This window comes from Archocentrus centrarchus, chromosome 10 (genome assembly GCF_007364275.1).
Source record: "Archocentrus centrarchus isolate MPI-CPG fArcCen1 chromosome 10, fArcCen1, whole genome shotgun sequence".
In the NCBI taxonomy this organism is placed as follows: Eukaryota; Metazoa; Chordata; class Actinopteri; order Cichliformes; family Cichlidae; genus Archocentrus; species Archocentrus centrarchus.
In genome coordinates, this window is record NC_044355.1 from 19,273,831 (window position 1) to 19,394,621 (window position 120,791).

Consider the following 120,791-nt stretch of genomic DNA (forward strand, 5'->3'; position numbering starts at 1 on the left):
GCGGGTTGTGGGGATTTTATTTGAGAACCGGGGTTTTATTAATGTGCGTGTGTGGTGAGTAATTTCTCACCCACACTGTTTTATTGTTTTGCTGATTTGTTTTTAAGGTTGATTAAAATTGTAATTTGTTTTATTTCTTTTATTTAGAAGCTGACGGCTGCCGTGATCATATCTGGGTGCCCCCTGGTGGCGGGATCTATTTTTGTGTGCCGTGACTGACTGTCTAAGACTTCGTGTGGCACTTAGGTTTTGTGTGTGCGTGTGCTGGTGATGGGTATTAAGTATTCACGTGTGCGGTGGTGATATTCAGCCCTTCCTCAAGCACCTCATTCGACACGGGTAAGCCGCAGCTCCCAGTTCATTTTTTTTATATTGTTTTATGCAATCGTTGTTTTATTGCTTCTTATGAACAAAATAAATTTTGTTTTATATCTTACAACGTCTCTGTCGTAAGTGAAACGAACCTGAGTGTCCTTCTTGTGCTGGTGAATTGGCGTCTGTTGAAGGAATATTTCCCTGGGTGGAATTCCCAGGGTGGCGTTGTCGGTTTCTTTTTGTTTTATAAGCAGATTCGCTGTTAGTGTCCTTTGAATATTTTGAAATACAGATCGATCCACCTTACCATCGCCACACGAGCACAACACAAACACAGCAGAGAGTGGTGGAGGTGGAAAAACATGTCAGCCATGATCGCGACGGAGGATCTGAGGGGGTTGTTTTCTAACTCCTGATCCCCCACTCCATTCCAGTAGGTGGTGGTAATGCAGCTCTAAGCTGGTTTGGTCAACCGCAAACCCACAAGAAGAAAAAGACGACTGAGCCCTGTAATGCACCTAATGTGAGCGAAACGTTATTTAATGTATCGGATTACATTTTTTTAAAATTTCTTTCCGATATCCGATCCAGTAATTTAGGCCAGTATCGGACCGATATCGATAATGAATATCGGATCGGCGCATCCCTAGTGACATTTGGGACATGTAACTTTGACTCAGAGGTGCCTTTTTTGTTTATACCTTTGGGAAGAAAAAATATCAAGGTATATTTCGTATATCACCATTCAACTAAAAAATGAGATATTATTTTGGTCCATATTCCCCAGCCCTAGTAGTTCTAAACATATTTAGGGTGTTTGTTTAATTTTTGACAGTGGGTTTATCAAAAGAAGCCATCTCATGCCATGATATGAACTGTAAGAATCCTCAACATAGCGCTGAGTTATGCACTATGTATGAGAATGTTGTGACGTCCCATCTTACCTCAAGTAAGCCTCTGTATAAAACCAGCTCACATGGTATCAAGCCAGGCTGGAATGACTATGTAGAAGAGCTTCATGGAGAGGCCAGAAGGGCTCTTAAAGCATGGGTTGATTTGGGTAAACATAGATTTATAAAGAGAAATTAAAACACTATGAAGTCTGACTCTCTTGCAAGAAAGTTAAAAAATAATGTCAAGGACTTTTGGAAAGAAATTAAGAAAATAAATAATTGTAAAATATCACTTCCAACTACTACAATTGCTAGTGTCAGTGATGTAAAAGAAATGACTAAGTTATGCCAGGAGCACTACACTGAGCTGTTTAATTGTGTCAAAAGTAGTGCTTATGTGGTGGGTGACATACATAGTAATGAGAATGTGATATTCTCCCCACAAGAAATATATAATGCAATCATGACGTTGAAAGACAGTAAGGAATGTGGTACGGATAACATTTGTACTGAGCATCTGAAAACTGCAAGTAGAAAACTCTGTCCACTACTTTCTACATTATTCACTGGCCTTTTAGTCTCCAAAGATGTTATTCCTCTCACCTACAACCTCGATTGCAAATACATGCAAATAATCAATTATGCAAATTAGATGATGTCATATAGTGACTTCTAGCGACTTTTAGGATAGCCAATAGCTACTTTCCTTACTGAAGAGTTGGCAACAGTGATGACAGGTCTCTGTTAATTGTAATGAACTGGTTGTCAGCAGAGCAACTGGCAACCAGCTAACAGCTGAGTGGAATGCTGCCTCAGGTAACACACTTTTGCTTTCTAAGGTGCCAAGACTTGTAACTGGAAGATTTACGAGTGACAGGCAATAAAGCTTGCCAGCAAAAATATGTGGGAATAAACTGCAAGTTAGATAACTTGAATGACTCACTATAGTGTATAGCATGAGACAGATAATATATGAAAAACTTGAGCTTCTGCACCTCCTCCCTGAGCTACTATTGCCATCTGCACACTGTTGCCAACTCCTCAGTAAGGAAGGTAGCTATTGGCTGTTCAAAAAGTCTCTAGAAGTTACTATATGATGTCATCACCTAATTTGCATAATTGGTCATTTGCATGTAGTTGCAATCGAGGCTGTAGGAGAGAGGAATAACACCTTTGGAGAGACAACAAGAGAAGAAAAAACACCCTAAATATGTTTAGAACTACAAATGAACTTTATGAAATAACTTTAATGCTTTGCCTAGACCCATATTACATAAATCAATTTTGTCCTATATTGTTTAATGTTAGAATATCAAATTTAACAAAAATAACTATGTGGGGTGCAATTGCTAGCTACATTCAACCCTTTATCCGGGCCACTGTTGCCAACTTGTTTAAGAAAACTCGCTGTTGACAGTCTTAAAAGTTGGCCAAAGTGAGGTCCGGGGATGGGGTGTCTGTGTCGCAACAAGGGGCGGAGTGAGCAGGCTTGGTGTTTAAGTGAGGTCTGGGGGTTGGAGGGTGGGGTCAAAGCAAGGTCTGGGTTATGCGAAAGCATACGAAGGGATGCAGTACAAAGACATTAGGTACACAAAACACAGCAACAGACGAGGATTTCAGGTTTCCAGTCTATCTCCAAAACTCTCCAAAAGTCACCGACATCACCAGAAAAAGCTGCTAAATTTGTCGCTAGTCACTTTTTGGAAAAAAGTCACTATAGGGGTCTGAAGAGCCACTAAATCTAGTGACAAAGTCGCTAAGTTGGCAACCCTGCATCTGCAGAAATGCACCACTCCCTGTCAAAAACAACCAATCAGAGCCAGGAGGAGGGTCTTAGGGGCGGAGCTTCTGGAGGGGCTGGGAGGGCGGCACGCCCCCGGCCCGGGGCTAGAGGGGGCCCTGATGGGAGAGAGGAGAGGAGAATAAGATTTCAGGTAGCCAAGGCCTCTGTCACGTCCGAGGTGAGGTGGAGAAGGAGGGCCCTGTCTTGATTATATCGCAATATGCATGGCTCAATGTGCACAGTATACAACCCACTATACATCACCCATCATTCATGTTTTACACGGGGGTTTTAAAGGTTGCCACAGTCAGGACTGAGTCATGGTTGCTCAAAACTTTACAAGACCGACTGACTTTAGTGATGTAGTAGGTGTAAAATATTGAATAAGATGTTGGACTGCATGACTGGCTTTATTTTCACTCTAAAGGCCGTTTCACACCGGACGCGCTGCGTTTTTGCGAATAAATCGCCCTCATAAAACGCACTGTAGAAGAAAGGAAGTCGACATCAAACGATGATGTAATGAGGTTGTGATGTTTCTAAACAAGAGAAGGAAGAAACAGATTCTGGGTTCATCCAACTCATAAGAAAGCAGCAGCAGGGAGAGTTTCATGGTTTGATCCAGGAGTTGAAGCTGCATCGCGGCCGCTTTGGCACATACTTCAGGATGTCAGTGGGCAGTTGTTATTGGCAGAGTTGGGATCATATGTGAGGAGGCAGAGAATAATTTCAGAAAGCCGACTGGATTAGAACAGCGTGTAGCTGTGTAGCTGTGTGTCTGAGGTAAAATAGTATGAGTTTACTGTTCCCAGCTGTATATTCAGTACATTGGTGCGCGTTTTGAGCTATGAACTCGCATGTTGCTAAATGCAGCGCTCTGATTGGTCAGATCTGTTTGTGCGTCTGGTGTGTAAAGGACCGGACGCATAAATTCCGTGCGAATGTTTCGTGCGTTAAAAACATTTTTCGGACTCGCCTGTTCTTAATGCAGCCGTTCACACCAACCTCGTCATTTCACAGGACGAATTTGCAGCATTTATTTTTCGGTTCAAGTTCGATTTTTCTGAACAAACAGGTCTGACCAATCAGAGCGCTGCATTTAGCAGCATGTGAGGTCATAGCTCAAAACGCGAACCAATGTACTGAATATACAGTGATGTGGGAACAATAAAATCATAATATTTTACCTCAGACACACAGCTACACGCTGCTCCGGGTCAGTAGGCTTTCTAATATTATCCTCTGCCTCCTCACATGTGATCCCAACTCTGCCAACAAGAGCTCAAACTGTCCCACTGACATCCTGAAATATGCACGAAAGCATCCGTGATGCAGCTTCAACTCCTGGATCAAGCCATGAAACTCTCCCTGCTGCTGCTTTCTTATGAGCTGGATGAACACATAAACTCTCTTTCTTCCTTCTCTTGTTTAGAAACATCAGGGCCTCATTACATCATCGCTTGATGTCGACTTCCTTTCTTTCCCAGTGCGTTTTATGAGGGCGAGTTATTCGCAAAAACAGCGCGTCCGGTGTGTATGTAGGTTACACGACAAGTTCACATCCGAAAGATTTGGAATTTCATGTCGTTTTTACGCAACGCATCCGGTGTGAAACGGCCTTAAAGGCCTTAAGTGGAGCATTTTTACGGACTAAGCTAAGATGAGTGGCATTTCATAACATACACACTCCCACTGTTCTGGGCATGTGTATGTTGTAAAATGATGTTTATTATTTGGGTATAAAGGGCCCGGTCATTTGCCCCGCCCCCGGCCCGGCTCTGATTTGTTCCGCTAGTGGTCTTAGCACTGTCAATCACTTCTCGTGTACACACTGCTCAATGTACTAATGGTGGAGAAACAACTTACCATTCCAGGAAAACTGTTTATCTGCCGTCATCGGTGGCTATGCTAACTAGCCTGAGCATTCATGGCAGGCTCTACTGTCGGGGAGATGCTGTAGCGTAGCAGAGAGAGAGAGTGTGAACAGCTTGTACACAAGCTTGATTGACAGTGCTAAGACCATCCTCCTGGCTCTGATTGGTTGTTTCTGACCAAGCTGTATATTTCTGCAGTTAGTATTGGGAGCAGGCAGAGGAGCTCAATTTTTTGGGGATTTGAATCAGTACATTTTGCATCCAGTAAAAGCAAGGATGTTAACAAATAAATTGGACAATATTATGGCAATTTAGTGATATTTTCACAGTTGTGGTCTTGACTGGTCTTGAAATAAAATCCAGTCTTCAGTGTCCGAGGCTGAGACAAGACAGAGTACAAATGCAGTTGAGTCCAATACAAGACCGAGACCATCAAAAAGTGGTCTTGGGTACTACAACACTAGTTGATTGTTTAGTAGTTTAACAAGCAAACAATAAACAACAACAAAACATTCCTCAAACAACTTTGAATGACATTCTTGAAGCCTGGAGAGAACTTTAAAAAAATTATAGTAGGTGAAAGTTTGACTTCTCCTTTTTTTAAGCATAATTAAAAATTTTAAACTGACATAACAATGTAGCACTGAACAAGCAACATTCCAGCAAACAATAAATGAAACAAAAAGGTTCAATATCAGATATAACCTGCACATCTATAGTATGAGGAAGTTTGTGTGCAAAATGTTTTTTCTTTATTTCAGTTCTTTTTAAATATATGTATTTATTATATTAAATAGAAATGGATGAACAAAGAAATGTTCGCTGGGAATAAACAATGCCCCCTCCCCATCACCCACCACTACTACACACACACATAATGTTATCCATTAAAAATCAACTTACCTTGGTGTTTTTTCAGTTCTGTTTGGTTTGTGCGGATGCAGCTGCCTTCTTATGAATCCTACCGACACTGTTTTTTTTTATATAGAGCTCTCCCCCTGTCAAACTCCTCCCAGCTACTCTCAACAGTGAGAGGTATGAGGAAGTTTGGATCTCTGCATACACCTGAGTTTCAAATGAGTGATGTAAGAAGGAGAAGTGAAAGTGCAATGGCTGCACCTCATGATTTCCCAGAAACTGTATGACTTAGAAGAAAGAGATGGGTTTTAGCTTACTGATGTAGCCAGGTGGTTAATACCTATAACTTAATTTCAAAATGTAGTTTTCCATCTGGGTTAAATAATTTTTTTCTCTTGCGATGTGGAGGTGTCAGTAAACTAGGGCTGCAACTAAAGATTATTTTGATAGTCAACTAATCTGTCAAATATTTTATCAATTAGTTGACTAGTCAATGATTATTTATCTCACCTGTTCAAACCTGCGGGCCTCTTTGGCATTTGGGGTGGGGGTGGGGGGGTGTCTAATTGCCTCTGGCTCTGTGGGGCTCTTGCCCTTTGGCCTTGGGAGCTCCATCAAGGGTGCAGCTATCATTGGGATGTGTGGCCACGGGTCTTCTGAACTCCATGTGTATGGAGCTAAATTGGGGCCATAAAGTTTGTTCGAAAAAAAAAATTTTGGAAACGAAAAATTATTTTGAACCCAAAAAGAAATTTAAACAGGAAAAAAAAAGTTTTGCAACTGAAAAAAAAAATAGTTTGAAAACAAATAAAAGTTTCAGATTCAAGGTTTTTTTCTTTGCACTTTCAGATGTTTTTTTCGCAGTTTCAAATTTTTTTTTCGAGTTCAAACTTTTGGCCCTGTTTTGGCGTGGGGGTGGAGCCTCAGATGAGGGGGGTGTGGAATCATGACTGACAGCTCAACACAGTGGCTGAACAACATAGTCCCAGCTGTTGCATTCAGGGACCGTGGAAACTAGAAATGTCTCTAATGAATCATCGATATTCTATATGTATGTGATTGGTTTTGAAAGATAACATGCTTCTCTGATACAAGCAGCTTATATGAATACATGACTCGAATTTCAGAGGAAAAAATATGATCTTGACAGATTTGCACAGCATTTTAAGTCCGTGTTGGAGATTTCCTGTGCTCTCAAAGTAAAGCAGAAACCTCGTCTTCATCTGCGGGCGCTAGCAGTGATCAGGTAATAAAAAGAGATGCCGTGAAAACAGACACATTCACTGTTGATACCTGAGCAGTTTACAGCAACAGCATGACATGGACCGTGTCACTGCGATATGTTGGCTAGTCCGCCACATTGGAAGTGGCAAGTCAATCTTAAATCAATGAAACCACATGCAAAGGGAGTGGATTTTCTGAATAAAAACGACTGACGTTTAAATTTAGCTTCATATTTTAGATGGTCCGACGCCCAGTGAAATATTTACCGTTCTTCAGGGAGGGTCCCTAGGGCCATGGGAGTGAGAGGGCCGCTGTAGGAGTCGGTGGAAGGAGACACGAGCAGGTATGTAGAGTCTCCACTTTATTGGCGGTAAACTTCACAACAACCAAGGACTCAAAAGATGACTGAAAGAATAATGGAAAAGTCAAGCCTTTTTGGCTCAGGCTCCTCACTTCCGCCCTACTCCAGACCCTTTCTGGTCTCCTCCTTCACAATAAGAGCTCAGGGCATTCTGGTGTGAAATGTGCATATATGTGGCCACCACACAGGCCCCCCCTGAACACACAGAATGGCAAACAATACAATAATAAAAACAGCAACCGTCTTCAACTGAACATAGCAAAAACATATACCACATCAAGAGTATCTCCTAGGGGGTTTAACCCCTTAACTGGCAGCAAAAAAATCACCTGACAAAAACTACATAACGCCTTCTGGTTATTATTGGCTCTGAAAAACCCATTTCATAGCCTATTAATCGGCTGCGTCTGGTCCGCGTGCCGAATGAAGTGCATTTATATGGCAGGCTAGACCCGCCCATTTTGACTGACACCTCATTCGGCCAATAATGTTAAGAAATGGGTTTCCCAGAGCCAATAATACTCAGAGGGCGTCACGTAGCTTTGTCAGGTGATTTGGTGCAGCCAGTTACATGATTGGCCGAATGACGTGTCAATAAAAAATGGGAGGGTCTAGCCTGCCATATAAAAGGGACTACAAACGGCCCGTCACCGGGCCCTTGCCAGTTAAGGGGTTAACAGAGCGGCCGCTACGGCTATGCTTGACGACCACAGGTGTTGAAAACAAGGGAGGGGCATGGCCCCAACTACGGCGAGACTGCCCCCTTGCAGGGGAAAAAACAGCAGCCGGGGGCAGGTCCTCCGAGTGAGGCATAAAAACGGGAGGACGACCACGGCGCGGAGGTTGGGCCAACTCAATAGGACCATCCAGAAACACATGAGCAGGCTTAAGGCAATCCACTGAAACACGCTCCTGACTACCTCCCAGCTCAACTGAAAAATCCTTAGGTCCCGCCTCTAGCACACGGAATGGACCGTCATAAGGAGGCTGAAGTGGAGAACGGTGCGCGTCATGGCGGATAAAATCGTACTTGGCAGACATCAGGTCCTTTGCCACATATGACTGTGGAAGGCAGTGATGCGCTGCTACTGGGGCTAAAAACTTAGCATTCCCCAGGAAAACCGACCCGCTCCTTTTGTCGACCCCCAAACCACCATACCATGAAGGCAGCCTTCATGGTATCGTGGAACCTCTCGCAAAGGCCATTGGCCTGTGGGTGGTACGCGGTAGTGCGATGGAGTTTGAGCCAAGGTTCTCCGCCACACCAGTCCACAGCTCAGACGTGAACTGAGGACCCCTGTCAGATGTCAAGTCAAGCGGTATGCCAAACCGAGATACCCAGGAAGAGAAAAACGCGCGAGCGACATCTGCTGGGGTGGTTGACGACAAAGGAACTGGGAAATGGACCTACCAGGTTTACATGGACATGTTCGAACCTCCTCTGGGGTATGGGAAAGTGCTCCAGAGGGGCTTTGGTGTGTCGTTGCACCTTGGTGCGCTGACACGCAACACATGAGGAAGCCCACGCCCTGACCTCTTTCCGGAGGCCGGGCCACATAAACTTGGCCCCCACCAACTTAACTGAGGCTTTAACTCCCGGGTGCGAAAGGGAATGAACTGCATCAAAAACCCACCGACGAGGGGGTGCATGGGGTGAGCAGCCCGACGGATGAAATGGTTATAAAAGTTCACCATCCCCAAAAACTCCTGCAGGGCCTTCACTGAGGGAGAGCGTGGAAAAGCAGAAACCGCCTCCACCTTAGCGGGCAGGGGAAATGCCCCTTGGGGCGAAACGAGGTGTCCCAAAAACTCAATGGCCGGCAGACCGAACTGGCATTTAGCCAGATTCACAATCAAACCGTGCTCACTGAGATGCTCAAACAACTGGCGGAGGTGCACTGCATGCTCCACGGCGGAAGGACTGGCGACCAGTATGTCGTCCAGATAGACGAACAAAAATGGCATACCACGCAAAACGGAGTCCATGAGGCGCTGAAACGTCTGTGCCGCGCCCTTCACACCGAAGGGCATCCGCAAAAACTCGAAAAGGCCAAAAGGAGTGATAACCGCGGTCTTGGGCACATCACGCGGATGGACAGGAACCTGATGGTATCCCCTCACCAAATCCACCTTTGAAAAACTAGTTGCCCCAGCAACTTCTATTTTCAGCAGCTAAAATTTCCCGTATTTTTAAATACAAAACTTGACAGGTATGGAGACACCAGATGTTGGGGGGAATTTCAATCCCAGCCCGCCCCTGCTCATCATCTTTATGATATAGCGAAAGGTAAGGTTAAAAATAACAGTATTTACGTGTTAGTGGTAATGTTATTCACCATTGTCATTTTACCATTCTGTATCTGTGTATAAAAGAAACAGTCTCCGATTGGAAAGTAAGATAACTAACAGCAACTTTAGCAACAGGTAGCTAAAATATATGCTGCTACCTGTCAGTGCTGTAACGTTAAAAGGTTTACTTTCTATATTGATGTCCAATCACTGACATCTTCCAGCACTGTTGTTTAGAATAGTGTTTTAAATATTGACTTAAAAGCTATATGCCAAACCATTTCCATGTTCTGATGTGATTCATAATTTTCTTTTTGCTTTCTTCTTGTGTCCATCATTCTCAGCAGCAGCCCACCTAACAAGCATGGCACAGTCATGCTGTTCCAATAATGAACAAAAAACTCTGTGTTTGGGCGCCTGGGTGGCTTAGTGCTGAAGCCGGCGACCACATACATATGCCGCGTTGCGGTGCGGGTGGTGCGTCCCAGCCTGTCGCCAATTTGCCCGCGTGTCTTCCCCTGTATCTTTCCCCCATTTCCTGTCTCTCTCCACTGCTAACAAAAGCCGCTGTGGCCAAAAACGCAAAAAATCCCCCCAAAAAAACTGTGTTTGAGTTTCCACGATTTTCCAGTGGACGCAGAAATGCGTGTCTGTTGAGGGAGAGCGAGCAGAGGGGCCAAATTTTAAAATCCTTTGTGGAGGAGGACAGTGTGCGATAGTGTCTAAAAGGAGACTAACCAGTTCAGGGCCTCCCTGCCCCTTCAACTCAGACTTCATGAGGAACAATCATTACTGCAAGCAGCTGTGTTATAAATGAAATCTCTATATATCTATCCTGTGCTTTTTTAAATAGCTATTAATGAATGAATTGATGTTGTGAAGAATTCTGTAAAATGTTTTTTAAATAGCTTGTCTTGAGTGATATGCATATTAGGGATGGCACGATACCACTTTTTTATGACCAATACCGATATTTTACATTTAGATATCGCCGATACCAATACAAATCTGATCTTTTTTGTATTATTATATTTAAAAATTGTTTTTAAATGCCTGGATCAATTTTACGTAAGTCAACAATCTCTCACACAACAAAACTGAAATCTTTTAGTTGTCCCACATACAAGACTAAGGACCACGGGGGCAGAGCTTTTCAGGCAGTGGCACCAAAGCTCTGGAACTGTTTACCACTCAATCTCCATTTAGCTGACTCTGTGGCAGCTTTTAAAAAACAGCTGAAAACTTTTCTGTTTAATGACATTAAAGACTACCAAGGCAGATGGAATACGAAAATGTATAAACTTTTATTTTGCTATACATGGATGTACATAAGAGATATCAGCAAAACCTTCATGAGAAAAATGTAAATGTAAAAAGGTAAATAAAAAAAAAAAATAAGGAAAATTTTAATGCAACAGTCACCTTCTCAGTTGTCCTGCTTAAACAGACAGTGGATGTGTGAACAACACATCTTCCAGCTCATAGGGGGTCATTTTGACTGTTGGGTTTTCTCTGTATTATTGTAGGGTCTTTACCCACAATACAAAGCGCCTTGAGGCGACTGTTTGTTGTGATTTGCTGCTATATAAATAAAATTGAATTCACTTGAAATGAAATGAATTTAATTTCCGTGTGGCAGCTTCCTCGCCTGTAATTGGACAATACAGATCACGTGCAGGATCACGCTGAAGGTCTGTAGGACCAATCAGTGCCTTCCTTCTCTTCCGTTCAAACTGAATGGCGGTTTTTGTCTACGCTGCTTTCCCGGTACGACAATGGAGGACGTCATCTATATTTCAACACCCCAGAAGCTCCCGGTGAAAGCGGGCCTCTCTACCGGCCAGCCTCAACCAGCCCCGCTGCAGACGAGAAGACGCTGCTGGCTGCAGTGAGTGGGTTATCGACTCAGTTACTCAAGTTTGTACGAGTGCAACTGAAAGACAACATGGCGTCTATTGTGTAGAGACTCCATGCTCTAAACAAAGCCTCACCTACAGAAGGACTCGAGGAAAAGACGGCAGCACGATCCGAAAACTGCGGTAAGACTTGGTCGTTTCTAAAACAAAAATACTAAGAGTGGAGGAATGGTCACAGTAAGCTGACAGACGTATTGTGATTTGGTTTCTTATTTTTATTTCATCTTACAGGAAGCAGTTCGCGGCCTGCACAACTCTGAATCCAATAAAAGCCGGTATGCTCCTCTGCAGAGGTAAGAATCAGAAACAAAGCAGCAGTATTCAATGTGTGGAGGAGAGAAGAACTTAAAATGTTTTTACTCTTATTTATTTTCACGTTTTTTTCCACAGACTGTTCGCCTCGCAACGCGAGTGGGTTTCTAATGCGTGGACAGTGATATAATTGTGTGTAAGTATCTTTTTTTGCCTGAATATTGTTTATGTATGCACTGTGTGTACACTGTGTTTATTTACAATGTACAAAAATGTTTTTCAGCTTCTTGAAAAACCTACAGACGGTTCGCCGCAGCTTCCGCTACAGTCAGCCTCACGGTCCGGAAAAGGCGGCAGCCATTAAAAATCCTGCCCGGTGTCGTGCAAGAAGGAAGCCGGTAAGAGGTATTGGATTGTTTTGTTGGTCTGCTGTATTTGTGTAGTTAGCTTGGAAATGCAGTTTTATTTTTGGAAAATATTACTTATTGTTTTTTTTTACTTTATATAAAATCTGGCTTCTTCTGAACAACCCAAAATGTGTATAAAAAGCAGTGGCGGCCGAGCATTTCACACCTAGGCCTTCAGTAGTGATCCGCCTGAATCACTCCACCCTCAATAACTATTTTATGGCAATAAAAACATCTTTTTATGCAGAAATGCAGTAGAAAGAGCTGTTGCATCGCAGATTGAGAGCTCATGTAGCCAGAATAAAAGCATTTACCGAAGAAACAAACCCAAGGTGCACAAGTCTCCTTTTACTGCCGCTACAGCTGCGACACATATAAAAATGCATTGATAACAACCTCATAAAATTATTATTAAGAGAAACATTTTAGTCATCGTGACCCCGAAATGAAAGTTCCTGCTTGCCCCCCCCCCCCCCCCCCCCCCCCCCAAAAGCCAATCTAACAGTCTCTTTAAGATTTCCCTATTATTCTTCACCTTTACGTCGTGGAGCTCCGCTTCCCTGCGCACTTGCTCGCTCAGCTGATCCGCTCTGGTGTCCCCGAATGTTTTGCTTGTAAGTGTCCGGCAGTGCTTCGGTGTCTCGTTGCTGCCTTGGTTAGGCAAGTCAAATTTACAAACCCAGTGTGGCTCCAAACACCATGTCGATCAGTGGCAAACAACAAGCACTCCCAGCAATACAATTTGCAGTGTTCCTCGGGGCCTGTGAGCCAGTGCTACCGCTCGTAATTAGTGGACTGAAAGTGGTGGACACATCCTTTTCCCGGTTGTGACAGGCTTGCTAGCTTCGGAGTTGCCCGACCTTTCTTAATGATGTCCAGCTTTTCTTGAAAAGTCCGTCTTGGCTTTGACAATAAATCTGCAACCAAATCCATTTCTTCTCCTTCAGCCATTGTAGGTTGACAAAACAGCTATAAAATCAACACAACCATATTTTTGCTTGTGCAGCTGGCTACAGATGCAGTTTGCTAGCTCTGGCTAGTACACTGACTATCCAATCAAAGTGTATGAATATACTGACGTTACCGTACGCCTGCTAGAGGGCCTTGGTGTTGCCAACTCATAATCTGATTGGTTGATCAAACTGTTTGATCGACACTTATTTTTGTACTACGGGGCCGCAGAACTGATTATGAAGGCCTCCAGGCAGATTTCTTTGACCCTGGCAACAAATGATGGCTGAAATGTGATTGGTTAAATGCTTTAATATGAAAATACACGTCTGGAAACAGCGCGACCACAGGAAAAGCTGTGAAAGGAACCGTACAAACCATTTCGAATAATTTAACAAGTATTGATGGACAGGATATAATTAACATCAGTCTGTGATTCAGATATTTTTTAGGCCAACAGAGAAGGCCTTGCAGGCCCTGACGGCCCACCACTGCAGTGAAGGTGAAAATAATTAACATTGAATGTTTATAGTTTCAGCAGCTGTAACATTTTGGGACCTAAAAGATAAAAAGTGTATAATCAGTTTAAAGGTGCCTCAAGGGTTAATGACCAAAATCACTGAAGTACTTTTATCAGTGTTAAATTTTTTCAAAGTACTTGTTCATTTGTCTTTTATTCACAGGATGCAGGAGTTGGTACTTTGTCAGATAACCATTGTTTCTGATGACAAAGATGGGCTGATTAAATTTTTTTTTTGCATTCAGGGTCTTATCTGCTATGTGTACATTCAAAGTCAAGAGACTCAAACTTTCAGTGTAGTTTCCTGATTTTTCACAATATTTCATATAGTTTCATAATGACTTAATGTGTGCTCTGTGTCAACAGCTGCTGGAGGCGAGGACGAGTGACCTGGCAGTGAAGGAGGTTGCCTTCTGGGACGGTGTCACCACTGACCTCATGTTGGATGAGGAGGATGGCGTCTCAGAGGGCGTGTCGGGCTGGATTAAGACCCCCAAGCTTCCCCAGCCAGGAGCTCAGTGACCTCTGGGCCAAACTGCAAGACAGACTAGAAGCTCACCCTAAATACAACGCTGTGAACCATAAGTGTTTGTATGCTGGACCGTGCTCTGAGAGAAAGCCACCACCACATGGCCCAGAAGTAGCAAAGCATTATATGTCATAATGTTTTTGTTTTCTTTATATATATATAGATTATATGATATGTGTGTGTGTGTGTGTGTGTGTGTGTATGTGCATATTGCTTTATAAATAAAACAAAAAAAAATATTCAAACTTGTGCCTCACAATTTGTTTCTCTTAATTGAATTCCTTTTAGTTGAGGTTATTAGCATGGCATTAATACAACATAACATACAAGGTATATCACAGAAATAATAATTAAAAATAATTTTTATTACTGGGTTATTTATTAGGGAGGGGCTTACCCAGGCCTGTCTTTATAAAGGCCAATGGGGGGACAGATCTACCAACCAATCACATGTGAATACTGAATTGTGATGTCATTTTTATCATCCAATGACTGAGAAGCCACGTGGGTCTCTTGCTGCTGCTTCGGCTTGCAGCGCTGCTATTCATATGTAAAGTGGAGTCGTTAACACCTCGCGCCTGCCGGCTCCCCCCGTACCTCTACCCCCCGCTGATTCTAGTGGTACGTAAACGACCATATCCGTCTCAGGCGAACGAATATGCGCATCCCCGTATGCTGACGAAAGCTGCCGTTTACTAGCGGCGCCCGCGTCAGTATACGGGGACGGATATGCCTCTTTTCGTGCAGTGCCCTTGGCCACCTACCTGTTGACACAGTGAGTGCGGCAAAGTAAAAGCATATCATCCACGTTGGTAATTGTTTTGTGTAAATTGCTACCATCTGCTTAATTGATATAAGTAGCAGGTTGCATGTTTCCACAAACCATTTGACCACGTAAAAAACATTTTAAACATGATTCAATTTGTTCCATGTAAATGTTGTTATATTTAAATTTCAATAGATGTATTTTTAATAAACTGAGAAATAATTAGATTTAATTAGCTGTGAGTACATTAAACATTTGTAGTAAGTTACTGTAACACCTTAATACTCAAATACCTGTAAGCAAAAGTCTACTCACTTTAACAGGTAGCACATCCACCACACATACAAGTGACTTGCAAAAATAATGGCTTCCTATGTCGTGTTAGATCTTAACCAATTGAAAAAGGGTATTTACAATTAGTTTCGGATCGGTCACAGTATGAATAAAATGATTGGAGGAGCAGAATATTTAACCTGTCTAGTAAACTGACATTCTGATTAGACTTGTATGTCTGACTTTAAGCCATGTTTGTCTTTTTTTTTTCTTTTGAAAGAAAAAATCACTACAAAGACCTTACACTTCTCTGGAACCTAAATCTGCAAAATGTTAATTAATGTTTTATCATTTACACTGTTTTTCTACATGGACACTTTATAAAGTGTTCCTTAAAAGGACCTTGTTAATATAATTTTATTACATAATAAAGATGTAAGTCATGGACATCTGCATTAACACCAACAGTTTTTCGTTCATTGCTGTTTATTTATATAAAGAAAATTTACAACACGTCATGTCAAGGCACGTTACAAGTAAAGGTCAATTAAACCTAATAATACATACATTTCAATTGATAGTAATCAAACAAGCCAGTAAATTTCAAATTATTATTCATATTCATTTCATAATTCATTCATAATTCAATTTTATTTATATAGCGCCAAATCACAACAAACTGTCGCCTCAAGGCGCTTTGTATTATGGGTAAAGACCCTACAATAATACAGAGAAAACCCAACAGTCAAAACGACCCCTATGAGCAAGCACTTGGCGACAGTGGAAAGGAAAAACTCCCTTTTAACAGGAAGAAACCTCCAGCAGAACCAGGCTCCGGGAGGGGCAGTCATCTGCCGCGACCGGTTGGGCTGAGGGGAGAGAAAGACATGCTGTGGAAGAGAGCCAGAGATTAATATCAATTAATGATTAAATGCAGAGTGGAGTATAAACAAAGTAAATAAGGTGAATGAGAAGAAACAGTGCATTATGTGAACCCCCCAGCAGACTAGGCCTATAGCAGCATAACTAAGGGATGGTTCAGGGTCACCTGATCCAGCCCTAACTATAAGCTTTATCATAAAGGAAAGTTTTAAGCCTAATCTTAAAAATAGAGAGGGTGTCTGTCTCCCGAATCCAAGCTGGAAGCTGGTTCCACAGAAGAGGCGCCTGAAAACTGAAGGCTCTGCCTCCCATTCTACTCTTAAGTATCCTAGGAACAACAAGTAAGCCAGCAGTCTGAGAGCGAAGTGCTCTATTGGGGTGATATGGTACTATGAGGTCTTTGAGATAAGATGGGGCCTGATTATTCAAGACCTTGTATGTGAGGAGAAGAATTTTAAATTCTATTCTAGATTTAACAGGGAGCCAATGAAGAGAAGCCAATATGGGAGAAATATGCTCTCTCTTTCTAGTCCCTGTCAGTACTCTAGCTGCAGCATTTTGGATCAGCTGAAGGCTTTTCAGGGAGCTTTTAGGACAGCCTGATAATAATGAATTACAATAGCCCACCCTAGAAGTAATAAATGCATGAATTAGCTTTTCAGCATCACTCTGAGAAAGGATGTTTCTAATTTTAGAAATATTGCGCAAATGCAAAAAAGCGGTCCTACATATTTGTTTAATATGTGCATTGAAGGACATATCCTGGTCAAAAATGACTCCAAGATTTCTCACAGTGTTACTGGAGGCCAAAGTAATGCCATCCAGAGTAAGTATCTGCTTTGACACCATGTTTCTAAGATTTGTGGGGCCGAGTACAAAAATTTCAGTTCTATCTGAATTTAGAAGCAGGAAATTAGAGGTCATCCAGGCCTTAATATCTTTAAGACATTCCTGCAGTTTAACTAATTGATGTGTGTCATCTGGCTTCATTGATAGGTAAAGCTGAGTATCATCTGCATAACAATGAAAATTGAGGCAGTGCTTTCTAATAATACTGCCTAAGGGAAGCATGTATAATGTAAATAAAATTGGTCCTAGTGTGTGAAGAAGACTCCCCATTTACATGAACAAATTGGAGTCTATGAGATAAATATGATTCAAACCACTGCAGTGCAGTACCTTTAATATGGTCAACAGTATCAAAAGCTGCACTGAGGTCCAACAGGACAAAAACAGAGATGAGTCCACTGTCAGAGGCTGTAAGAAGATCATTGGTAACCTTCACTAATGCTGTTTCTGTACTCCTTATATATATATATATATATATATATATATATATATATATATATATATATATATATATATATATATATAAGGAGGAGGACCAATCGGCAGCTGACACATCGAAGCCGGCACTATATGGTTTGGCCAGTAAAGAGAGGGACCTGCAGGAATGCCCAAATCCTTAAATAGAAAGGACATTCAAACAGGAACAGTTTACAGACATACAGTGGCTTGCAAAAGTATTCATACCCCTTGCACTTTTCCATATTTTGTCACATTACAACCACAAACATAAATATATTTCACTGGAATTTAATGTGAAAGACCAACACAAAGTGGTAAACAATTGTGAAGTGGAAAGAAAATTATACATGATTCAAAACATTTTTTACAAATAAAAAACTGAAAAGTGCGGTGTGCAAAAGTATTCAGCCCCCTTTTCTCTGAGTGCAACCAATTGCATTCAGAAGTTGCCTGATGACTGCTAATGACTAAAAAGAGTCCACCTGTGTGTAATCTAATCTCAGTACATCAGGAAACTTCTGAATGCAATTGGTTGCACTCAGAGAAAAAGGGGCTGAATACTTTTGCACACCACACTTTTCAGTTTTTTATTTGTAAAAAAATATTTTGAATCATGTATAATTTTTGTTCCACTTCACAATTGTATACCACTTTGTGTTGGTCTTTCACATTAAATTCCAGTGAAGTGTATATATATGTATGTGGTTGTAATGTGACAAAATATGGAAAAGTTCAAGGGGTATGAATACTTTTGCAAGACACTGAAAATCTTCTGGGTTCCTGTAGTATTGGATTCTGTCACTTTTCTATGCCTCAGAGATGCTCTCTGACATATTGTTTGCTTACTGACAAACATCTATTTTCCCAAAGGGAGGATACAATTATGCACTTGGTATTTTCTATGGCAAAAAAGTTTAATCTTTTACAATGTATCAAATAAATTTATAATAATTTGTAATTAGGCACTTAATATTTATAAGAATTTATACTAGAGCGCAATAGAATTGGTAAGCTATATTGCATATTTTTGCAGTAACTTTAATAGAAAAAAAGAAACTACAAAATAGCTGGAAAGTGACCTCAACTCCATTTAAAGTTTCCTCTTGGCCTTTATCTCATTGACATATTTTTTGTATCCTGATTTTTTTTTTCTCCACTTTTTCTTCAAATGTTTTAAAAAGAAACGAGCCCTTTGCTTTATGTCCAGTTCTCCAGCTGTTTAATATCTTTTCAAATGTATATAAGCTGCTTGTCTTAAGTGGTGTATTGATGTGTGAGGATGTATTTATATTAGAAAAGTTAGATGAGACCAATAATAAAAGCTCTCTAACTGAAAAAAATAAAACAAAAAAAACAAGGGGCAGCGCACAGACTGAGGTTCCACCCCTCACTCACTCATCCCCTAAAGGTTTACTTAAACTTGCACTTCTGTCATACTGGTTCTGGAAAAACAGATGGACTCAGTCACAGACACTACCAACAGTAAAAGTCTAAATAGTTTATTTTTCAACAAAATTTTTGCTATGGCAACCAAAGCAGACAGGTAGGTGGGTTATCCATGTGAGTGTCAGAGTTAATGGCAAATGTTTTCAGTTCCAAGAACTTCCAGCTTTATCCAAACAACCAGTTATACACCAAGGATGGTGAAAGTCCAGAATAGTAGATGAAAATAGTTGGTAAGTACAAGAGAGAATTCAAAAACATGAAGCTGAGTTGAGCCTCCCATGTTCCCATGGTTGAAGATGATCTTTCAACAAGGGTCTGGAAGAACTGGTCCTTAAATACATATATTATTGATAAGAAGATACTGGCTTGTCAGCAGCAGGTCAGAGGTGGTAACTGGAGGCCACACATTCACAGCCTCTTATATTTGTCATCAATAAATCTTTTGTGAACCTTTCAAAGAGCTAACTGTACAAAACAAATTTGTTAAATTAAGATGTGACACTCCCCATTCTTCAAGCTTTACCTGACAGCAAATTGTTGCTGAATTTATGGTGACTACATGTCAGTCCAGTTTATGAAATATGAGGGTAGCAGATTGTGACTAGATAGACTGTATGTGATGAATTACAATAACAAAGAATTCTAATATATTTTGAAGAATAAAACTTCTCAAAGTTAATTTGAACAAAGAAATGCTCAAAATCAGTATGTTCAAATTGTTCACACAAATGTGAAGAAAATTGCAGATGCTATAGTTCTGTGAGTCATCATTTGAGTTGTATCCACTCTACAGCTTATCTGCAGCAAACAAACCTGGCTGGACAGAGTTTAGAAGTGCTGACTTCTTCATGTCAGGATAAAAATGGACAAAAAGCACAGTTTCAGTAAATTTACAGTGTTTATTTCATGACCCACGACCCATTTTGCACATTAACAATTTCCATTTTATATTTTTTCATTGTATCATTACATGATTATAATAAATCAACACTGGATATTAAAATAGTTAAGATAAAACTGAGAATAAGTCAAACTAAACTAATGTGAATAACAGTCAAACAAATCTAATGATCTTAAAATGAATGGATTACTATGTAAAACAAGACCCAATATCAATGGGGACATCCTCCCACAATTCATGAAAATATTAAATAAATACAAATCAGGATGCAAGTATAGTTCTATTTCATAATAGAAAATCCTTCAGCAGACATCTCATTACCTTCTGCAAAACAATTTTTAAAAAGCAGATAACCTGTGAGATTGCAATTTTGTGCATTGTTTGGTGTTGTTTATTGTATTGGATGGTTGCTGGTTAAGGAATATCATCTGATCCCACAGCAGGTTGTGACCAAGTTGGTGACCAGCATGAGGAGGACTTGCCAGGCTACAGTATGTATGATTCTTCTACATGCTACTGAGGCCCCGTTGGTTAAATGAAGACTTGTTTAATTGCCAATATTGGATTGGATGATTGAACCCTGAGGAAACAGACTTCAATCATCCAATCCAACAAACAAGCGTCAATAGCAGAATAAGGTGTCTGGCATTTGATTAATGAGTTATGATGTCAGAAGGGTCTTGTTTCTTTGACTCACTCACACATTACATCCAGACTTTTAATGGCATCATCCTTTAAGATTGTTTTCCACTCACAAGGAATCTCTCCTCTCCCCTTGAATTTCAACTCATGGTGCTTTTCCAGATGATTTTGAAATTGACACACAAACCATTTCCAGTATGCCATTTTAGACTCAACAGGCATGATTCTCCAGCTAGCATATTCTGCACCAGCAGTTTTGTACTTTTTAAAGGGCACAGATTGCCCATGGCTAGGCATAAATATGCCATCACTTGCAACATCTGTTGTGCAGAAACTGATGCAGAATTCCTCTGTGTCTCTATAGTAACATCCCTTGATCCCAGAGGGTCGATGAAAAGGGGTGCTGTGGTCATCAGGACTGTGATCCTCAATGGTGTTGGTACAAACAGCTGCACAGAATGGACACTTTACCCAGCAGCACCTACACAACTGATCAATGAGGATTTCATCAGGCTTCAGCCTGGATTCCTTCAGTTTATCCAATGAGAGGCTGCTCATCTGATCAATGATGGATGCAAAACTTTTCTCTATCTCTTTATTCAGAAACTCAACATCATTAATGTCACTGAAGTTTTGAGAAGAAATGGTATCAAATGTTAGTTCATCTTTTATCAAAGTAGAAAATTCCTCCAGCCACATATTTGTTTTTCCTCCTCTAACTTTCTGTGTTGCAGCAGATAAAGCTTGACTCACAAGTGTCTTGATGTCATCAATATTTTTCTTGAGTATTTTCACAGTTTCATCTTTGTGATCTATAAAGATGTATTTCTCTACTTCTGCTTTTATAAAAGCTTCTGTTTGTTTTCTTGGATTTCTGATGTAGGTGATGAAATCATCAAATTTTTCTTTCTCAGCGAGTGACTTCAGCACATGTTTTTCCAGATTTAGCCTGTTCCTGAATGCTGGGAAATTAGACCTCATCATTCCAGCCAGACCAATGGCCGTCTTGCTACAGACAGTCTCAACAGTAGACGCTTTCAGTTTTTCACATATCAGTTCCCCGAGCACAACAGCAGATGAGTTTTCTTTGCAAAAGCTTCTAAAAACTGTGTAATACTGAGTTTTCTTGCTTTCTAAATAAGTGAGCGCATCATTGTTCATTTTGAATTTCTTCTGAGAGTCTAGCAGCCAACTCTCTGCTCTGCAAAACACATACAGTAAAAGATCAACTGTAAACTCCTTCTTCAAAGCACATTTTTTCTCCTTCTTAAATTTCTCCACTTCTTCTTTTACATGTTTAGCTACTTCCTGCAAATAAGCTATTTTGTAGCCTCTTGTAGCCACAGGTTTGTTTCTGATTGCATTAAGTGACTCATTTTCAGCTTTGCTAATGAGCGATTCAATCTGGGTTTTTTTTTCACTAACATTATTTGATGGCAAAATTGCCAGAATTTTTTGCAGTTTTACATAATTTGAATAATCACCAAACCATGGTATGTTCTTGTATTTGCCATTTTGTTTACATTCATTTATGAGAGTCACTTCAAAACCAAGTTCTTCAAGGACAGTAAATTGATCTTTTTCCAGGTTAATGTCTTCAACAGGTTTAGTATCTGCTGTTAATTCAGTAACCCAGCCTCTCCAAACAGAGCTGAAGTGTTTTTTAAGCTCCTCTTCATCTTTGGCCTTATCCTTCAGCTGCTGAGCGAGCTCTTTGCTCTTTTGCAGCAGCTTGTCCTCAAACTCTGTCTTCTTATCATCCAGCTTCTTACGAGCCTTCTTCTGCTCAATAACTTCATCCAGTTTTCTTTTCACTGTGCTCACCTGTTCATTACGAAACTCTTTGACTTTAGTTTCAAATCGGCCTCTCCACTGAACCAACATTTCGTTCTCTTTGTCATCCTCAAAGTATGTTGTCATTGCTTTTCTGATTGTTTCATGTGTTTTGTTCGATTCTTTTTTAAGATAAATCACCTCCACCTTGTCAAGATTTCCATTTTCAATTCTGTTATGAAGTTGGTTTTCAATGGCCAACATGTTGCTTCTCAGGGTCCAGGTCCAGTTTCCATACTGAGCCTCTAGTTTTCTGTACACTGCAATTTCAAGTGTGTTTTTAAAACTGAAAACAAAGTTTTCATTCAGGAGAGCATTCCACAGGTCCTGAACTTTGGTTTTGAACTGTGACAGAGTGATCCCAGGAGACTTTGAAGCTTTAGAGAGGATGGTGTTCTTCAGATCTTGGATGCTCTCACTGTAACCTGGATTTGGAGGAGCCATGGGTGGACTGCCCTCCCACAGCTGGGCACAGTATTTCACATCTTTTTGTACATCAAATTCAATGACATCACTGAAGCACTCTGCATTACAAACCTCCTCTTCAGCTGCTAGTTTGGCCATCTGGTCCAGTTTTTCTTGCAGGCGTCTCTTTCCATCCATGTTTTTCTCTGCTGCTGCAACATCTGTAACATTCTGGTGAACAAACACACAACTGGGAGAAAGTTTAACTTCCTTCATCCTCATAAAAGCCTGAACAACAATCTGCAGAATGTCTTGCATCTCAGATGGATTCTCTCCAAAGATGTTGATCAATGTCAAGTTTCCCAAACCAACAACAAATGTTGCCAGTTCATTGTCATGTTGACGAGTGGCGTTACCTTCCAGCTCAAGAGCACGCAGTCCTTCAGTGTCCACCACGAGTACATAGTCAATCTTAAAGTCTTTCTTCATCTCCTCTGATACTTTGAGCAGCTGCATGAAGGCACCTTTGGTGCACCTGCCAGCACTCACTGCAAACTGCAGTCCAAACATGGTGTTCAGCATTGTTGATTTTCCACTGCTTTGTAGGCCCAAAACTGACAACACAAAAACTGTCTGGTCCCCCAGTTTTTTGATGGCTTCCTCTAAAAGACTAGAGATCCATGTTAAAGGCACGTGGCCTACATCACCATCCATCAGCTCCACTGGGTGTCCTGATATCATCAGCTGTGCAGCCAGCTCAGGGTATTTAGACCAGTCACTGTGTCTGCTCTCTCCTTCTATTGCTCTGTAGGCTTCATAGATCTGTCCCATTTCTCTGAAGATGTGCTCCAAACCAAAAGTGGCAGACTGCAGTTGTTTGGATATTTCTCCAAGCTCAGTTTGTTTCCTTAATAACAGACCTGATTTATCATGTTTATTCTTCAAAGCCAAGACCTCAGACCACTTTTTATCATAGTTACACAGAACCGAGGAAAGAGTGTCTGTGGAGAGGGTATCCATGAAAATCTGAATCCATGTCAGGAAATACACTTTTTCTGTCAGTGGCAATGATGAGAGGCTTTCAATAAACAACTCCATCAGTTTACTGCAGGAAGCAGCACATTGTTCCTGACGTATGTTCATCAGTTCCTGTTGTTTTTTACTTTTCTGCTTTTCAATGTCTCCTCTGAGATGAAACAGTTCTTTGTGTATTTTGCTCCACTGATCCCACAGATGACCTTGACATGGGAGAAATTCATGTTTGATCTTTGAGACATCCATGTTATCCTTTGTAAGCAGATCCATTATTTTCACAGCAGCAGATTTCCCTTTTTGACAGGCTGGGTCAGTTTCATCTACTCTGATTCCAGAGAGCTCAGCCATGGTTTCAAGCTGGAAGGATGATTTCAAGTGGGAACCATCTAGAGAAGATAAAACTTCTCTAATGATCTTTTTCAGTTCTTCAGATACATCTGACTGGCTTCTGTCTTTGAGACCCATGATGTATTTTCCAGTTGTTGTCTTAACAACATCACAGCTGTCATCAACACAGAGACAAATGAGAGGCTTCTGAGACTCAAAATGAGCTGATATAAGCGAACAGCTTTCTTTGTCTTGTTTTTGCAGAGATGCAATAAGAAAAATATTGATGGAAGATTTTTCAATCAGTATTTCACGCTGTGTTTCAACCAACAGAGCATCACCATGAAGATTACAAAAGGCAATGCAGTCATTGAAGGCATCATTGGGTTTTCCAGCAGGGCAGTACCAGGCAATCTCTGCAACACCATCCATCAGATGGCGAGATTTGGTGCTTCCTGGGCAGTTTCTGTGGAAGAACGTGCTGTGACGGTCGTTGATCAAAGTGTTCATCAGCTGAGATTTAGACACTGACAGTGAACCCAGGCGGAAAAAGGACACCAAGGGTGTCTCAGCCTTGCAGACTGGAACACTTTTCACTCTAACAATGCTTGAGTCTTCTTTGATTTGAATTACCTTCCAGGTCTTTGTTATTGGTCTGAAAGTCCACAGAGGACACTCGATCTCCATTGTGACTGGGTCAGGAACAAGCAAAGGTAAGGCATACTGACAGTGGGACAGCTTTGTAATCATCCTCTGTTTAAGAAAGCTATCTGAGCAGTGAAATACTGCCATCTGAATGTCCATTGGATGCACATGAGTCTGTTGTGTCTGATGTGTGTCTGCCCTGCTTCTCAATAAAGCCCCCAAATCACTGAAATCTTTCACAGTGATGTCAGTTATCCTAACAGGCATTGGATGGGTCCCCTCAGGACTGTCTGGTGTTACAGGAATATATCTGGCCCTGTAATCTAACATCATCAGCCTTTGGAGAAAAGTGTGAGCTAGATCTTTCTCAGATGTGACATGGTGCTGTTTCACAGGTGGATGTATTTGAAGAAAACCTGCTGGTGGAAACTTCTGATCAAGTCTGTCTTCAAGGTGAAGTCTGCCAAGCAGTGTCTCTGTTTCTCTGTGACATGGCTTTTTCTTTTTGATTTCTTCAGAAACCTTTGTTGTCTGTAGTAAATAAGCAAACAAGCAAGTACTGTATTTAAATAAATTCTACTGTTATCCAGTGTGGTAAAATAAATTGTCCTTAATAGCTTTTAAAATAAATGGTGACTTTCTTACCATCTCCATGTTTCCACTGATGTTCTCCTTATTTACAGTCATGTCCTCATCTGAGGTTCCTGCAGGTTAAATTACAACCAAACAGCCAAATCAATGTGTGATGGATCCAATACATTTCTCTTGTTCTTGCTGCAAATCTTTCAAACTTCTTTGCTTTGACTCCATAGTGTAATGGCTAATACATTCACTAAACACAATTGAGATCCCAGGAGGAGGCACAAAAAAAAAGTTGCACCAGGAAGGGCCTCTGCTGTAAAAATCTGTCACATCAAATATTTGAAACTATCTACCACCAGCAACCGCTTGTGAAAAAGGGAGCAGTTGAAATATGCTTCCTCTTACTATTCCCATTTTGACTTGTTCATGTTACTGTATAACCCAAGGTTTCATGAACAATTGACCCCCTTAATGCTTTAGATCAGGGGTCTCAAATTCCCAGCCCACAGGTTTCTGTTTTATTTATTATGAGTCTGAATTACTTTTTTTTTTTTTTAAATGGGCGGATTCTCTCCGTTAGATCAGTTTGTGACTCACTCTTGACACGTGTCACAACACTTGTCTTGTTGACATGATACGTTGCTGGTAAAATTAAACCCACAACCTTCACTGGTTCCTGTGCCTGTTGAAAGGCCTTTACACACCAGACCATAAATTTTGTGTGAATGTTTCGTGAGTTAAAAATATTTTTTGGACTTACCTGTTCTTAATGCAGCCATTCACACTGACCGTGTCATTTCACAGGACAAATATGGCCATTTATTTTTTCGAATCAAGTTCTGACTTTGGTCAGCAAACTAACATCTGACCAATCAAAGCGCTGCATTTAGCAACATGTGAGATTATAGTGCAAAACGTGCACCCATACACTGAATAAACAGTGATATAGGAACAGTAAAATAATACATAGTTACCTCAGACAGACAGCTACCCGCTGCTCTGGGTCAGATGGCTGTCTGAAATTTCTCTGACTCAGATGTGATCCCAACTCTGCCAACAAGAGCTCAAACTGCTCACTGACATCCTCAAATATCATTGGCTTCAGCTCCAGGATCAAACCATGAAACTGTCCCTGCTGCAGCTTTCTTATGAGTTGGATTCACCCAGAATCTCTGTTTCTTCCTTTTCTTGTTTAGAAACATCAGGACCTCATTACATCATCGCTTGATGTTACCTCATTTTTTTCACAGTGCTTTTTATGAGAATGATTTATTTGGAAAAACACGTCCAGTGTGTAACAGACTTAAAAAATTAGGTTGGTTGACCTACGTAATGCTCGTATAAAGCTCTTTTAGTGCTCAACTTGAGTAGACCAGATCTGCAACTCCAAATGTAGTAGGAATACCTCTGGCATATGCTTAGCTTGGCTCATAGCTGGTAACTAGCTTACTCGTCTGGGTCAGCTCAGCAAAGAGGAGAGATGGGGTGGGCTTTCACTAACCCACAACACTAAAACTGTGGCTGTTTCTCAATATACGTACTTGTGCGGACTTGTGTACTTCAAGAGAGACAAGCTGGAACTGTCAGGAGTGGACCACCACATCTCCGAGTGGATACTGGACTACCTCACTGACCGCCCACAGTACGTGAGGACACAGGGCTGTGTCTCTGACAGGCTGGTCTGCAGTACGGGGGCCCCACAGGGAACTGTGCTGGCACCGTTCCTCTTCACCCTCTACACTGCAGACTTCTCCATCAACTCCCCACGCTGCCATCTGCAGAAGTTCTCTGACGACTCTGCCATAGTTGGCCTCATCACAGGTGAGGATGACTCAGAGTACAGACAGTGGACTCAGGACTTTGTGGACTGGTGCCAGCGGAACCACCTCCTCATCAACGCCGCTAAAACCAAGGAGCTGGTGGTGGATTTCCGCAGGCGCAGACCCACCACACGGACACCGGTGAACATCCAGGGAGTGGACATTGAGATAGTGGACTCTTATAAGTACCTGGGTGTTCACCTAAACAATAAACTGGACTGGACTCATAACACTGATGCGCTCTACAGGAAGGGTCAGAGCAGACTCTACCTGCTGAGAAGGCTGAGGTCTTTTGGAGTGCAGGGGACACTCCTGAAGACCTTCTATGACTCTGTGGTGGCATCAGCCATCTTCTATGCAGCAGTATGTTGGAGCAGCAGCTTGTCTACAGCTGAGAGGAAGAGGATAGACAAGCTCATCAGGAAAGCCAGCTCTGTCCTAGGATGTCCTCTCGACTCAGTGCAGGTGGTGGGAGACAGAAGGACTCTGACCAAAATAACATCACTGATGGACAAGGTCTCCCATCCCATGCATGAAACTGTTGCTGAGCTGGAGAGCTCCTTCAGTGACAGACTGCTGCATCCTAAATGCACAAAGGAGCGTTACCGCAGATCCTTCCTCCCAGCAGCTGTAAGACTTTATAACCATCACTGCTCCCAACAAAAACCACAATAGCCTACACAATGTAGGATAATATATAATATACTGTAAATAGTCCGGCCTGTTAAGGTTCAACACACAGGCACATCATGTACATTGTATATAGTGTTATTATTAGTAGTAGTATTAAGGTTAATATTGTTTGTTGATTTTATATATATTCTTTTCTTAATAGTGTGAATTATTATATCTTATTTATATTTATAATAACTGCGGCAGCTGTTACACCCAAATTTCCCCTCTGTGGGACAATAAAGGCTGTTTCTTCTTCTTCTTCTTCTTCTACTTGTGAAACATCATCATTCTCAGCCCAAGTACTGTTCCAAATCAAAGTTTGCATAAAATACCTGAATGTGTTTTTGCTCCACCCCTTCTATCAGTCTGCATTGGTGGTGACTTGTGTGGACTTGGTGCAGCCAAGTATCCCAGAATGCATTTCAAACAAAACTCAAACAAAAAGACTGGCTAAAACTGTGAGTAAACTTTAAAATATTACTGCTCCTGTGACACAAAGCAAACTTTTACGGTGTTTTCAGTAATGTAGATGTATAAACATCAAATATCTCCTCAGTTTATCAAGATATTACTTTATTGCAAAGGTGCTCCGACGTTTTCTGCGAGGTCCATTCCGCTGCTGTCCACTCGCCGGGCCGGACGAGGCTCGCAATACGCGGGGAGAACGCCCGACTGCCGGCACATCGTTTTCAAAACTCCTGCTCGCTTTTGCCGCTGAGTTTAAGGTAAACACAGATATAATTCACTCTGATGATCTCTAATGGCTCATGTTTGGTTTATTTCAGTGTTTCATTTGTTCCTGGGCAGATCGATAAAACTGATATTAAAAATATTTTACTCAGGAAGGAACATGAGAGCCTTTTCACCAAGAACGGGAACATCGCAGCGGCATGCTGATGATGTTCACAGAGATCGTGAAGACTGATGACAGGCCTGCTCGAGAAATGATCAAATTACATGTTTTAAAATGTTAATATTTATTTGAATGTAATCTAAACATCTGTCTCTTGTAAGTGGTGGAATAAAAATAACATAATTTTAACATCTGACCTGTTTTTGTTCAGTAAGCAGCAGAGCTGTGTATACATGTATAATGTTTTTATTCAGAGATGATGTTTTTAAAATCAAGCAATCAGTAAATTTAAGCCAGAAGGTGATAGAAACACTGGAGCTGAGCTGTGATGTCATCAAGTCCGCTGGTGTCCCAATTGAAAAATAATCCCCAGTACTTGGGAAGTTCGCACTTGTCAAGTCCGCAAGTTCAAACTTCTCAAGTACGCAAGTTTGAACTTGCGTACTTAAGTTTTGAGAAACGGCTAGAGTCTCGAAATACATTAACCATCAGGCTACACTCTTAAAGGGGAAAGGCTCTGCCTGTAACACCTGTGTTCTTCTGCATGCCTGCCTCCCTGTGATGTATCAAGTCTGCGTTTCTGATTTCCTGTTTATTCAATTCAATTCAATTCAATTTTATTTTTAACAGCGCCAAATCACAACAGTCACCTAAAGGCACTTTATATTGTAAGGTAAAGACCCTACAATAAATCACTTCCTGTTTTTTGGGGGTTTTTTTGCTTTTTGCCAGTCCATCGTTTGTGTATTGTGTTCAGTTTTTCTTCCCCCGTCTTGGTAGTGTGTTTCAGTTTACCTGTTCTCCCCGGCTGTAGTGGCTCGTGTGTGTGTGGATTAATTCTTAATTTTTTATTTCTGTTTCTAGTCTCGCTCAGTAGTGATGGGCAAATTAAGCTTTTGTGAAGCATTGAACCATTTGAGCCAAATGCATAAAAAATGGGTTAATTACTTAAAGTTTCAGTTACAGCTCCCTCTCCTGCAGAACAGCAATGCTGCAGTCAAAGTAGGCAAATATGAAAAGGACTAAGGTATAAGAAAGCAAATTTTTCAATAAAACTATTTTCTACTTCCCTTATCCAATTGTAAATCAGGGGGTAACAATGACTCTGCTACTCACTTAGTTTCTGCCCTCAGTAAATGTTTTTTGGAATGAGTTTATGGTTCATTTGTAAGTTGTGGTCCAATGTAGAATAAAATAAATTAAGAAGGTATGCTTTAGGTACTGGCTACCTTATGATATAAAAGTCACTACAGTGTGAGCATGCAATGTCCTTGGTTTCAAACTCAGGGTTTTCCATGACATTCAGTTAAAAAACAGTGACTTTAAAATATTTATATGAATTAGTCTTTGTCTGCTTGAAAAATAAGCCCCGAGTTAGTATGATAAGCATCCTTTATAATAATTATGCTTGTGTAGATACTGCTCATTGATGTGAAGAGGAAACCTTTGTATGACCTTTTTGTACAGTGTGTGTTTGGCACGATACCACTTTTTTAGGTCCGATACCGATATTTTACATTTGGATATCTGCAGATACCGATACAAATTTGATCTTTTTTTTTAAAAAACAAACAAAAAAAACTATTGATTTCAAATGCCTGGATACATTTTACAGAAGTCAACAGTCTCTCACACAACAAAATCAAAATCTTTTAGTTGTCCCACGTACAAGACTAAGAACCAGGGAGGGGAAGAGCTTTTCAGGCAGTGGTCCCAAAGCTCTGGAACTGTTTACCACTCGAGCTCCATTTAGCTGACTCTGTGGCATCTTAAAAAAAAGTTGAAAACTTTTCTGTTTAACCAGGCTTTCTGTTAACTTTATTTTTATTATTTTTGTTTTATGGTAATGTTAATATGTTTTTAACATGGTGCTTTATCTGGGGTTTTTTGATATTGTGTTTTACGTAATTATTGCACAGCACTTTGTGACTTCTTGTCTGTTTAAAGCACTAAATAAATAAACTTTACTTACTTACAACAATTGCTCTATCACCTGAATCCTGTTGCTCCTTTGTGAGAAGGTGATGCATTGGCTTATGGTATGTTGCAAATTTCAGTAGGGCTGCAACTATTGATAATTTTAGCAATTGAGTATTCTATCAATTATTCCATCGATTACTTGAGCAACTGGATAAGAAATAATTTTTTCACATTAACAGTTCATCTGCATATTTAACTTCCGTACTGCAGTTTTTCCCTGTGTAAAACAAACAGGGTGGTTGGAGCAACTACAAAGTTCTCTTTTCTTCACTTACTGATCAGGTGGTTGATGAAGGACTTCCAGCTGTTTCCCAGTAAAGGTTTAATGGTGCTTACAGGCAGAAAAGCTTTCTTCCGCTCCATCTGAGCTCACCTGCTCCGCCTCTTTGCACTTGTGCAGAGAGACTGCACGTAAAATGGCTGACTGCTGCTGTTGTGTTATCAGTGTTTATGTTCAAAAACTGGGGGCTGCGTGAGCATAATCTTGTAATTCTTTATATTCACAAGCATTCTCCTAAATACGTTTCTACTGCAGGTCTACATTTAGTCACTAATCAGGGATTAAAGTATAAAAAATATTTTGACGGGGAAGGGGTCCTTCCGCAGGGTTTATACAGGAATCCTAGAGTTAAATTTACTACCTTTTACTACCTATTTTTACTACCTCTAAAATATTTTTACTACCAGGACGAAATCGAGCAGCAGCCTTTTTTGGGGTAGCGGTGGATTCACAGCACTAAGCCATGTACGATGATAGCCCATCTCTCACCAAAGACAAAACTGTATCCCACTTACTTGAAGGTGTTACTGTGACTTTGTCTTGACTAAGACCTGATACACATTAATATTCCAAACACATTTCAAAAAGAGGCGCAGTAGGGAGGCGCCCGTCTTGCAGCCAGTGGGTTGCCGGTTTGAGTCCCTGTCCCAGTGCTGCGTTGTGTCTTTGGGCAAGACACTTAAACCACATTGCCTAACAGTAGTGCCGGTCTCTGGCTGCATGACCGCAGATGCTCGTCTCTGGATGAGTGATCTGGAACAATCATTTGGTTGTGTGCCTTGTGCGCACAGTGACAATGAGTTGAATCTATCTAAATTTGTTTTTTTAAGAATATAAACAAAATGCAATGAAATTCAAGTCTCACAAGCCGATTATTTATTTTCCAATAAAATATTGGAATACTGGTTTGCTGCTGAGGTTTGACGGCAATACTTGTGCTCGTAGCTGACCTTGAGGTTGCAGTTGCAGTGCTTTGTGTAGCACCAAAAAACAAAATAGGAATCTGCTCCCTACGTGGAAATCCGCTGCTGGTGAATGGTGGATGCTCGGTGTGATTTGATCGCCATCACACCGTTTCAGGTCAAGTTTATATTTTTTCTGCACACTTTACAAAATGCCTCTCGATCATTCCCCATGACTGGCTTAACCGCTGGGGTCCGGGGTATATTTGGCCATTTTTGACTACTTTTGTTTTTAGCTTCATAGTTGACCTTAGAAACTGTTTACCTTGCCTTGTTTGGTATAATTTTTTTTTCAGCACGACCTCGTGTGTGACTGTATAGTTATTCTTTCATTTTGACATACTGTATTAAGACATTGGATTTACAATGACATAAAAACATAAAAGAGTAGAAAAAAGTTAATTTTTTTTACTGTAAAAATCAGAAACATGCTTAACGAATTATTTTTACAATTAAAATGCAAATATAAGTTGTAAATTTGCAAAACTTGTGTAAAAATATAGTAAATAATAAAGTTAAATACAACTATTTACATTAAAATTCAGGAAAGGCCTCAGGTGTTTTTGTGTACAACTATTTGCAGAGCAATCAGGACTCACATTAAGATGGTAGACAAATTATTTATGCCACCTCAAAAAACAGTTTCTCTCCTCCACAAGACTGAGGGGCCCATCACAGCCAAAACTTGCCAGTAATGTTGTCTCTTTTACCACTTTTTCACCTGCTCCGCAGCAGTCAAATGCACCCTAATGCATCGTGTTAACGTATATTTTTCTGATTGGTTGATTTTTCCACCAATAGGAAAGGGGTTGTCGGGAATTACTTTGTTTTGTTTTGTTTTTATTAGCAAGCACTTCCTGTTAGCGAAACTCACATTTTCCGTTTATTTCTGCACAAAATGCGCATCGAAGGTGAGGACAATATACAGGAAAAAGCATGACGTAAATTATTGGGGATAACTCTGGTATTACTTGGCCTATCAACGTAATTTAAAAACTGGTACATAGTTTGAAGTCTGCACTTTAGATTCATGGCAGCAGCGTCCCGATGCTACGTCATCTAAAATCGGCGATGTCATTTTGACGCGCCAGCGTGTCCGTGAACTCCGGAGGGTTAAGCCAGTCTTTGCCGGGTCATCGAGCAAAAGTTGTGAAAGCTACATTTTCCCATGACGAGGCGCAAAATGACTCCGCGCATGCGCACAGCAGATCGGACAGTGGAACCGCTCGTCAACAACGTCAGCTCAGGTCCTGCTGAGTAGTTATATTTCTATACAGATCTTATAGTTAAACAAACTTAAAACAAAAAGTCTGCATCAGTGGAAAAGTCAAAATATATTAAAGGGGTGATGAAAAATTTACTACCAAGTCAAATTCTGTTTACTACCTTTTACTAGTCTTAATTCGACCTCATTTAGTTTACTACCTTTTACTACCCCGCGGCAACCCTGTTCCGGTACCGGACGCGGCTCTCTAGCAGTATGCCCGGGAGCTGAAGCAGAGAAAAAAAATAACAGCTGAAATTCTCAGCACAGTGAGCACAACACACAAACACGCAGAGAGCGGTGGAGGCGTGGAAAAACATGTCAGCATCATCCACCTGTCAAAGGGAACCCGTCGCAGCGACGGAGAACTGAGGGGGTTATTTCCTGATCCCCCACTCCATTCCGGTAGGTGGCGGTAATGCAGCTCTAAGCTGGTTTGGTCAACCGCAAACCCACAAGAAGAAGAAGATGACGGAGAACTGTAATGCAGCTAATGTAGGTCGGATCGGATTGCATTTTTTATTTCTTTCCGATATCCGATCCAGTAGTTTAGGCCAGGATCGGACCGATACCGATACTGAATATCGGATTGGCACATCCCTACTTTTAATACTAGAAGAGTAAGATGTAACGCACCAAATTAGACAGACTAAGCAGGAAATAGACAAGATATTAGGGGAGGAAGTAGAAAAAAAATATACAGTACATGAGACAAAGATATTACGAGGCAGGACCTAAAGCAAGTAAACTCCTAGCATGGCGGATTAGAAAACAACAAGCTGAAAATACCATATATAAAATATTACACCCCACTAACAATAAACTGGAAACTGATTTGGAGAAAATTCAAAAGATATTTGAAACATACTACAAATCTTTATATAGTCAAACTACGCATGCTGATAAAAATGAGATAATGGATTTTTTTAATTTATTGGATCTGCCTTCAACTGGTAGGGAAGCAAATAATAGGCTAACCGCATTAATAACTGAGGAAGAAAAAGACAAAGCTATATCTAACCTTAACCTGTTAACTGATGGCACCAAAATCACCAAAAATGCCTGAAAAAGTATACCCAAATTAAATCAGCTGCTATTCTTCAACTCTTTGGAGTACATGCAAAAGCTTGGTCTCTTTGTGAAGATGACAAGCTATATTTTTTATTTTTGCAGTCAAAAATTGCTTTAACTGTAATTAGTATGTAGCTATTAAGTTTGGAACACAGAAAAATTAGACAATTTTTGTGTTGGCTAGATTTTTCATATTTATTTTTATGTAACTACACACTGAGTATTAAAGGTATGGACTGGAAAATAAAATGAAATTGTAGAATGAAGTCTTGTCTACTTGTATTTCAAATTTTATCAAAATAGCAGAAAAACACTATTTTTGTGTGTTGATGTCCAGGCATTGTCCAACTGGTGCCATTTGGAGACTTCAAGTGGCACTGATGGGACAACGCCTGATATACAAACTTCAAATGGCTGTAACTCCTCAATGCTTCAACATGCAGTCGTCAATGAGGGCTCTAATGAAAGATAATACCCTGAGGAATCCTCTGCTATACACAAATTTACTGATAGTATGAATTAATTATAATTAGAAACATATAAATCAGAGGTTCCCCTAATTTGTAAAATAGGAAAATTTTAGGCCTTCATTCACAAAAAACCCAGTCTATTTTCAGTGATTCCTTCACACACCCTAAATAAATAAATTGTATATTTATAAAAAGTTACAGTAAATGCAAACACTACATATACACATAAAATTTAAAAAACCCACAATCCTCCCAATAGTCGTTTTCTGATACACAACTTACAACCTCCTCCCACACAATTACGTCCACCCTCCACAAACACATAACAACTTACACAAAGCCCACCACAAAGCATAAAGCTTTTTGTTAAACTTCAGTCACTTACTGGTAATTCCACAACCTACTCTCTGCTATACTTTTCTTGCCGGCAGCCTGTTCTGCCATTTCTCACTCTCCAAAAACGTCGATGACGCAATCTCACCGACTATCAATATACAAAGCTCTGAGCCATTGTCCTCCTCATGCTGCCGTAATGAACGTAATAAAGACCCCCGCGAAAGCCCCATAGAGGCCTATTACACACCTTCCCCGCCCCCAAACCCTGCTCTTGTGAATTTCCATATTTACAGCTGCACACACAATCGCACACACACACACACACAATATAAGTGACGTAACACCAGCGTGTGGTGATATTTTCTGTGCAATGGTGCATGTCAAGCTCACCATTACATACATATTTACATCTAAAGGGCATATAATATGAAGACGAGCTGAGAATAAAAAGTTACACTAAGGATAATCGCCTGCTGTGAGTAACAGCTGTTCGGTTATGCGATTCTGCAGCTGTAAAACCAGTCGAATCAGCGACGAAGTCCTCTAATAAATAATAATCCACTCGTGAGTCATTTAGTCACTTTGTTGAATAAATATAGTCTGTTTGTGATGCATTCTGACAATCCGATGGCGAGAAAAAGTATTGTAAATACTGTTTACACAAAAAGGCGCACATCCTCTGACTTTCTGCTCAGGTTCACGCACGGAGGGCGCACTGATCACGCTTGAAGCTTGTGGATTCATGTGAAAATAAACCCCAAAGTTCCATATACCCACGTGTCAGGAATTTTATTGGCTATACATCTGTGGTTTTAGATTTTGGGTCAGAGTTGACCAATCAGAACGATTGGAGAACATTTGGGGCGTGTCCAGAGAAGCTACATGATGGTTATTATTGGCACCGGAAAACCCATCTCTTAACATGGTTGGCTGAATGAGGTGTCAATCCAATTGGGAGGGTCTAGCCTGCCATTTAAAACCATGGCGGACTGTAGCGTTATTGTGACGGTATGACACTGTAAAATCAGAAGCACGACAAATGTCCCATGGGCACACTGCCAGTTAACAGGTTCGGTCAAATAAGTCACCTGGCACCGATGGGTTCCCTCCTAAATGGTATAAGACCATTAAGGGAAGCCTTCTACACAAGGTCGTTTCAATGAGTTTACTATTGCTGGGGGGTGGGGCACATATCGGAAACCTGACAGATCCGTACATACTCTGAGCAAAGCATAATAAAATGATATACTGATCACGTGTCTATTGCGATATATATTGTTATTGATTTATTGCCCAGGCCTAATATGTATACATTATATATCTCATACACTGTCAACTCTGTTAACAGCATCACCCAACTCTTACAATAAAAGTTTTCGCTCATTTATTTTAAGACCTCACCTCGAGCCCTGTACCACCCTCTCCTTTTCCTGTCTCCTTTGTGCTGCCCCTGCATTGCATACAAAATGGTTTCAGAGTTGAGGTAGAGCTCCTGAGCCTAAAGGTGGCTCATTTTATACTAAACGAGAAAAAAAATCCACTTATTGGTCACTGTGGAGCAGAATTTAACCAACTCTAGAGGGGTGTTGTATCACACCTGGCAACCTAAACATAACCTAACCCATACTCTTACAGTGGTATACATAAGTTTGGACACCCCTGAAAATTTTCATGATTTTCTTTTATAAATCACTGGTTGTTCGGATCAGCAATTTCAGTTATATATATTATATAGGAGATGAACACAGTGATATTTGAGAAGTGAAATGAAGTTTATAGGATTTACAGAAAGTGTGCAATAATTATTTAAACAAAATTAGACAGTTTTTAAACCTGACCTCACACACTGAAGTGCCATCTCATTCTTCTATCTCTTCCCTGAGCCAGTTCTTCTCATGATAAAATCTTTTCATTTTATATTTAAAAAGTAATAACAGGCTAATACTAATTTAAGACCTCATCTGAGCTTCTTCAGCCTCTCCAGCTTTCATTGCATCAACTGAGTCATTACTCTATTCTCCTGATAATATATTATTACACATATCTAATATACTCATACATGTTGATGATCAGGTGTTGCCCTTGTGTGACTTTTACTCACACTGATGTTACACTTTTAAAAAAACCAAAAAAAAACCCAAAGTAAGTCCTGCTGCTGTTTCAGCCTATTAGTTGTGCTGACATGAGATAACAAAACATTTTGGCTAGTTTAGCTAACTTCTAGACCAGGAATCCTCAAATTCAGCCCTCAAGGTTCGGTGTCCTGCAACTTTTAGATGTGTCTGTGCTTCAACTGTATGAACTGAAAAAAGTATTTCTTATCTAGTTACTTGGGTAATCGATGGAATAATCAATAGAATACTTGATTACTAAAATAATCGATAGTTGTAGCCCTAATGAAATCTGCAACATGCCATAAGCCAGTGCATCACCTTTTCACATAGGAGCAGCAGGCTTCAGGTGGCAGAGCGATTGTTGTAAGTAAGTAAAGTTTATTTATATAGCGCTTTACACAGACAAGTCACAAAGCACTGTACAATAATTAAAACACAATATCAAAAAAAACAAAACAAAACATATAAAACACCATGTTAAAAATATATTAACATTACCATATTTAAAGAAAAAAAAGTCAACAGAAAGTCTGGTTAAACAGAAAGGTTTTCTGTTTTTTAAAAGATGCCACAGAGTCAGCTAAACGGAGCTGGAGTGGTAAACAGTTCCAGAGCTTTGGCGACGCTGCCTGAAAAGCTCTGTCCCCTCTGGCCAAAATTTTTCTCATCAAATATACTGTACCCTCGGGCCGTTTGTAGTGCTTTCTGAATTTGAAGCCTCATAGCGGCACAGTAACGCTGCAGCACTGTTGCCAACTCCTCAGCAAGGAAAGTAGCTATTGGCCGTCCTAAAAGTCGCTAGAAGTCGCTATATGATGTCATCACCTAATTTGCATAATTGGTTAGTTACCAACAAGGTTGATAGAAATGAAAAGTTATACTAATATCATGTGTTTTATTTTTAGCTACAGTAAAGAGCAAAATTGACTATTTTTCCATTTGAGATGAGACCTTTAGGGCAGTGTTTTTCAACCTTTTTTGAGCCAAGGTACATTTTTTCATCGAAAAAAATTACGAGGCACACCACCAGCCAAAAATGGTAAAAAATGATACTCTGTAGCCTATATTAACGACATAGTCATTCTCATCAAAGTGTCTTGAATAGGAATCAAATAAACACAAAAAAGAACTTTAACATATATCTTCTTTCAAATAAAAAGTGTACTTAACATGTCCACTTCAAAAACACAGCTTGAACATAACAAATGCCACAACGATGTGGTCTTAAAGGTAGTAGAAAACTTCAAAGCGTTTTGCAAACTCTAATTCTGTCAAAAAGCATTCTATTACCAGGAATACAGAAATATAGTCCTTATTCTGATAGAAGCAATAATATTTGGGAAAGATTTCACTGTTCCACACTGAGAAATATGAAGAGTTGCATGTACAAAATGTCAATCTCATTGTGTTTTACTCTCTCAATGTGAAACCTGTGCCTGCTTGGATGAACACAGAGCTGATATCCTGGTAGGAATTGAAGACAGACACGAAGCTCTTCCTCAACAGCTCTCAGTCTCTCTCTGTTTTTAGTTATTACGGTAATTCAAAGTTCCTTTGATCAGCCGCCTCAGGCTCTGTGCTAACCAGCTGTTCAGCCAGTAGGGGCGGGTAATGGTGCTTCAGCAGCGATCGCCCGGCAGTATAGGGTTACAATATGTATGCTGTGTGAGCATTTCAGATGGCTTTCATTTTGCAAAACTACTGCTGCAAACTGTCGGTCTGGGCATTCAACCGGTGCTTTGCGCCTCCAGTTTCTTGCTGTGGGGTTTTAAAATTGGCACAGTTGATTCTGGTGAAGGAGTCGCTCTCAGCTAGTGACGACACTCCATGGCCAATCAGTGGCATGCTGTCCTCCGCGTCACATTTTTGTATCGCCTCAGATCGCTTAGAACCTCGGGTGAGTGAGTACGGAAAAAGGACCGGAAAAGTGTACCTGATTCTAATGGAGATGCCGTCAAATCGCGGCGAGCCGAGTCGACCCGCGGAGAGTCATTCCGTATGGAAAAGCGGCTTAAATCTCTTTTCTCTATGTACAATGCAATTCTCTACCTGCTGCTATCTAGTCTAGTGATATGGAAGAGTATTATATGATTATGCTTATGATGATGACAATCATGGCATATTAGGTGAAATTGAATAGTTTCCCACGGCACACCTGACGATCTCCCAGTGGTTGAAAAACACTGCTTTAGGGGCTGCACTGAAGCGGAATCTTGCAAACATCAAGGTGTTTCTGTTACTTCCTCTATCGACTACGCGCCTTCCTGTTTTTGCTATGTGCCCTATGTATAAATGGTGCTGAGACAAATGCTTGAGGAGCTTGTACAGATGTTATTTTATGAGGGGCCATTAGGGACATTATTACTGAAACGCACTCACACACAATCCAGTCTTTAAGTCTAATTTCCGGGTCCAAATGCTCCTAAATAAACAGCAACGGCATAACCAATGACTGTTCACTATTCAGTTTAATTCAATTCAATTTTATTTATATAGCGCCAAATCAAAACAAACAGTCGCCTCAAGGCGCTTTGTATTGTGGATAAAGACCCTACAATAATACAGAGAAAACCCAACAGTCAAAACGACCCCCTATGAGCAAGCACTTGGTGACAGTGGGAAGGAAAAACTCCCTTTTAACAGGAAGAAACCTCCAGCAGAACCAGGCTCAGGGAGGGGCAGTCATCTGCCATGACCGGTTGGGCTGAGGGGAGAGAAAAGACATGCTGTGGAAGAGAGCCAGAGATTTTGCATTTGCGCAATATTTCTAAAATTAGAAACATCCTTTCTCAGAGTGATGCTGAAAAGCTCATTTATGCATTTATTACTTCTAGGGTGGACTATTGTACTTCATTATTATCAGGCTGTCCTAAAAGCTCCCTGAAAAGCCTTCAGCTGATCCAAAATGCTGCAGCTAGAGTACTGACAGGGACTAGAAAGAGAGAGCATATTTCTCCCATATTGGCTTCTCTTCATTGGCTCCCTGTTAAATCTAGAATAGAATTTAAAATTCTTCTCCTCACATACAAGGTCTTGAATAATCAGGCCCCATCTTATCTTAAAGACCTCATAGTACCATATCACTCCAATAGAGCACTTCGCTCTCAGACTGCTGGCTTACTTGTGGTTCCTCGGATACTTCAGAGCAGAATGGGAGGCAGAGCCTTCAGCTTTCAGGCCCCTCTTCTGTGGAACCAGCTTCCAGCTTGGATTCGGGAGACAGGCACCCTCTCTATTTTTAAGATTAGGCTTAAAACTTTCCTTTATGATAAAGCTTATAGTTAGGGCTGGATCAGGTGACCCTGAACCATCCCTTAGTTATGCTGCTATAGGCCTAGGCTGCTGGGGGGGTTCACATAATGCACTGTTTCTTCTCATTCACCTTATTTACTTTGTTTATACTCCACTCTGCATTTAATCATTAATTGATATTAATCTCTGGCTCTCTTCCACAGCATGTCTTTTCTCTCCCCTCAGCCCAACCGGTCGCAGCAGATGACTGCCCCTACCTGAGCCTGGTTCTGCTGGAGGTTTCTTCCTGTTAAAAGGGAGTTTTTCCTTTCCACTGTCGCCAAGTGCTTGCTCATAGGGGGTCGTTTTGACTGTTGGGTTTTCTCTGTATTATTGTAGGGTCTTTACCCACAATACAAAGCGCCTTGAGGCAACTGTTTGTTGTGATTTGGCGCTATATAAATAAAATTGAATTGAATTGAATTGAATATGTAACAGTGTATACTTGTGAGTAGGGCCACTGCCCACATTTTGGGAACCACTGCTTTAGTGAGTTCCTGCATTTTATCATATGGTACGAAACCTCTGTCAGACTGCCCCAGGGCAGCTGTGGCTACATTAGTAGCTTACCACCACCAGGTATGATTGAGGTGTGAATGAATAGTGCATGAAATTGTAAAACGTCTTTGGGTGTCTAGAAAAGTGCTTTTTAAGACTAATGCATGATATTATTATTATTAACTGAAACTGTCAGTATGTAAGTTACTGTGAAAATGAAGTGTCATTAACACTTTACCTTTGTGTTTGCTCAGGGATGGCTCTGGAGACTTGATTTCAGATCCTCCTCCTAATGTTGTGCTGTCATCACTGTTCTCTGATTGATTAACATCAGTGCCTTCATCACTCTGTAAAACAAATACTTTCACTTGTCAGCTGAGAACCATTGATGCAGAATCAAAATGAGAAGGACTATGCTGTGAGAAAGCAAATTCTTCAATAAAACTGTTTTCCACTTCCCTTATCCAAATGTAAACCCAGAGGTAAAATGACTGCTGCTCACCTAGTTTATGCCCTCGGTATGAGTTTATGGTTCATTTTGTAAGTTGTGGTCCAATGTAGAGTAAAATAAATGAACAAGGTATGCTTTAGGTTGTGGCTACCTTGTGATATAAAACTTACTACAGTATGAGCGTGGAGCGTCCTTGGTTTCTGACTCAGGGTCTTCCCTTGCTCATGACATCCAGTTAAAAAACAATAAAAGGTCTGGGATCAGGTCACAGTCACTCTTTTACTTACAGTCTGTGGATTTGACTGTCTGAGCTGAGGTACTGAGATGCTGTGATGGTCAAATGGTACTCACTGTAGTGGTCCAAATACAGATGACACAGCTTTTTTCTTTATTCTCTGGACAATTTGCAACAACAGGGAATTCCATTGCATATTTGGAGCAACTAAGGGCAGCCCTTCAGGTTGTGATTAATTGCATGTTAAACACACTGGCCTAACCATCAAACTGACAGTCTGGACATTGGCCACGCTGAACTTCTCCTTCTACTCAGAAAGCCAGCTAACTGCTGGCTAAATTTGCTCAATGTGCGTGAAATGTTTTGTTTACTTTTGAAAATATTAAAGTCAGATAGCCATGCCCAAGCATACTTCAAAAATTCAGAGAATACAAACAAGAGTCTCAATTAGCATCAAGAGATCAAAGACAACAGCTGTTGATCTTCATCTCCGTAAATGAACTCTGAAGATTCATATTAAGCCTATCTTTTTGTACACTTCACTATACAACATTTGAGACTCATTTGGCTTCCTCTTGATTTAAGACATCAGTAAAACAGTTATTTTATCTTTAAATGTATTAAATTTGTCTTTATAGTCAAACAATATCTTGTTCTGTTTCAAGTTATCTACTAAGAAGCTCTGTGTCTCTTTTCTATATATATATTAAAAAAACTGCATTGTAATGTATTTCCAGTTGAATGTGATCACATAAATTGAATGAGTTTAGCATTAAGCCCTCCTAAGCTCCAAAAAAGTGGTTATAAATATGTTTTGGGCTTCTGCTGAAATAAGTTACCATTAAATATGTGCTTGTTGTCATCTTTTCACGTATTTAAACATGATTTATTTGGATTTCTCAAACCACACTGGTTATGTTTTTGTTGGGTCTATAAAAGTTCACTTTTCGTGATACAGTAGGATTGGCTAATTAATGCTTTTATGGTAAGAGTGCTATGGTAAAAGATTGGTTTGCTTTAGTGAGATTGCAGTTTAGGCTGTGATGGTCGTGGCATAAACAGGAAGAGGAAACATGAATTGAAGAGTAGTACCTAATGCCCAGTGTTTTTAGGAATGTACAGATAAAAAGCAGATCATGTTGTATGAACAGTTAATACAAAGCAAAGTGTCTTTCAGATACAGTACTAGTACTGTATCTGATAGAAAGCAAATGTTGCTATGCAATATAAACATTTAAAATAAATTAAACTTACAGTGATTTCACTTGCATCATTTTTGTCATCTTCTGCAAAGAAAATAATTATTTTTAATACAGGATTAAGGCAACCAGCTGCTTATTTTACTTCCATATTTTCAGTAGCAAAGGGAGTGATACGCAATTTTAATAACTAGAAATGGACCAAGCATCACAGTGTCTTCAAATAGGGCAGAACATACAATAATCTTGAAAATCTTGAAAGACAGATGTGAAATTTAAAAAATGAGTATGATCAGGGGTTAAAATGGGATTTGGCATGTGGGGGAACCCTAAGGTCAGTTGTAATGGCTCCACGTGGGGAGAAGACCCACACATGTACACATATTCTCACCGTGCTACATTAAAAAGCACTAAACCAGTCAAATGTGTTTTTGTGTCAAGCCTTGGTGAGTGAATACAGGTATTGCAATCTAACCAATGCACACAGTTGGCAAAAGGGGGGACCCTAAAATTGGTTGTAGTGACTCAGCATGGTGAAAAGAATCCCAACTCACAATAAATTGACTGGGACTCGGATGCAAGGAATTAACACTGAATACTGCTAAAGTACGGACAGTTCACAGGGAAAAACAAAACTCAAAGCTGGGCTAACCTACAAAACTGAGTAAAAGGAGAACACAGACAGAGGTGGCAAAAGAACAGACACATTGTACTTTAGTAGAAGTAGGGCTCCAACTATCGATTATTTAGTAATAATCAATTGAGTATTCTATCAATTATTCCATTGATTAATCGGATAAGAATTACTTTTGTCTTATCAACGGTTCATTTGCATATTTTAATTTGTGTAGATTTACAGTTGATTTTTCGCTGTGATGGAGCAGCTACAAAATTCTCTTTTCTTTATGTTAACACTTGTTGATCAGGTGGTTGATGAAGGATCTCTAGCTGTGTCCAAGTAAAGGTTTTGATGGTTGTTAACAGGAAAAGCGCTGCTGCTTTGGACACTAGAAAAAAACATTTCCTTTCGCTCCACCTGAGCTCACCGTCTCTATAACGGCTTCGCCTCTTTGCGCTCTCCACGTGTGTGCAGACAGACTCCATGTAAAACAGCTGCTGCTGTTGTGTTATCTGTGTTTTTTTGCTGAAAAACTGTGGGCTGCATGAGCCTAATGTTGCAATGGTTTGTATTCACATGCGCCCTCCTGAATATGTTTCTATTACAGGATTAAAGCATTAAAAATATTTTGACGGAGCCCCTCAGTACCAAATGGGTGACGGGCAGGGCTGGACTGGTAATCGGGCGTACTGGGCATTTGCCCGGTGGGCCAACAGTCCTCAGCGGCCGATGCTGTGGGATTTTTTTTTTCTTCCCTTTTTTTTTCTATGAGACCGGCCCACAATTTAGAGGGGGCAGCCCATTGGCCCATTTTCAATATAGACAGTGGATGGAACCAATCAGGATATAGGATGAAAGCAGCCCCAGCCTTTCTCTGCGTGGTTCCCTGTAACTCCTGCTAGTAGTTTCAGCGTTGTGTGTGTTTTAAAGGTGATGCAACATGGAGAAACTGAAGTGGCAGAAAGGGGGTGAAGAGAATTTACGTGCAAAGAATTTGAAGGGTGTCACTGTAGATGCTACAAAATGTATAAAGATCACAGACACGTTCGCTACTGTAGCCTCCACATCCTCTTTAACAGCAATGCTCCAGCAACAGCAGGTTGTATGAAATGTTATGAAATGGGTTTTCCAGAGCCAATAATAAACAGACAGCGTCATGTGACTTTTCTGCACATGCCCCAAATCTTCTCCAATCGTTCTGATTGGTCGACTCTGACCCAAAATCCAAAACCACAGCTGTATCCAAAGTATTCCTGACTTCGGGCCACTACCCATAATTCATAGCGAAAACCGGTATTTTACTTCCATTTGCGCTGTTGTTTACGGTTGCGGGCTTACACACTTGCCGTTCATTTAAACATTTTGACACTGCAGTTTCTTTTACCTGGCCTAAATGGTACCACATCGGAGGTGGATACATTGCAAGGATGTTTTAAAAAGCAGCGAGGTAACAATGCCTCACCCGTCACTTGTGTAAATGACATGAAATTATGGCCCAAAGTCAGCTACATCGACATTATCAGGTACTTTGTTTTTTCCGAAGGTGTTGATGGTGAGGAATCACGTAATTATAAGAGCACCAGATTACCTTCAAAGCAATAAAATCAATAAAGTAATGCTGAACAAACAAGGCAACGTTGTTTTCCTTAAAGCAGCTGCAGAGCCGAGCCAGCGCATCGGCCAAGCTAAGCGCTTAGCATGGGTCATGCTAAGGGAAAGTGGAGCGGTGGAGACAGTCAGCTGTTCCTGTATTGCTGATTAGGGAAATCATGTAGTGATGCTGCAGCTATTCTGTCGAAGGTATATCACTGATCTGGATATCAGAGTGTTCAGATCACTGAAACAGAAACACTGGACTGGCCGAAAGCTGTGATCGAGGAGACACGCAGCTGTCATCTTGCTAACTGCTACGTGTTACATGAAGGCAGGCATTGTTTAAGCCTTAGGCTGTATACTGTAGTGTCACACTATAAATAAAATAACGTAAAAAAAATAAGAGGCTGTACATTAAAGGAAAACTTAAAACATAAGGAAAAAATACGGTAATAGGATGTGCAACTGGGTAGTATAATCTGGGGGAAAAAGAACAAATTTACAGAATAAAATAATTTGGAAAAAATGTACAGACTGATGTAGTGACAACCGACAACAGCACAAGTTGAATCCGAACTCATGTTCCAACTAATAAAGCCGCCTGTTACAGCACAAAGTAACCGAATTTTGTCATTAACTCTGGCTCTAATTTTGGGTAACCGGAAGTATAAAACCGAACAGCGGAAGTAGCAGTCTGTCATGGCAGCCTACGTGTGCTCTTCCAGAAACCCGTGGATAGCCAGTAAAATTCCTGACACATGGGTATATGGCACTATGGAGTGGGTGTTCACATGAAACCATAAACTCCCTGCGTAGTCAGTGCGTCCTCCATGTGTGAAACTGAGCAGGAAGTAAGAGTGTGTGTGCCATCGTGCATAAACAGTGTTTACAATACTTTTTCTCACCAACGGACTGTCAGAATGCATCAGGCTATATTTATTCAACAAAGTGACTAAATGACTCACGAGAGTGGATTATTATTTACTAGAGGATTTCGTCACTGATTTGACCGGTTTTACGGAATCTCACTCACGTATAGCTGTACTCTGAAGGCAATTCATGGTACGTGTTACGTTTTATTCTCAGCTCGTCCTCGTATTATATGCCGTTTAGATGTAAATATGTATGTAATGGTGAGCTTTACATGCACCATTACACAGAAAATATCACCGTACGCTGGTGTTACGCCACTTATATTGTGTGTGTGCTTTACATATGGAAATTTACAAGACCAGCATTGGGGGCAGGGAAGGTTGTTACAGGTCTCGATAAGGCCAGGGGTCTTTATTACGTTTATTACAGCAGGATGAGGAGGACAATGGCTCAGAGCTTTTTTTGACCAGTAAGTGTCTAATGTTTTACAAAAAGCTTTATGTTTTGTGGTGGGCTTTGTGTAAGTTTTGTTTGTGGGAGTGGGGGTATTTGTTTGGGAGGGGGTTGTAAGTTGTGTATCAGAAAAGAACTATTGGGAGGATTGTGGTTTTTTATTTTTTAAATCAAGCATTAAAGGAAAAATCCCAAAAGCTAATAATGTAAAAATCAGTATGCCCTTTAGATAAATAAGGTAAATTAAGGTAAATTATTGAGACACAAACAGAGTTTATGTCTCAAAAGGAGGGATATAGACTAAGAGAAAATTAAAGATTTAACTAATAAAGATTTCTCAGTTTCATTCTAACAGGAGCCTGAACAACATCACTGGGGCTGCAGGAGACTGGACTGATCAGTTACCAGTAAAGAAACTCTGGTGCAGATCCAGGTGTTCAAGATCATACCAAGTTCTCCTGAAAAGACTGACAGCTCTAAAGACTCAAAAAAAGGCTCCTAGTTCCACACAACCTCAATAAGAAGGCCCAACTTCAAACAGGTAAACTGTAAGTTCCTTGGCCCATCACCTCTGTGTGAAGTCTGAGCCCAGGAGGAGGGTCAACAACAGGAGACCTCTTCGACGTGGGGAGTGGTAGGCCCTAAGCACGCTCAGTCACAGGTCTCAGTGAAGAACTAAAACACATTAGTGGTCAAAGGTCAACGAACTGCAGGAAAAATAACAACTGATTGCAATGTTTCAATTCCAGTCCGAACATTCTCAGTAGTCTGACTCTTAAATTGTTTTGATAATTTATCATTGAATAGAAGGGTATTCTTTTTTAAATGGTCATTTTATGTATGTACAATGTGACTAGGATAGTTAACAAATGAAGTTGGTTTGTACTAGGGCTGGGCGATAAGGACCAAAAATGATATCTTGATATTTTAGCTGAATCGTGATATACAATATATATCTCAATATTTTTTCTTCCCAAAAGGTATAAACAAAAAGGCACTTCTGAGTCAAAGCTATATGTCCCAAATGTCATATAGAATAGAATAGAATAGAACTTTATTGTCATTATACATATATATCCAGTGGTCCAAATTTGCTCAGTGCCCAACCTCGCTGTGCAGAACCGTACCCTTATCTCCAGATCTAATCCTTTCCACCTGTGAGCACGTTTGCAGCTGGACTGTGAGCATCCAGCCTGCGGCTCAGGTCCATCAGGTATTGAGTCTGAGTCTGTACGGCTCTGCATAGCCCATCCGTCTGGTTGTGCAGTTTCGCCAAATGCCGAACTGCTGCCCAGATTCTCTTAATTTCCCAGTAAAGCAGATATCCTCCAAGCCCAGACAGGAGAGATCCCGCCACCAAAAAGCCGAATATGTATACTTCTTCCATGTCCTTAAGTGACAGAGCTGAAAGACACACAGGTCTCCACACGCTCCATGAGTCGACTATGTATCCAATGGGGTCTGTTCCACTAGGACATGTGGGCTCCCCTTTCCCCGATCTGATAGTGGAGAAAATACGATCAATGGTGTTGAGGGCCCAGTTTGCCAGATCCATATTGATTCTTATTCAGTCAATGTGGAAGCAAGGCACTCACAGCAAGCAGCAGAGCAGGTTAGGAAGAGGAGGGCAGGAGAGAGACAGAAAGATGCGACCGTCTCTGTCGAGAGCAGGAGGGTAAATTTGTTTATTTGAGGCTAAAATCATGTGGATATTTTGCACATATATTAACATTCAGCTGTAGATGCATATGAGAAATTGCTAAAAAATAAACTATTAGCATATTTAAATAATAATGCTCTTCAAATAAATTAATGCTTTTTTCCTCCATAACAAAAGACTCACAGCTGTGCTATTAAGGGACGCTTCACAAATATCGACATTTTCCAGAGCGTACAAAGCGTACGATGTGGGGAGGTAGTAACACCCAGCGTACGCTTGTCAAATAGTTAGAAAATGTCGGTCGGTCTATGTAATTTGAGCGCTGCCATCTGACCGCCGTGGCATCCACACCACTGCACCATTTCGTGGTCTGCAACGATATGGCCTCCGGCCTGGCGGATCAGTTCAAAGGCCTCATTGAATTCTCTAAAATAGGCCATCATCGAATCACAAAATGACTCTACTGATGATATTAGACAGGAACAAGCTGTGAGTGCGGCGCAGCAGGTGTGGAAAGCAACCAAAGCCGCCGGAGATAAATTCAACAAGAAGTGGAAGCATTGTTCCAAAAATGGAAACCGTACGCGGTAAACTGCAGAAAATGATGATGGATTTTATTCTATATATTCCTGGCCTATTTTCATCTATGCTGGCTTGTATATTTGTGTGTAATCTGGTGATCGGCGGCCGGCACTGTTGCCACCTTTTGTGCAACAAAACTTGCTGTTGGCTGTCTCAAAAATCACTAGAAGTCGCTAAAGCACGACTCGAGGTCCGGGGGTGTGCATGCTGTCCCCCTTGGTGCCAAAGAGAGGTCCAGGTGATACCACAGCATATGAAGGGGCGCAGTACGAGTGCTGTATGTACACAAAACATGGTGACAGTGGAGTTTTCAGGTTTTCAGTGTTGTGTCAAAAAAGGATTTCCTTTTCTTTTTTTTAAAAAAAATGTTATTTCTTTGCTTATATCAGTAAATATACTAGTGCGCAAGATTTATGAAGGGCTTATATTTAAAATGAAGAAATGACTTGTTCTTACCCTTATTAATAGAGAATATATTGTAGCGTCTGTTAAGATGTTGAAGAAGATGGCAAGAGATTGCCAGCAAAAGATGCAGTTTATTAACAATTAAATGGTTGCTGTGTGCCGCAAACACGTCAAAAACAACAAAACAGGACTCCAGCTCTGACTCTCACTCTCCCTCACATGCACACACAAGTTTAAGTACCAACAAAACAGTGGGAAATCAGAACATCTGCACAGAACGGCATCTAACTTGAACAGAATCGCTACAATATGAAAGTCACTGCCAAAAACTGACTGCAGCTTCTACCATGTGACAGGAATGTTCTTTATGAGTCAAAATGAATTGATATCATTCTTAACAGGTGATGTTTGAGACATTCTTGACAGATTAAGTAATTTATAACAATGTAAATACCAGCAATAATTTTTGGGGCAAATACTGGAAATCACTGTTTGGCCCAAGACCAGCTGTTATGCCCCAGCAGTTGTTTGATGTTGTGATCAAGTTGTTTCGTTACCATGACAATGAGGTAGAGATGCATTCTGGGTAATAGGAAGTAGGCTTTCGTTATGCAGATGTTACTGTCAGTCGTGTGTTCATCCTGTCTACAGCTGTAGCTGAAGCCTCCTCTCCCTCTCTGCTATACATTACTTGTATGCAGACCGGTTATATGTTATATTTCGCTAGCATCTTTATATTACTAGTTCAATCGTGTTACCTTGTAAGCTATGCTAGTAGCTAAGCTAGTTATGCTATGCTGTTTATCTATATGTCATGTTTTTGACGCATATGCTGATCTGAATGTTTTGTTGTAATTGTTACAGTTTCACAAGATTCTCACTAAACTTAATGGAAAAGAGTTACCCGTGTCCTGGAGTTTTTTGAGTGTTTAAACTGATTGGAATCCAGCCCACGACACCAGCTATTCAGATGACAAATTGCTCCACTGCCACTGTGTACAGTGTGGCGGCGTGTACATTTTGTGTACATGCAGTGCAGTACAATTCACATTAAAATTCAAATCAGTTTGATATATAGGTATATCTGTTAATTACGGGGTGTACCCTGCATCTCGCCCTATGACAGCTGGGATAAGCTCCAGCCAGGGGTGAAAGTAAGCCGGTACGGTCCAGTACTGCGTACCACTAAAAGATTCTGCGCCGGTATGCAGTGCCGGCAAAAGTTGGAGCGACTGTCTGCTGTAAAGCTGTCATTCAGAATTGGTCACGGCTGTACTTTGGGTCAGAATAGCAATAAGCAGTCTAAAAACACGACGTAATCAGTTAATAAATTGCTTTTTTTTCTCATTTCAAATTGTTTCTGAACTGTTCGTGCTATGCTGGAGTCTCAAATAGCTTCTCTCCCCTCAGAGATTGAGGACAGCCACGTCCCGTAAGCAGAACGGATGCAGTGCATTTTATATGGCAGGCTAGACCCTCCTATTTTGATTGACATCTCGTTCAGCCAATCATGTAAAACACCCCCTGGTTATTATTGGCTCTGGAAAACCCATTTCTTAATATGATTGGCCGAATGAGGTGTCAATCAAAATAGGAGGGTCTAGCCTTTCATATAAAATGCACTACATCCCGACGGACAGAACACGGCCAGTTAACAGGCAACGACGTGGGGTTTCCAGAGCCAATAATAACCAGAGGACGTAGTTTTTTCAGGTGATTTTGGTTCGGCCAGTTAACAGGTTAAAATGTTCACCACTACGTTTAATGTCAGTCTGCTTGTTACAAACTCTCTCAATTAAAACAGAGATTAACTAATTGTGTTTCATGTTATTCTGCTAAATTTCAACAACACAGCACAGTTCAAAAACATTGCTTATGACCAGAGATTTCATTTATACTACACGAGAGCACATTCAGCTCCAAAACACAGTGGATGCCAAGGGGATTGGGGTTTGAGAAAGTTTGGTTATTATTTACTTTCCAGAAGTTTTGTATTGGTGGACAGAGCCAGAATGCATGGAGGTGGTCATCAATTGTGTTAAGTGTGCATTGTGTGCAAACATCTCAGTTCCTTAACAACAAAAATATATTCCACATTGTCAGCTGATTCTAATTTCTGCCTTATCCAGGCAGGCTACATACAGGGGTTGGACAATGAAACTGAAACACCTGTCATTTTAGTGTGGGAGGTTTCATGGCTAAATTGGACCAGCCTGGTGGCCGATCTTCATTAACTGCACATTGCACCAGTAAGAGCAGAGTGTGAAGGTTCAATTAGCAGGGTAAGAGCACAGTTTTGCTCAAAATATTGCAATGCACACAACATTATGGGTGACATAGCAGAGTTCAAAAGAGGAAAAATTGTTGGTGCACGTCTTTCTGGCGCATCTGTGACCAAGACAGCAAGTCTTTGTGATGTATCAAGAGCCACGGTATCCAGGGTAATGTCAGCATACCACCAAGTAGGGCTGCACGATATTGGAAATTAGTGCGATATGCGATATGGAGGTCTAGTATTGCGATAACGATATTGTCGCGATATTTTTTCTTTTTACCTAAAAATGCAATATACATGACCAATAAGAAAAAAAAAATCTATAAAATGTATACCAACAACAAATATGCATTTCAAATGTTGCATTTATTTAACATATAAACAAACATGTTCACATGTTTGTTTGTTTTTCATTTAAATGTTATAGTACATTAGGGCTATATGTCTTGAGAGTAATTTTTTATCTTTAACACTTACCAATTGCCAGATGCAGGCGATGGCCAAAGCACTGCACTCTGAACCAGTTGTTGACCTCAGCAGCCTTCACCACGTTCGCTCCGTTATCTGTTGTGATGGCCACTTGTTTGTGTTTGGCAAGTTCCAGTTGTTCAAAACATCCCGCAGGGCAGCAGCAATGTTTTCACCAGTGTGTGTCTCGGGGAAGTATGCTACTTATAGGCAGCGTGTAATGAGCTCAAATTTGCATGTCAAAAAGTGCACGGTAAAACTCATGTATGGCTCAGTGGTTCGACTGGACCACAAGTCAGTAGTGCTAGCATAAAAATCCACTTCACTGAGCTCTGCCTTCTCATAAGGAGCGGCAGAAGCAAAACTATCATTTATGTTAGTTTGTGAACTTGCCTTTCGTTTGCTTGACTTTACCGGAGTAGGCTGTGGGTTTTTAGATGTTAAATATACGTTGTAAAGTTCCTTGTGGTTGTATTGAAGGAGGTTTGTCGTGTTTCCTCTTGACATAGCCACGATTTTTCGGCATGACTTGCAAAGAACTTGTGTCTGTGACTTGTCCTGTGTGGAAAAACCGTAGTCGTCCCAAATGCTCTCTGTTTTCGTCTCGACTCGTCTCTTCAATTCCCGCCATGCTTGTTTTCCTTCTGTGTGTGTACGTGCTCCCTGCGCCGCTGAGAGCATGTGCTCGCTCTGGCCAATAGCAACGCGGCACCTTCACATTTAAGGTCGCGCGGGATTGGTCAAAGTGCGGACCAGGGTTATAATAGTTTTGGATTTTACATTATAGTTTAGTTTTAGTTAGTTTTTACTTTTTTTTCTCTAATTCAGTTAGTTTTAATTAGTTTTCAGAGTGGTTTTGCTCGTTTTTATTAGTTTTTATTTTTGGTTTCATGCTTAGTTTTAGTTAGTTTCAGTTAGTTTCAGTATTAGTTTTAGTATTTTCATACCTAATCAGGTGCAAGATTCAAGGCGCAAAAGTGACTATTGTGTAATGAAAACTTGACAAAAGATACAGTTTAAAGAAATATATTCAACAACCAGCTGTTCACAAGACATGCTAAATTTGTGTAACATTAAGGACACACATGAACATCAACAGGGAGAAACAAAGAAAAACATGAACTCCCAAACTCAATAAATTCTACAATAAACTCCACAATAAACTTCAGCATCAGTGCAGCAGATTAATAACGCCTACATGTGGTGTTAAACAAAAACAAACTCTTTGAAGGAGTCAAAGCTCAAATCCAGCTGCATCCTGATGTTCTCACCACCTGAAGCTGCTTCTGTTTAGGAGCTAGCTTGGTTAGATGCTCGCTAATTAAACCTGCAGGGTCTTTGCGGCCTCTGTACACAACCTACAGAAGTTGCCGACCTCATGTCCGCATTTATGCTTGTGTAGCTGGATTGTGTGTGTTATTACCTTGTGGTCGTGTGCAGGTGTTTGTACTCAAAGAACCTCCATACGGGACTCTGCCGCTTTCTCGGCAGACCGCAGCCATTACTTTGCGGACCAGCGCGGTGAGCGCACGCACATGCGCACTCACACAGTTGTCCTGTGGCGCTCCCAGCTTAAACTCGGAGAGCGGAAACAATGATTTCATATCAATCCACAAGGCTTAAAATGAAAGTCAGTTTATCGATAATTTCAGTTAGTTTTAGTTAGTTTTGTAAACTCACAATTCAGTTTTAATTAGTTATCGTTTTTTCCTTTTAATTATAGTTTTTATTTATTTCAGTTAACGACAATGTTTTTTCAATTTCAGTTTTCGTTATTTCGTTCGTTTTCGTTAACTATAATAACCCTGGTGCGGACATAAAGAAAGACGTGATTTATACATTAAATAATTAGAAATTATCGCGCATTTTTTAGATATGGCTATCGCACGTGCCAATATCGTGATGACGATATTTTTTCGATATATCGTGCAGCCCTACCACCAAGAAGGACGAACCACATCCAACAGGATTAACTGTGGACACAAGAGATAGCTGTCTGAAAGGGATGTTCGGGTGCTAACCCAGATTGTATCCAAAAAACATAAAACCACGGCAGAATTAAATGCGCACCTCGACTCTCCTGTTTCCACCAAAACTGCTAGATGGGCGCGTCACTGCCAAGGACTACCAAACCATTCTGGAGGACCATGTGCATCCAATGGTTCAAACATTGTATCCTGAAGGCGGTGCCATGTATCAGGATGACAATGCACCAATACACACAGCAAGACTGGTGAAAGATTGGTTTGATGAACATGAAAGTGAAGTTGAACATCTCCCATGGCCTGCACAGTCACCAGATCTAAATATTATTGAGCCACTTTGGGGTGTTTTGGAGGAGCGAGTCAGGAAACGTTTTCCTCCACCAGCATCACGTCGTGACCTGGCCACTATCCTGCAAGAAGAATGGCTTAAAATCCCTCTGACCACTGTGCAGGACTTGTATATGTCATTCCCAAGACGAATTGACGCTGTATTGGCCGCAAAAGGAGGTCCTACACCATACTAATAAATTATTGTGGTCTAAAATCAGGTGTTTCAGTTTCATTGTCCAACCCCTGTATATATATACATGTATGTGTTAGTGTTGTAGTACTCGAGATCGGTCTTGGTCTCGAGACCGCTTTTTGATGGTCTTGTCATGGACTCGACCGCATTTGGTCTTGGTCTTGTCATGGACTCGGACCTTGCGGACTCGGGATTTTATTTCAAGACCAGTCAAGACCACAGCTCTGGAAATATCACTAAATTGCCAGAATACTGTCCAATTTATTTGTTAACATCTTTGCTTTTATTGGATGCAAAACGTACTGATTCAAATCCAACAAAGATTGTGCTCCTCTGCCACTCAAAGGAGCGCACCTCGTAGACTCCGCCCCTGCTAGGTTGCTGCTATTATCGCTGCTTATGCCTGTATCATTTCACCGCAGTTTGCAATCTACCACAGAGCACAGACAATTTCATTCACAATGTGCACATTTGATCTCACTATGGTCATGTGTGTGCTGCATAAATTGAAATAACAACCGGCATGAACACGAAGAGAAGTAAGAGGGAAAATGAAGATCAAAGGAAAATTTCAGGCTTCCGATTCAACAAAAAAATCCCAGCATGAAAGGTAAATACCAACCTTCATGTATTTTGATACACAAACTAAAATGTAATGCAAGTTTTAGGGCTGCAACGATTCTACGAGTAACGCAATTTGATTATTAAAAATCCTCGACACAAATTTGTTGCTTTGATGTTTCGTTTCATCTCTGCAGCTCAGGTGTCTCCCTGTAAGCGGAACATTTCCTCCACATTAGTTCTCCATCACTGTAACAGATTTCTGTCATTTGGCAAAGAACAAAGAAAACAAAACAAAAACGACCCTTTAACATGAGTGGATCGCTGAGATGTTTCTCCACACCCCCACTTCTCTGTGCTGTGAGTGCGCATGTTTGAATGTGCGCACGTGTGTTGTGCAGAGGATGTCAGCTGTTATTTTTTCTTTACGTCAGCTGTAGCCACCAGAACAGACCTACTGTATAACCACAGTGTACTGGGGAAAGGGGGGCTGCCATTAGCACTAACAATCGTTCAGTGGCCCCCCACCCCCTTCAGTACAGAGGATATCCGTCAAAATGTTTTTATCAACCACCTGATCAGCAACATGAAGAATAGAGAACTTTGTAGCTGCTCCATCCACCCTGTTTGTTTCACACAGAGAAACATCTGCAGTACGGAAGTTAAAATATGCTGATGAAATGTTAAAATGAAAAATTATTTCTTATCCAATGACTTGATTAATTGACGGAGTAATCAATTAAATACTTGATTACTAAAATAATTGATAGTTTATGCTCACAACATGGTGGCTGATATTCAATTGTAGGAAATGCTTTTAGCAGCTGAGGAGTCTGGATTATGTTTTTGTTGTGTATGTTTTTTTATGTGATTTCTGCAAACACAGTGGAAGGAAACGGCACTCTGGGACTCATTAAATGCTTGATATATAAATGTAACTTTTCTGGATTATATGCAAAAATTATCATTCTATCGATCTAATAAGGCCTGATTTAGAGTTCTTTAGAGGTCCTTTGTTCATAACTGAAAATCCTCTCTGATCCAAACCTGACATGCACCTCAAGAAATGTAACTACACGTCCAAAAAACTGATGATGATGATGATGATACTTTATTGATCCCACAATGGGGAAATTACAGTTAACAGAACACCCATCCAAGAAGACAAACAGAACAAACATTACTGATTACTGCTTTCCAGTTACATCTTAGGCCCCATCACTCAATTAACAAGTTGGAGTGGCATTTAGCGGTTAGCATTAGCTTACTAATTAGCATTAGCGTTAGCGCTGGGGTGAGAAATATTTCTTGCTAGAACCCTGAACCATGGCCACCGCCAATGGTAACGGCAAGAGAATTAGTTCAAAAGTTTTAGACAGTGTACTTGCAAGGGCAGTGGGTCTATAATTATCAGACTGCCAACTTTTCCTGCTTTGTCTTTAATCACAGGAGATAGAAGCACCTTCATCAAGGAGTCAGGAATAAAGCCATGCACAACAAAACCAGTGAAGCACAAGGCAAGAAGAGGAGCTAACCTGAAACTTGCAAATTTGAGATGTTCAGCAGAAATAAGATCTATTCCTGTAGATTTATTTGTAGACAGGTTTTTGATTGCCTGATAAACCTCATGACTTCTGATAGTTTCTACAAAATTAACATTATCAGCCTGGTAGGGTTCACTCTGAACACAAGTAAATAGCTTGCTATAATGCTTTTGCCAATGATCTACAATCAGATTCACCCCAGAGACACCATCTACTGTACAAGGGAGAGAGGGTTTACTGTTATTAATAGCTTTTACCTCTTTCCAGAAGGCTTTTGTATCCTTACCTACCAGCTTTTTAGCCAAGGAATCAGCCCTCATGGTTTGCTCGTTCTTTCTAATGAATCGTATAGCATATTTATATTTTGCATATGCCAACTTTTTATGTTCAAATATAGGACCCTGTCTAGGTTTAATTGCTAGAGCCCAAGAAGTACTAGCTTCACGGGCAGGAACACCTGCTATATATATATATATATATATATATATATATATATATATATATATATATATATATGATATAGATGAATAGGTATGTGTCCTCCATCACTGTAGTTGTTTATGAGCTGAGTGGCTGAGAGGAGAAGGGAACAAGGCAGCGCTGTGTGTTTGTGGCAATCAAGTGAAGCAGTGATGGCGTGTGAGCAAGACAGTCAGTCAGGTTAATTTCTTCATGCCTGTACGGTTTTGTTACAGCCAGCAGGAACTGCTGAATTATAAAATAAACGTGACTTTTGCTGCAATCTCTTGCTGATCCTTTCAACATCCTGTCGGAAACTGCCATATCAAGGTTTACGCGGAAGTGCACAGCCTAAAGAGTTTTGCGAGATCTTGCAAAAGTACATCTTTTTTTCTCCCATGTCCCTTGTGGGGTTCCATAGTTTTAATACTTCCTAGTACATTACAATACCAAAGAACCAGGTGAAATTAAATATGAAAAAATATCAACATTTTCTTTGTACACTTTTTTATTGGGGGGGGGGGGGGGGGGGGGGGGGCTTTGTACCCTCTGGAAAATGTCGATATTTGTGAATTGTCCCTAAAACGTAAACAGAAAGATACAGAGCAAAATTAATGTGGGAGAAGTAGAAGAGCTATATATCAAAGAGAAGAAAGGCCTTTTAGAGTTTTACACCAATTATATAATTTTTGTGTGCGTGGGTGGAGGTGGGGTGAGTAAGTTGTATTTTCTATTAAATCTTTTAATTTATTTGAGATTTTAAAAAAAGGGAAAGATGAAAGAAGGCAATGGGTAAAAGATGCATATATATAATTTATAATGTTGTGTTGTAAATTTGTGAGAACCGTAACTAAAGGAAAAAGAACGAATAATAAAAAAAAAAGATACAGAAGAAAAATAGCAAAAGGCTGACTTATTCTTTAAAAAGCCAGTCTCCACTGAAGTAGACTTCACCAAAGTGCTTCCTCGTGTGTGTACTCCTGTACATCTAGTACTCTGTGCAAATAAAACGTGTAAACAGACTGAATGAACAAACTTCCATCCTTCAGTCAGCAGGGTTCTAGCTAGCTGCACCTGGCTGAGGTGCCGTTGCGCCGGCAAAAGGACTTCAGCTGTTATGGTAACAGCTAGCGACGCAGCCATTAGCATTAAATAAAAAACTAAATTAATTTTAAAAAAAAAAGCATTAGCATTGGTATGCATAGTGGAAAAGATGAGTGCTAGGACCTTTTGTGGCGACTTGTTTGCAGCATTCTCTACAGAATTATTCTGCTGCTCATCTCCGAACAATCTCCAAATAACTGAGCATTGTTTTTATTTTTGCTAACCAGCTCCTTTTCAGTAGCTTCCAGTGTTGCCAGATCTCACGAGAGAAACAAGCAACCAGCTCTATGAAAACAAGCCCAAAAGAAGCCAAACTGGCAACCCACAACACTGTGTAAAACTGAGGCCGAGTTTAAACAGTATAGCTCTATAGTAGTATAGCTCACTTCTTTGTTTTGTCTCATTGTGTTTTGGAGCAGTAAAACCCATGGTTCTTAGCCTCATAGAAGAGAAGGGTGCACAGTTTTTTTGTGTGTGCTTCTCTGTATTAGCATGTTGAACTAAATCAGCATGTTGAGCACATATTCCACTCTTGCAAAATCTGGGGAATGCCTTTGGTTACATCTCCCATTAGGACCGCAGCTACTTTCAGAGGTGTATGCGGACACAATATTTTTTTGGGGGGGGTGGGGTGGGGGGGCAGGAGGAGGGGAGGTGAAGGAGCACAGGAGTGCCTAATCAGCGCCGTTCCTCTGTTACTGCTTGGAAGGGACAAAGTACCTACCACTCGTCTTTTGCTTTATTATAGGGCGCCAAGAGATAATCAAGGAGTTTTACTCTGAAAGAAAGTCAAGCCCAAATAAGCAACTCCACATTCAAAAACAAGCCCAAAAAACCGCAACCCGCGACTCACGAGATTTGCAAGCGACTTTAGAAAAAAACAAGCCCAAAGTCGCTTATAATAAGCGGACTTGGCAACACTGGTAGCTTCCTGTGTCTTTACTTCTCCATGCTGTCACTTCCTGCATGATTTGCGGATGACACGGTGAGGGACAGAGGTGGGGCAGTATGAAGTTGTGCAGAGAAAAATTGGGAGAAGAGAAAGGTGAACTGGTGGATCTACAAGTATGATTGTAATGCAACAGACTATATTGATATAAACAATATTGTTTCATCATAGCACGTATAAAATATATTGATATTTCTTAAAAACTCTATATATCACCCAGCCCTAGTTTGCACCTTAATAGTCACGTGACCTTAATAGCAGAAGTGGGTCTTTTTCATGTGCTTGAAGACGCCGCATTGAGTGGGTGGGCCCATTGCTGTGATTCGTCAGCGCGTATGTCTATGGATTTACTGAGCTGGCTAGAACCCTGCTGACTGAAGGATGGAACTTTGTTCATTCAGTCTGTTTATGTGTTTTGTTACTTGCACAGAGTACTAGATGTACAGGAGTACACACAGGAGGAAGCACTTTCCAGTGAAGTCTACTTCAGTGGAGACTGGCTTTTAAAAGAATAAGTCAGCCTTTTGCTATTTTTGCTCTGTATCTTTTTGGTTTACATTTTAATAGCACAGCTGTTACTACTTTTTTTATAGAGGAAAAAAGCATTAATTTATTTGAGGACCATTATTATTTAAATATGCCAATAGTTGATTTTTGAGCAATTTCTCGTGTACACCCACAGCTGAATGTTAATAAAAGTGCCCGTGTGACATTTGGGACATGTAGCTTTGATCTGAAGTGCTGTTTTGTTTATACCTTTTAGGAAGAAAAAATATAGAAAGAAATATATATATATAGCACCATTCAGCTAAAAAATATTGAGATATTACTTTTGGTCCATATCACCCAGCCTAGCTATATCTCTTCTTGTAGATATGAGAGTTTCTTATGGTTATACAACTTATGTACATAACATTGCCCATGAGGGATGCAGGTTGGGAATGACTTCTTAAGTTTCTGGTGACAATACTGTGAGGAGGATGTTGTGTTACGTTAGTCTGTTACTTTTTGTATAGGAGATAATTTAGAAAAATAGTTCCTGTACTAATTATAATTATCATGCTTTTATGAATTGTTGTATAAGTTGTTATATGAACAGAGATGTGTCTATGTAAAGAGGAAATCTTTGTATGACTTCTCAGGAGGTGTTCTGTCCTAATCTCAGAGTAAGGAGGAGTGTGAACTATTGAACCTGTTGGAGACTAGTGACGTGTAAACCACCTTTTAATTGTTCCTGTCTCCATGGCCTTTCCAGAGATGGGAATTTCAGAGACATAGGGCAACTGCGGCCATGCCCACAAGCGGAATGGATTAAATCTTGGAGAAGTGTCTGTATCTGTGCGGCAAGGAAGGAGCCAAGAATATTCTTATGATTGGAGTTTTCGCCATTGAGAGTTTCCAGTTAGACTATAAGGCTGTCAGCAAATTAATCAGTGACAGCCTGTACCAAAACAATTGTATTATTTGAAATTTGGCTCCCTGGCCAGCCCTGGATAGCCACTAATCCAGGGGTGGGCAAACTTTTTGACTCGTGGGCCACAGAGGGTTCTAAAATTTGACAGAAGGGCCGGACCAGGAGCAGATGGATGGAGTGTTTTAGTAATTCACCTCATAAGAGAAAGAATAACATGGGATATGTAGAAAACGTGCTTTAATTTTAATAGAAAATTAACAAAAGCAATACAACAAAATATCTCTTCCAAGTCCCACAGTATTTCTTTATTGAAATGACTCTTAAAACACTGAAAATTCCATTAACAAAATACAGTTTAAAAAAAAAAAATACTAACAGTTACCATTTTGAAGCATTTAAAGTTTTGATATCCTTCAGGATATTATCATCACTCTCCTCCTCAACATTTCAAAAATGGTTGGACATGCAGATCGAAACAGTGACAACATGCCAGTATGTGGCCATGTTAAATACATCTGGTGTGCATTGTTTATATTGAGAAGGCAGTGCACCTGCACACCACTTATGAGCACACCTCAACAGAAATGACATGTAACACGTAAATGCATGTTTAAGAGCAGAGAAACTTACTTTTGATTTCAGTGGGAACAGTGTTGTTGGTGTCCCTTTTTAACAAGCGCATCAAAGTCTGGAGTCAGTTTTGTTGTGGCGATTCTCAGGATGGATCTGAGGTGTTGGTCAGTCAAATTGGATCTGTGGCTGGCTTTGTTGAAGTTCATGACGCTGAACGTCTGTTCACACACATAGGTCGAGCCGAACAACGCCAGAATCTTCTGTGCCGTCCTCCGGAGGTTTGGAAACACCGCTTCATTAAGTGACGCATAAAAGTCATTCAGTTTAAGAGAGTTGAACTTCTCTTTCAAGACAGCATCAGCCTGAAGGTCTATCAGTTCCAGCTGCATCTCTTCTGGTGCTGTTTCGGGGTCTTGTGACAGGGGACAGGCCACCAACTGAAGTGACTTGTTAATTTTCTCAAAATCAACAAAGCGACGGCAGAATTCTTTGTGGAGCGCATCCAGTGTCTCGCTGTATTTCTTAACTTTTGCGCCAGCCTCCTCTTTCAGTGTAGCTAGTGTGGGGAAATGAGTGAATGACTCATTTAGGATTTGCTTGGAAAATAAAGCCAGTTTGGCTTTGAAGGCTTTCACGCTTGTGTACAGGTCATGCACAAACCGATCCTTCCCCTGTATGTTCACGTTCAGCTCATTCATGTGTGAAAATATATCCACAGCAAACGCAAAGTCACAAAGCCAGTTCTTGTTGCTCAGCTCAGGAAATTCGTCGGCCTTCCCCAGTAGCTCCAAAAATGCACCGATCTCCTCTTTGAGGTCCCACACTCGTTGAAGCACTTTTCCCAAGCTTAACCAGCGGACACGGGAGTGATAAAGTAGGTCATGGTGCTCTGCATCAGTTTCCTCCAAGAACGCGATGAACTGACGGTGCTGAAGTCCCCTTGCACGTATAAAGTTGACAAGTTTTACGATAGGATTCACAACATGATTCAGCTATAATACAGATTTACATAGAGATTCCTGGTGGATGATGCAGTGAAGGAAAATAACATCCTGGTCAGGATTTTCTTCTTTCACTTTATCCTGGATTCTTCTCAGCAGGCCAACATTTTTCCCTGTTAAATTTGGAGATCCATCTGTGGTGACGTTGATAAGTTTACTCCAAGACAGCTTCGTATTTTCAATGACAGCAGACACCCGGCTATACAAGTCCTCCCCCCGTGTTTTTCCTTTCAGAGGCTCCATTGTCAAAAAATCCTCTGTTATTTCAAAAGTATTGTTAATTCCTCGGATAAAAATGAGGAGCTGAGCAGTGTCATTTACATCGTTGCTTTCATCCAGAGCTAATGAATAAAACGTGAATGACTCCGCCGTTTTTTTTAAGTTGCTAGTTAGCTCTTCGTCTATCAGTTCCACACGGCGAGTCACTGTCTTGCGTGATAGACTGATTTTTTCAAACTTGTCTTTGGCCTCTGGACACAAGACACCTGCTGCCTCCACCATACATTCCTTTAAAAACTCCCCGTCAGACAGAGGCTTGCTGGCCTTTGCTAATTTGAATGATAGCATAAAACTGGCCTTGGTACTTGACTCTTGGATGGCACTTTGACGATGAAAAATACGTTGTTGAGCTTGTAAATTAGCTATCAACCTCTGAGCAGTAGCTTCCAGTTCTTTCTCTGACTGCTTGCTAGCATAGTTAGCATGTTTTGTGGTAAAGTGACGGCTGATGTTAAACTCTTTAAAAACCGCCACAGTCTCTTTGCATATCAGGCATACAGCAGTAGATCTGTGTTCGGTAAAAAAATATTTAGTTGTCCACTCCTTATTAAACACTCGACATTCTCTGTCCACTTTTCTTTTTTTAGCTCCGCTCATCATTGCAGAAGTGTTGAGCTGTCAAAGAGGGAAAACGCTGAATAATGATGCGTTCATGCGGTGTCGGAATGATCGTAAAAATCACTTTCCTACTGGGAAAAACAACTTGGCAAGACGGGTCTTCCGACACCACTTGAATGCAGCGTAAGAGCGCACCTCAACAAAGGTCAGTGTGTCAGAGTATCCCATCTAGCGATAAACGCCACAATTGCAGGGAGAGTAAAACATTAACAAGGTTTACCATTATAATTGATTCAAATTCGGGGGGCCGGATTAAAAAGCTTAACGGGCCGCATACGGCCCCCGGGCCGTAGTTTGCCCACCCCTGCACTAATCTCATTTTTCTCCTGGATGTTATGTAAACAGATGCTCTACTCTGCCATTCTTCTGCCATGTGCAAATTGGTATTCCTAGCGACCAAGGCCGCTAATGAACATTCCACCTCTTATCAGGAACTGTTAGCCGAGGCGAGAGCTGGGACAGCTCCACAGTATCCCTGAACCCAGTCACCTCCACTGACTCCCTTCCCTCTATCTCTCCCTACCCACCTTCCCCTACCTCCCACAAGCCCGCCCCTCTCTCCTCACCCCCCTGCTTTCCCATGCATTAAATGTGCTCTCACTACACTATGCAGAGGTTTTTCCAGACTCATATTGTGCCCTGCATAGTACGGGGCATAGTACGTGTTGGGTTTTTTTCTCCTCACCCACCCCTCTATGCTTGCTATTGTTTCCATCTTTTTAAACAGCAGCGCCTCTGATGGCAGCAAGGCCGCAAAGACTCATCTCCCATATGTGTTTGATTTGTTTGTTTTCTTGAATGGGTGTTCTGGAATGCAGTTTCATTATATGTTTGACATATAATAACAATAAAGCTATACTATTCTATAAACATTACATTCCAGTCCTATGGGAAGTCACAGAGCCTGTTTTCTGTCTTTACCTGGTTCTCGGGCTGGGTGGTTTTATTGTATGCATTCTATTTGTATAAAGCGTGACTTGCTGGGACTGCCATGCACATTTGCTGATGCCTGAGCTGAGAGCAACTGCTCCTCTTTCTTTTAAGAATTAAACTCTTACTACAAGAGCTGGTTGAGTGTGCCTGATTATTTGATAACTGAAGTCTTCCAACAGCAGGGAAAATGACAGCCATTGGATATCTGATGCTGTTACATTTAGACTTTTTAGGATTATCAATAGCAATCCAGGAGCGGAGCTTCAGGGGGGGCTGGGAGGGCAGCACGGCCCCGGCCCAGGCCTAGAGGGGGCCCGGATGGGAGAGGGGAGAGGAGAATAAGATTTCAGGTAGCCAGGCCTCTGTCATGTCCGAGGAGAGCTGGAGAAGCCAAACCCTCTCCTGATTGTATCCCAATGTGCATGGTGTATAGCCAAAGGTACAACCCACTTTTTATCACCCATCCTTCATGTTTTACACGGGGGTTTTAGAGGTTGCCACAGTCAGGACAGAGTCATGGTTGCTAAAAACTTTACAAGACCATCTGATTTTAGTGATGTAGTAGGTGTAAAATATTGAATAAAATGTTCTGCTACATGACTGGCTTTATTTTCACTCATTTAACTTTATGATACGCAAATTTTCAAGTGGATCGCTGATATTTTCTCCAAGTGTATTGTCGGTAAAACCCGTCACCAAGCATCCACCAACGTCATCATCAGTCACTTGGGCAACAGATTGTAAACTAAGTGAAGCATTTTTACGGACTAAGCTAACATGAGTGGCACTTCATATAAGCATAAAAGTGGAGCAGCAAAGTGAAAAGAAAAGGAAAAATGAGAGCAAGGAAAAGCCAAGTTACAAAAACTGGACACATTTTATTCGTTGTAATGTTATGATGAGCTTTATTATTTGGGTATAAAGGGCCTGGTCATTTGCCCCGGCCCAGCTCTGATTTGTTTCGCTAGTGTAGCAATCTCATATTATTTCTAACTTTTCAGACCCACACATGTACACATATTCTCACCGTGCTGCATTAAAGGGCACTAAACCAATCAAATGTATCTTTTTCTGTATCAAGTCTTGGGGGAACACAGGGATTGCAATCTAACCAATCCACAGAGATGGCAAAAGGGGGAACCCTAAGATTGGTTGTAGTGAGCGTGGTGAAAATAATCCCAACTCACAATAATTTCTATTGAGAGGACCAATAGATTTTCTTTGCGTACAGGCTGTGATCAGCTGACATGTTCTGCTGCTCTGAGGTTTACTGCTCTTTGTTTATTTACACAGTGGAATTCAAAAAGATGTAAGCAGATGTTTCATGAACTATCTTGGCTTATTTCTATCCCCTACACTGACACTACATATTTGATACCGTCATTATACAAGACAGTATACAGTTGGTATAATGGTGAAATTCAGTGAATGAATCTAAGCATCATTCAAACTCTACAGTCGCTGTGCACCAGTCCAAAACATAGCTTTACAGTAAATTCATAACAGTACAAGGTTAAGTACAGACAATCTACCCTGTTTACCCAGCACTAAACTGCAGAGTACTTCAATAGCACAAAGTTAGTATACTTCAGTCTGTTTTGCAGGACATTTCACAATATGAAAAAACAACTTCACATCATTTACAGATCCAATATATGATTTTAAAATGAGCACATTACATGTAAGCTTTAAATTTAAAGTTTATCAAATGTCACTGAGCCATCCTTACCTTTAACTGTAGCGTCTCTTCTTCCTCTCCTCTCCTGTCTTACATCTTTCTCCATCTCTGAGTGAAGTTCTTTCTCATTCTGGGAAATACAGCAGCTAGACCTTTAGCTAGCAGGTATTTTATGTGTTATTGTTCCTTCCACTTAGGCTCAAATTGGTTTGTTGTTTGAAGGCACACAGTGATTTGAAATAAAAACTTCTCTCAAACCTAAAATAACAAGCCTGTTCTGAAAATGTAAGGTGTAGAATGTACAGATGTTTGTAAAAATGTGGGGAGTAAACATAAAAAGTTGCTAAAAAAATAAATACTCAAAGTACAGATACCTGAAAATTCTACATAAATGCTACCCATTAAAAATCCACTCACCTTTGCTTGGTGTTTTTTTGAGTTCTGTTTGGTTTGTGTAGATGCAGCTGCTTTCGCATTAATCCCACTAGACACTGTTCTTTATATAAAGGTCTGTCCCTGTCAAACTCCTCCCAGCTGCTCTCAGTAATGAGAGGTATATAATCATATAATCTGTCCTGTCTGGCAACTTTTTCAATCAGAATCATGATCTGTATGCATTGTTGTGTTAAACACATTTGCTTTTCCAAGACGAGCGATCTATAGGCTCATCTTTTTCTTTTATTATTCATGTGTACATGTACAATGCAATGATACCAGAACTGATAAGTAGGGAAAAAAGATAGAGAAAAGAAAAAAGGGGAGAAAATAAGAGAAAAGACGAGTACATCATCAATTGCTGCACCTGCAAGAAAACCCAAAAAACAAACTTCACCTGAAAAAACAAAGCAAAAGAGGAAGAAGAAGGAGGGAAGCCCTAGATGAAGCCCTCAAAAGCTAAAGGGCAAGAGCTCCAGAGAACCAGAAGTAACGGGGAACCCACCCCGCCAGAGCCCATCCATCCCAGCACAAGCCAAGAACCGGGCCCCAGGTGCCTGACAACTGCCTGACACCCAGCTGAGTAACCCCCACCCTACATGACCATGTTCTACAGGAGTGCACCATGAAGCCCTGCTCTAAAAAAACAACAACATAGATTTAACACTGTTTATGAAGCTGCATTTAAGAAATAAATGTTTAAAGTTAAAGGTTTTTGAGCATGTTTAGTGCCATCTTGTGCTGGAACAGAATGTGACCTCACTGGGTTGGTTGGTTACTATTAATAGGCTCATATTAGTTTATATGAGCTAACTAGTCAGAAAACTGAGAGCTCCATGGAAAAAAAAAGCTAAATAAAGCTAAAAATCAGCCTAAGGTGGTCACTTTTGTACTGCCCTTGGCTGCAGCAATGAGCTTTATGCCATTAAAACCAACGAGGAGCTTAATCTCAAATGTTCACGTTTGTAGAGCGCTTTATAAATGAGGAGAGCCTGTTTGAGTCAGGTGCACCAATGGTTTACTGGAGAGACAAGCTAGAGTCAGGGAGGCAGCCAACTTTCAACTTTGTGAACACGATAACATCAGAACAATGTGGGCTAGGATGTTTAAATTCATACCAAAAATGTATCTAAAAATCTCTGATGAGTTTGAATCTTTGCAATCTTGACCTCAAGATCAAGGTCAGAGATAAAGTTTTCTGAAAATATGGTGAACATGAAAACAGTTTTCCACTTTGCCTCAGTCCATTTTAAAAGAACATGCCCAGAGAAAACTGTGGCATGTTCACATATGGTTTTCTCCTTGCAGATAGACGTTTAACATGCTTTTGTCAATGGCACAGTGAACTGTGTTCACAAATAATGATTTCTGGAAGGCTCCATGAGCTCCTGCAGTCTTCAAAGTCATCATAATTTTACTTTGGGGAACATTATTCTGAAATTTGTCCACAATTTGCGGAACCCCCCCTCCTCTTTTTTTTTTTTGTGGATTGGTGAACATCTACCTAGCTTTACTTCTGAGAAACTCCACCTCTCTAGCATGCTCTTTTTTTACTCAGTGTGTTACTGACCTGTTGCCAGTTAACCTATTTAGTTGCAAAATGCTCCTGTGGCTGTTTATTTTGCCAAACTTTTGCTGCCCCTGCCTCAACTTTTCTGAGATGTGTTTCTGCCATCAAATCAAAATGATTTTCAGTAAATACTAAAATGTCTCACTTGATGTTTTCTATTATGGATAAAATACAGGTTTATGCAGTTCATGAGATTTGCAAATCATTACATTCTGTTGATTGTGCTGCATATCAGTAAAACCCCCTTTTTTTCTTTTTTTAAATTTTCCTCTTTGTTAATCAACCACGAACATTTTTTGAAAGAATTTGTCATACAGAGTCAACTGGGTTCGCCATTGAAGTAAAGGTTTTAGTCTCTTCCTGTTCAGAGTTGCTCTGACAGTTTTCTGTAAGCTGAAATCAGAGGCTGGTTTCTCAAAGGCATGTTAGCATGGTCATCAGGTTTAGACCAGTCTTAATTATTTCCAGAACTTAGGCTAAGACTAAGGCTAAGTTCACACTGCAGCCTGAAGTGACCCAATTCCGATTTTTTGTGAAATCCAATTTTTTTTTTTGCGTGGTCGTTCACATTTCCAAATATATGCAACTTGGATGTGATCTGTGTGTGAACAGCAGACGAACCTGAAAGTGTCCTGCATGCGCAGTAGAGGACGCGATAACGTCACATGTAGCGAGCACGCTCAATGTTTGTGGAAGTCACGTTTTCCTTCCCGCGTAATGGGACGCAGAATAGTGACGTTTGTCGAGTATCAATGACGTGCAGGTCGGATGAATGCAACCTGGCTGTACACACTCAGGTCGCATTTGAAAAGATCGGATACATATCGGATTTAGGACCACATATCCAAGTGGCCTGGGTTGCATTTGAAAAAATCCGATCTGTGTTGTTCAGACTGGCATGAAAAGATCGCAGGGCGAAAACAATCGGATTTGGGTCACTTCAGGCTGCAGTGTGAACGTAGCCTAAGTTGAAATAAGCTATGAATTTGAAAAAACCTATGGGTTATTTCAGATTCTTCATTCCATATTTAGTGATGATGTGAACAAAATTCCATTGTGGATACAGTTCTGTTGATCAGTAAGCTATATACGGGCAATGTATGTTGTAAGTGAACTGGAATTTTTGGTTCAGCAGGTGTAGGATCACAGTCTGCTGGCATTCCAGGTGTGGCACATCGCTCTACAGAAACCTTTGTTCTCAGTGAAGGCAGCGTGCAAAGTATGTGATACAACCAGTCTGTGGGCTACTCTTCTTTGTAGTGGTGTTGTTGGTCCATCAGGCCTGATTTAGACTTCTGCAGGGAATCATATGTAGGCGTTTCATGTCGTTGCTCGTGTTGTCTCAAAAAGTGATTGCCAAAAAACTGATTTCTGATGTCTCTATATATTGTTTATGTGTGGAATATCTTGGCGTATATCGGTAAACAGATTGTAGTCAACTGGATTTATGAAGGGGTTGTATATAAAATAAAGAATTTACCTGCTTTGCAAGTATCTTTATGACATTGCATTATTGTACCTACATTATAAATCAGTCCAGTCCATTTTGCTCACTTAAAGTATCTTTAAACAAATATAAATTTACATTTGTTGCAATTTCTGCTGCCCTCTTGGCCACATCTCTCTTGAAAAAGAAATTTTTAATGTCAATGGTGCTTTTTTTTTTTTTTTTTTTTCTTTTCTTAAAGCCTGTCATGTCTGGTAGATCTTGCAAGCAGAACTGTGATCTGAATGCGTTGTTGTGCCAAATATATTTGCTATTTCAAGATGAGCTCTATAGGTTCTCAATAGGCTCTTCTTGTTGATGTTTTAACCCTTTATTTTATTTATCTGAGTTATTTTTCCACATACTATGTAACAGCCAGAGCTGACAGGCTGAAGAAGAGGAAAATAAAGAGAAGAAAAAGGGAGAGAGAAAGGGAGCAAAAAAAAAAGGGGAAAGAGCACAAGTCTATTAATCAGATACTTCATCACTTTAACATATAAAAAAATACTATCAATACTTGCAAAAATAAATTTGTGTGTGAAAAACAAAACTAACAAAGCATGTTACGCACACCAACAATTTTGTTGAGTTGTGATTGAGTGGGCGTTTGTGTCTGTGTCATGTTTGTGTCTGTGTCATGGAACGTACTTACCAATGAGGGCAAAACGCTGCAGCTCCACCCATCAGAAGCCAGAGGCAGGTACGGAAAGCCCCCGGAACCCCAGGCCACCAGCAGCCCACCAAGAGCCAGGAAGACCCCCGGCCACTCAGTCCAAAGACAACCGCACACCTACCCCAGCAGACGGGAGAGGGTGGTCTCAGACGGAGCCCCCCCAGTCGAGGAGCGAGGGCTCCAGGGAACCCAAGGCGATGAGAAGCCAGCCCCCCCCCAGCGGCCAGCCCCCTGCTCTGGCCGGCGGCAGGGCTCCCGGGCCCACGGCACCCAAGGACCGCCCGACCCTCCACAGAGCCCCCCCCCACGCCGAAGAAGCCAACGCAGCCCCGCACCGCACCCCCAAGGGGGGCAGGCCAGCACCCACGCCAGAACACCCAGCCCCACCCAGGAACCCCGAGGCACCCCCATCCCAGGGGGGTAGGGGGGAGGAGGCAACCAGCAAGGAGCGGCCAGGAGGCAAGGCACAAGGCCCAGACCCAGGTCCAGCCATACATACAAACACACCCAGACACCCGTGTACACATTTATACACAGATACTCATACATGCCCATACATACTTACCCACACACAGATATGCCATACATACACATTCACTCACCCACCCATACTCACGGAGACGGTGACAAATACACAAAGACACACATTCATCCATAGCTACCCACCCTCTGAAGGCGGGGCAAGTGGAAACCACCCCAGGGCCAACAGCGACCCCAGGACGCCACCAGCCCGGTCCCCAAGGAACCACCCGACCCCTACCCCGGGCGAGACGCAAGAAATCGGGGTGTAAGATGACCCATCCACCCCTCCTCCTCCCCAACTTGTAGGTCTATGTGTTAATGTTTGTGAGTGAATGAGGTGTATATGGTGCAGTTAAAATTGAGGGGACAGTTATGCCACAAGCGCCAACTATTGGTCGTCAGCGCTTGCCCACACTGCCCCCCCAAAACCCTCCATGTCTAAAGTGCAAATAAAATTTGGAGACAGACAGTGACGAGGATCCGAGTGGGGCCACCTCAGCGGCCCATCTCATCAACCTCTGAGTAACATGCCTGCCCCAAAGGTCCTATGTGTATCAGGTTGTAAGTGTGTATGTGTTGTGAGTTATAATGACTAAAGTACAATTAAAACGGAGAGGCAAGTGGTGGTGCAGCTCTCCACGTGGCCTCTCCATCCTACATCTGTGAGTGATGTGTATTCTGTGTGTGTGTGTGTGTGTGTGTGTGTGTGTGTGTTTGTGTATGGGGAGGGGGGGGGGGCATATGACCAGGAAGAATCCTGGAAGAAGAGAGCCAGCTGTCCGCTGGCTCAATAGGCACCCCGACCTCCCACACCCCAGCACAGGGCAGGGGGAGGTGAGCCCGGGGCCGCGGTGACAGCATCCCGGAGCACTGCAGCACCCGAGGTTGGCGCCCTCGCCCCCACTGCAGAGGGCGGCCCGCTCCTCCTAGATGCCCATTCACTCAACAATAGACACAAACAGGCGACAGGACATACTGGCCTGGGCATGGAAATGCAGTGCCCAGTCCCCCCCAACCACCCCACCGCGGCCCCATCCCCCACCCAACCCCCCTGCAATGCAGGCACCCCAGGGCCCCAAAAGCGTAGACCGGACATCCCGACGTCAGGCCAACCCACCCCACCCGGCGGCGCGGCCGGGACAGCAGAGGCCCCCCCCGCGCCAGGGGGGGCCCACCGGGAGCCGGCGCGGCCCCAGCGCCGGGGCCCCAGACCCCAGCCCCCAAGCCATACAGGGAAGACCAGCCAACCGACCGAGGGCCGGCACCACCCCCCCAAGCACCCCGCCCACACCCCAGGACCGAAGGCAGCACCATCCAAGCCCCCACCACCATCAACCAGGACAGGCACACAGACATCACCAGAAGGTCGCCCCAGGACCCCAGCCTCAGGAGGCTACCAGCTACCCAGGCCCCCGGGTAGCTGGTAGCCTTTTTTTGCGTGGTCGTTCACATTTCCAAATATATGCAACTTGGATGTGATCTGTGTGTGAACAGCAGACGAACCTGAAAGTGTCCTGCATGCGCAGTAGAGGACGCGATAACGTCACATGTAGCGAGCACGCTCAATGTTTGTGGAAGTCACGTTTTCCTTCCCGCGTAATGGGACGCAGAATAGTGACGTTTGTCGAGTATCAATGACGTGCAGGTCGGATGAATGCAACCTGGCTGTACACACTCAGGTCGCATTTGAAAAGATCGGATACATATCGGATTTAGGACCACATATCCAAGTGGCCTGGGTCGCATTTGAAAAAATCCGATCTGTGTTGTGCAGACTGGCATGAAAAGATCGCAGGGCGAAAACAATCGGATTTGGGTCACTTCAGGCTGCAGTGTGAACGTAGCCTAAGTTGAAATAAGCTATGAATTTGAAAAAACCTATGGGTTATTTCAGATTCTTCATTCCATATTTAGTGATGATGTGAACAAAATTCCATTGTGGATACAGTTCTGTTGATCAGTAAGCTATATACGGGCAATGTATGTTGTAAGTGAACTGGAATTTTTGGTTCAGCAGGTGTAGGATCACAGTCTGCTGGCATTCCAGGTGTGGCACATCGCTCTACAGAAACCTTTGTTCTCAGTGAAGGCAGCGTGCAAAGTATGTGATACAACCAGTCTGTGGGCTACTCTTCTTTGTAGTGGTGTTGTTGGTCCATCAGGCCTGATTTAGACTTCTGCAGGGAATCATATGTAGGCGTTTCATGTCGTTGCTCGTGTTGTCTCAAAAAGTGATTGCCAAAAAACTGATTTCTGATGTCTCTATATATTGTTTATGTGTGGAATATCTTGGCGTATATCGGTAAACAGATTGTAGTCAACTGGATTTATGAAGGGGTTGTATATAAAATAAAGAATTTACCTGCTTTGCAAGTATCTTTATGACATTGCATTATTGTACCTACATTATAAATCAGTCCAGTCCATTTTGCTCACTTAAAGTATCTTTAAACAAATATAAATTTACATTTGTTGCAATTTCTGCTGCCCTCTTGGCCACATCTCTCTTGAAAAAGAAATTTTTAATGTCAATGGTGCTTTTAACCTGGAGAAATTAAGGATCTATAAAAGTAATTTTGCAAAAAAAGTGATTGCAGATTCCACTGGAATTTCTTTTTTTCTGCCTCAAAATGACTTCATATCATTCATGAGAGAAATATTTGTCATATGTTTGACAGATTACTGGCCAACAAGTCAGTTCAAATACCACCAATTGTGTTTTGGCAAATACCTGAAGTCACTTTTTGGCAGATGATCATAAATGTTTGGCACAACATTTGTTCTTCTGCTGGTGCACTACCAACCCTGAGGTCATATTCTGCCTTTTTATCCACAGTATTCCTGACTTCGCGCCACTACCCATAATTCATAGCGGAAACCGGTAGTTTACTTCCATTTGCGCTGTTGTTTACGGTTGCGGGCTTACACATTTGCTGTTCATTTAAACATTTTGACACTGCAGTTTCTTTTACCTGGCCTAAATGGTACCACATCGGAGGTGGATACATTGCAAGTATGTTTTAAAAAGCAGCGAGGTAACAGTGCCTCACCCATCACTTGTGTAAATGACATGAAATTATGGCCTGAAGTCAGCTACATCGACATTATCAGTTACCTTGTTTTTTCCGAAGGTTGTTATGGCGGGGAATCACGTAATTATAAATGGACTAGTTCTTATATAGCGCTTTTCTACTCAGATATGAGCACTCAAAGCGCTTACACAACACGTTTTACATTTACCCATGCACACCCGTTCATACAAGCACTTCCATGATTAATTAATTAAGCTAAGTGCTTTAATTATTTAACATTCCCTCACATTCATACTCCGACAGAACGGTCGGAGAGCAACTTGGGGTTAAGTATCTTGCCCAAGGATACATTGGCATGCAGCCTGCAGTAGCCAGGAATTGAACCACTGACCTTCCGATCAGTAGGTGACCTGCTCTACCTACTGAGCTACAGCCACCCCAATATATATAAGAGCACCAGATTACCTTCAAAGCAATAAAATCAATAAAGTAACACTGAACAAACAAGGCAACGTTGTTTTCCTTAAAGCAGCTGTAGAGCTGAGCCAGCGCATCAGCCAAGCTAAGCGCTTAGCATGGGTCATGCTAAGGGAAAGTGGAGCGGTGGAGACAGTCAGCTGTTCCTGTATCGCTGATTAGGGAAATCATGTAGTGATGCTGCAGCTATTCTGTGGAAGGTAAATCACTGATCTGGATATAAGAGTGTTCAGATCACTGAAACAGAAACACTGGACTGGCTGAAAGCTGTGATCAAGGAGACACGCAGCTGTCATCTTGCTAACTGCTATGTGTTACATGAAGGCAGGCATTGTTTAAGCTTTGTGTAGGCTGTATACTGTAGTGTCACACTATAAATAAAATAACATAAAAAAATAAGAGGCTGTACATTAAAGGAAAACTTAAAACATAAGGAAAAAATACGGTAATAGGATGTGCAACTGGGTAGTATAATTTGGGGGAAAAAGAACAAATTTACAGAATAAAATAATGTGGAAAAAATGTACAGACTGATGTAGTGACAACCGACAACAGCACAAGTTGAATCCGAGCTCATGTTCCAACTAATAAAGCCGCCTGTTACAGCACAAAGTAACTGAATTTTGTCATTAACTCTGGCTCTAACTTTGGGTAACCGGAAGTATAAAACCGAACAGCGGAAGTAGCAGTCTGTCATAGCAGCCTACGTGTGCTCTTCCAGAAACCCGTGGATATGTGGTGCCAGTCGATACAAATAAAATGTAGAGATTTTCTCCCTCCTCGGTCTCTACTCTGTGTTGCAGTCAGTTTTTGGGGTGAGGAGGGACCACCCCAGGTTTTTTTTCATTTTTTTGTACATTACCTTATGTCCATTTAGATTGTCTGTGTAGATTCTCAGTTATCCAGGTCATAGTAGTCTCTGGAGCTTGAAAAAAGGCGACTGGACTTCTTTTTGTTTCTTGAAGACGTCTCAACCCCCATTCACACCTTTGTTCCAGTGACCTCAATAGGCCACAGGAAACAATGGAGCGGAGTCCTAAGTTGGTTTCAACTGAAACCACTGATTAAATATGACCCACGCCCCCTTCACACCTGGGCACATGTGTTCAAGCACATGATCAATAGAGGGTCATAACCACCTCCAGGGGACTACGCCCACAGGGGTTTAAATACCTGGGTCTCTCCACCATTTGGTTGAGAACTGAAGAAGCCTTTCGGATGAGAGGTGAAACGTCTTCAAGAAACAAAAAGAAGTCCAGTCGCCTTTTTCAAGCTCCAGAGTCCATTTAGATTGTTCTAGTAATCTCCCTCCATGAATTGCTGACACACGTGAGTCTTATACTGAGGTGATGGTTGTTATTCCTCACTCATCAAGTCAAAAACTGAACTGGCTCACGGTACTGAATAGGCCAACCCCAATGGTTATGGCTGCCTCGAAAAATGAAATGTAGAAAACATTTTCATTAACCAAATTAAAAAAAAGGAAAAATAACTAAAACTATATTGTGGGTTTACAAAATTAACTAAAACAAAATTAAATTATAGATAAAATGACCTTAGTTTTTGTTAATTTATTTAAAACCCTTGTGGATTAATATGAAATCTATGGAAACTTGTTTCCATAAAAATCACCATCCGTAACTTGGAATTTGGAGTTGTTTTCTCAAAATTTTGAGTTAATAAGTTGAAATTTGGAGCCGTTTTCAAGAAGAGCATTTTCTTCTTGAATCACCACGTTTTGCCACCCAACTCTTGACAAACTTTATAATGAGCAACAGCCATATGCACCCAAGTGTTAAGGAATATGGACAGACGCATATTTAAATCTGCAAAGGTTTTTAAAAACAGTGTTCACCCTGCAGGTCTTACAATGCCAGAAGCATTTTGTGTGGCTGTGACACTTCTCACAAGATCACACATGTGAACCCCTGATTGCCCTTCTATCAGTAATCATCTTGTGCCTATCATTCTGAGATACATCTGATGCACGGGTCAGTGCTGTTAAATAAGTTCTTCTTTTTTCTGTTCTTTTTAGGCATGTGCGTCATAACATCCTCCACAATCAGATCCTTTAGTAAAACTGAAGAAGCTAGCCATCTGATTAATACACAGGTTCATCCTGATTAGCATCATTAGGCAAACATAAAGTCAGTACATTCTTTTCACGCTCACCCTGTCTCACAAGTGACAGGTATCGCTGAAGAATGCCAGTGTACTTGTTAGCCTTCTCATAAACAACTGTCCAGTCTGACAGTAGATCGGTTTTGAGTCTACACCCATAGGGGATACCTGTTGCAGCTACAAAGTTCTCTTTTCTTCACATTGGCACTTACTGATCAGGTGGTTGATGAAGGACCTCCAGCTGTTTCAAAGTAAAGGAAAGGAAAAAGCCCTGCTGCTTTGAATGCGAGAAAAACGTTTCCTTTCGCTACATCCGAGCTCACCTTCTCGGTAACGGCTCCGCCTTTTTGCGCTTGCTGCATGTGCACAGACTGCACGTAAAACAGCTGCTGCTGTTGCTGAAACACGGTGAACATAATTTTGTAATGCTTTTTATCTTGACGCTTCTGTCTTCACGTTGTTGGATATATTCTGAACCAAATAAGGTGTGTGTGTAATGTAATCACGGAAATGCATCCTCACGTCAATGGAATTGATAAGCAGAATCGTTAAGCAAGCAGACTAACAATTCCGAGGAATTGAATTACTGGGAACTGGTTCTCTACCAGATCCGGTTCTCGATTCCCATCCCTAATAACCAAGTAATTAGTCCATCCATTCGCTTCCGCTTATCCTGTTCAGGGTCGCGGGGGGGCTGGAGCCTATCCCAGCTGTCATAGGCCGAGAGGCAGGGTACACCCTGAACAGGTCGCCAGCCTGTCACAGGGCTAACACAGAGGGACAAACAACCTTTCACGCTCACATTCACACTCTCATTCACACCTATGGGCAATTTAGAGTAGCCAATTAACCTAACCCCAGTAAGTGCATGTTTTTGGAATGTGGGAGGAAACCGGAGTACCCGGAGGAAACCCACGCAAGCACAGGGAGAACATGCAAACTCCACACAGAGAGGGAGAGGTGGAATCGAACCCAGGCCTTCCAGATGGTATTCTAGAAAGGACATTCAAACAGGAACAGTTTACAGACATACAGTGTCACGGATCCGCTGTGTAGTGGGCAGACGAGGTAGGTAGAAAAAACAGACTTTATTTGACGTAGTGCAAAATGGAACCAGGAACAAGACCAGCACAGAAAACCAGGACAACAAGGGAAACACTGAGGAACACGGGAGGGACACAGCACGGGAACACTTGACGCAGAAACATCAACGACGCGACAGAGAACGAATGGAAACTGAGGGTTTAAATCCACAAGGGGTAATCAGGGCAAGAGGAAACAGCAGGAAACATCTGGTGAGGCAAATGAAACTAACACAGGGGAAGCAAACTAAACACAAAGCACAGGGAAAACCAGACTGTCAAAATAAAACAGGAAGTGATTAACCAAGGTACATGCAGACTCAACATGGGGAACTGCCATACAGACACAAGACCATAGATACAGGGAGAGACAGGGACAAAGGGAACAAGAATCAACACATACTGGGGACAAAAACTCAGGAAATATGAAACTCAAAACACAAAATGCTGGGCAAATGGCCCAGACCGTGACATACAGTGGCTTGCAAAAGTATTCATACCCCTTGAACTTTTCCATATTTTGTCACATTACAACCACAAACAAATATATTTCACTGGAATTTAATGTGAAGGATCAACACAAAGTGGTATACAGTTGTGAAGTGGAATGAAAAATTATACATGATTCAAAACATTTTTTACCTATAAAAAGCTGAAAAGTGCGGTGTGCAAAAGTATTCAGCCCTCTTTTCTCTGAGTGCAACCAATTGCATTCAGAAGTTGCCTGATGACTGCTAATGACTAAAAAGAGTCCACCTATGTGTAATCTAATCTCAGTACAAATACAGCTGCTCCGTGACGGCCTCAGAGGTTGGTTAAGAGAATATTGGAGAGTAAACGGCATCATGAAGTCCAAAGAACACACCAGACAGGTCAGGAATAAGGTTGTGGAGACGTTTAAAGCAGGCTTAGGCTATAAAAAGAGTTCCCAAGCTTTGAACATCTCACGGAGCACTGTTCAATCCATTATCCAGAAATGGAAAGAGTATGGCACAACTGTAAACCTACCAAGACAAGGCCGTCCACCTAAACTTACAGGCCGAACAAGGTGAGCACTGATCAGAGATGTAGCCAAGAGGCCCATGGTGACTCTGGATGAAATGCAGAGATCCATAGCTCAGGTGGGGGCAAGAAGAAAGCCATTGTTAAAAGAAAACCATGAAAAGTCCAGTTTGCAGTTTGCCAGAAGCCATATTGGGGACACAGCAAACATGTGGAACAAGGTGCTTTGGTCAGATGAGACCAAAATTGAACTTTTTTGGCCAAAATGCAAGATGCTATGTGTTGCGGAGAATTAACACTGCACATCACTCTGAATTAGGGATGGCACAATACCAAAGGCGAGGAGTATCCGACTGATGTCCCCGCATTTAGCCGGCAGACCATAGATGTGAAAGGAGGGGGGCAAAAACTCTGAAGTTCAAATTCCATAGAGGTAGATATGTGGCATTTGGGAGTAGTACGACCCTGAGACCATCAGAAGAGAACTGTGTGCAAGAAGGATGCACAGATAATGCATGAAGGTCACTCACTCGCTTTGCAGAAGCCAAAGCAAGAAGAAGCGCAGTCTTGTATGAGAGAAACTTCATATCTACAGACTCAGTGGGTTCAAAAGGTGGGCCACAAAGGGCATCCAGCACCAAAGTCAAGTCCCACAAGGGGACACTGGACTTAACCACAGGTCCCAGTCGGCGAACCTCCCTCAAAAAGCGCATGGCAAGAGGATGTGCACCTGGTGTCACCCCATCAAAGCCAATATGACAAGCAGATATAGCTGCTAAATACACCTTAATTGTAGAAAAGGAAAGACCCTTATCTAACAGCTCCTGCAGGAATGTCAAAACATCCACAATAGAGCACTGGAATGGAATAATGTGCCGGTCATGGCACCATTGCTCAAATGCTCACCATTTGTATGCATACAAGCCTCTAGTGGACAAAGCCCTGGCACTCTGTATTGGTGCCACTACACTTGGGGGCAAACCCTTAGCTATCAAATTTGACCTCGCAACAGGTAAGCATGCAGCCGCCACAGTTCTGGGCGTGGGTGAATCACTTCCCCTCCTGCCTGAGAGTGGAGGTCCCTGCGGAGAGGAAGCTGCCAGGGCCTTGCTGCCAACAGGCTGATTATTTCTGCATACCATGGCTTCGCTGGCCACCAGGGGGCCACCAGAATCAGAGAGAGGTGCTGACGACGCACTCTCTCTAAAACAGGTTGTATCATTTCCACCAGGCAAAAAGCACACAGGAGCATGTCTGGACATGGGTGAGCCAATGCATCCGTCCCCAGAGGTGCATCGTGGTCGGTTATGGAGAAGAACAGGGGGCAGTGAGCATTCGCTCTTGAAGCGAACAGGTCCACCTCTGCCCTGCCAAATATGTCCCAAATCTGGGCCACATCCAAGGGGTGCAACCTCCATTCTCTCACCAGGGGACCTCCGCTGGAGAGAAGGTCCGGTCCTAGGTTCAGACAGCCCAGAATGTGAGTGGCTCTCAGCAACAGAAAACAAACACTGCACCATAACAGCAGAGAGTGAGACAGCTTTAACAGGGGAAGGAAACGTGTCCCTCCCTGCCTGTTTATGTAAGAAACCACCGTTGAATTGTCTGTCCGGACCAAAACATGCTGGCCCATTAGAACTGGACAAAAATGCTTGAGCGCTAGAAAAGCGGCTAGCAGCTCTAAGTGATTGATGTGCAGCTCGCGCTGCAGTGCAGTCCAGACTCCTCTCACCGATGCGCTGTCGCACAGAGCCCCCCACCCCCTCAGGGAGGCATCTGTGGACACCACCTTGCAAAAAGAGCCTTGATGCAGCAGACCGGGCTCCTTCCAAGGGCGGATTAACATGCAAGATGCGGTTATCGGCAGTCTCCTCCACAGGTGGCACGACGCACACAGACGGTGAGAGAGAGTCCGTCGCTGGAAAGCTCTCATCAGCAACAGCCCGAGTGGCACTACGGCAATCATAGATGCCATCATGCCCAACAACCGTAAGATTGTTTGGAAACGCAGTCTGTGTCCCAACTGAAACTGAGTGAGGCAGTGGTGAAACGTGGCTACTCTGTGCTCTGACAGACGTGCTCGGCCGGGAATAGGACGGAGCCCTCCCCCTTTCTTTGGAACGACAAAATAGCGGCTGTACCAACCTCTGTCCGTCTCCGAAGTGGGGACCACTCGTATTGCTTTCTTCTGCAGCAGCGAGTCTATTTCCTCCCTTAGTATTGTCGCTGCTTCGCTTCTTACAGTAGAGCTTATTATACCGCGGAAGCGAGGCGGCCTGGTCCAGAACTGTAACTGGTAATCTGTGGCAACAGTTTTCACCACCCACGGAGAGGGGGCGCAAGCGTGCCACTGGGTGAGGTGGGCCGCCAGTCGGCTTACCTGCAGCACTGTAGGTGAGGCGATGTCACCCCCCAGTGTGTCTGCGGGGAAAGGTATGACCTGCCTGACTCGGCTCATTTGGCCTGCAGGCTGAGGATTTGCACTTGTTTGCAAATATGCATTCTTTATTGATCGTAGTACAGGAACATGTACACTTATTTGGTTTGTAAGACGCACCTTCATTGGGGCCTAACACTGAAATACAGGAGGAGAACTTGATGTGGTCACCAGAGCATTTAAGCCAACCTGAACAAAACTTACGCAGCACCATTTGTACAGCAACAGATGGGGGAAGCGGCATCTCTCTGCCGCTGGAGCCCCTCTCCACTCAATTCCAGAGCTAGGAGGGCTGAGGATTCTTCCTCCTGGGCACGGAATCCTTCCTGGGTCCCGAAGGTGGGCCTTTGTCCAAGCCGACTGGCGTGGAACTCGACCCGGCGGCTGTGTTCTCGCTGGTGGCGCCCCCACAGCAGCTGTGGGCGCCGCTCTCTTTCCAGTGGGCAGAGAAACGGCGGGCCTGAAAGAGTTAGCTGGTACGTCTGGAGGATAGTAGCGGAGCTCATGGCGCGGGCAGCGCCTGCCTGAACCCGATAAATCTTATCCAACTGAGACGCGGAAAATCTGCCGTGCTTGGACAGGAGAGTTGATGGGCCAGCCACACCATGGTTATGGGGCAGGGCCAGATAAGCTGCCAGGGACGGCTCCATCGGAGGTGGGTTACCTAAGCCAGCCTCCTCTGCGCAGTGAAGTTCCAGATACTGTCCATAGCCGGGCACAGTGATGCGGGTAGACAGTGGTTTGCTCCATGAACCGGTCAGCTCGGAGACAAAATCTGGGAACATGGGAAGTCGGTTTCTGACCGTCGTAGACTCGGGTGGGAGGAAATACCCCGTGAACTGTGACGGTTTCTGAGTTGGCGGAGGAGAGGCCCAGTCCACCTGCAGCTTATTCGCTGCACGGTGAAATAGCAAAAAAAGAGACATGTCGTCTCGGTCGGCCGGCGCAGCAGTGGCGGCACACTGAGCCGATGACAGGCTCTCCTGGTCATCCTCCGACAAACCATGCAAATCCAGGCCGATGTCCAGCAGGACCTCGTCATCCTGGCAAGCGACTAGCTCAGACTGAAGCTGGCCAGCGCTCTCACATGGTTCCGGCTCACTTTCGGCTAACCCATCAGTGTCCTCCATATGGTCTGCCCGGCTAAATGCGGGGACATCAGTCGGATACTCCTCGCCTTTGGATCCAGCGGAAGCCGGGATCCCAGACTCGGAGAGGAGGGGGTTATGCCGTGCGACAGCTGTCCTTCCCAGCACTTTTTCCACAAACGTCACCCGTCTCTCCAGGGTCGAGCGCCGGAGCTGGCGACAAAGTGCACAGACATCGGGCTCAGTCAACGCTCTCCTAGCGTGGACAATTTCCAGGCAGACGGGGCATGCGTCGTGCTGGTCCTTGTCGTGCAGAGAGAAACCGCACCCCTGAGGACAGGGGCAAACAGAAGATTTCTGCTCTGCTTGCTTTGGTTTAGTATTCATGCTAAAACGCAAAGCGAAAATGCTGCACTAGAAGACTCAAAATTAGCGCTCTGCGGGCAGTCCACACACCAACTGAGCGGTGGGGCTAACACCAACAGGGGCAGACAAAAGAGCTAACTAGCAGCAGCTAGCTAGCTCGCCTCGGCAGAGGTGTTCTTAGCGAGGTGAAGAGCGTAAGAACTGAGGAATGACTGTGGTGACAGTGTTATATATGTGCGGGCGGAGCCACGCGTCATCACAGGTCATTTGCCTTAGAGGCGTGAATAGAGGTGTCTTCAGCAGGACACGCGAGGGTGTGATATCCCATACTATATGTGTTGTACCGAGTGAATCGACTGAAAGGAAACCGCAGCACTGCATACAGGAGAGAAACTGAAGCCAAAGTATCGATCTCATTACACTGATATTGATCAATACCAATACTAACGTTGGCAACCATATTATCGATATTAGGATCAATCTGCCCACCACTAGCTCAATGTACTAATGGCTGAGAAACAACTTACTTACTTCTCTGCTGTTACCATTGGTGGTGGCCATGGTAACTTCAGGGTTCTAGCAAGAAATATTTCTCACGCCAGCGCTAACGCTAATGCTAATTAGTAAGCTAATGCTAACCGCTAAATGCCGCTCCCACTTGTTAATTGAGTAATGGGGCCTAAGATGTAACTGGAAAGCAGTAATCAGTTTTTTTAGATTGAGAGAATGATCATTTTTGCATATAATCCAGAAGTTATATTTATATGTCAAGCATTTAATGTGTCCCAGAGTGCCGTTTCCTTCCACTGTGTTTGCAGAAATCACATAAAAAAAAAAAAACATACACAACAAAAACATAATCCAGATTCCTCAACTGCTAAAAGCATCTTCTACATTTGAATATCAGCCACCATGTTGTGAGCATAAACTATCACGTTTTTAATGCAACAATAGGAAGTGACATCATCTTGCTGGGAACTGTAGTTATTTTATTCTTGAAGGCCTCTCATAGCTCTACTGGTGCTGAAAACTAATGTTTGACTATGGTTTTCTGAATACAAGTAGGGCTGCAACTATCAATTATTTTAGTAATCAAGTATTCAGTTGATTACTCCGTCAATTAATCAAGTCATTGGATAAGAAACAATTTTTCATTTTAACATTTCATCAGCATATTTTAACTTCCGCACTGCAGATGTTTCTCTGTGTGAAACAAACAGGGTCGATGGAGCAGCTACAAAGTTCTCTTTTCTTCATGTTGCTGATCAGGTGGTTGACAAACATTTTGACGGATCCCCTCTGTACTGAAGGGGGGGGGGGGGGGGGGGGGGGGGGGCACAGAATGATTGCTAGTGCTAATGGCAGCCCCCCCCTTTCCCCAGTGCACTGTGGTTATAGGTCTGTTCTGGTGGCTACAGCTGACGTAAGGAAAAAAATAACAGCTGACATCCTCTGCACAACACTCACGCACATTCAAACATGCGCACTCACAGAACAGAGAAGTGGGGGCGTGGAAAAACATCTCAGCGATCCACTCGTGTTAAAGGGTCTTTTTGGGTTTTTTTTTTTTCCCCCAAATGACGGAAATCCGTTACAGCGATGGAGAACTAATGTAGAGGAAATGCTCTGCTTACATGGAGACACCTGAGCTGCAGAGTTGAAACGAAACATCAAAGCAACAAATTTGTGTCGAGGATTTTTAATAATCGAATTGTGTTACTCCAAGAATTGTTGCAGCCCTAAAACTTGCATAAAATTTTTAGTTTGTGTATCAAAATACATGAAAGTTGGTATTTACCTTTCATGCTGGGATTTTTTTGTTGAATCGGAAGCCTGAAATTTTCCTTTGATCTTCATTTTCCCTCTTACTTCTCCTCGTGTTCATGCCGGTTGTTATTTCAATTTATGTAGCACACGCATGACCATAGTGAGATCAAACGTACACATTGTGAATGAAACTGTCTGTGCTCTGTGGTAGATTGCAAACTAGGGTGAAATGATACAGGCGTAAGCAGCAATAATAGCAGCGACCTAGCCGGGGCGGAGTCTGTGAGGTGAGCTCCTTTGAGAGGCAGAGGAGCGCAATCTTTGTTGGATTTGGATCAGTACATTTTGCATCCAATAAAAGCAAAGATGTTAACAAATAAATTGGACAGTATTCTGGCAATTTAGTGATATTTTCAGAGCTGTGGTCTTGACTGGTCTTGAAATAAAATCCCGAGTCCGCAATGTCTCAGTCCATGACAAGACCAAGACCATCAAAAAGTGGTCTCGAGACCAAGACTGATCTCGAGTACTACAACACTACGAAGGGCTATTGCCAAACACGTGCACCTTCATCCTATATTCCATGATTTCGTCCTTTGGGTTGTTGTTCTGGTACCAGAGGAACCGTAGGAAGTTCCTGTGGCTCTCTTGCACAAGAAAGCAGTGGAACATTTGTTGTATATCTGCTGTAACTGCCACTGCCTCTTCTCTTTAGCGGACCAGTACCCCCACAAGACTGTTGTTCATGTTTGGGCCTGTTAGCAGTACATCGTTCAAAGACACTCCCTGGTACTTGGCGCTAGAGTCAAATACCACCCTGATTTTCCCCAGTTTCTGTGGGTGGTAAACGCTGAAAAAGGGCAGATACCAGCACTCCTTCTTTCCCAGGGTTGGAGCTGGCTCTGCATGGTCTTTATCAAACAACCCCTGTATAAAGCCCATAAAGTGTCCTTTCATTTCTGGATGTTTCTCTAGGGTGTGGAGGAGTGACTAAGCAACTGGAGGCTAAGCTCCTATTATTAGGAAGGCGGGGTCTTAGTGAACAGAAAGGAAGTGGAGCTGTCCAGCTGTTTGTGCTGTCTTGGTGGAAGCCTCGTTCCATAATTTGCAAAAATGGTTCTCGAGAGAAGGAGCTAGCTTTTCGTCCTTGTCTGTTCACTGAAAGATAGATTCCCCTGTTTGACGTGAGCTGCTACTATCCCAGGATTTACTAAGGGTCTGAAACTGCTCCCCAACCTGAAAACTATTTTGACAAGGTGGTAGGAGGCTGGGACGTCCATTCTCCAGCACACAGGTGTTGTATGTACCCACGGCAGTTGGCTTGTGGGCTCCCCCCAGACATCCTTCACCTACAATAACCAATAAAAATGTCTGTCTCTGTGTCAAGAGGTTGAATTCTACCTGCTAGATGTTTAAGATGGGGATGAGCTAATGCAACTTCTGGGGTTGGGATTTCTGATTTGTTATCTGGCAATGTGTCACACTCGAGCAATGAGGGGAGAGGTTAGTTCAACTGACTATCTACTGACTGGATGACAAAGTTATTGGCTATGGACATGGAAACCCCGGTACATGTCTTCAGTGTGTAAGGCATTACTAACCCAGTCGAAATGTTCAAGGCGTCGAAAAATGCTGACCTAGCTAATGACCTGTTGCTCTGGTCGTCTATGATAGCATAGGCTTTGATCTTCCTGTCTGGGTGCCCCTTTGGATACACATAGGTGAGACATATTTTTGCACAGGAGCACCCCCAGCGGTGTCTCCACATATTTGTGTGCACGCTGAGGTAGTAACAGGAGTGGCTATATTCACCCCGCCACCATGCTCCTTCTTTTGCTCCCCACCTTGGCCTGATGTAGTGCCTTCAATATGTGTGTTTTGTGCTGTCCAGGGTGCTGGACCTGCATGAAGTGCTGCAATGTGTTTGTCACTATTGCACTCTGAGCATGTGCTCTCAGCTTTATAGCTTCTCGCTTGATGCGTGGATGAATAACAGCACCGGAAGCAAATGTGTTCTCTGAGGTATGCTTTGTGCTCCTCTCATGTTCTCTCTCTAAAAGCTCTGCATCTCTTAAGCGGGTGCAGCTTTTTGTGAATGGGGCATTCTTTGTGAATTCATCGGTGGTGGATGGTTTGTGTGGTTTATTTACGTCAGTTTTGTGAACTGTGACAGGGTTTTTGGGATTTTCGAATCTACTGCTGTAGCTGTTGCGAGAGGATGAGGTGGGAGCCGATACTTGGTACTTAAAACTGGGGTCGTTTCTCATTTTTGCTTCGTCTTGAATAAAACGGCAGTAAAATGAAAATGGAGGGAAGGTCACATTGTACCTTTGCTTGTATTTTGACCCTTCTGACATCCACCTGTCTTGCAGATTGATGGGAAGCTTTTCTACAACTGGGGCAATGCTACGCGAGGTGTTTAAGTATACTAAGCCAGGCAAAATGCCATCCTTAGCTGCTACATCAATCTCTGACAATAAGTCGCCAAGCTCTCTAAGCTTTTGTGGTTCCCTATTTGTAACTCTGGGAAAGGGGTCTAATCTTTCCAGAAGAGACTTTTCTATCACCTCTGGGGTACTGTAGCTTTCCTCTAATCGAGCCCAAACCCTGCATAAACCTTCCACTGGATTATTGAGGTGCACTGAGCGGATACATTTACGGATACATACATGTTTAGAGGACTCGTCCCCTAGCCATCTGGTGAGCAGATCTAACTCTTCACAAGGCTTCACACCTAACCCCTCTGTTGTGTTGTTGAAAGAAGCTTTCCATGCCCAGTAGTCCTCTGTCTTGTCTGTAAACCTTGTTAGGCCATCTGTGACTAAATCCCTTTTTGCTAAATATCTAGCCAGGTTAACAATGTCACTGTCTCCGTGTAAAGTGTTATACAGATTCGGCTGGCGTGAGGGACCGTATGGAGCAAGGGAGCCTTTTGGTTGAGCCTGTCTTGTACTCACATTCTCATAGTTGTATGCCTGTGTGGGCATGAAGGGAGGCAGATGAGTACTAAACTCAGTTTGGATGTCCTGATGATAAGCATGAAACTCATGTTCTCCTGGTTGCGCTGGGCCTGGAACTGTGTTTGTTATGTGAGGACACCTTGGTTGAACTTGATATAGCCTCTTTCCCACAACAGGGTTCCGGAGCCGGTGCCTTTATTTGAACTGTTAGGCGGGTTTTCCATCACGGAAGCACTCGGTGCTTGGCCGAAAAACTTGTTCAACTCCCCACAAACTAGCTAGTCTCGAACCAAGAACGCGTGACAAAAGTGGCAGAAGGGCGTGACTATGCCATCTCGACATCAAGTTTTCTACCATATTACATGTGTATTACATGAGAGAAGCAAAGCGATTTTCCCGGCTATGAATTAGGTTGGGCTCTAAGGCTGAACTTGCTGCTTTGTATCAGTTCATATCACAGATAAAAGGACGCAAAGTGCATACTTGTCGTCTTGCTCTAATTGCTCTCTGTGTTTACTTCTGTGCTGCACACAGATGCTGCAGTAGTTTGGTTTGGACCGTAAAACTTATTTGCAGCACAACAAAGGGGAGCGTGTTCTCCCACGTTTGTGCGCTTTGGCTTCCGTGTCCAGACGGGGACCCGCCCACACTCATACGAGTTCACAGAAACATGGGCCCGTTCTTATGCGTTTCACCGGTTCATTGAAACCAGCACGAGCACTGGCTCCTCGGCGGTGGGAAAGTAGCATATTTGGAGTCATATTGTTCTGTATCCTGGTGATCTGGTGATTGGTTGAGGTAAGTAATTAAACTGCAGTTGTTTCCTTGTGCTGAGGCAGGAAGTTGACTGAGCATCTATGGAGTTAGTTTGACCTTTTGTGGGTCTACACTTTGTTGTTCTGGGATAATTGGGAATTGGGAACTGAGAGTCTCTTCCGCTGTGGCTGCTGACTCAAAAACACTGGCTTCAGCAAGAGCTGCTTGTGCTTCCTTCTGTTCTCTCAGTGCTTCTAATGTGGCTGTTAATTCTGCTTGCTTAATTTTTAAGTTCATCTCTTTGCCTGCATACTCTGCTCTGGCATGTGCAGCTTCAGGCTTTGCACATGCTTCGACTGCTGCCATTGCAATTCTTGTGCTAGATGATCTGACTGACCCCGAGCAGACTGACCGGACCTCCAGCTTGTCCTCTTCAGATGTCTGTTTCGTTGTGGCCACTGTGGTGCGCACCGTTGCTTGTGGAGAAGCCTCTCTGCTATATCCCCTTGGACTATCCATCTTCTGCGTAGCAAACAGTGCAGCCTTGTACTGCGTTCCTTCTGGAGCAGCCTTTTTACTATTCTGTCCTCGCTCTGGTTGCTAGACAGATAGATAACTCTTCCCAATGATGAAGCATGAATAGTTGTCATTACTGAGCTTTATTCAACACTCCATTGGTCGGAGTAAAACTGCAAAGGAAGAAATCCAGCCAGGGGCGTGGTGGCCATTGGGAGGTTCGGGAGTTTTCCCGAACGGCCGGTCGTTTCCAGGCCAAACCAGCTGGTGATCAGAATTTTTTTTTTTGCCCAATTAAGCACAGCAGTGCTCGCGCAGCCACAGGTGCAGACAGTGATGGTCGGTCGTGAACGTTCCGGCTCTAAGAGCTGGCTCTTTGAAGTGAATGACAGGAGCTGACTCTCGTTCATCAGGAGGGGCTACAAACACAACAGCCCAGCAATGTTAATCCGGCCTTTAAGTCTGACGTCATTTCCAGGGCCAAATGCTCCTAAATAAACAGCAATGGCATAACCAATGACTGTTCACTATTAAAGATGATTGTAACATACCTTATCAACTGCAGCTATTTCCGCTTCTCATCAGTAAAATGACAGCTGAGTGTGTTTTTTTTAAATAAATATTAGTTTTCGTCAATGGCCCTTTTTTTCATGACGAAAACGAGACAATATCTAAAAACTTCCTGAAAGGATAAAAAGGATGACGAAATTAATTGACACTTTTGTCAACAAATCAAAACCAGACGAAAATGCTTGTCTGGGAGTACATCCAATCAGAACTGATTTAATTTTGTGACAGGGTGGGACAAGTTAGGAAAACACCCAATCAAATGCACAGTTGTGCAAATTTGCTCTAAACCCGGGAAGACCAAACTAGCCTGTGATCTGTCGTTACTTCCAATAGAACTAAGTTATGTAAACAATGTCAGCAGGGAGAAAGAAGAGCCGATGTATGGACACATTTGTTCTTTGACGTTGTGACAAACAAAACGATGTGTAAACCATGTGGGGTGACTATTTCGTGTAAAAACACGACAAATCTTAAACATCTGGAAACCAGTCACCCAGATCTCCATGCAAAGGTAAGCATTTTAATGTCATGCAGGGTACAGTGTTTTTCCCAATTTAGCGTTTGTGTTTAGAGAAAATCACCACACCGCGGTGGATTAGCCTTTCCTAATCTCCTAATTAGTCAACTAAACTGACTGTAGATTTAGTCGACTGTATTCTTATGATAATTTGTCGACTAAAACTATTCAGATGACTAAATTATGACTAAAACTAAATTACATTTTCGTCAAAAGACTATGACTAAAACTAAATCAAAATTTGCTGTCAAAATTAACAGCAGCCCAGCCAGCATACCATTAGGAGAGGTGAAGTGCAAGACACCAGCTTTTGCTGCTCCGTTGTACAATCAATAAAAGGCCTCTCCAAACCAAGCTCCCGGGCTGAATTTCAACCCCAGCCCGCCACTGAATACAGCACATCAGGATGTTGAAACAACAGATGATGCTAATGCCGCTAGCTTAATGCTAAATATGCTAACAGATCGGATGCAAATAAACAACATTTCCATCGCTCCAAAAATATCACAAACAAAGTTAGCTGTCCCTTTGTAGATATGCTTCTACATGAGAAATAAACACTTTTATGAACTTACAGGCTGTGCTCCACCTAAACAAAACCGTGAACGAAGCACATCGCTAAACAGGAAGTGCTGAATCCGTGACTTCCGGTTTACCGATTTCCAGAATTAAACTGAATAAACAATGTAAAATACAACAAAGTAAACAGTGTCACACTGAACAAACAACAATGGCTCGTAAGGAGCCAGAACAAACAGGAACTCACTGCCTGAACCACAGACAAGCCACTCAAACTTGACATAGGAAAACATGGGAGAGAAAGCTAGGAAAAATAATATAGGCAACTATATTAAAGAAACCCTATCAAGAACTCAACTGAAAATAAACTGAACCCAAAAACTAAAGGCTCAAGACACTTGAAAACCTAATATAACAACAACCTAAGAACACAATAAGACTTTAAGTAATGCACAGAAATTCAAAGTCCAAAAAACTGTAAGTTCGAGACCCAGGACCACGACAAATATAATAATATAAAATGACAAACACATGCATACATATGATCTCCAAATACAAAAATCAACATGAGACAAATTTGTATGACTGGGAATATACTCCTTGACACAACCATAAAAAGATAAAACATCCATCCATTCATTCATTCACTTCCGCTTACCTGTTCAGGGTCCCAGGGGGGCTGGAGCCTATCCCAGCTGACATGGGGCGAGGGTGGACCCTGAGGTGTACCAGGCAGGGTACACCTTGTACAGGTCACCAGCCTGTCGCAGGGTCAACACAGAGAGACAGACAAAATCCACACTCACACCTATGGGCAATTTAGAGTGGCCAGTTAACCTAACCCCAGTAAGTGCATGTCTTTGGACTGTGGGAGGAAACCAGAGTACACGGAGAAAACCCACGCAGAAATGGGGAGAACATGCAAACTCCACACAGAGCGAGAGGGAAGGGCCTGGGCTAAGGTGGAATCGAACCCAGGCCTTCCAGATTGCGATGGCCACACTCCAGCAAAGTTGGTAATTCCCTTATGCACCATTCATACAAATACCATTATTTTAGTTTGCAATAAATTGGTTGGTTTAAATGCATTTGATCTATTTATAAGCGTGCACATTTAGTTCATTTTTGTTTATGCTCATAATTAGTTTGTTTCTTTACGGTACTTACCTGCTGTGATCCTTGGGAGTTGCCTGACAAAAGATGTTGGCCAGGGCTGACCACACCTGAACATGATGGACAAATTGGACTGCACCACCAGTTACTGTAGAGGGGAGGGACTTAGAGTTTCTTTACCAAAATAAAGCTTTCCATTTAAGTGAATAATTTGTATTTGGGAGCTTTAACATTTTGCTTTTTTGGGGGTTTTTTTGTGTTTAGTTTATTAACAAACTTAGCTGTATTGTGGTGTTTGGTGTAATTGGTGTATTCTGTTTAGTTACCCCTATTGTGTGTTAGTGGTGTGATCAGCCAGCATGTCATTTCTTAGGTGGGTCAGTTATGTTTTGTTTGTGCAGCTAGTTTGTTTGTGCACATTTTTGCCTGAGTTCAGTTTTGTTTCTTTGACCTCTTTTATGAGCTCAGCATTTTGTAATTTTGATTTTTTTTTGGGTTAAAATAAAAAACCCTATTTTTCTAATATTTCCTGTGACTCCTCTTGGTTTTTGACTCAGTCCCCCCCACAGATGGTATTCTAACTGTGAGGCAGCAGTGCTAACCACCACGCCACCGAGCTGCCAAAAGATAAAACATTATATATGGAATTTAACTTTATAACAAACAAAGAAAAACCTAAAATAAAGTTATTTTGTCCAGTGCAATTTACACACAGTAAGTTTTTACTGTAAAATAACATTTTACAGTCATGTTAAATGTCAAGTCAATATTACACAGAAAGACAGTCTAATCTCACACTGTTTCTCTGTCCCTGTAGTAATGCTGTCATTTTTTACTAAATCTGCTATTTTACTTAAATCATTGAAATCTGTTCTGTTAGCATTTGATTAATAAGTTATGATGTGAGGTAAAAACAGAGGGGTTTTGTTTCTTTGACTCACTCAAACGTCATCCAGACTTTTAATGGCTTCATATTTTGAGATCGTTTTCCACTCATTGGGAATCTCTCCTTTGCCCTGGAATTTATAGTGCTCTTCTGTACTGTTTATAGGGAACAATTTCCTCTGAGTCATGATGAGGCTTAAAACTGTCATCACTTGCAACTTTTATTGTGCAGAAATTGATATTGAATTCCACTGTGCCTTTATTTTGCCATTCTTTGAATCCTTGAGGTTGATGTAAAGGGACACTGTGGTCATCAGGACTGGTGTTGTACAAACAGCTGCACAGAATGGACACTTTACCCAGCAGCATCTACACAGCTGATCAATGAGGATTTCATCAGGCTTCAGCTTGGATTCCTTCAGCTTATCCAATGAGAGGCTGCTCATCTGTTCAAAGATGGATGCAAGCCTTTCCTTTATCTCTTCCTTCAGAAACTCAAAATCATTTATGTCACTGAAATTTTGAGAAGAAATTATATAAAGTGTTAGCTAATCTTGAGGAAACCAGAAAATTCTTTCAGCCACATGTCTGTATTTCCTCTCTGAATTTGGACTTTCTGTGTTGCAGTAAATAAAGCTTGACTCACAAGTGTGTTAATATCATCAATGTTCTTTTTGAGTATATTCACAGTTTCATCTTTGTGATCTATGAAGATGTATTTCTCTACTTTTCCTTTTATAAAAGCTTCTGTTTGTCTTCTTGGATTTCTGATGTAGGTGATGAAATCACCAGTCTCCTTTCTCAGCGAATGACTTCAGCACGTTTCTCCAAGTTTAGCCTGTTCCCACTGAATGCTGGGAAATTAGACCTTATTTCTCCAGCCACACCAATGGCAGTCTTGCTACAGACAGCCTCAACAGTGGAAGCTTTCAGCTTTTCATGATCAAATCTGCAAGTACAACAGCAGATGAGCTTCCTTTGCAGAAGCTGTGTAATACTGAGTTTTCTTGCTTTCTAAATAAGTGAGTGCATCATTGTTCATTTTGAATTTCTTCTGAGAGTCTAGCAGCCAACTCTCTGCTCTGCAAAACACATACAGTAAAGTACAGTAAAGTGTATTTACTCTCTTTCTGAAATTTATCCACTACTTCTTTTACAGTTTTGGCCACTTCTTGCAAGTAAGTTGATGAGTAGCCTCTTGTAGCCACAGGCTTGTATCTGATTGCATCAAGTGAATCCTTTTCAGCTTTGCTAATGAGCGATCTAATCTCTTGTTGTTGTTGCAATGGAATGTTTGATGACAGAAATCCCAGAAATTTTGATGGTTTTTACATAACCTGAATACCAATCAATCAATCAATCAGTTAACCAGTGGCATCCACCTTTATCTGCCACTTTGTTTACATTCATTTATGAGAGTCTCTTCAAAACCAAGTTCTTCAAGGACAGTAAATTGATCTTTTTCCAGGTTAATGTCTTCAGCAGGTTTAGTATCTGCTGTTAATTCAGTAACCCAGCCTCTCCAAACAGAGCTGAAGTGTTTTTTAAGCTCCTCTTCATCTTTGGCCTTATCCTTCAGCTGCTGAGCGAGCTCTTTGCTCTTCTGTAGCAGCTTGTCCTCAAACTCTGTCTTCTTATCATCCAGCTTCTTACGAGCCTTCTTCTGCTCAATAACTTCATCCAGTTTTCTTTTCACTGTGCTCACCTGTTCATCACGAAACTCTTTGACTTTTGTTTCAAATCGGCCTCTCCACTGAGCCAACATTTTGTTCTCTTTGTCATCCTCAAAGTATGTTGTCATTTCACTTCTGATTGTTTCATGTGTTTTGTTTGATTCTTTTTTAAGACAAATCACCTCCACCTTGTCAAGATTTCCATTTTCAATTTTGTTATGAAGTTGGTTTTCAATGGCCAACATGTTGCTCCTCAGGGTCCAGGTCCAGTTTCCATACTGAGCCTCCAGTTTTCTGTACACTGCAATTTCAAGTGTGTTTTTAAAACTGAAAACAAAGTTTTCATTCAGGAGGGCCTTCCACAGGTCCTGAACTTTGGCTTTGAACTGTGACAGAGTGATCCCAGGAGACTCTGAAGCTTTAGAGAGGATGGTGTCTTTCAGTTCTTGGATGCTCTCACTGTAACCTGGATTTGGAGGAGCCATGGGTGGACTGCCCTACCACAGCTGGGCACAGTATTTCACATCTTTTTGTACATCAAATTCAATGACATCACTGAAGCACTCTGCACTGTAAACTTCCTCTTCAATTTTTCAATTTTATTTATTTGGGACAATGCACATTAATAAAACAATCAATACTTTGTACAGATTGTAAATGAGCCAGATTATAGCATATTTGCTAATTTGCATCTGTAGTCCCTAGGCAGAAGGACAAACAACAGAAGACATCATGAGTATACAATAACAGTAAAAAGACAACACATTGACAAACATTCAAACAATATACAAGTGAAAATGAAAATCAGTGAAAGTGCGAACATGTCTGGGAACTTTTAATAAACTGCTTAAGGTGCTTTTTAGAAGTACTGTAAGTGGAGCATTCTCTGATGTTAGTCGGTACATTATTCCAGAAATGACCCCCTCTGACTGACAGAACCGTTTGTCCAAAGTTTGTTTTTCTACGTGGGATCTCAAGGTCTCCTCTGGAAGAGGCTCTGGTGCAAAAACCTCAGTTAGATCTTAATTTAATGTATGTAGAAAGTGGAAGTGGAGCTAGTCCATGAAGAACTTTATAGATTAAGCAACTATTTTTAAATTTAATAAAATTTTCAAAATTGAGCATGTTGTATTTTTCCAAAATCTTACACTGATGATATGACAAGGGCTTTTGATCAAGGATTTTTATAGCCTTTTTAAATCATATTTCTATTGGTTTTAAGAACGTATCTCCAGTGAGTGACCAAGATGTAATGCAATAATCTATATGTGAAAATAACATTGAATGTAGAAAAATCTTAGCTGAATTAATTGTCATTGATGGTCTAATTTGTTTGAAGTTATTTAAATTAAATTTAATTATGCTTGCTGTAAGTTTTATATGTTTTTTAAAAGACAGTGTGGGATCCAGTGTGACCCCAAGGTACCTGAAATCCTGCACAAGATCAAGCTCTTCGCCCCCCAGGAACACACTAGACCGCTCCAGTTTTATAGGTTTTTTTGTAAACATCATTGTAACTGTTTTTTTCTTATTCAGCAGTAAGGAGGACTGAAGGAGCCAGTGTTATATATTCTCCAGGGCTAATGTGAGGATTGAAGATGCTTCCTGTGGACTTTTTGCAGGTGTAAAAATAACAGCATCATCAGCATACATTTGGAAGTGGACACTTTGACACACATTTGGCAAATCATTTATATACAAAGAAAACAAAACTGGTCCCAAAATAGAGCCCTGGGGAACCCCTGCTGGACAGTCAAGGTATGACGACATTGTGCCCCTGACAGTCACAGCCTGTCTCCTGTTGGATAAGTAAGATTGAAACCAAGCTAGTGCATCTTCGGGAAAGTTAAAATAAGTCAGTTTGGACAGAAGGACCTGATGGTCTACTGTATCAAATGCCTTCTTTAAATCCAGAAAGACTGCACCAACACAGGTGGTTTTATCGAGCAGGGATTTCACTGTTTCTATAAAGACACAATTTGCTGTCTCTGTGGAATGATACTGGCGAAACCCGAACTGCATGGGGTGCATAAGAGAATGGTGGCTGAGATGTTTATTCAGCAGCTTCGCAATCCATTTTTCTGCAACCTTAGAGACAACAGGGAGGATGCTAATGGGACGATAGTTAGAAATATTTGATTTGTCTCCTGATTTAAAAATTGGTGAGACTATGGCAGCCTTCCAACTTGCTGGAACTGTTGCCATTCTAATGGATAGATTTATCAAATGTGTTATTGGACAGACCAGTGCATCTTTGTGTGTTTTTAAAAAGTGTGTGTCAAGCCCGTATGCATCTTTAGTTTTTGAAGCCTTCATTGATTGAATTATACTAGCGACTTCAATATCTGTAATTTGATCTAATCTAAAAAGAGGCTGTCCAGAGTCATTAGAATTGCAAGCTATCTCTGACTGACTAAATATTTGTCTTATTTCATCAATAGACTTAATGAAAAAATTATTGAACTCAGTTGCTATTTCTTTTGGATTAATCAACAGCTTATTATTAACTTTTATTTCCAATCTATCATTGATCATTTTATGTTCCTTACCCATCAATTTATTTATATTTTGCCATATGATTTTGACATTTCCATTAGCACCTTTGATTACATCCAAAAAGAAATTTGCTTTGGCTTTACGTAGTGCATTAGTAGTTTTATTCCTCATGGAAGTAAATCTTTGCCTATCAACAGTCAAACCAGTTTTCAAAGAGGTTTTAAGCAAAAGTTTTTTACAGTAGTTATTTAGCCATGGCAGTTGTTTTTTCCTTATATTTTCTTTCCCTCTTTTAAGAAAAGGTTCCATAAGTTCTGTGATTTTTGAAATAAATATTTGAGAGTTGAGTTCAATATTATCTTCCAAAAACAATTCGGGCCAATTTACTTTGTTTATAATATCTTCAAGATTTGAATGTGAATGTTTTGGAATAAATTTATGATGATTATTAAAATTAGCAGTATTGAATCGTTTTTTACTTAATTTGCGGGAGAAAAGTACAATATTATGATCAGAAAGACCTGTAATGAGATTATATGTTTTAAGAATCCTCTCAGCATGATTTGTAAATACAAGATCTATGAGAGTTTCAGAATGATTTGTTAATCTAGTCGGGTTTTCTATTATTTGTGTTAAATTAAAATAATCAGTAATTCGTTTAAGATTCATTCGTTCTTTCTTTACATTCCAATTAATATTTAAATCACCCAATAAAATAATTTCTTTAAATTTATCGCAATGATCAAGAAGAATCCTGAGTTGGTCATAGAAATCAGTTTTTGCTGTGGGCTTTCTATACATACATACTATTATAAAAGACATTGTTTCAGAAAGTGATATCTCTACACCAACACATTCCAAAACTATTTCACTTGGCCTTTCAATCATTGTACACTTAAGAGTATTTCTAACATATATTAATACTCGCCCACCCTTCCCACTTTCTCTGTCCTTCCTAAATACATTATAACCGGGCATATTTACTACAGCCTCTGGGGAGGAGTGGGACAGCCACGTCTCCGAAAGTCCTAAAAAGTCAATGTTAGAATTACAAAGCAGGTGTTCCAGCTGTTCACGTTTTGGCCTCATACTGCGGATATTCAAGTGCCCGCCAAATAATCCCTTTATTTTTGATAACGGGTCTCAGACAACCTTAGCCTGCTTTAATGTGCGGAATATTTTAGTGGATCTATGCCGTTTAAGAACTGGATTCCTGTACCTTTTTGGATGTGACTGCTGGACATCATCACAACAGTCAACAAGCCCGGGGAGCAGCAAAGGCAACCCAGGAGCTGGCACTGGTCGCAACGGCGAAAGCTCAGGAGCAAGCCCGGGGAGCAACGGTGTCAGCCCAGAAGCCGGACCAGGGAGCAGCGGAGTCAGCCCAGGAGCCAGACCGGGAAGCAGCGATAATGATCCAGGAGCCGGCCCGGCGCAAACCGGCGGAAACCCAGAATCAGGCCCAGGAAGCAGCAGCGCCAGCCCCGAAACAGGCCCGGAAAGCCGCGGCAGAAAACCAGGAACAGGCCCGGGGTGCAGCGGCAAAAGACCAGTAACAGGCCCGAGGAGCAGCGGCGGAAGATCAGGAACGGGCCAGGGGAGCAACAAGGGAAGACCAGGAACAGGCCCGGGGAGCAGCGGCTGAAAACCAGTAACAGGCCCAGGGAGCAGCGGCGGAAGACCAGGAACAGGCCCAGGGAGCAGCAGAGGAAACGGAGGAAGCACAGGAACAGACCAAGGCAGTTTCGATGGCAACCCAAAGAGCAGCGTTGGCAATCCAAACAGCAGCGGCCGCGGGCCAGCTGGCTGTGGCCCCGGATTTACTTCAATGTCACCAGCCAAAAGAAGTATTATTAAAACATGAACTAGTTTAGTATCATTCAACTGTCCATGTTTACCTGAGGGTGAGGTGAGTCTAGCATGACCATTATCCAATAATATTGTGAAGAGGACATGCTGACTCGCCTGTGCTGGGTACAGGATTTGGTTATCCCTTCCCTTCAGTCCAGCATGACATACAGATAAAGAAAAACACAAAAGAAAAAAGAAGAGACCAGCCAAAGGCAAAAGTCGATTCCTTTCGATGTTATTAAAGGATTTCCGAGGCATCCACACAGAGCCAGCCAAACTGCGTGTCGCCCCAGCAGCCATCTTGTCGAGGCTCCTTGGTGGCAGGTGGCAGGGCCCCTGGGGTGGACGAGATTCGCCGCTCTCATCAAGCTCAATGCTCTCATCAGCTGCTAGTTTGGCCATCTGGTCCAGTTTTTCTTGCAGGCATCTCTTTCCATCCATGTTTTTCTATACAGCTGCAACATCTGTAACATTCTGGAAAACAAACACACAACTGGGAGAAAGTTTAACTTCCTTCATCCTCATGAAAGCCTGAACAACAATCTGCAGAATGTCTTGCATTTCAGATGGATTCTCTCCAAAGATGTTAATCAATGTCAAGTTTCCCAAACCAACAACAAATGTTGCCAGTTCATTGTCATGTTGACGAGTGGTGTTACCTTCCAGCTCAAGAGCACGCAGTCCTTCAGTGTCCACCACGAGTACATAGTCAATCTTAAAGTCTTTCTTCATCTCCTCTGATACTTTGAGCAGATGCATGAAGGCACCTTTGGTGCACCTGCCAGCACTCACTGCAAACTGCAATCCAAACATGGTGTTCAGCATTGTTGAATTTCCACTGCTTTGTGTGCCCAAAACTGACAGCACACAAGCTGTCTGGTCCCCTAGTTTTTTGATGACTTCCTCTAAAAGACTGGAGATCCATGTTAAAGGCAAGTGGCCTACATCACCATCCATCAGCTCCACTGGGTGATATCATCTGCTGTGCAGCCAGCTCAGGGTATTAGACCAGTCACTGTGTCTGCTCTCTCCTTCTATTGCTCTGTGAGCTTCATAGATCTGTCCCATTTCTCTGAAGATGTGCTCCAAACCAAAAGTGGCAGACTGCAGTTGTTTGGATATTTCTCCAAGCTCAGTTTGTTTCCTTAATAACAGACCTGATTTATCATGTTTGTTCTTCAAAGCCAAGACCTCAGACCACTTTTTATCATAGTTACACAGAACCGAGGAAAGAGTGTCTGTGGAGAAGGTATCCATGAAGATCTGAATCCATTTCAGGAAATACATTTTTCTGTTGATAATAATGATGAGAAGCTTTCAATGAACAACTTCATCAGTTTACTGGAGGAAGCAACACACTGTTCCTGATGTATGTTGATCATTTCCTGTTCTTTTTTACTTTTCTCCTTTTCAGTGTCTCCTCTGAGATGAAACAGTTCTTTGTGTATTTTGCTCCACTGCTCCCACAGATGACCTTGACATGGGAGAAATTTATCTTTGATTCATCCATGTTATCCTTTGTAAGCAGATCCATTATTTTCATAGCAGCAGATTTCCCTTTTTGACAGGCTGGATCATTTTTATCCACTCTGATTCCAGAGAGCTCAGCCATGGTTTCAAGCTGGAACCATCTGGAGAAGATAAAACTGCTCTAATAAACTTTTTCAGTTCTTCAGATTGGCTGGCTTCTGTCTTGGAGACCCATTTTGTATTTTCCTTTTTTTGTCTTAACAGCTGTCATCAACACAGAGGCAAATGAGAGCCCTCTGAGACTTATAAAGAGCTGATATAATTGAGCGACTTTCTTCATGTTTTTGCAGAGATTCAATAAGAAAAATATTGATGCACGATTTTTCAATCAGTATTTCACGCTGTTTTTTTTAATCAACAGAGCATCACCATGAAGATTACAAAAGGCAATGCAATGAAGGCTTCATTGGCTTTTCCAGCAGGGCAGTACCAGGCAATCTCTGCAACACCATCCATCAGATGGTGAGACTTGGTGCTTCCTGGGCAGTTTTTGTGGAAGAAGGTACTGTGACGGTCGTTGATCAAAGTGTTCAGCTGAGATTTAGACACCGACAGTGAACCCAGGTGGAAAAATGACACCAAGGGTGTCTCAGCCTTGCAGACTAGAACACTCTTCATGGTGACAATGTTGGAGTCATCCTTGATTTGAGTTGCCTTCCAGGTTTTTGTTATTTGTCTGAAAGTCCACAGAGGACACTCGAGCTCCATTGTGACTGGGTCAGGAACAAGCAAAGGTAAGGCATACTGACACTGAGGAGAGCTTTGTAATCATCATCTGTTTAAGGAAGCTGTCTGAGCAGTGAAATACTGCCATCTGAACATCCACTGGATGCACACAAGTCTGATCTGTGTCTATACTGATGTTCAAAAACCATCCCAATCAGTGTAATGTCAATCACTGGAACAGGATTTGGATGGGTCCCCTCAGGACTGCCTGGTGTTACAGGAATATATCTAGCTCTGTTATCTAACATCATCAGCCTGTGGAGAAATGTGTGAGCTAGCTCTTTCTCAGATGTGACATGGTGCTGTTTCACAGGTGGATGTATCTGAAGGAAATCTGCAGGTGGAAACTTCTGATGAAGTCTGTCTTGGAGGTGAAGTCTGCCAAGCAGCATCTCAGTTTCTTTTCTTTTTATTGATTTCTTCAGAAACCTTCACTGACTGCAGTAAATAAGCAAATAAAAGAAATCAGAGTAAAAAGTCTCTAAAATCTTGTGACATAAATTTGGACTTTCCTGCCTTCTCCATGTTTCTACTCATGTCCTCATCTGAGAGACCTGCAAGATTAAAAAATATCTGATGTCATTCTGCAAACACTGAACCATTACTGTGAAATTCAGACACAAATCTAAGATGATTTTGATCACATCAATAGCTGAATTTTTCAGACATTTAAAATTTTCGTACAAGGATGCAATACAAGATAAAGGCATCCTATAAAGCAGGGGTTTTCAAAGTATGAAAGGGTGAGCCCCCCTCCAAGGAGCACAATGCCTGCTGCGCCCCCCCCCCCCCCCCCCCCCCCCCCCCCAATAATCAACCCACACACAAACAAATGCCACTACAAAACACCTTCTAATTGCTTTTATTTTAGAACCATCTTATCTTTTAAAATGACACTTTATCTGAATGAAATTTAACGCATGAACATTTTAAAACATTTAATCCCATTTTAATTATTTTATCAGGGCTTTTGTATGGCAAATACGCCCTTTTTTCATTTTTCTAATGATAAGAACAACCCCAAACTCATTTTTCAACCGTTTTCTCAAACAAACGTTACATCTGAGATTCTGAGTTTAATGTTTGAGATACCAACAGTGTTTTCACATCTTATTTGTCCATTCTTTCTCTCACATCAGTAGACAGCAAGCAGATAGCTTCTTTTCCCGGTTAATTTTTTTCCTCGCACCGCGCCTCCCCTAAAGTGCTCTGGCGCCCCCTAGGGGAGGCGCGCCTCACACTTTGAAAACCGCCGCTATAAAGCAAACACAACCTATACAAAAGTTTATTTTTGATGTTAGAGAGCTGTGTGTGTGTGTGTGTATGTGTGAGACAACCAGAGGAATTTTGGTCTTTTTAGTTTACATTATAGTTCATTCTCTGTACAGAAATGTAAAGTAAAGTGAAACACTGGAAACTTCTTTGTTCATAATAAAAACAGAACTATCCATTAAATAAATTAATGCTCCCATTTGTCACCATCACAGCCAAATCAGGCAAAAATTAGTAAGTGTTTTTCTTTTTTTTTGCCACAGTGGCTTTTTATGGATAGTGGAGAGAGAGACAGGAAATGGGGGAAAGATATGGGGGAAGACATGCGGGCAAGTTGGCGACGGGCCGGGACGCGAACCCGCACCGCAACGCGGCATGTGTATATGGTCGCCGGTGTTGTGCCAAAAAGTGATCGTCTGCCATAAAGTGATTTCCGATGTTTCTATGTGCTTTTATGTATAACGCATTGTGATTTCTGCTGCCCTCTCTGCCAGATTTCTCTTTAAAATACATTTTTAAGATCAATTGCAGTTTATAAATAAAGAATATATAAAAGTCACTGCCAAAAATTGATTGCAGCTCCTACCTTGTGACAGAAATTTTGTTTCTCACTCAAAATGACTTGGTATAATTCACAAGAGCTATGTTTGACATATTTTCCAGAGATTATAGAAACACCAGTTTAAATCCAGGCAATCATTTTCTGGCAAATACCAGAAATCACTTTTTGACAGACGATCACTTTTTGGCACAACACCAGGGAGAAGGCAGAGGAGCGCAATTTTTTTTGGCTTTGAACCAGTAAGTTTTGCATGAAAGCAAGGATATTAACAAAATTGGACAATATCCTGGAAATTAAGTGATATTTCCACAGCTGTGGTCTTGACTGATCTTGAAATAAAATCCTGAGTCCGCAATGTCCGAGTCCATGACAAGACCGAGTATAAATGCGGCCGAGTCCATGACAAGAACGAGACCAAGACCGGTCTTGAGTACTACAACACTACCTTTATGTAACAATTTAGCTGCTCTTATGTTAGCAGTAGCAATAAAGTATGAAACATGGCTAAATCTACTCAGAAACAACAAAGCACAATGTTCACAAAGTGAACTTATTAGCGGTCTCGTTAACACCCAGCCTTAGCCCAACTCTGTCTGAAAGTCCGATAAACCTGCATTCAGCTAAAATTGACTGCAGACAGTTTTGAACTTCCCAGCAAGCGTATGTGAAGGCCTCAACAAGACTGCAAATAACACTGAAAATTACCAAGTGTTGGCTACTAGATAACTGGGTAAATTACTCTTAAGCTGAGACTCCGTGCCAACACTTTTTTTTAGGCCCAGTTGAGAGCTCTCTGATGCTACTTTCCCACCACTGAGGAGCCAGTGCTCGTGCCAGTGCTGGTGTTGGTTTCAATGAACCGGTGAAACGCTTAAGAACGGGCCAGCGTTTCCACAGACAGACAGCGAAACACAGACAGCGATTAGAGCAAGACGACAAGTACGCACTTTGTGTCCTTTTATCTGTGATATGAACTGATACAAAGCAGCAAGTTCAGCCTTAGAGCCCAACCTAATTCACAGCTGGGAAAATCGCTTTGTTTTTCTCATGTAATACACATGTAATATGGTAGAAAACTTGATGTTGAGATGGCAGAGTCATGCCCTTCTGCCGCTTTCATCACGCATTCTTGGTTCGAGACCAGCTAGTTTGCGGGGCCGGAGTTGAACCTGTTCTTCGACCGAGCACCGAGTGCTTCCGTGGTGGAAAATGCACCTAATGGTTCAAATAAAGGCACCGGCTCTGGAACCCTGTTGTGGGAAAGAGGCTTGAGAGGAAACTGTGGCAGGATCAGAAGTGCAACCAGGGGCTGGTTTAACAAAGACATGTTAGACTGGTCTGTAGGGTTAGACCAGTCTTAAATTTTTTCATTATGTAGTCTAATGCCAGTTAGACTCACAAAAATAAGGACTGAAAAATTGGATACCTTACCCCCTAGACTAACTCAAGACACTAAAGGGGAATTATGCTTGGTTGCAAACATGAATACAGAGAACTGCAGACATGGTGCAGGCACACCTTGTGCACAATAGTATCATTTGATGATAAAGTGAAGTCATTGTGATCGAGGTGGACAATAGCATACTCATGAACAACTAAAACATACCTTGATGTTACCATGGTAATCAATCAGAGGTACCTATTTTGACATGAAGACCAGAAGCATGGATCATAATTTATGCTTTACTAACACTGATATGTTGATAACACTGAGAAAGGAAAGAGTTTTTAAAGACCACAGTAACTTGCTGAAAATATAAAGCAGTGAGCAGTGATTGTACCACGTTTTTATATATTTTTTAAATGTCCTTCATGCTCCTGTAACAGCTGAAATAGCACCATTTTTGAGGGCTGTCATTTTTTACAGCGTTTTTAATGTGATTGTTTCATTTTTCTCTAAATATCCCAAATAAAACTTCAATTTTCTCCTGAAAACAGACCTTAACCACAAAAAGTTGCAAAAACAAAAATTATGATAATAATTTAACCTATTTACTGCAATAAAAGTTTAAAAAGACACAAAGGTGTGGAGTGTATAAGAAGTATATATTCAATTCAATTTTATATAGCTCTAAATTACAAGAAGTCACCTCAAGGCATCATCTGTATGTAGTTTCTTTGAAGGGATTCTTACATGAGAAGAAATTCAGAATGTCTCTGTCTCACTAAGAAATGAAGATATACTCTTCAAAACACAACTGGTAGATCCTTCATCATAGTCATCATCAGCTCTGTTCTTCCTAAATGTTGCTGCCCTCTCCTGGATGTAGTTGTTGCTGAAAGGAGCTGTGAGCACCCTCATCACAGTGCAATGTTTTGTTGAGAAACTTTTTTGCTGACATATGCCACCCACCTATATTGTTACTGTGCAAGTCCACCCCCTAACAGCAACTGCACCACTCACCTCAAGCAGGACAATCATAGAATTTATAAACAGAGGCACTGACCTGGCCTCTAAACTTCACAGTTCCTTATCTCTTCGGGTATCTGCCAGATGTAGCAGAAAGAGCCTGACCAACAGAGTCCACACTCAAAAACAAGACCAAGCAGCCAGGTGCCAGATGCCACAGAGAACCTGCAGAGCTTCTGTGTATGTAGGATGTTTTGTTGGAGATAATTTATCTGAATTACAATGAATTATCTCCAATATTAAACTCCACATATATGTTGCTCCTTTTGCTGGTTTGGGGGGATTAAAACATGACGTGACCATCAGAACCAACAACCACACACGGTTGAAAAACTATGTGGCTTCCTTCTGGCTCTAATTCCCTACACCTGCTCCATTAATGGCTTCCTTAAATAGGGTAAATAAATAACTAATCTCAAACCCGTGCCCCATGGTGCACAAGTGACACAACTACATAAGTATCTACACCCTACCACTGCTCAAAAAAATAAAGGGAACACTTAAAAAACACAATATAACTCCAAGTAAATCAAACTTCTCTGAAATCAAACTGTCCAGTTAGGAAGCAACACTGATTGGCAATCAATTTCACATGCTGTTGTGCAAATGGAATAGACAACAGGTAGAAATTATTGGCAATTAGCAAGACACACTCAATAAAGGAGTGGTTCTGCAGGTGGGGACCACAGACCACTTCTCAGTACCTATGCTTTCTGGCTGATGTTTTGGTCACTTTTGAATGTTGGTGGTGCTTTCACACTCTTGGTAGCATGAGACGGACTCTACAACCCACGCAAGTGGCTCAGGTAGGGCAGCTCATCCAGGATAGCACATCAATGCGAGCTGTGGCAAGGTTTGCTGTGTCTGTCAGCATAGTGTCCAGAGGCTGGAGGCGCTACCAGGAGACAAGCCAGTACACCAGGAGACGTGGAGGAGGCCGTAGGAGGGCAACAACCCAGCAGCAGGACCACTACCTCCGCCTTTGTGCAAGGAGGAACAGGAGGAGCACTGCCAGAGCCCTGCAAAATGACCTCCAGCAGGCCACAAATGTGCATGTGTCTGCACAACGGTTAGAAACCGGCTCCTGAGGATGCTGAGGATGGTATGAGGGCCCGACGTCCACAGATGGGGGTTGTGCTCACAGCCCAACACCGTGCAGGACGCTTGGCATTTGCCAGAGAACACCAGGATTGGCAAATTCGCCACTAGCGCCCTGTGCTCTTCACAGATGAAAGCAGGTTCACACTGAGCACATGTGACAGATGTGACAGTCTGGAGACACCGTGGTCTGCTGCCTGCAACATCCTTCAGCATGACCGGTTTGGCAGTGGGTCAGTAATGGTTTGGGGTGGCATTTCTTTGGAGGGCCGCACAGCCCTCCATGTGCTCGCCAGAGGGAGCATGACTGCCATTAGGTACCGAGATGAGATCCTCAGACCTCTTGTGAGACCATATGCTGGTGCAGTTGGCCCTGGGTTCCTCCTAATGCAGGACAATGCTAGACCTCATGTGGCTGGAGTATGTCAGCAGTTCCTGTAAGATGAAGGCATTGAAGCTATGGACTGGCCCGCCCGTTCCCCAGACCTGAATCCAATTGAGCACATCTGGGACATCATGTCTCGCTCCATCCACCAATGTCACATTGCACCACAGACTGTCCAGGAGTTGGCAGATGCTTTAGTCCAGGTCTGGGAAGAGATCCCTCAGGAGACCATCCGCCACCTCATCAGGAGCATGCCCAGGCATTGTAGGGAGGTCATACAGGCACATGGAAGCCACACACAATAATGAGCCTCATTTTGACTTGTTTTAAGGACATTACATCAAAGCTGGATTAGCCTGTAGTGTGTTTTTTTCACTTTAATTTTGTGTGACTCCAAATCCAGGCCTCCATTGGTTAATAAATTTGATATCCATTGATGATTTTTGTGTGATTTTGTTGTCAGCACATTCAACTTTGTACAGAACAAAGTATTCAAAGAGAATATTTCAGTCATTCAGATCTAGGATGTGTTATTTGAGTATTCCCTTTTTTTTTGAGCAGTGTATTATACACATCAAAATTGGCGACAACACCAAGTATCTGATAGACAGACATTATCATCAGATTTAAGGAGGTGAGAGTGGAGAAAAGTCAGTGTCAGCAGACTGATTGTTTTTGTTCAGGACTCGAAAGAATCGTTCAAAGCTCTCGTGTGAACTTATAAAAAGGACTGACCTTTGCGATAAAACCTGTTCTTGTCATTAGTGATGCTACCTCTGACACTCAGGCTTCGAAACACGCTTCAAACTCGTTAGGTCAAGTCTTGTGAAGCAGTGGGCCAGTATGGCAGGTCGTTCTAACATAAAATCCGTTTGTCTGACTATCCATAATTACATTTCAGATATCTAAAACTGCATTTTGACTATCCAGAAGGGTAATTTAAGATATCTACAATTACATTCTGACTAGTAAGAATAATAATTCAAGATATCTTCAATTACATTTTGACGAGTCAAAATTCCTTTCAAGATATCTCAAATGACGTTACCGGATTCGTCATTTGACAGGTCACATATCCGTAATTACAATTTAAGATATCTCAAACGTATTATGACTAGTCAAAATTACGTTTGAGATATCTGAATTTAACGATTGCATGTAAGCCCCCTTGTGCTGTACTGAGCTGTCCAAACAATTGCCTGTGTAGAATTTCAGGTGGCTGTAATGGCGCTGGCCGTTGTGGACAAAATTGTAATAAAATGCAATATAGAAAGAGATCTTCAGTATGGGATATGCGGAGAGCGCGAGAATCGTGTACTTCAAGACTGCTTCAGAAATCTGTACAGAATCTCTGATTTTATGGCAGGCTGTTTTAACAAACTGCCTTATAAACATTCCGCCAAAATACTCGGTAATTCAAGATATCTCAAACGTCATTCTGACTAGTCAGAATGTTAATTTAAGATATCTTAAATAGAAAAGCCGTCTAATTCAAGATATCTGTAATTCATTTGGAGATATCTTAAAAGGCATTTTGAATAGTCAAAATTACAGTTCTAGATATCTCTAATTTAGTTTTGCCTAGTCGTTATTTGCTTTCAAGATATCTAGAATTTAATTTGCACTAGTCAAAATTATATATCGCCTATCTAAAAATACATTTAAGATATCTTAAATTAGGGTGTCATTTAAGATATCTTTAATTAGAATCATGACTAGTCAGAATAAAAAAACAATATATCTCAAATTCACTTCATGACTAGTCATAATTTAATTGTGGATATCTGAAATGTGAGTTTCAGATAGTCAGTATTTCATTGAAGATATCTTGAATTGAAGCCGCCATACAACTCAATGGTAAATCTGACGTCATTTCGACTAGTTAGAATGTAATTAGAGATATCTCAAATAGGTATTTTGTCTAGTCAAAATATAATTAGAGATATCTTAATTTACTAATACGTCTAGTCATAAATCACTTTAAGATATCTGGAATGTAAGTGTGGTGAATCAGATTTTATGTTAAAACGGCCTGCCATAGGCCAGAGCTTGCTTCAGTTGACGTCACTGATGGCGTTCGAACCACTTCACTGCTTCATTCAGACTGAATCAGCTGACTGGTTTGATTTCACAGGTGGCGCTTTGAAACTTTGGCGCGATACTCAGAGTATTTTAGACGACTGAAACGCCGTTTCACGTCTTGTACCAAACCTTCTGTGCGTCAGTAACAGCTGGTTTGTGTGAATTTCGGACTTCCAATAATAGAGCCATCTAATTTTTCCTAAGTATGGGAATATTTTTGACGGCTTTGATGTCGGAGCATTCTGGGTATTAATAAACTACTTTATGATCAATAAAACGTGATGACACTGAGTAAGATTTAATTTAAAACATAAAATTATGCATCCACCTTCAAATTGGTGACCAAAATGTGCGATTAGCGGTCAGCGACGTTTAACGTGTCGAAAAGCAAACAGGTGAGCTCGAACAACTATGGAGGACCAAAACTGACATAATCAGAAATAAAAGCAGAAATATATATATAGTGTATATATCTTGTTTTTCCTTTTCCTTATACATGCGTTTTCATCAAGAAATGTATAAATTTTCTTTTTCCTTTTCCTTACACATGCATTTTCATCAGGAAATGTATATATTTTTTTTGCCTTTTCCTTATACAAGCCTTTGTTCTTTTTACATTTCCTCGTCCGCTTTTCCTTTACCACATGTATTTCTGCCTGCTCTTTTTCCTTTTCCGTATGCATTTCTGCCTCATTATGCAAATGAGGAGGGTTGTCTTCTTGCTCCAGCTCCTCTACTATTGGTCAATAAACAGGAAGGAGCAGGATCCATGTGCAGATCGATTGTGCATGCCTGCGCCTTTGACTTCAGTTTAGCAGCCCCGAAAAGTTCGGCAATATCCGTAACTGACACACTCGCAAGCAAAAATGACTCCAAGGCATCAGCGGGCAGCAAATATCCAGGTCTCCCAGCAGTTCTTGTGTGGTACACAGACTTGTGCAAGCGACACGCCACCTCCTCCAAAATCTGGAGAACTAATGGGTCAGCTTCATTATCCGTGTCTGCAGCTAAATGCAGTAGCCTCTCATTCAAAAATATCTACACTAAACAATAAATAGTCATCACTGACAGTATTGCTTTCAGTTAAGCTAGCAAGGTGACTTAATTCTTCTGCAATTGTCTGAGACAAGACCTGGAAAATTCACGGATGCTCATCATCTTTATGATATAGCGAAAGGTAAGGTTAACAATAACAGTACTTGTTAGTTAGCCGTGGTAATGTTATCCAGCATTGTCATTTTATCATTCTGTATCTGCGTATAAAAGAAACAATCTCTGGTTGGAAAGTAAGCTAACATCAACTTTAGCCACAGGTAGCTAAAATATATACTGCTGCCTGTCAGTGCTGTAATGTTAAAAGGTTTACTTTCTATATTAATGTAAAAATCAGTGACATCTTCCAACACTGTTGTTTAGAATAGTGTTTTAAATATTGACCTGAAAGCTATATGCCAAACCATTTCCATGTTCTGATGTGATTCATAATTTTCTTTTTGCCTTCTTCTTGTGTCCATCTTTCTCAGCAGCAGCCCACCTAACAAGCACAGTCATCAAGATGTTACTACAGTGTGCCATGCTGTTCCAATAACGAACAAAAAACTAGTGTTATTTGAGTTTCCACGATTTTCCAGTGGACACAGAAATACGTGTCTGTTGAGGGAGAGCGATCAGGAGAGATGAGGGCCAAGTTTTAAAATCCTTTGTGGAGGAGGACAGTGTGTGACAGTGTAAGAGGAGACAAACCAGGTCAGAGCCTCCCTACAACTCACACTTCTTGGATGAACATTCATTACTGCAAGCAGCTGTGTTGGAAATCAAATCTCTCTGTACATCTAACCTGTGCTTTTTTTTTAATAGCTATTAATGAATGAATTGATGTGAAGAATTCTGTAAAATGTTTTGTAAATAGCTTGTCTTGAGTGATATGCATATGTACATCTTTTACATTTAAATTGCATATTTTTGTACATTTTACACATTTGGCAATGGAGCACATGGAGGAGAAAAAATGCTCAAATTAAAGCTTCCATTGTGGAACAAAGAAACAAGGTTTGTGGCAGTTTCTTGCAAACATTTATTAATTATATTAAACACTGTACATGGAGCAGTGATGGTAAAAAATATATATATTAGTACATACACAATTTAGGTCCATTTTGCATTGGCAGAGAAAATGTATTTATGAAAGGCATATCAATTGTATTTCAACATTAAACTAAATAAATTCCTCAGGGTTTTCAACTGAAGAAGACATCCATGTAGATGTCATGATAGAAATGATCAAGCCTCTGTCTCATTGAGAGGATAAGCTCCTCATCCCCTTCAAGTCCATGCAGCAGCTTGCATATCCCTGGTTGTGGACGTGTGTCCTTCAGTTTCTCCCTGCTGGCCATGATGTGAGGATCTGGAAGAGGACCTGCAAAGTGAGATATGTCAATTTTAACATAGATTTCATTATGTCATGTGACCTTGCAAACTATGACAGTCACACTAATCACCTCCCTGTACATGTTTGTAATGCAAAAATAACTCCTTTAATAGTTCAAGCTGCTGCAAATTTTAATAGTAAAATTTTATTATAAAGATAATATAGAGGGCATATATGAAAAGCAGTACATACTATTACATACATACTATTCACTCTTATGTTAGAAATGCATTACCATCTTTGAATAGCTGGGGGCTTATATATATGTTTTGACAATATTTATTTATTTACTGTTAATCTATTAGCATAACTTGTTCTTCAAATAGCCATTTAGATGACTGGGGGATGAATGAATGTGACTGCTGCCTGGGTCTTCTAGGTTCTTATTTGTCTGCAGTGTTTATCTCCTGACATCAGACGGCTCACTGTGCACCTTTCATCCTCGCTGAAGCTGTTCAGCCTGGGATGAGCGTCTTCCTACTCACGTCTGTATCTTTGCAAGAGTTTAATTTCTTAGGACGTGGTGCAGTAGCGGGTGGACAGTAAAAAAATGCGCAGGTGTCTGTAGGCAACCGAAACTGCAGGACGCTCAGGCAGCACCGGGAAACCACATTTAACTTCCAAATAACAAACGATTGCGTATTTTTCGTGACGGGCGGCAACCCTAGTCTATACTATAAGGATCTAATCAAGATTAGAGCCTAAAGATGTTTTATTTGCAAAACAGAAAGGTCACGTAATGTTAGCTAGCAAACAAATTGACTAATGCTATCCTAGTCTATTAATTAACAGCTAGAAAAGACAAAGACACGTACCTGTGTTCAATGTTCAATGAAGAATTTGTAGCCTTTGTCCAGTTGTGAACGTGTTGTTCGTGAAAACTTGTCTGCATGTCATAGTATATCCTAAAACCATATTAGACTGTGTAAACTCCATGGCCATAGACATATGGCCAAAGGCGCAGGCATGCACAATCGATCTGCACATGGATCCTTTTTCTTCCTGTTTATTGACCAATAGTAGAGGAGCTGGAGCAAGAAGACAACCCTCCTCATTTGCATAATGAGGCAGAAATGCATACGGAAAAGGAAAAAGAGCAGGCAGAAATACATGTGGTAAAGGAAAAGCGGACGAGGAAATGTAAAAAGAACAAAGGCTTGTATAAGGAAAAGGCAAAAAAAATATATACATTTCCTGATGAAAATGCATGTGTAAGGAAAAGGAAAAAGAAAATTTATACATTTCTTGATGAAAACGTGCGTGTAAAGAAAAGGAAAAACACTATATTTACATTTCTTGATGAAAAACGCATGTGTAAGGAAAAGGAAAAAGAAAATTTATATATTTCTTGATGAAAACGCGTGTATAAGGAAAAGGAAAAACAAGATATATACACTATATATATATTTCTGCTTTTATTTCTGATTATGTCAGTTTTGGTCCTCCATAGTTAAAAAGTGTTATTATACACATGAAAGGTGCGTCACATCTGCAGGGCTTCATTTAGCTGTGCAACAACCAGGGTTCTAAATTAACTTTTTTGATCACCAGCCAATGTGGCTGGTAACTCTCTAAAGTTACCAGCCAATCAGAATTTCCTCTAGCCAAATTTTATGCGGTAAAAATAAGAGAAATGAGTGCCACTGAATGCATTTGATAATTTTATTAACATTGTTAGCATGAAAAACACAACACATACCATAAAATATACACAGAAAGTGCAAACAGGTTTGGGATCAATCTATCTTTCTATGTACCGTATTTTCCGGAGTATAAGTCGCACTTTTTTTCATAGTTTGGCTGGGGGAGCGACCTATACTCCGGAGCGACGTATATGTGACATTTATAACACATGAACCAAAATACTCCAGCCACTTGACATCTCCGTGAACTGCAGCTTTAAGGCAGTCTTGCGTAACCTGTGGGCGCAGTGGATGGTGGATGGAGAGCACAGCTTAACGGCAACTGGGAGAATGCGCCACCCAACTTTCCTGGAAGTCATTGGATGGATCAAGAAAACATGGGCTTCAGTGACAAACCATCCTGTTGGGATTCAGAAAGGCTGGAATAATTGGAACTGCAGCTGACGACGAGTCTGACTAACGCGACACAGAAGAGGAAGCGGCGCTTCGTCTACGGAGTGTACGGAATTGTTTAGAAGTGACACCGAGGATGAAGAATTCAATGGATTGATGGTTTGGTTAACTTGTTAGTATGTTCTTTATGCTATGGTTATCTGAATAACTTAATGTTACGTTAACATACCGAACACGTGTTCGTTGTGCGTCATGTAGCTGAATGTGCTACGTTAGCATAACGTAGGCGTAACCCTGTTCGTCCTGTTCTTTAATCCATTATTATTTTAAATTGCCGTTCAAGATGGAATTTCTGCTCTGAGTCTCAGATTCTATCACCCCCCCCCCCCCCCCCCCCCCAAAAAAAAAGTGCGACTTATAGTCCAGTGCGACCTATATATGTTTTTTTCTTCTTTATTATGCATTTTTTGGCTGGTGCGACCTATACTCCGGAGCGACGTATAGTCCGAAAAATACGGTATATATATTATTTGAACCATGTCTTCAGAGCTCTTCTTCTTCAGAAGCGGCATCAGAATCTGAGCTACTCTCATTTTTTGCTGCACGTTTGCGCACAAAGTTAGGCCTGCGTGAGCGCATCCCGTCAGCATGCCATATATCAATGGCTTTGGACGGGTCATAGTCAGTTATGTCAGGTGAGCACAACTGTATTTTCAAGAGGTCAGAGAGGGTATCATCTTTAAGGCGTGAGCGCCAGTCACTTTTCACCTGCTTCATGACACTGAACCTTCTTTCGCAGTCAGCTGTTGTTGCAGGGATAGTGCGGAGAGCATCAAAAAGATCAAGGACATCAGGACACCGATGGTGCAGCATTCTGTTCACAGTAGGCCAGGTCTTCTCAAAGATTCCTGTAGCAGGGTGAGACAGACAATATGCATTATGCACTTGCAAACAATTACAAATTTTCTGATGCAACTTTAGTTATTAAAAGATGGCATCAAATTTGGATTGCGCCTTTAACAAATGACATTTACTCTCATTCCTGATAAACAAAATAAAACACAATAGCAGACATGTGCATAAAGTATCTATCTATCTATCTATCTATCTATCTATCTATCTATCTATCATTTCTAGAGCTTGGGAACTTCTTTAAAAATGTTACTATGGTACATTAGTATAAAAAAAATTTTCTCAAACATTCTCCAAGTACCTTGGCTAAATCCTGCTGTGTACAGTTCAGTCTTGAGAACTGTCCATTGATCAGGGATCAACTCCACATCCACTCCAGCAGACAGTAAAAGAGGTCGGAAGTGACTGATGAGTTTGTCTACCTCTTGATGATGATGATGATACTTTATTGATCCCACAATGGGGAAATTACAGTTAACAGAACACCCATCCAAGAAGACAAACAGAACAAACATGGGGAGATAGGTGAACTGTGGCCATGCTGCCCCCCCTTCTGGAGGCGCTGCCATTAAAAAGAGAGAAACAATAGTGAAAACATATAGGGATGTCTACCTCTTCATCACCAAAATCTGAGAACAAAAGGGAAAACATTAATATAAAGTTAAGCAGTTGTCTTAAAACATAAAATGTGTAAAGATTTGTTCATTACATTTGAATTCCTAACCTGAACTTGTGTCTGCCTCTGGCCAGCACTGGAAACTGGTCAGCCGGATAGCCTGCAGGACACCACTGTTCACATCACTAAATCTAGCAGTGATGCACCGGCACAGAGAATCGATTAGCTCATTCTTTGCCTTGTCATGCTGGTCAGCATCAGTAGGCTTCAGGAGGACTCCCTCATAGGTGTCTCTGTCCAGCACTGCTCTCAGCTTAGGCCCAGGTCTACAGTTGTGCAGAGATAGATGGATGGGCATCTTTTAATTTATTTTTTTATTTATACTGAGGTAAAAACACACCAACACAACCTAAAATCAAATCATAAATTGTACGATATATGATACATACCTGGACTTGTACTTTTCTATGACAGCCTGAGTGGAGGAAAGGCAACTCTGTGCTTCAGCCAGGGTTGACACTGACCTCTGCAGTGACTTGGAGAGGTTGCTCAGTTGATAGATGGTGTCATAGAGAAGGCAGCAAAACCTGAGCACTCCACCATTCTTCCCTATGTTGAGGAACCCCTTGGCTTTTGCCCTCAGAACAGCATTGATGTTTGTGGCCTCCTGGGACTACAAACAAAATAACTGCATTATATGAGACAGCATTTAACACTAATGAAGAGAAAAAGAAAGCAAACATTAAATAATCCATCTACACTGCTGGTTTTAGTAGGCTATACATTAACATACCTTCTCCTCTAAGTGGTGTATAATGCCAGCATATCCCCTGAGAAAATGGTCAAGTGCTTTGAAGAGATGTGGTAGCCACCGTGTTCCACCTACTCTGGTTGGCATCAAAGCCTTCATGTGCAGCTCTTGGAAGTGTTGCTTTAGACTGGCCCTGTTCACCCCACTCTTATGATATAAAGTGTAGAGTCCACTCAACAGGTCCTCAACTTTCCTGGCCATCACATTTTTCCTTAATGCGTCTGAAAAGGCAAGCTCTAGCTTATGGGCCATGCAGTGGATCCCCAGCACATTTGGTCTGTCTGCACGCAGTTTTGTAACTACACCGCTGTTTACTCCTGTCATTACAGATGCTCCATCTGTGGTGATTGCCACTAGCTTTTTCTTCCGATCAGTACCGACTTCACGTTCCATTATACTACACACTGCTTCAGCTATATTTGTAGCATCTGGCTTTGAGACAGCGTTTACCCCGACAAAATCAACTTTGACCTTCCCCTCACTGGAACTCCTGACGTAGACCATTTCTTCTTCCATCACTGTACTGTCCAGGGATCCATCTGACATGACCGAGATGAACTTGCCATCTGATAATCTTGCCCTCATCTTTCTTCTCTCATCCTCTGCTATGTAGTGTATGAACTCTTTTGCCTGGTAGTCATTTGTGTATGTCTCTCCTATCTTCAAGCCTTTCTTCCTGTCCACCCTTAAATTATTTTTTGTGTAAATGAAGCCACTGTTAGCAGCACCTACAACACAGCACATTTCAGTGATATTTTTTTTTTCTTTTCTTTTTGAACCCCCCAAACGTAGTTTCATCTGTGTCTATGGAAGCACTCTGAATAGTAAATAGTAACGTTAATTCACTTACTCACACATCCATTCTAAGTCGGTGAAAGGCCTGCCCTTTTTTCCGATGGCGTGGGCATTTCGAAAAAGTAGCTGCATCTTTTCCATCTCCGACGTGTTCCATAAAGCGAGGCTTCTCCCAGCAAGGCTCTCTTCGATAGGACCTGTCTTGGCAGCTTTAATTCGTAGGCTCTCCTGATGACTTTGTGTTCTCTCATAGTCCTTTATTGTCTCGACTTTAAAATTATTGGTTCCGACCACGAAATTGTTAGTTTTGTTCTTTTCTTTCCCGTAAGTGCGGCAATTTTGACAACACATTACAACATTTTCATTGTCAAACACTAGCCATTCACGGCCCGTCAGCCATTTGGCATTAAATTTTCTTTTTTTCTTTTCTCTGTCCTCATCATCACCTGCCTCGTTCCTCTTCTCGCTCCTCTTCTCCCCCCCCCCCAGCTGCCCCAGTCTGTCCAAGTCCCAACCACCGCCGCATTTAGGTTAAAAGTTTTTACTAAGTTAACGTTAACGCCCTCCTACGGAAGAGGATTAGGGCCACTATTAAAAAAAAAATGGGGCATTGGAAAAAAAACAAAAAACAGCCAGAATTGTGACTTTAATCTCACAATTCTGACTTTTTTCTCAGAATTCTCACTTTTTTCTCACAATTCTGACTTTAATCTCACAATTCTGACTTTTTTCTCACAATTCTGACTTTAATCTCACAATTCTGACTTTTTTCTCAGAATTCTGACTTTAATCTCAGAATTCTGACTTTTTTCTCACAATTCTGACTTTAAAGTCAGAATTCTGACTTTAATCTCACAATTCTGACTTTTTTCTCAGAATTCTGACTTTTTTCTCAGAATTCTGACTTTAATCTCAGAATTCTGACTTTTTTCTCACAATTCTGACATTAATCTCAAAATTCTGACTTTTTTTCTCACAATTCTGGGTCTTTGAAGTAATCAGCTTAATGACAGAGACATGCAGAGGCGTGCAGTTGGTGAACCAACCTGCGGACGGACAATGGCTGATTTAAGTGAGTTTCTACGTGGGCGAGGGGTGCCAGAAGACACCATTTCAATAATGGAAGAGCAGAAGGTGAGTAACAAAGACAGTTTGTCGGCTGGCACTTTTTTCTCAGCAAGTTACCGTTTGTTGTTAGCATGTTTGTTAGCTTATAATGTTAGGCAAATAGGCCACGTCTCACATTACTTCAAAGTCGGCGAATTGACGGGTTTTTGAGTATTATTGTATTTCTTTTCAGTTTGAGCTGAGTATGTTTACTACGGCAATTAAGCAGCACATTATGGGCGCTAGCCGTCTGCTAATATCAGTTTAAGACTGTTCAAGACTGAAATCACAATTTATACTCTATGCTAGCCTAACTCTCAGCACGGTTCTAGTCAGCTGCACCGGGCTGAGAATTTCACCGGTTCGCTATTGGAAGTGATCACTATGACCACAATTACTTACTACAGTAAATAACCATGTGTACACAGAGTTCCATTGAGCAAATGGTTTAGTGTTAGCTGGCCGGTATTATTCTGTTATTTATTATTATGTATGTATTTATTTATATTTGTCTTCATGTGTACAATACGCCCGGTAACAGTCATTCTACATTTCCATTGGTCGCGCGAATAGACGTCACATGACCCCGGGGTCAAAGTTCAGGGTGCTAAAAACATAGCCAACATTAAGCTTGTTTTTAGTTGTAGTGCAGAGTGAGTGTAGCCTCCTATTTCCATATTCTATAGTACTGACACAGAATTCTAGTTAGAAGAATTTCACACCCCGGTGGTATACGTCGATCGGTTGATGAAGGACGGGATACAACCACTTGCTAAGCGCTAGTCCCCGCTTGCTAAGTAATTGTGGTCATAGCGATCACTTCCAATAGCGAACCGGTGAAATTATCAGCCCGGTGCAGCTGACTAGAACCGTGCTGAGAGTTAGGCTAGCATAGAGTATAAATTGTGATTTCAGTCTTGAACAGTCTTAAACTGATATTAGCAGACGGCTAGCGCCCATAATGTGCTGCTTAATTGCCGTAGTAAACATACTCAGCTCAAACTGAAAAGAAATACAATAATACTCAAAAACCCGTCAATTCGCCGACTTTGAAGTAATGTGAGACGTGGCCTATTTGCCTAACATTATAAGCTAACAAACATGCTAACAACAAACGGTAACTTGCTGAGAAAAAAGTGCCAGCCGACAAACTGTCTTTGTTACTCACCTTCTGCTCTTCCATTATTGAAATGGTGTCTTCTGGCACCCCTCGCCCACGTAGAAACTCACTTAAATCAGCCATTGTCCGTCCGCAGGTTGGTTCACCAACTGCATGCCTCTGCATGTCTCTGTCATTAAGCTGATTACTTCAAAGACCCAGAATTCCGAGAAAAAAGTCAGAATTGTGAGAAAAAAGTCAGAATTGTGAGATTAAAGTCAGAATTGCGAGAAAAAAGTCAGAATTGTGAGAAAAAAGTCAGAATTCTGAGAATAAAGTCAGAATTCTGAGAAAAAAGTCAGAATTCTGAGAATAAAGTCAGAATTGTGAGATTAAAGTCAGAATTGCGAGAAAAAAGTCAGAATTGCGAGAAAAAAGTCAGAATTGCGAGAAAAAAGTCAGAATTGCGAGAAAAAAGTCAGAATTCTGAGAATAAAGTCAGAATTGTGAGAAAAAAGTCAGAATTGTGAGATTAAAGTCAGAATTGCGAGAAAAAAGTCAGAATTGCGAGAAAAAAGTCAGAATTCTGAGAATAAAGTCAGAATTGTGAGATTAAAGTCAGAATTGTGAGATTAAAGTCAGAATTCTGAGAATAAAGTCAGAATTCTGAGAAAAAAGTCAGAATTGTGAGATTAAAGTCACAATTCTGGCTGTTTTTTTGTTTTTTTCCAATGCCCCATTTTTTTTTTTATAGTGGCCCTAATCCTCTTCCGTACCCTCCTCTTTCAGTGTGCTCTCTGTTTAGTTCTGGCCCCGTTTACTTCGCTTCTACCTTGAGTTGCTCTCTGCCTTGCTCTCTGAAATGAAGTAGCGTTCATTTCCATGGTTTCTCGCGCTATTTTCACTACAAACTGCTAGCAGCCAATGGGCGTATAATGTCATGACGTACCGTTAAGGCATATAGTGTTCATGGGAAATGTAGGAAGTACTGCCAGGGGATAAATGACCGAGAACGGAGCCTTATGTATCATGCATGTAATGCCTCTTGCATCACTGGCAAAATTGGCTAGTAAGTTTTTATTAAAACCCGCCAAAATGATTTTTTACCCGCATTTGGCGGGTGTTAATTTAGAACCCTGGCAACAACCACTGTGGCCAGCAGATTTCACCCAAGAGTACTGAATGAACCTTCGAGTAGCGAACCAATTTTTGACACAATGGTTCAGAAAGGTTCAGAGCTTCAGAAAGCCTCGTTTTGCCATCGCTACTCGTCATCCAAGAGTCATTAAAGCCCGATACCGTTTTTTTTTTCCAGCTCTTGACCGTGAAGTTCAGTTTTCGTCGCTTCCGCGGAGCGTGCTGTTCGCCTCCAGCAGGAGAAGTCACATGATCCATCCAGATCCTGTCTGCTCCGACTGAAAGCTGGTAACAGTGAAAGGTAAACCTGGCTGCACTAACTCTATCCTTCTTTGTAGGACAGTAAATGCGAGTTTTTTTGGTGACAACGCGCGAGTACATAAAAGCTGTCAGTGATTCGCGAGCTTGTTGAGGAAGCTCAGTGCTGCAGCTGCTCTGTTTCTGAGTGATTTTTTACTGACGAGTCTAAAGTCTGATTAGGAGTGTTTTGACCCGGATTGCTTCCAAGCTGAAGTTGTTTAGACAAGCAGCGCGTTCATTTCTCACTGATTTTGCTTCTCTAGGACCATGAAGCTCATCATCCTTAACGACTACGACCAGGCGAGCGAATGGGCAGCAAAGTACATTAGAAACAAGATTTTACAGTTCAATGCTGGCCCCAACAAATACTTCACTTTGGGGCTCCCTACGGGTAAGAGAAAGGTGCAACTCTGTGCACATATTGAACTTTGTGGTTCAATATGTAGCCCATTTATTTAGATTTGCAGGTTTTTAATGTTCATATGGAGAAATGTTGCTGTCAGCTTGCAGAACCAGGCTTTATTTCCTCCTTTGACTCTTTCCTGTCTCCAGGAAGCACTCCTTTAGGCTGTTATAAAAAACTGATTGAGTACTACAAGAATGGAGAGCTCTCATTTCAGTATGTGAAGACTTTCAACATGGATGAATATGTAGGTAGGTCTTTAATGTTCTTTATTGTGACATTAAGTGTCCACAGTGACACTTCCAAGCTGTGATCTTGCATAAGAAACTATCATTAACTCCTTTATAGGACTTCCCAGAGATCACCCGGAGAGCTACCACTCCTTCATGTGGAATAACTTCTTCAAGCACATAGATATAAAAGCAGAGAACACCCACATCCTGGACGGCAACGCCGCCGACCTGCAGGCAGAGTGTGACGCCTTCGAGCAGAAGATTACAGCCGCCGGGGGGATCGAGCTGTTTGTTGGAGGTCAGGAGGGCACGCAGATAATAGTGAAAATACTGCAGCTGCTCAGCTACACCTTTCACATTTGTTTTCTGTCCTGAATTAAATGATTGCAACCCGCCTCCTGTTCTGTGTCAGGTATTGGACCTGATGGCCACATTGCCTTTAATGAGCCTGGTTCAAGTCTGGTATCCAGGACAAGGGTGAAGACGCTGGCAAAGGACACAATCATGGCCAATGCCCGATTCTTTAATGGAGATCTCTCCAAGGTGCCGACCATGGCGCTGACTGTGGGCGTGGGCACTGTCATGGATGCAAAAGAGGTTAGGAGCCTGGGTGAATGTCAGCCATGCACCTTGTTTTTTGTGTTTTAGCTGCTGCTTTTAAATATCAAAGAAACCAAATGTGAAGAAGGATCATGAGTGAGTTCTTCAATCTCTTGTCAGGTCATGATTCTCATCACCGGAGCACACAAGGCTTTTGCTTTGTACAAAGCTATAGAGGACGGTGTGAATCACATGTGGACCGTGTCGGCCTTCCAGCAGCACCCACAGACCATTTTTGTATGTGATGAAGATGCCACCCTGGAACTGCGGGTCAAAACTGTGAAGTACTTTAAAGGTGAGATGATGAATCACAGATCGTGCAGTTGCTTAGCTTACAGTGGAAATATATATTTCCATCTGATTAATGAAAAGTGTTTCCAGAGCAGATGTGAGTCACAGAAAAAATGCTGAGCCTTTTTTTTTTTCCTGTAGGGATGATGCACGTGCACAACAAGCTGGTAGAGTCACCTCAGTCAGAGCCAAAGAAGAAGTGAGGGAGCCCTCTCTGAAACACCCTGGATTCATGAGGCATTTTGACCAAATATGCACTCCAATAATTCCTTTATCTTTTGCTCGGGATCAGTGTTGGATTTTCTCACAACTAATTTTCATAGAGATAATTTGGTGCTGGTAAAAGTTTGTAATAAAGTGAGTTTAATTTGTACATGTCTGTGTTTTTTGAGGACATTCTGTGGTTTCAGGCTGTCCTTCCAGTCACATGACAAAAAGGGAAGAACTCCTGCTGCCTTCACGTGCTCCTTGTTGTTTTTGCTATTAGGATGGAAACGCTACAGAAGGTTGCTTTCGCCACTGGAAAAATGCCGGGCAGAACTAAGTCGAAATTTTGACTTATGTCAAATTTCCGGTTATTATCGCAAAATTTCTATTTACTGAGTGAGCATGGTGAAATTTCGAGTAATTAGCCCAAAATTTTGACCAATGGATTGCAAAAATAAATACCTTTTCAGTGACAGAAACAAACTTACTGCACAAACACACATGTAAGCGACTTTTGTCTAGAATACTGCTTTTACCGATACTCATACTTAATATAACTTGCTAAATTGCAG

The 120,791-nt window shown here is 41.6% G+C and overlaps 3 protein-coding genes, 1 long non-coding RNA gene and 1 pseudogene across 6 annotated transcripts; 1 reads left to right on the forward strand and 4 right to left on the reverse strand.

The window, feature by feature from the left end:
- Nucleotides 1-21,540: 21,540 nt before the first annotated feature.
- LOC115787197 (interferon-induced very large GTPase 1-like) lies at nucleotides 21,541-62,822 on the reverse strand. Its single transcript, XM_030739780.1, has 6 exons — nucleotides 62,727-62,822; nucleotides 60,858-61,685; nucleotides 41,070-41,178; nucleotides 25,281-25,339; nucleotides 21,816-25,166; nucleotides 21,541-21,591 (listed from the first exon to the last, which is right to left on the reverse strand). Exons 1-6 carry the CDS (start codon nucleotides 62,820-62,822, stop codon nucleotides 21,541-21,543), a joined length of 4,494 nt encoding a protein of 1,497 aa, XP_030595640.1.
- Nucleotides 62,823-78,656: 15,834 nt separating this feature from the next.
- Nucleotides 78,657-80,123, reverse strand: LOC115787198 (uncharacterized). The gene has a single exon (XM_030739781.1). It carries the CDS (start codon nucleotides 80,121-80,123, stop codon nucleotides 78,657-78,659), a length of 1,467 nt encoding a protein of 488 aa, XP_030595641.1.
- Nucleotides 80,124-91,215: 11,092 nt separating this feature from the next.
- On the reverse strand, nucleotides 91,216-93,317 carry LOC115787199 (interferon-induced very large GTPase 1-like; annotated as a pseudogene).
- Nucleotides 93,318-113,360: 20,043 nt separating this feature from the next.
- LOC115786855 (uncharacterized) lies at nucleotides 113,361-115,178 on the reverse strand. The gene is made up of 3 exons (XR_004020466.1): nucleotides 114,898-115,178; nucleotides 113,686-113,909; nucleotides 113,361-113,562 (listed from the first exon to the last, which is right to left on the reverse strand). It is a non-coding gene; the product is annotated as an uncharacterized LOC115786855 (long non-coding RNA).
- A 2,800-nt stretch (nucleotides 115,179-117,978) lies between these two features.
- On the forward strand, nucleotides 117,979-120,385 carry gnpda1 (glucosamine-6-phosphate deaminase 1). 3 transcript variants are annotated; one of them, XM_030739313.1, is made up of 8 exons: nucleotides 117,979-118,117; nucleotides 118,364-118,486; nucleotides 118,749-118,876; nucleotides 119,038-119,139; nucleotides 119,237-119,419; nucleotides 119,534-119,718; nucleotides 119,842-120,016; nucleotides 120,154-120,385. In XM_030739313.1, exons 3-8 carry the CDS (start codon nucleotides 118,753-118,755, stop codon nucleotides 120,213-120,215), a joined length of 831 nt encoding a protein of 276 aa, XP_030595173.1. In that variant the 5' UTR covers nucleotides 117,979-118,117; nucleotides 118,364-118,486; nucleotides 118,749-118,752; the 3' UTR covers nucleotides 120,216-120,385. The 3 variants fall into 3 exon arrangements, with proteins under 3 accessions (XP_030595173.1, XP_030595172.1, XP_030595174.1); XM_030739312.1 differs by lacking the exon at nucleotides 117,979-118,117 and having other exon boundaries at nucleotides 118,318-118,486; XM_030739314.1 differs by lacking the exons at nucleotides 117,979-118,117; nucleotides 118,364-118,486 and having other exon boundaries at nucleotides 118,504-118,876.
- Nucleotides 120,386-120,791: the final 406 nt, after the last annotated feature.

Excerpts from the sequence above, each read along its gene's own strand:
- LOC115787197 (XM_030739780.1), bottom strand. The coding sequence starts at position 62,822 with ATGGGATACTCTGACACACTGACCTTTGTTGAGGTGCGCTCTTACGCT. Across the intron at positions 25,340-41,069 it reads ATCCCTGAGCAAACACAAAG|GAACCTCAGATGAGGACATG; the intron begins GTAAAGTGTTAA and ends TTTAACCTGCAG. Across the intron at positions 21,592-21,815 it reads CAATTTTGCCATCAAATAAT|AGCAGAGAGTTGGCTGCTAG; the intron begins GTTAGTGAAAAA and ends TGTGTTTTGCAG.
- LOC115787198 (XM_030739781.1), bottom strand. The coding sequence starts at position 80,123 with ATGAGCCGAGTCAGGCAGGTCATACCTTTCCCCGCAGACACACTGGGG.
- gnpda1 (XM_030739313.1), top strand. The coding sequence starts at position 118,753 with ATGAAGCTCATCATCCTTAACGACTACGACCAGGCGAGCGAATGGGCA. Across the intron at positions 119,140-119,236 it reads CAACATGGATGAATATGTAG|GACTTCCCAGAGATCACCCG; the intron begins GTAGGTCTTTAA and ends ACTCCTTTATAG. Across the intron at positions 119,719-119,841 it reads CTGTCATGGATGCAAAAGAG|GTCATGATTCTCATCACCGG; the intron begins GTTAGGAGCCTG and ends ATCTCTTGTCAG.